This window comes from Balaenoptera acutorostrata, chromosome X (genome assembly GCF_949987535.1).
Source record: "Balaenoptera acutorostrata chromosome X, mBalAcu1.1, whole genome shotgun sequence".
Classification (NCBI taxonomy): domain Eukaryota; kingdom Metazoa; phylum Chordata; class Mammalia; order Artiodactyla; family Balaenopteridae; genus Balaenoptera; species Balaenoptera acutorostrata.
Window position 1 is genome coordinate 49,325,723 of NC_080085.1, and position 119,710 is coordinate 49,445,432.

Sequence of the window (119,710 nt, forward strand, 5' to 3'; positions counted from 1 at the left end):
CTGCCCCAACCCCTTCCCCCTCCCTAGTGCCCCCACTGTGCCTTAGGTGGTGCCTGAAACACTCTCCCACCCCCAAGTTCCCGTACTGGGAGTTCCTAGAGGGAAGGCAAGGCCCCGGCCTGAGTCCTCTGCCCCCACTTCCAGTCAGGGGCCTGCAGTCTGGGCTCAGAAGGAGGGAGACAGAAACAGCAGTTGGAGTCTCACTCTGTTCCCTCTGCAGTGCATAAAGCTCATTGGTAAGGGCGCTAGCTACCCCACAGGAGTGGGGCCTGGGGTCTGAGGTCCATGGTCACTGGGGCCCTGAAGGGGTAGATACTGACCATGCTTCCCAGAAACCCTGAAATTGTAATGATGGGAGAAAAGGGATTGGGAGACAGATGGATTCCCTGCCCCTGGGGCACGCACATTCCAGGAAAAGGAAGGGAAAAGCCTCTTGTGAACTCCTTTCTGGGTGCCAAGCTCCACGTGAGATGTTTCACAAAGTCCTTGTCATGTAACACAGGAAACAGACTCCACGAAGAACACGTCTAGCTCAGGCAATATCAGCCTGGCAGAGCTGCAGTCTGGGATTCCCGTTAAATCTCTGTCAACCTACAGCCTGTGCTGCATGAGCGAAGGGGTCCAAAGTAATCAGTCTGCCCCCAGGAAATAATTCATAGCAGGGGTTCAGTGTTGCTCTCTGCTATTGGCAGATGGGACCTCAGCAGTGCTATAGCCAGATTGGCCTTGGTAGGTAGAAGTCCATATGCTGAACTTGTACATAACCTCCATGCCTGCCTGTATTAGTTATGTATTACTGCATGACAAATTACTTCAAAACAATGGCTTAAAACAACGACATTTATCTCACAGTTCCTGTAGGTCAGGAATCTGGGTACATCTTAGCTGGGTTTCTGTTTCAGGCTCTCTCACAGGCTGCAATCAAGATGTCAGCTGGGGCTGCAGTCATCCCAAGGCTCGACTGGGGAAGGATCTGCTTCCAAGCTCAGCATGTGGCTGTTGACAGGGCTTAGTTCTTTGCGGGTTGTTGGACTGAGGGCCTCAGTTTCTTGCCAACTGTTGGCTGGAGGCCATCCTCAGTTTCCTTGCCATGTGGACTTTTCCACAGGCCAACTCACAACATGGCTACTTGTTTCAACAGAGTTGATCAAGTGAGATGAAACGGGGGTGTGGGGGGGACATGGGGAGAAAATTGTGCACATGCAAGATGGAAGTCACAGTCTTTATAACCTAGTCTCAGAAGTGACATCCCACCACTTTTGCAATATTCCACTCACTAGAAGTAAGTCACCAGGTCCAGACCATACACGGGAGGGGATTACACAAGGATGTGAATACCAGGAGGTGGGGATCATTGGGGGCCATATTGGAGACTACTATAGTTTGTCCTCTGGCCCCCAATGATTCACGTCCCTTCCACATGCAAAATACATTCACCCCTTTCCAAGGTCTGAAAAAGTCTCATTCCATTACAGCATTGCCTCAAAGTCCAGAATCTCATCTAAATCAGGTCCAGGTGTGAATGAGACTCCTTCAGTGTATTCCTTAAGTATGGCTCCTTAAGTTCTATTTGTTTTCCACCAGTAGATCTGTGAAACTTAAGAGACAAGTTATCTGTCCCCAACACACCCAACATACGATGGTGCAACAGACACAGGATACTGCTATGGACATTCCATTTCTTTTTTTTTTTCTTAATTTTATTTATTTTTGGCTGTGTTGGGTCTTTTTTGCTATGCGCAGGCTTTCTCTAGTTGTGGAGAGCGGGGGCTACTCTTCGTTGCGGTGTGTGGGCTTCTCATTGTGGTGGCTTCTCTTGTTGCAGAGCACGGGCTCTAGGCGTGCAGGCTTCAGTAGCTGCGGCGCATGGGCTCAGTAGTTGCAGTGCACACGCTCAGTAGTTGTGGCTCACGGGCTCTAGAGCACAGGCTCAGTAGTTGTGGTGCACGGGCTTAGCTGCTCTGTGGCACGTGGGATCTTCACAGACCAGGGATCGAACCTGTGTCCCCTGCATTGGCAGGCAGATTCTTAACCACTGCGCCACCAGGGAAGTCCCATTCCATTTAAAAAACGGGGGAAATGGGAGACACAAAGGAGTCACTGGTCTATAGCAATTGTGAAATCCCGCTGGGCACATGGAAGTTCCTGGATTAGGTTTCAAGGCCTGGGAATAATTCTCCATGGCTCTTAGCTCTGCCTTCTGGGCTCTTGGTCCCATCCTCTGTGCCTTTCTTCCTTTTTCATGAAAGTTATCACATATTTGCGGCTGAGTAGTTTCCCCAGTCTGCTTCCTGCCAGTAAAATGTTGGGGGTCCAATGGTTTCTTTTCATTTTGTACTGTCTCTGTAATCAGTTGCCACTGACAAATGGTTCCAATAGCGGGGCTTGGTGTGCCTCTGCTGTCGGTAGGTTGGGCACTCAGCAGTTGTTATAGCCAGACTGGCCTTGGTGAAAGTCTGTATTATAGAGCCCGTGCCTAAACTCCACGCATGCTGCCATGGCCATTTTGTTCAGGAGTCCATTGGGTAAGGAACTGAGGTTGGCTGACATCCACAGGACAGAACATCTTGTCCAACTCATTGAGATCTTTCTCCATAGTGGATGCTCTCTGGTGCTCATTTATGTGGGATGTGACTATCTTCACACTCTGTGCCCATTCCAAAAGGGACATCCATATGCCTCTTCCCCAGACCTCCTCCTTGAACAATATTTCAATCCTATTCTTTCCAAGTCCTTGACCACCTAGCCAAATCATTACTAACTAACTACTCACGGATCAGTGGTATCTACACCTCTAACCATCTATGCAACCAGGCAGTGAGAATTCCCCTTCCCATTGTCCCCAGGATCAACCCTAAGTGGGGCTATCACACTGCAGCTAGACATGTCCAGCTGGTGCCAGCATATTATGCAAAACCATCTGTGAACCAAGCTTGAATATTGTGCCTCTGAGTCACCTGGTCACAGGGAACGCCCCATGAGACTCAGGTGTGAGAAAGGGGCGGCAGTGCAGCCAGTGGGAGTATGAGCCACCTGCTCAGGCAGCTTACTCTATTTGGTGGCAGAGCGCTGCTGCACATAGACAACCTCATGGCTTGATGGGACCGTTAACACATGTTGCCATGGCAGCTCAGCTTGCACAGGTCACATGGTGTCCTCTGTCCAGGCATTCATTCACAAAATAGATCCGTTTTTCCATTTTTATCTTTCTCTGTGTCTGGGATTCCTATTATCACAATGTGGCCACTTCTAATATTACCCCCCGTGTCTTTAGTTTTTTAAAAAATATTTTATATCTCTTTATTCTTACCTGTTGATTTCCAGAAGAGATCCTCAGTCTGATCTTTCCACTCACTACTTTGTTCTTCATATGTAGCTCTCCTACCCTTTATGCCATCTATACCATGTGTATTCCCATAATGTGTCCAGGAACCAGCAAACCACAGGATGGGATTTGCGATCCCCTGGGCCCAATATGAGAAGGACTCAGGCTGACTCTTCACGTATGACTTTATCCCTCTCTGACTGGTGGACCATAGTGATGTCTAGGTCACAGGGGATTAACTCAGAACCAGTATCCAGTCTATTTCAAAAGGTCTGGGTATTTCCCTGTCCCCAAGGCACAATTACATTGGCTGCAGGTTCCTGTGGGAAAAGCAAGGAGGGAGAGTTCACCATATACCCTTGTGAAAGGTGTAGTAAGTAGACCCTCCCCTTCATTCGAGGGGCTCCAGTCCGTGAACTGGGGGAGAGGCTGGGACTCTACATTTTGGGGACTAGATCAAGCCTCCAATTGCTAGACTAGATTTTTTTGGTTACATAAATCAAGTAGGACCTTATTAGGCTGTCCATCTATTTGGCCCTAGGGTAACCACATTTAATTAGCCACCACTATAGATTCCCACAGGTCAAATCACCATTCTGATTACTGCTATGGCTCTGCTATGCATTATAGGAATCAGACGCAACTTGTCCCTGAAGGTGATCCTATCATCCCCATTGAAATCAGAGGGCCCATCTCTCACCATGACCCCAAATTACAGGGGGAAAAAAACCCACTGCAATGTTTTTTAAGGAGGCAATGTTTATGTATTAGTTAAGGTAAAGTTAGCTTCTGGGACAGAAAAAGAAATCTGTGAAATTTAAGACAATAAAATTTACTTCTTACTCCTGCAATCTTCCAAAACAGTTGTTAATAGATGGGCTGCCCTCTTCTAAGTGGTGATTCAGGGTCCTAGGCACCTTCTGTGTAGATGGTCTGCCATCTTCAAAACGTGGTCGCCATTGTACTATTGTCATCTCCATCCCAGCCAACTAGAAGAGGAAAAGACCACGTGGGAGGTTTTAATGAGCTAGGCCTAGTTGTAGTGTACATCACTTCTGCTCACATTCCATTAGCTAGAACTCAGACAGTGGTCATATTCAACCACAAGGGATGCTGGAAAATGTAATCTGAATTTGTCCCAAACAGGAAGAGGAAGCAGGCTTAGTGACCACCTAGCTAGTCTCTGCCACACCTCATAATGCATTTCTCAAAGCCTTTGTGAAAGGAGTGTCCATGTAGTTAGAGGGCTAGTTAAATGGGTTACACATGATGAATTGATTCCAACACTCTTACCACTCTAAACGTTTGGAAGGCAGCTATGCTCACCACTATACCACCAGTGACACTAGCATTTGGATTCCTCCCTCTACATTGTACATCTGGCATCTTAACTTCAATTAACATAGGCTACTGTTGAGCCCAGGTTTCAATCAATCAAGAGGACAAATCTTAGAAATACTCCTAGCTGCTTCAGCTAACACAGTACATCCAGGAATGCTGATAAGTGAACCCATACTGAAAAGTTTGGCCCTACCAAAACCAGATTAAGACATCACAAGAAAATTACAGACCAGTATCCCGTATGAATACAGATGCAAAAATCCTCAACAAAATACTAGCAAACAGAATCCAACAGCATATTAAAAGGATTATACACCATGATCCAGTGGGATTTATTCCAGGAATGCAAGAGTGGTTCAACATCAGAAAATCGATCAAGGTTATACATCACATTAATAGAACAAAGGAAAAAAAACCTATGTGATCATCTCAATTGATGCAGAAAAGGCATTTCAGATGCAGAAAAGGCTTAGAGCTAATAAATTCAGCAAAGCTGCAAGGAACAAGATCAACACATAAAAATCAGCTGTGTTTTAAAATGAAATTGAGAGCAATTCCATTTACAATAGCATCTAAAAGAAATACCTAGGAATAAATTTAACCAAGGAGGCAAAAGACTTGTGTATTGAAAACTATAAACTATGGCTGAAAGAAATTAAAGGAGACCTAAATAAATGGAAAGACATCCTGTGTTCATGGATTGGAAGATTTTTTATTAAGATGTCAATACTACCCAAAGCAACCTACAGATTCAACAAAATCTCTATCAAAATTCCAACAGCCTTTTTGCAGAAATGTGGAAATGCCAATCCTCAAATTCATATGGAATTTCAAGGGGCTCTCAATAGTCAAACCAATCTTGAAAAAAAAAAGTCAAATGGCCAAGTGGTTTTTGATGAGAGTGCCAAGTCCATTCAATGGGGTAAGGACAGTCTCTTCAGCAGATGGTGCTGGTGCAACGGGATTTTTACATGCAAAAGAATGAAGTTGGACGCCTACTTCATACCATATACTATTAATTCAAAATGGATCGACAACCTAAATACAAGAGCTAAAACCATAAAACTCTTAGAAGAAAACAGGGGTAAATCTTCATGACCTTGGATTTGGCAACATGTTCTTAAATGTGATACCAAAAGCACAAGCAGCAAGAGGACAAATAGATAAATTGGACTTCATAAAAATAAAAACTTTTGTGCATCAAAGGACAATATCAAGAGGATAATATCAAGAAAATGAAAAGGCAATCTATAGAATGGAAGAAAATATTTTCCAATCGTATCTGACGAGGGTTTAATATCCATAATATATAAAGAATTCCTACAACTCAACAACAAAAAGACTAACAACCCAATTTAAAAATGGGCAAAGGGGGGCTTCCCTGGTGGCGCAGTGGTTGAGAATCTGCCTGCCAATGCAGGGGACACGGGTTCGAGCCCTGGTCTGGGAAGATCCCACATGCCACGGAGCAGCTGGGCCCGTGAGCCACAATTACTGAGCCTGCGCGTCTGGAGCCTGTGCTCCGCAACAAGAGAGGCCGCGATGGTGAGAGGCCCGCGCACCGCGATGAAGAGTGGTCCCCACTTGCCGCAACTAGAGAAAGCCCTCGCACAGAAACGAAGACTCAACACAGTCATAAATAAATAAATAAATAAATAAAAGAACGTGAATTTCTTTAAAAAAAAAAAAAAAAAAAATGGGCAAAGGACTTGAATAGACATTTCTCCAAAGGAGATATATAAATAACCAACAAGCACATGAAAAGTTGCCCAACATCATTAGTTATTATGGATATGCAAATCAAAACACAATGAGATAACATTTCACACCCACTAGGATGGCCATAATCATCATCGTCATCAGAAAATAACATCAGAGAGGATGTGGAGAAATTGGAACCTTTGTACATTGCTGGTGGGAATGTAAAATGATGCAGCCATTGTGTAAAAGCAGCCTGGCAGTTCCTCAAAAAGCTAGATTACCATACGACCCAGCAATTCCACTCCTAGGTATATACACAAGAGAATCGAAAACAGGGACTCAAAAAGATATTTGTACACCAATATTCATTCACTGTAATTCACAGTAGCCAAAAGGTGGAAATGACCCAAGTGTTCATCAACAGATGAACAGATAAACAAAATGTAGTATACACAAATACTGAAATATTGTTCAGCCATAAAAAGGAATGAAGTTCAGACTTGCTACCACATGGATGAACCCTGAAAATATTATTCTAGGGGAAGTAATCCAAACAAAAAAGGACAAATATTTTAAGGTTCCACTTATATGAAATATCTAGAATAGGCAAATTTATACAGACAGAAAGTAGGTTAAAGGTTACCAGGAGCAAGGGGCGGGAGTTACTGCTCAATGGGTGCCTGCTTGGGGTGATAAAAAAAAGTTTTGGAATCGGATAATGGTGATGGTCGCACAACATTGTGAATATAATTAATGCCACCTAATTGTACACTTGAAAAGGGTTAAAATGGCAAATTTTATGTTATATATATTTTACCACAATAAAAAACGTTTGGCCCAATCTAAAATTACATTTATTTCTCTCTGATCTATCATGCATAGAATCAATTCCCACATATATCACTGAGGTTTCTGCCAACATAAATTAGGCTTTCTCCTCACAGGTCTGACTCTATTTTCCCTGGGACATGCAGGAATCTGAATCCAGTAATGGGTATGGAGGCACCAAGGGGTGATGTGAATGGATCCTGAGAAAGATTAGCAAAATCCTTAGAGGGTCCCCAAGTCATGCAGGTCCAGCCCCATTAGACTGGGGAGGAAGGGCTGCCTCTGCCACCAAGGGAGACTCAGTGGGGGCTGGTGTTTAGGGAACTCAGGTCGATCCAAATCAACCTTGATGTTCCAATTCCAATTCCCAAGGTCCCATTCTTCCAGCAACCAGCAGACTTTTATTTCACATAAGAGACCTGGAGATCTTGTGAATTCAACCGGCACTGTAATTCAGCAACCTGCAGGATTTGGCTTTATGTCTGATTTCAGGCTACATCAGTCCGGTGACTAGAAGAAATACAGAGATTTCTTGTTTTTGTAACATAGACTTTATTGTTTAGAGCAACTTTAGGTTCAGCAGAGTATAAGAGGCCCTGTTGTTCCACATCCTTACCAGTCCTTGGTACTGTCGATTTTTAATTTTTGCCAATCTGAGGAGCATAGTATCTCATGTAGTTTAAATTGGCATTTCCCTGATAACTAATGAAATTGAGCACCTTTTCATATACCTACTGGCCATTTGGATATTCTCTTGTGACGTGCTCCTTCAACTCTTTCGAATATTTTTCTTTCTTTTTCTTTTTTTTAATTAAAATTTTTTTCTGGCAGCTTGTGGGATCTTAGTTCCCTGACCAGGGATTGAATCCAGGCCCTCTGCAGTGAAAGCACGGAGTCTTAACCACTGGACCACCAGGGAATTCCCCATCAAATATTTTTCTATTGATTATCGATCTTTTGTTGAGTTGTAGGATTTCATTTTATAATCTGGATATGAAATCTTTGACCATTTTACGTGACGCAAATATATCTTTTCCCATTCTGTAGTTTACCTTTGCACTGTCTATAGTGTTTCTAGGTGAAAATACGTTATTATTATTATTATTATTTTTTTTAATTCTACTTTTTTTTTTTTTAATCTATTTATTTATTTATTTATGGCTGTGTTGGGTCTTCGTTTCTGTGCGAGGGCTTTCTCCAGTTGCGGCAAGCGGGGGCCACTCCTCATCGCGGTGCGCGGGTCTCTCACCATCGCGGCCCCTCTTGTTGCGGAGCACAGGCTCCAGACGCGCAGGCTCAGTAATTGTGGCTCACGGGCCCAGCCGCTCCGCGGCATGTGGGATCTTCCCAGACCAGGGCTCGAACCCGCGTCCCCCGCATTAGCAGGCAGACTCTCAACCACTGCGCCACCAGGGAAGCCCCCGTTATTATTTTTAATGTAGTCCATTTTATCAATCCCTTCCTTTTATCATTAGTAATTTTGGTGTCTTGTTTAAAAAATCTTTTACTATCCCAAAGTCAAAAATATATTCTCCTATGTTATCTTCTTTGCTTTTCACATTTAGGTTTATAATCTGTCTGTGAATTATTTGATTTTTTAGATATATGATGTGAGGTAAACATCTGATTTAGGTGTGTTTGTTTGCTTGTCTTCCTATTTGGACACCCAATTGTCCCAACATCATTTATTGAAAAAACTGCCCTGGTACCACTGCTCTCCAGTGCCACATTTTTGTTAAATCAAGTATGCAACTATGCATGGGTCTTTTTCTGAGCTGTTTGTTCCACTGGGCTAGTTTTCTATCCTTGTGCCAATTCTACGGTCCTAATTATTATAACTTTATTTTAAAAATCTGATCATCTGATAGAGCAAAACCTCTCATATTGTTCTTCTTCAGGAATCATGGCTATTTTTGGCCTTTTTCATTTCTATATAAATTTTGGAGTCAAGTTCCACAAAACAATGAGTACCCGTTAGGCTTTTTTTTTTTTTTTAATTTATTTATTTTCCTTATTTCTTTGGCTGCGTTGGGTCTTAGTTGCGGCACACGGGACTTTCGTTTTGGCGTGCGGGCTTCTCTCTAGTTGTGGCATGTAGGTTTTCTCTCTCCAGTTGTGGCACGAGGGCTCCAGAACGCATGGGCTCTGCAGTTTGCTGCACGTGGGCTCTCTCGTTGAGGCGCACGAGCTCAATAGTTGTGGTGCACGGGCTTAGTGGCCCCACGGCATGTGGGATCTTAGTTCCCTGACCAGGGATCGAACCTGCGTCCCCTGCACTGGAAGGCGGATTCTTTACCACCGGACCATCAAGGAAGTTAGGCTTTAATTGGATTTATATTGAATCTGTAGATCAATTTGAAGAGAACTGACATCTTTGTAATATTGAGTCCACCAGCCTGTGAATATGGTATATCACTCCATTTATTTACATCTTCTTTAATCTCTTTAAAAAGTTATATCGTTTTCTCCATAATGGACTTACACGTCCTCTGTTGGATATATTTCTAAGATTTCTAAATAATTGATCTTTAACTGCCATTTAAATGTTAATTAAAACATTTTATTTTCTAACTGCATCTGTTTATATGCAGAAATACAATTGATGTTTGTAATTTGATTTTATATCCAGTAAAGTTTAATCCTGGCATATTTACCTCCATTCTCCAAATATTTTCTCCTCTCGTTTATTCATTCTTACTCTTTTTCTGAGACTACTATCAAGTTGCTGGCCTTCTATTTTCCATTTCTCTTTGTTTTCTTAACTTAATATTTTCTATATTTTTATTCTTCTGTTTTCTGGGAGAATTCTTCAATCTGATCTTCCAATTCTCTTATTCATTCTTCATCTGTATTCAGCCTACTATTCTCCCCCTCTATTGTGTTCTCTATTTCAACTCTATATATTCTTCATAGCTTAATATTGCCACTTTTCTGTGCCTTAGGGAAGGGGTAAAGGAAGATCCCACAGAGAAGGTGGTAATGGGCTGTCTGGAGTGATGAGCCCGATTATAAGGAGAGAGAGGAGAATCAACCTGAGGGTTCCGCAGTAGCTAAGGACTGGAGACCAGGCAGCAGGGCCCAGCTTGTCCTGCCAGGAATGGCCGAAGCACTGGAAGTAGGGTGGGAGGGAGATGAAGTGGGAAACTGCAGGGCTTTATACTTTATAGGGCCATGGTCACTGAGAGCCTTGACTTGTGAGCTCTGCAGACCATGGTGACCTCCAGAAAGATGGCAGCTTCAAGGCAGTGTTGGAGGACACCCAGCCCTTTGAGGTGAAGAGACTCCCTTCCACTTCATGCTACGGTTCCAGCCCCCTTCCCTTGGGCACCTGCCAGAAGGTCCCTCCTTTTTTCCTGAGGAGGAAGGTAAGTGGAGACAAAGAAGGAGACTTGGACCCAGAAAAAGCACCCTAGAAAACCTGTGATTAGATCTGGATTTTGTGGGATGCTGGGGTGGGCAGCAGAGGGAGGGAAGTGGTTCAAATAAGGACAGGAGTAGAGGAAGGCAGCCACGATAAAGGCAGGAGTCTGTGTGTGAGAGAAAGATGGCGGGGAGGTGCCAAGAGTCTACTTTTGAACAGAAGGGCGTAATCTGGAAGGGTTTAGGTGCTAAGGCTGATGAGGGAGGGGCCTGGCCGTGGAGGTGCCCCAGGGCCATGGCCATCATTTCTCAAAAACCACTGCAGGTCGTAGGTATCTCTCTCCCTGTCCTGGCTGCCCCACTGCCTCCTTCCTGTGGTTTCCTGGCACTCAGGCCCCAGGTTCTTCTGAAGTTCTTCCATCTTTCCCATACACCCTTGCCTCTTTGAGGAGAGGGTGCCCCATGTTTTATCCTCATGCTATGCTCCAGATAGGTAGCCCAAGGCCTTGACAAGAGTGAAACCTCCTGGATGCCTTGTTCTGCTGGTAGCTTCTACAGTGCCTCCTTCCCCTGAGAGGACCCCACACAGCAACCTTTCAGGGGATTTTGGACAGTGGGGTGTCTCTGGAGTTTTCTGATAAAAGGTTAGCTTTGGGAAGGGAAAGACAGCTTGTGGACACATACAGGGCTGAGTGGAGGTGTGTGGAGGGCACAGGAGTTGCATTCTAAGGGTCAGTAGGGAGGCATGAATATGACTCCAAAGGGAGGCTTGGAGAAGAAGGGGGTGCTGAGGACCAGAGTTAGGGAAGGGAGGCTTGGAGAAGAAGGGGGTGCTGAGGACCAGAGTTAGGGAAGTTTGTTCAAACAGGTCAAGAAATCAGAGACAGAGAGGCATCTGTGAGTCCCCCACAGTATAGTGTGTAGAATCCCTGGCTGACATCCAGGCTTCCCGCAGGATTGGGACCACCAGTGTAGCCCCCACGGAAGGTAAAACTTTGGAGAGGCCTTCAGAGGCAAACAGGTTTACAAAGGATATGAAAAGGAAAGCAAGCCATAAGGCTAACAGGCACATGAACAAATGCTCAAACTAAGTAGTCATCAGATAAATAGAAATTAAAAGAAAATTAGAGAGACTTCCCTGGTGGTCCAGTGGTTAAGACTCCGTGCTCCACTGCAGGGGGCATGGGAGAAAAACTGGTAAAATCTGAATAAAGTTCAAGGTGAAATGTGAATGCATTAATTAATAATATTATACAATGTTAATTTCCTGTTTTTGATAATTGTACTGTGATTGTGTAAAATGGTAACATTTGGGGAAGCTGGGTGAAGAGTATGTGAGAATTCTTTGTATTAGTTTTATAACTTTTCCTAAGTCTGAAATTATTACAAAACAAAAAAGTTTAAAAAATTATAAGTATATATTGCTGTGTAAACAAGTAGGAAACAGAATGAAGTATACAACATAACACCCTTAGAGGGACTTCCCTGGTAGTCCAGTGGTAAAGAATCCGCCTTCCAATGCAGGGGATGCAGGTTCGATCCCTGGTCAGGGACTAAGATCCCACATGCTGCGGGGCAACTAAGCCCATGTGCCACAACTACTGAGCTCGTGTGCCTCAGTGAGAGAGCCTGGGTGTGGCAAACTACAGAGCCCACGTGCTCTGGAGCCCGCATGCCACAACTAGAGAGGAGCCTGAGCACCACAACAAAGAGACAGTGTGCCGCAATGAAAGATCCCACATGCCTCAATGAAGATCCCATGTGCCACAACTAAGACCCGATGCAGCCAAAACAATAAAATAAATAAACACCCTTAGATACATTACAAATACATGCAGACACAACAATATACTTTAAAGGAACATCTTTAGGCAGGAAACACAAGAGAAGGAAAAGATCTACAATAATAAACCCAAAAAAATTAAGAAAATGGTAATAGGAACATACATATCGATAATTACCTTAAATGTAAATGGATTAAATGCTCCAACCAAAAGACATAGACTGGCTGAATGGATACAAAAACAAGACACGTATATATGCTGTCTACAGGAGACCCACTTCAGACCTAGGGACACATACAGACTGAAAGTGAGGGAATGGAAAAAGATATCCCATGCAAATGGAAATCAAAAGAAAGCTGGAGTAGCAATTCTCATATCAGACAAAATATACTTTAAAATAAAGACTATTACAAGAGACAAAGACGGACACTATATAATGATCAAGGGATCAATCCAAGAAGAAGATATAATTGTAAATAATTGTATAATTGTAAATATTGTATAATTGTACATAATTGTATAATTGTAAATATTGTATAATTGTAAATATTTATGTACTCAACATAGGAGCACCTCAATACATAAGGCAAATACCAACAACCATAAAAGGGGAAATCAACAGTAACACAATCATAGTAGGGGACTTTAACATCCCACTTACACCAATGGACAGATCATCCAAAATGAAAATAAATAAGGAAACACAAGCTTTAAATGACACATTAAACAAGATGGACTTAATTGATATTTATAGGACATTCCATCCAAAAACAACAGAATACACTTTCTTCTCAAGTGTTCATGGAACAATCTCCAGGATAGATCATATCTTGGGTCACAAATCAAGCCTTGGTAAATTTAAGAAAATTGAAATCATATTAAGTATCTTTTCTGATCACAACGCTATGAGACTAGATATCAATTACAGGAAAAAATCTGTAAGAAACACAAACACATGGAGGCTAAACAACACACTACTTAATAACAAAGAGGTCACTGAAGAAATCAAAGAGGAAATCAAAAAATACCTAGAAACAAATGACAATGAAAACACAACGACCCAAAACCTATGGGATGCAGCAAAAGCAGTTCTAAGAGGGAAGTTTATAGCTATACAAGCCTACCTTAAGAAACAAGAAACATCTCAAATAAACAAACTAACCCTACACCTAAAGCAATTAGAGAAAGAAGAACAAAAATCCCCAAAGTTAGCAGAAGGAAAGAAATCATAAAGATCAGATCAGAAATAAATGAAAAAGAAATGAAGGAAATGATAGCAAAGATCAATAAAATTAAAAGCTGGTTCTTTGAGAAGATAAACAAAATTGATAAACCATTAGCCAGACTCATCAAGAACAAAAGGGAGAAGACTCAAATCAATAGAATTAGAAATGAAAAAGGAGAATAAACAACTGACACTGCAGAAATACAAACGATCATGAGAGATTACTACAAGCAACTCTATGCCAATAAAATGGACAACCTGGAAGAAATGGACAGATTCTTAGAAATGCACAACCTTCCGAGACTGAACCAGGAAGAAATAGAAAAATATGAACAGACCAATCACAAGCACTGAAATTGAAATTGTGATTTAAAATCTTCTAACAAACAAAAGCCCAGGACCAGATGCCTTCACAGGCGAATTCTATCAAACATTTAGAGAAGAGCTAACACCTATCCTTCTCAGACTCTTCCAAAATATAGCAGAGGGAAGAACACTACCAAACTCATTCTACGAGGCCACCATCAACCTGATACCAAAACCAGACAAAGATGTCACAAAGAAAGAAAACTACAGGCCAATATCACTGATGAACATAGATGCAAAAATCCTCAACAAAATACTAGCAAACAGAATCCAACAGCACATTAAAAGGATCATACACCATGATCAAGTGGGGTTTATCCCAGGAATGCAAGGATTCTTCAATATATGCAAATCAATCAACGTGATACACCATATTAACAAATTGAAGGAGAAAAACCATACGATCATCTCAATAGATGCAGAGAAAGCTTTTGACAAAATTCAACACTCATTTATGATAAAACCCTCCAGAAAGTAGGCATAGAGGGAACTTTCCTCAACATAATAAAGCCCATGTATGACAAAAGCACAGCCAACATCGTCCTCAATGGTGAAAAACTGAAACCATGTCAACTAAGATCAGGAACAAGACAAGGTTGCCCACTCTCACCACTATTATTCAACATAGTTTTGGAAATTTTAGCCACAGCAATCAGAGAAGAAAAAGAAATAAAAGGAATCCAAATCGGAAAGGAAGAAGTAAAGCTGTCACTGTTTGCAGATGACATGATACTATACATAGAGAATCCTAAAGATGCTACCAGAAAACTACTAGAGCTAATCAATGAATTTGGTAAAGTATCAGGATACAAAATTAATGCACAGAAATCTCTTGCATTCCTATACACTAATGATGAAAAAGCTGAAACTGAAATTAAGAAAACACTCCCATTTACCATTGCAACAAAAAGAGTAAAATATCTAGGAATAAACCTACCTAAGGAGACAAAAGACCTGTATGCAGAAAATTATAAGACACTGATGAAAGAAATTAAAGATGATACAAATAGATGGAGAGATATGCCATGTTCTTGGATTGGAAGAATCAACATTGTGAAAATGACTCTACTACCCAAAGCAATCTACAGATTCAATGCAATCCCTATCAAACTACCACTGGCATTTTTCACAGAACTAGAACAAAAAATTTCACAATTTGTATGGAAACACAAAAGACCCCGAATAGCCAAAGCAATCTTGAGAAAGAAAAACGGAGCTGGAGGAATCAGGTTCCCTGACTTCAGACTATACTACAAAGCTACAGTAATCAAGACAGTATGGTACTGGCACAAGAACAGAAATATAGATCAATGGAACAGGATAGAAAGCCCAGAGATAAACCCATGCACATATGGTCACCTTATCTTTGATAAAGGAGGCAAGAATATACAGTGGAGAAAAGACAGCCTCTTCAATAAGTGGTGTTGGAAAAACTGGACAGCTACTTGTAAAAGAATGAAATTAGAACACTCCCTAACAGCATACACCAAAATAAACTCAAAATGGATTAAAAACCTAAATGTAAGGCCAGACACTATTAAACTCTTAGAGGAAAACATAGGAAGAACACTCTATGACATAAATCACAGCAAGATCCTTTTTGACCCACCTCCTAGAGAAATGGAAATAAAAACAAAAATAAACAAATGGGACCTAATGAAACTTCAAAGCTTTTGCATAGCAAAGGAAACCATAAACAAGACCAAAAGACAACCCTCAGAATGGGAGAAAATATTTGCAAATGAAGCAACTGACAAAGGATTAATCTCCAAAACACACAAGCAACTCATGCAGCTCAATATCAAAAAAACAAACAACCTAATCCAAAAATGGGCAGAAGACCTAAATAGACATTTCACCAAAGAAGATATACAGATGGCCAACAAACACATGAAAGAATGCTCAACAACATTAATCATTAGAGAAATGCAAATCAAAACTACAATGAGATATCATCTCACACCGGTCAGAATGGCCATCATCAAAAAATCTAGAAACAATAAATGCTGGAGAGGGTGTGGAGGAAAGGGAACCCTCTTGCACTGTTGGTGGGAATGTAAATTGATACAAGCACTATGGAGAACAGTATAGAGGTTCCTCAAAAAGCTAAAAATAGAACTACCATACGACCCAGCAATCCCACTACTGGGCATATACCCAGAGAAAACCATAATTCAAAAAGAGTCATGTACCAAAATGTTCCTTGCAGCTCTATTTACAATAGCCAGGACATGGAAGCAACCTAAATGTGTCCATCAACAGATGAATGGATAAAGAAGATGTGGCACATATATACAATGGAATATTACTCAGTCATAAAAAGGAACGAAACTGAGTTGTTTGTAGTGAGGTGGATGGACCCAGAGACTGTCATACAGAGTGAAGTAAGTCAGAAAGAGAAAAACAAATACCGTATGCTAACACATATATATGGAATCTAAAAAAAAAAAAAAAAGGTCAGAAGAACCTAGGGGCAAGACAGGAATAAAGATGCAGACCTACTAGAGAATGGACTTGAGGATACAGGGAGGGGGAAGTGTAAGGTGGGACAAAGTGAGAGAGTGACATGGACATGTATACACTACCAAACGTAAAATAGATAGCTAGTGGGAAGCAGCCGCATAGCACAGGGAGATCAGCTCGGTGGTTTGTGACCACCTAGAGGGGTGGGATAGGGAGGGTGGGAGGGAGGGAGATGCAAGGGGGAAGAGATATGGGGACATATGTACATGTATAACTGATTCACTTTGTTATAAAGCAGAAACTGACACACCATTGTAAAGCAATTATACTTTAATAAAGATGTTAAAAAAATAAAAATAAAAAAATAAACCCAAAGTTAGCAGAGGGAAGAAAAAAATACAAGTTAGAGTAGAGATAAATGATATAGAGAACAGAACAATAGAGAAAATCAATGAAACCAAAAGTTGGTTATTTGAAAGGTTAATAAAATTGATAAACCTTTAGCTAGATTGACTAAGGAAAAAAGAGAGAAGACTTAATAAAATCAGAAATGAAAAAAATATAAATATAAATAAATAAATGCTTTAAGAAAAATAAATAAATAAAGCTAAAAAAAAAACCCCCACCAATATATTTTGCCAGGACACATAGAAACAAAAGGCTATATAACATTAAAAAATTAGCTTGATTCCCTGAGAATGGCAAATAGGAAAAGGAAATCAATAAATCAATCATCAGGAAAGGAAACTTAACTTGGACTTAGAACTTTTTCTGCAGGGGGTGGGATTGGCTTTGGACCTTGCAGGATGGGTAGAGAGACTTGGGAGAGCTAAGGGATGATCTGAAGCCATGATAGTGGCAAAATGTGGGAGACAGAGCTAGATGGGGCTTGGAGGTGGTACCAAGAGTCTGCCTTGGTCTGAGTGAAAGGACATAGTCCAGAGGGGTTGGGAGTTGCAGCTGGCTATAGAGGGACTCAAGCTCTGGAGATGCCTTGAGGGTCAGCCTCCTCTCTGGCCATTTCATCCCCTCAACTACTGCCAGGACGTGCTGCAGGCACTGAGCCCTTTCCTGCCCTTTACCTGGTATTCAGGCCTCATTCTCTTCTAAAGATCTCCCTTCTAGCACATCCCTGTCCCCTGGATGACGGCATCCGCTGTATTGCCCTGTGATCAGCTCCAGACAGGAGTGTAGGTGAAAGTCCAGGCCTTTTCCCTGGACTGGGGCTTAGCGTCAGGCTAGACCAGGGGCTGGTACATTCATTACTCCCCGCTTCCCCTAATTGTAGACGTCAGCAGCCCCAGCTGGGCCTGTCCTGCTGTGTGGTCACCTGTTCAGCCTGTAGCTTGACCTGGGACAGCCCTGACATCGACCCCTCTACACAGCCAACCACTGCAGATGAAAAGCTGAGGCCCAAGGGGAGCAGAAAGGGGCCCAGAAGGAGCAGGTACATTGAGGGGTACTCAGAGGGGAGGAGCCACGCACCCAGGGCTGCTGAACTACCTGGGTGCAAATCCTGACTCCATCAATTACTGGCCGTGTGAGTTTTGGCAAATGACTTAATCTCTTATAGTCTTAGCTCCACATCTTATAATGAAGGAGAATAGTAGAATAATAATACCTACCACAGAGGGTTACTGTGAGAATTAAATAAGATTATGTATTTAGTGTCTGGCATAAATTAAGTCCTCAATAAATGTTAGCTGCCACTATTATTATTAGATGTTCTCAGTCCTGGTCCTTGGGCTCCCAGAGCTGGAGCAAGACTACCTACAGCTCAGAAGAAACATCACCCTGGCTGTGGCTCTGGCTCCATTTCAGAGGAGGTATGGGGGTGCGGAGAAAGGGATGGGAAGGGGGTTTGGTGAAAACATGTACTACTTTGTTTTTTGTGTTTTTTTGGCCACACTGCGTGGCATGTGGGATCTTAGTTCCCAGACCAGGGATGGAACCAGTGCCCCCTGCAGTGGAAGCTAGGAGTCTTTACCACTGGACTGCCAGGGAAGTCTCTGTATTTATTTTATATAGTTATGACAAAAAATAAAATATACAGTATTAGAGGAGATAGTCTTTCCTTGTATAATATCGAAATAAACTTTTCACATTTTTAATGACATACTCGAGCATATTTTTTGAATATGCACTTTACATAAGGTTTTATGCCAGAAATGGCTACACACAATTCCTGATCAGGACTTTTTATTCATGATTTCTTCAAAATCTTGATTGTGGTTATTAATGAGAAATGCTTTTTTTCTCAAGTAGGTGGTGGTAAATGGAAAAGGAGAATTTATGGGGTTTTCCCGCCATTAGCCAGAATTTCTATTTCATTCTTGAAATCATTTAAATCCAGTTGAATTTTTTTAAAAAATTAATTAATTAATTAATTAATATTTTTGGCTGTGTTGGGTCTTCGTTTCTGTGCGAGGGCTTTCTCTAGTTGCGGCAAGCGGGGGCTACTCTTCATTGCAATGAGCGGGCCTCTCACTGTCGCGGCCTCTCTTGTTGCGGGGGCACAGGCTCCAGACGTGCAGGCTCAGTAGTTGTGGCTCACGGACCTAGTTGTTCCGTGGCATGTGGGATCTTCCCAGACCAGGGCTCGAACCTGTGTCCCCTGCATTGGCAGGCAGATTCTCAACCACTGCGCCACCAGGGAAGCCCCAGTTGAACATTTTAATAGTTTTTAAATGATGATTCTTTCCCTGAAGTTATTCACAAATGTTACTCTACTCCATTAAAAATTTTGTCTTTATGATTCAAAGTATAACAGCAACACTACCAGGGAATAATTTTTAACCTCACTTTTCCAAAGTTGAATTTTTGCTTTGAACCCCCAAAACTCTGTCAGTTCACATTAATCTCTTTTCACATGGTCCTTCCAAATGTCTATAAACTATATTCAGGGACCCAAAAAATCAGCTAATCTCTCCACAAATCTGTCAGGGAAGAATCGTTCATGGAAAAAAACTTTCAATTTTTTAAAAAAATGTATGTATGTATGTATGTATGTATGTATGTATGTATGGCTGCGTTGGGTCTTCGTTGCTGCATGCAGGCTTTCTCTCACTGCAGCGAGCGGGGGCTACTCTTCGTTGTGGTGTGCAGGCTTCTCATTGCAGTGGCTTCTCCTGTTGCAGAGCACAGGCTCTAGGCGCGCGGGCTCAGTAGTTGTGGCTCATGGTCTCTACAGCGCAGGCTCAGTAGTTGTGGCACACGGACTTACTTGCTCTGCAGTATGTGGGATCTTCTCGGACCAGGGCTCGAACCCATGTCCCCTGCATTGGCAGACGGATTCTTAACCACTGTGCCACCAGAGAAGTCCCAAAACTTTCAATTTTTATTTTTGCTCACAAACTTTTGAAAATTCTTCCTTTGGATCAGCTCATACACTTATGAAACAGCAGAGAAGGATGTTCTGAGCCCTTGTCTTATACAAAGCTGAAAACAGGTGGGAGGTTAGTATCTTGTATTTAATTAGATTCATCATACTGATAGTACAATTTCCCACGGAAACCAGATCAAAAGGCATACTCTTACAGATGAAGACTCCTCTGTATAAAACAATAAATAAAACAATGTATTACTTGAATCTCAGGTTTTTCAGAACAAACTCTAGATGCAAAGCCTTTACATCTTCCTATCACTGTGACCTCACTTACTACACAGACTTGTTTCAAAATATTCATAAAAATGAAATGCATGATCCTGGATTGATTCCTTTTGCTATAAATTATAGGATATTATTAGGATAACTGGTGAAATTTGAATGGGATCTGAGGATTAGGTGGTAGTGATGGATCAACATGAATTTCATGACATTGATGGGTGAATTGTGGTTATGTAGGAAAATGTCCTTGTTTGCAGAAAAGCACACTAAAATATTCAGAAGTGATGGGGCACTAGGTCTGCAACTTGCTCTCAGATGGTTCAGGAAAAAAATTCTCTGTACTGTTCTTGCAACTTCTCTTTGTGATTGCTCCAAAATAAAAAGTAATTCATGAAATATTTGCTGGAGTATTTTAACCTAGAATCATCTGTTTGGCATTGTTGCTTCTCTCAATCATTTTGCATGCAAATCTGACATTTAGGCTGAGGAATGAGGCTTGTGGGGCACCCAAATCCAAATTTGAGATGGTCCTCATGACATAAACAACATTTATGGACATGGAGTTGGTCCTGGAAATATGATGACGTTGCAGCTTTACCCCAAAAGTTGTCCATTATGGTACTGTAGTTAATTTTAAAAATTATTTGTTTATTTATTTATTTTGGCCACGCTGCGCGGCTTGCAGGATCTTAGTTCCTCGACCGGGGATTGAACCCAGGCCCTCAGCAGTGAAAGTGCCGAGTCCTAACCACTGGACCACCAGGGAATTCCCTTGTGATGGTTAATTTTATGTATCAACCTTCCTGGGCCATAGGGTGCCCAGATATTTGGTCAAGCATTATTCTGGGTGTGTCTGTGAGGGTGTTTTTGAATGAGGTTAACATTTAAGTCAGTAGACTGACTAAAGCAGATTGCTCTCTCTGATGTGAGTGGGCCTCATCTAATCCATTGAAGGCCTGAATAGAACAAAAAGGCTGACCCTCCCAACAGGTAAAAAAGAATTCCTCCTGCCTGACTGCCTTTGAACTGGGACAGCAGCTTTTTTCCTGCCTTCAGACTCAAATGAAACAATGGCTCTTCATGGGTGGGTTGGACTTTGGGCCGTAACCACACCATCGATTCTCTTGGGTCTCCCACTTGCCGACTCACCCTGCAGATCTTGGGGCTCGTTACCCTCCATAATTGTATGAGCCAATTCCTTATAATAAATCTCTTTATCTATCTATCTACCTATCTATCTATCTACATTCTATTGCTTCTGTTTCTCTGGAGAGCCCTAATACTGATTTTGATACTGAAAGTGGTTCTAGAGGAACAGAATTTTAAGGATGAGTTTCTGAATTGGTTCTGGGGTTTCTGGAATTGGCTTTCTAATCTGATTAGATTTTAGAGACACTAATGACTATCCCAGTAGTAAAGAGAGCACGGATATTCCATGGCATGAACTGCTCATAGAGATACACAAAATATTACCAGTGGATACTCCTAATCAACCACTCGTAAGAAGCAAGGATCTGGGTGACTGTGTATTTATTTTTGAACATGTTTCTTAAATTAATGACTATAATGAGCTTGGCTGGTTGCTCCTAATGCTGCTCTACAAAGTGGGGAAAGTAAAGACCAGCTCAAGGATTTGAATTCCCAGCACAAGAGCCACATAAATGACCTGAAAGCTTCTAGGTGTGCCCTGGAGACCCTTATCTCCTGTAGTAGCAGGGCTGAGATTGCTGAAAATCAAACCCAGAATCTCATCCTGCAACTGGCTGAATTTCAACACAAGTTGAATTCCTGGCCTTACAGGGTGTCCCCTGTTAAAGTGAGAGAGCATGGACGGGGAACGAATAGGATCCTAAAAGTCAGAATGGTGAGCCCAGGTCTCCTTGAGGAACACTGCCAAAAGTTCATACTGTTAATCTTTCTCTCAGCCTTCCCCAAAGGGACCTACAGCCTTTTACCAGGGTAACCGTGCATTGAGTAAAAGGAAATAATCAGATCTTTGGGGGACTACTGGACACTGCCTCTGAACTGACACTGTTTCCAGGAGACCACACTGGTCCACCAGTCAGAGTAGGAGCTTATGGAGGTCAGGGGATCAATGGAGTTTTAGCTCAGCTCTGTCTCACAGTGGGCCTCGTGGATTCCCAAACCCATCTTATGGTTCTTTCCCCAGTCACAGAATGCATACTTGGAGTAGATCTACTCAGCAGCTGGCAGAATCCCTACATTGTTTCCCTGACCTGTGGAGTGAGGGCTATTATGGTGAGAAATTGCAAATGGAAGCCACTAGAACTGCCTCTACCTAGGAAAATAGTAAACTAAATGCAGTACTGCATTCCTGAGGGATTGCAGAGATTAGTGTCACCTTCAAGGACTTGAAAGATGCAGGCGTGGTGATTCCCATCATATCCCCATTCAACTCTCCTATTCAGTCTGTGTGGAAGACAGATGGATCTTGGAGAATGACAGTGGATTATTGCAAGCTTAACCAGGTGGTGACTCCGACTGCAGCTGCTGTACCAGATGTGGTTTCACTGAGCAAATTAACACATCCCTTGGTACCTGGTATGCAGTTATTCACCTAGCAAATGCTTCTTCTCCATCCCTGTCCATAAGGCCCACCAGAGGCAGTTTGCTTTCAGCCAGCAAAGCCAGAAATACACCTTCACTGTCCTACAGTTGTATAACAACTCTCCAGCCCTATGTCATAATTTAGTTCGCATGTAGCTTTATCACCTTTCCTTTCCACGTGATATCACACTGGTCCATCACACTGATGACATTATGCTGACTGGATCTAGTGAGCAAGAAGTAGCAACTACTCTAGACTTATTGGTAAGGCATTTACACATCAGAAGGTAGGATATAAATCTGACAAAATTTAGCAGCCTTCTACGTCAGTGAAATTTCTAGGGGTCCAGTGGTGTGGGGCATGTTGAGATAACCCTTCTAAGGTGAAGAGTAAATTGTTGTAGCCGGCCGTCCTACAACTAAAAATGAGGCACAATACCTAGTGGGCCGCTTTGGATTTGGGATGCAACATATTCACTTGGGTGTGTTACTCTGGCCCATTTACCAAGTGACCCAAAAATCTTCTAGTTTTGAGTGGGGCCCAGAACAAGAGAAGGCTCTGCAACAGAGCTAGGCTTCTGTGCAAGCTGCTCTGTCATTTGGGCCATGTCATTCAGCAGGTCCAATTATGCTTGAAGTGTCAGTGACAGATAGGGATGCTTTTGGAGCGTTTGGCAGGCTCCTATAAGTGAATCGCAGCCCAGGCCTTTAGGATTTTGGAGCAAGATCCTACCATCATCCACAGATAACTACTCTCTTTGCGAGAAACAGCTCTTGGCCTGCTACTGGGCCTTAGTAGAGAATGAACACTTGACCATGGGCCACCAAGTTACCATGTGACCTGAGCTTCCCATCATGAACTAGGCATATGACCCACCAGTCATAAAGTTGGGCGTGCACAGCAACACTCTATCATCAAATGGAATTAGTAAATACAATACATGATCGGGCCCGGGCAGGTCCTGAAGGCACAAACAAGTTACATGAAGAAGTGGCCCAAATGTCCACGGCCCCCACTCCTCCTACACTGCCTTCTCTCCCCAAGACTGCACCTATGGCCTCATGGGGAGTTCCCTACAATCAGTTGACAGAGGAAGAAAAGTCTCAGGCCTGATTTATAGATGGTTCTGCACAACATGCAGACACCACCCTAAAGAGGACAGTTACAGCACTACAGCCCCTCTCTGGGACATCCCTGAAGGACAGTGGTGAAGGAGATTCCTCCCAGTGGGCAGAACTTTGGGCAGTGCTCCTGGTTGTTCACTTTGCTTGGAAGAAGAAATGGCCACACATGTGATTACATATCGATTCATGGGCTGTGGCCAATGGTTTGGCTGCATGGTCAGGCACTTAGAAGGAACATGATTGGAAAATTGGTGACAAGGAAATTTTGGTAAGAGGTATGTGGATAGACCTCTCTGAATGGGCAAAAACCATGAAGATATTTGTATCCCATGTGAATGCTCACTAAAGCGTGACCTTAACAGAGGAGGATTTTAATAATCAAGTGGATAGGATGACCCATTCTGTGGACACTAGTCAACCTCTTTCCCCAGCTACCCCTGTCTCATCGCCCAATGGGCTCATGAACAAAGTGGCCAAGGTGGCAGCAATGGGGGTTGTGCACGGGCTCTGCAACATGAACTTCCACTCATTAAAGCTGACCTGGCTACGGCCACCACCAAATAACCCATCTGCCAGCAGCAGAGACCAACACTGAGCCCCCTCTACAGCACCATTCCCTGGGGTGATCAGCCTGGTGGCAGGTTGGTTACATTGGACCACTCCCATCACAGAAGGGGAAGCATTTTATCCTTATTGGACTAGACACTTACTCTGGATAAGGGTTTGTCTTCCTTACACTTAATGCTTCTCCTAAAACCACTACCCATGGACTTACAGAATGCTTTCTTTATGTACCATGATGGTGTTCCACACAGCACTGATTCTGATAAAGGAACTCACCAAAAGTGCAGCAATGGGCCCATGCTTATGGAATTCACTGGTGTTACCATGTTCCTTACCATCCCAAAGCCGCTGGCTTGATGAATAGTTGAATGGCCTTTAGAAGAGTCAGTTACAGGTCAGTTAGGTGGCAATGCCTTGCAGGGCTACAGCAATATGTGGTGTTGTTTCTCCCATAGTCAGGATTCATGGGTCCAGGAATCAGGGGTAGAAACAGGAGTGGCACCACTCAAATTATCCCTGGTGACTCACTAGCAAAATGTTTGCTTCCTGTTCCCATGACCTTATGCTCTGTTGGCCTAGAGGGCTTAGTCCCAAAGGGAGGAATGCTTCCACAAGGACACACAACAATGATTCCATTGAACTGGGAGTTAAGACCAGCTGCCCCACCACTTTGGGCTCCTCATGCCTCTGAATCAATAGGCAAAGAAGGGAGTTACTCTGCTGGTTGGGGTGACTCATCTCGACTACCAAGGGAAAACTGGGCTGCTACTCCATAACAGAGGTAAGAAAGAGCATGTCTGCAACACAGGAGATGCCCTAGGTATCTCTTAGTATTATGTATCCTGTGGTGAAAGTAAATGAAAAACTACAACAACCCAATCCAGGCAGGATTAGTAATGGTCCAGATCCTTCAGGAATGAAGGACTGCGTCACTCCATTGGGTAAAGAACCACGACCAGCTGAGGTGCTTGCTAAAGGCAAAGGAAATACGGAATGGGTAGTGGAAGAAGGTGGTTATAAATACCAGCCATGACAATATGGTCATTTACAGAAATGAGGACCATAACTTTCATGACTAGTGTCTCTTTATTTTGATATATATATATATATCTTTGTTTTCTTCCCTTTCTTATCCCCTTATCATGTAAAAGAAGATGTATTCACTTTATATCATAATATTTAAGTATTGTTAACTTTACATCATAGTATTTAAGTTATGGGATGTCAAAGAGAAGAGTAAACATCACACAAGGACTTTACCTCTTCTTCTGGGGAAGGGGTTAGTGCATTTTTGGTTGTATGCAGGATAGTTGTATCATGTTAGGTGGAAGGATAACCTTTTTATTATCTTCATTTGGAGATTAAGTGTGATTTAAGGAGATGCCTATGAGTGTCAAGTTGACAGGGGGTGAACTTGTGATGGTTAATTCTATGTATCAACTTGACTGGGCCACACACTGCCAGCTATTTGGCCAAACATTATCCTGGCTGTTCCTGTGAGGGTGCTCTGGGATGAGATTAACATTTGAATTGGTAGACTGAGTAAAGCAGATTGCCCTCCCCAATGTCTGTGGGCCTCATCCAATCTGTTGAAGGTCTGAATAGAACAAAAAGCCAGACTTTCCCCAGATTAAGGGAGAATTCTTTCTGCCTGACTGCCTTTGAACTGGGACATCAAGATTTTTCTTGCCTTTGGATTCGAAATGAAACATTGGCTCTTCCTGGGCCTTTGGATGGGAACTACACCATCAATTCTCCTAGGGCTCCTGCTTGCCCACTCACTCTACAGATCTTGGGGCTTGTCAGCCTCCATAATTGTGTGACCCAATTCCTTATAATAAATACCTCTCTCTCTCTCTCTCTCTGTCTCTCTCTCTCTCCCCACACCACCCCCCCACATTCTATTGGTTTTGTTTCTCTGGAGAACCCTAATACAGATTTGGAAACAAATATTTTTATAAATTAAATCTATTTATATGTTAGGTTCTCAAAAATGATATTTAATATTAGGATGCATTAAGAGTACTTAAAATGAACTTCACTGACATTTAAAAAATCTACATGTGGTAAATGAAATATTAATTTTTGGTTAATTTCATAATGAAAATTCTAAAAATTTTAAATATTCAAAATAAATATTACTTATACTCACATATGAACATATTTTGAATAACAGCGTTTTTGAAGTGATAAGGGCCTATAACAGCCCATTCTGACTTACTTAAATAATCCCATTATTATGTTTTCATATTTTTTTCTAAAAGTAAATGATAACCCAGAATGAAATTCCATCAAAAATCAGCATTTGGTTCATTGTTAACATCAAAACCAGTAATACAAAGAGATGGGGAAAAAGAGAAATTGGGGAGAGAGAGTGACAGAGAGAAAGTAGAGAGAGAGAAATAAAGAATAAGAGAAGGGACAGAGGAAGGAAGGGAGGGAGAGAGGGGAAAGAGAGAATGGGAGATAACAACAGAGAAAATAAACAAAATTAATGATGTTCCTTACAGCAGCACCTACTAATAGATGCTGATGATTCTGATAAGATATAACTTCCATAACTTCTGTATTACTAGAAAAAAATGTAAAAAAATTAAAACCCCAGATTGAATCTAATAAAAATTTAAATATTACACTTATGCACACAAAACAAATTATCTTGATGAGCGGGAACAAAGTAAAAATCATATTAAGTGGAATGATTCCCAGAGAAGGTCAGAGGAGTGTTGCATAGTGCAGCCTGCACAGAGCCGCTCTCTGATGGCGGAAGCTACGCATGGAGTCTTTCCTGGCAGCATAATAATCATGGGATCTAGAAGTTCACAGAGAAAACCATGCGAGTACTGTACTGTTCAAATATAGTTTCAAAATATTTTAAAACCGGTTTAAAAAAAGTTGTAAATGTTAGAGATATTTTTAAAACATTTGTCATTATTTTTAAAGTTACAGCTATCAATAACTCCCACCCGTGGAACTGATTTGCAGCACTGTAGGTTTCCTGGACACATGTGCTGGGAAAATCCACTTTAAAGAGTGAAGGCTTGTATTTTTGCCCTTGGAAGCTTCTCACTTGAAGAGACATACGTTTAGTTTTTTGCCTTTTCTTTTTGGGCTTAATGCTGTGATGAACACCCTCACATATGTCCCCTTATATATGTGTGTATTTCCCTAAGATTTATTATACCCAGGGGCAGAACTGTTGGGTCATACAGTATATGGACATTTCATTTGGCAAGGTACTGCCAGACAGCCTTCAGAATGGCTGCCCAAGTCCACACTCCCACCAGCCACGCAGGTGGGTTTACAGGTCCTTACAGCCTCACCAGCACTTGGCATTATCCTGCTTTCTAATTTTGTCAGTCTCATAAATGTAAAGTCATATCTCACGGTTATTTTAACTTCTCAGATTTCCAATGATCTTGAATACCTCATCATATATGCTGTTGGTTTTTCAAATTTCTTCTTCTGCAAACTGTCTGTTCTATGCTTTGCCCACCTGGTGGTGGTGTTCTCTTTTTTGTTGATCCACAGGAAGCCTTTGGATATTCTAGATATTAAATCCCTTGTTGATTTAGACATTGCAAATATCTTCTCCCAATTTGTAGGTTATCTCTTACCTTTGTCCATAGTCTTTCATCAAGACAAATCCTTAATTTTGATGTAATCGAATCAATCAACTCTTTACCATATGCATTATAGTCTTGCAGTTTTATCTAATAAGTCATTCCAAGCCCCTAGGTCACAAAGATATCCTCCCACAATTTCTCTTATTAACATTAGAGTTTTATCTTTCACATTTAGGTCCTCTATCTAGAGTCCATTTTTTTACATGGTGTGAGGTAGGGGTCTGGTTTTATTTTTCTCCAAGTCAAGAGTCAGTTTTTTCAACACCATCAACTAAGCAACTGTCCTTTCTCCATTGATCTGTTACACACTAGGTTCCTTTATATCCACAGGTCTGTATCTATGCTGTTCTATTGGTCTACTTTCCTATTTTTGTGCCAATGCCACACTGTTTATATTACTAAATTCAAAGAAATAAGAAAGAAATGATAATGATAAGGCAGAAATAAATGACATAGAGAACAACAGACAATAGTGGAAATTGACCAAACCAAAACTGGTCTTTGAAAAGACTCATAAGGGAGACAGACCTCTGACAAGAGTGATCAAGAAAAAAAGGGGGAAGGGGGAGAAAATTTCAAAAGCAAAATGCAGAATGAAGTTCTTTTAAAAGATGAATTATGAATGATATGCCAATGAATTTGAAAATCTGGATGAAAAGGATACATTCTTAGAAAAATATAACATGCTAAAATAGGCACAAAAGAAAGGTCTTGAATAGTCCAGTGAGTATTAAGGAAACTGAAATGGTAGTCAAGGAACTCTCCTCCTTCAAAACCCTAGTTGATTTTATAGGTGAGCTGTAGCAAACTTTCAAGTGTCCAATCTTATGCATAATAACAAAAGAGTGAAACTTATCCATTTAATTTTTTGAGCTTGGTGCAATCTAGATTGCAAAACCAGATAAGAAGAACCCAAGAAAAGAAAATTCTAGGACTGTTTCATTTATGAAATGAAAATCCCCAATAAAATGTTAGCCAACAGACATTAACAGTATATTCAAAAGTATAGATTATAACCAGGTAGATTTTACCCCAGGAATATAAGGATGTTATGGTTCAATATCAAAAGTCACTATATAAATGGTCTGAAGGATAAAAGTCATAAGATTAGTTCAATTGATGCAGAAAAATCATTTGATATATTCTTTTTACGTTGAAATTGGTGCATTATCTTGATTTTTGAGAACTGTGTAGGTGGGTTCCATTAGTAGTGAATTCCATTTCAGGAGAGTAAAAGGTACATTGGGTCTGATGAGTTGAGACTTACTGCTCTCAGGTGACACTGAGGCATATTGAGGACCAACAGGACAGTCTAGTTTCCCTACGGATGTACAGCCTGGGAAGGGACAGTTCAAGTTATTTGTTGTCGATGGTGGGTGAAGACAGAGTTTTGGGGAATTGGAGTGTCCTGAAACAGAGAAATAAAGAGATGCTCAGATCAATCTCAGAGGAGTCTGAGCTGGATTCATGGAGAAGATGATGGTGGGTTCAGAACTCTGAGATGAAAGGGGTGACATATTCATTAATGTGGTGTGGGTCCTGAACGTGGTGGCAGACCTGTTGGCTCTTAGGAATAAATTGCCTTTCTTACCAGGAGGACAGGGCTATTGCATAGACTCTGAGTTGGTATTAAGATGCCATGTTTGAGTGGATAACAACAAGGTCCTACTGTATAGCACAGGGAACTATATTCAATATCCTGTGATAAACCATAATGGAAAAGAATATTAAAAGAATATATATATATATATATATACACACACACACACACATATACACATACACACACACACATAACTGAATTACTTTGCTGTACAGCAGAAATTAAAACACTGTAAATCAACTATAATTTTTTAAAAAAGATGCCATGTTTGAGGAGGACGTTGATGACAGGCTCTTTGGGACAGGAAGGTGGTAGCATATGCTGTGTAATTTTGATTTTAATGGGAATGTCGTAATCAGCTGCTCCCCCTTGTTAAGGTCAGCCATCCACAAGTTGACTGGGACATCTGTAAGAGCCCAACCCAGAAAGTTGGCTACTGTGGATCAGATCAGGTTGTTACAGAGAGCATTATACTCCAACTGGCCTACAGCACATTACTATGCTTCATTTGTAAGTAATATTTCTACCTGATATGTTAGTAGACACACAGGGGTTAGGCAGGAAGGTATATTGTATATAACACAGTAAGAGGGAGCCATTTCCTATGATTAGGGATAATCGGCTTTATCTCAATTTCAATCCCAGCAAACAACAGACCTAACGAGGCAAACTGAGCATGGGGAGACTAGGTAGAGCAGGTGGCCTTAGTATTGAGGGGGGAAATGCCCATTTGCCAGTCAATGGAGACGGGGATGCTAGGATTGGGGGACAAAACAAGACAGTGTGGCTAGGAGTGATGTGAGTAGACTCAGTGTAACCCCCATGATTCTTTTCCAGGCTGAGGATGGCTGAGGTTTACTCAAGCACTCAGCTTCCCAACTGCCAGCTTTTTGTTTCTTGTTTTTAAAACTATAGAGGAAATTTATTTTGCTTCTTCTGCTCTTCTAGGGACATGACTTTAGTCTCCTGTTTTCTCTGCTGGTTTTTGAGTTTTATTGTGAAATGGGCTGGTGTGCCAAGGGCTGTATTGGAATCCTCCAGGAACGCTGGGTAGGAGTCTACAGATAAAACTTTGGAGAGATGACCACTCAGAGGGGCCTTCAAAATCCTCCGCCTCGGGAAATTTTCTGTAGCAACCCTTTATTATAATAATCTTCATGTGATTTGACTTTGCACCTATTGGTTTTGGACAGATTTATAAGGCCCAGCTGCTTTATTCAATATTCAATTCATTCAATATTCATATTCAATATTCAGGTGCAGAAGGTAGAGGAAACTGTACTCCACATTATCTTTGACCACTAGAATGGATGTCTTTTTATTTATTTATCCATGCATTCCATTTTCTCTTCATTCTCCACTCCCATTTCCAACCCTCTGCCTCCATAGGTAGATATTCTAATGTGTTCACTGTGATTCTCTTTGATTCTACATGTTCTGTCAGGTGTAAATATTATTGGGTTTGAAAACTGTGCTTCTTTGAAAATTTTAACTGCATTCAACATATAGAAAAGTTTCTAAAACTTATTTGTACAGTTTAAGGAAGAATAATAAAACATCCATATACCCACCAACCAGGTTCAGAACTAGAACTTTACAGTATCTTAGAAGCCACCTGTGTATCCCTTCACATACCTCCTTCCCCTGCCCCAGAGGAAACCATTATCCTGACTTTTGTGTTACTCATTCCTTTGCTTTTCATTATAGTTTACCTAAATAATATATATTATTTTGTTTTGAAAACCGGAGTGGCAAACACACACCTAGCTGGTTACTGAAGTTACTGTTAGGTGAAGATGTCCAGGAGGGGATAAGCTGAACAGTCTCTCGGTCATAGTCTGGCTCCAGCTTCCCTAAGAGTTTATGAGAGCCGAGTCTAGGGAGGTCATCGGGGTGAGGTCACGTGTGAGTCCAGGGAAACACACATGGCTCACCACAGTCAGGGCACCAGAGGGCTGTTGTGCAGACCAGAAAAATTAGTTGTCTAGTAACAATATGGTTTGACGGGGAGTGGGCCCCTCTGACTTCTCTCCTTCTCATCTCCCCATGACCTGCTCCCCCCGCAAGAGTAGAAGACAGCAGATAACTTCTGTTGGGTGGAATGTATGTCCATGCCCGATCCAGGCTGTGCAGTACTTGGAGGGATGGGGTGCAGGAGCTTCGGCAGCATGTGGTCAAATTAGCAAAGTCCAGATACTCTGAGCCAGGCTCACCTGGGCATTCTGTCCTCAGGTTGACAGAGGACAGACGGGGCTGTTTCCTCCTTAGTGAAGAGCAGATGCTAAAGGATGAATGCCATAGAGAGTAGGTGACCTAAGACAAAGGAATACATGCTTTCTGTTTATTTTTTTCCTTCTCCCTTGCTTGTTTTGTTTACTCCCTATTATCCACACTCCCGTTCCACCCCAAATCCTACCTCATAGGCATCTCTTTGAATGTGTTTAACTTATATCCTTTTGTCCAAGTTCTTTTAAGATGTATATTTGGTGTATATGTGCATGTATTTGTAACTTATGTGAATAGTGTTTTGTTTTATGGCTTATTATTTTTCCCCCAGTGCTATGTGTTGAAGATCACCAGTGATGCTCTGTGTACATCTAACTCACTGATCTAACTGCTGGAAGGCCGACTATGGAGTGCATCCCTCACTATTTCCCTGTGCATCCCCTGGTGATGGACACCCAGAATGCCCCCAGCTCCCCACTGTTGCAAACCACACCATAACAAACATTCTCCTACATGACCTGTTATGGATCTGTGTGAGAATTTCTTTAGAGGGCACATGGGGATATTGAATTGGACTATGTACTGCCACATTCATCTCTGGGATGGCTGCCCAAGTCCCTTCTACCACTAGAAGTGCATGAGGGTCCCTATGCCTCATATTCCCATTATAGGACTTGGCACGATTGAGTTTTCTAAAATTTTGCCCATCCATGAGATCTAAAGTGAAATCTCATTGTAACTTTATTTTGTACTTTTCTGATAACTAATGCGTTTGAGCATCTTTTTTTAAAATAAATTTATTTTATTTATTTATGTTTGGCTGTGTTGGGTCTTCGTTGCTGCACGCAGGCTTTCTCTAGTTGCGGCGAGCGGGGGCTCTCTTCGTTGCGGCACATGGGCTTCTCACTGCAGTGGCTTCTCTTGTTGCGGAGCACCGGCTCTAGGCGCACGGGCTTCAGTAGTTGTGGCTCGAGGGCTCTAGAACACAGGTTCAATAGTTGTGGTGCACGGGCTTAGTTGCTCCACGGCATGTGGGATCTTGCCGGACCAGGGCTCAAATCCGTGTCCCCTGCGTTGGCAGGTGGATTCTTAACCATTGCGCCACCAGGGAAGCCCGAGCATCTTTTCTTATGCCCGTTAGTTTTTTCAGTTTTCTACTTCAGGAAATCTCTTGTTCATATCCTTTGTAGGCCTGTTTGTGGAGGCCCCTCTACTGTTTTTCCAGTGTGGGCTCTACTGACAGCACTGATCCTGTGGGAAGGCTGGACCCTAACCAAGGCTTCTGTACTCTGTATCACATTCTGTAGTGCCTTTGTATTTCCATATGAATTTTTTAAATTTATTTTTTAATTAAAAAAAATTTTTTTGGCCACCCCACGTGGCATGTGGGATCTTAGTTCCCCAACCAGGGATTGAACCCGTGCCCTCTCCACTGGAAGCGCAGAGTCTTAACCACTGGACCGCCAGGGAAGTCCCTCCATATGAATTTTAAGATTACCTTGTCAAGTTCTGCAAAAAAGCCTGCTGAGACTTTTAAAGGGATTATGAGGAATGTACAGATTGGTTTGGGGAGAATGGACATCTTAACAACACTGAGTTTTCTAACCCATGAACGAGGTGTATCTTTCCATTTATTTTGTTCTTTCAGCAATACAGGTGTACAGGTCTTTCTGTCAGATATATTCCTAATTCATATTTTTAGATGTTATTATAGCTGGAATTTTAAAAATTTCTATGTCCAATTGTTCATTGCTATATACAGTTGGTATATACAATTGTTTTGTGTATATTGATCTTGTATCTTGCAACTTGGGGAATTACTTATTAGTTCTAGTAGTTTGTTGTTGTTTGGTAGATTCAGCTGGATTTTCTACACAGTCATGTCATCTTCTATAAAAATATAGTTTTTTATAACTATAAAAAATATAGTTTTACTTCCTCCTTTCCCATCTGGATGGCTTGCCTCTCCTTTTCTTGTCTGACTGCACTGGCAAGAACCTCTGGTACAATGCTGAACAGAAGTGGTGAAAGCAGACATCCCTGTGTTGTCTCTGATGTTGGGGGGGGGGGTGAAGCTTTCAGTCTTTCACCACTAAATATAGTGTTAGCTGTGGGTTTTTTGTAAATGCCCTATATCAGGTCGAGAGGTTCCCTTACATTCCTAGTTTACCAAGAGGTTTTCTTTTTAAATCAGGAATGGATATTGGATTTTGTCAAATGTTTTTCTGCATTTATTGCAATAATCTTATGGGGTTTGGAGGGGGCTTGTTAACATGGTGAACTGCATTGACTTATTTTCTAATGTTACTCCAACGCTGCATTCCTGAGATAAACTCCACTTGGTTGTGATATCTTTTTAAATATATTGTTGGATTTGATTTGATAAAATCTTGTTTAAAATTTTTGCATCTCTTGAACTTTCACTTTTGACAGTTTCCTCAAATAGGCCTCCCCACCAAGCACTTATTTTCAGTATGACTCACTCCTCCTGTTCATATCCTCTAGATTGTGTCTGAGATAGTTACTGAGGCTGGGAATTTTCCCAAACTCAGAGAAGGCCCAGGAGAATTTAGAACAAAGACTGAAAGCATTTCTGATGTGGTCAGTCCTACCTCTGAGAGTGTGAATCAACTCCTGGGAGCAGACTTGCCCCTCAACAGAGTCATGTCCCCAGCCTGAAGAGCCATCACACCCTTTAAAGCCTCTCAGTACCTGACAGGTTAGTTCCAAAGAGAAAAGCATTATTAAGTGCTTAGGAAATCCCTTACCCTAGATTAACCCTCACTGTCACTACTCCCCCATTTGGTATTGTTCTACTCCAATGAGGAAATAGCCAATGTGGGTCACCTCTCAAGAGGGGCCTACCCTTAAACCCTGCTTCCCATTTTCCCACTGAAGAATCCTAACCCATTCTGACTACCTAATGAACTTGATATCCCACAGACTAAAGTACCCAAATAACTCCTCTAAATTCCCGACTTTGTGTTTTTCGTGAATGGCTTTTATTTCTAAGACATTAGGGGAACACACAGGGCAAGATATACTCTGTGCTTTCCTCATTGCACCATAGAAGCTTTTCTTCTCCCTTCAATTCCCTCAGCACAAAAGTAATAATGGTAATAATAGCAAATGCGTATATAGTGCTTACTATCTGCCAGACACTATTTAAACATGTTTTAGATATATTTACTCATTTAATACCCTCAATAACTCTGTGAAGTAAGTACTATTATTATCCCTGTTTTTACAGAAGATGAAACTAAAGAATATAGAGGTGAAATGACTTGCCCAGGTATGAAATGGCAGATCTAGGATTTGAACCCAGGCAGTCTGGCTCTAGAGTACACTGCACTACCATGCTATCAAGTGACGACTGTGGCACTGACCCATGCTTGTACACTAATGGAGCCCCCCTCAATATCATACAAACTCTCTCTAGGGCTTCAGAATAGGTTATGTCTTTGGTATCTGTGATGCCTTTGGCCAAATCTGGTAGCCAGTGAGTGTTTCTCACTGCCACTGACACCCAAATACACATATTTGGAAACAAAAACTACGCAAGGAAAAGAACACTTTTTTGAAAGACATTATTATTTAATGTCCTCAGAGTGACAAGAAAAAATATTGTATTCATGAAGCAAGATCAGGAAGCTATACAAAGGAATATTCAGAGAACAACAATGATAAAAAGCCCTTAGAATCAAGCAACAATCAAAGAAGGATCTTCAAAGCAGCCAGAGAAAAAGAACACCTGAAAAAAAAAGACAATTAGACTGACAGCAGACTTTTCAACAGTAACAGTGGAAACCAGAAAACAGTGCCATAATATAAGTGTTAAGAGAAAAAAAAAGGTAATTCAGAACTGAGTACCTAGCAAACCTATCTTTCAAGAGGAATAAAGTGAAATAAAGGCATTTACAGATAAATACAGATTCAGACAGTTTCCTGTTAAGAAATCTGCCCTAAAGGATCTTCTAAAGTATATATTTCAAGAAAGAAAATTATCCCCAAAAAGGAGGTCTGAGGTTTAAGAAGGAAAGTGAACAAATAAAATAGTAAACAAGTATTTAAACACTGCACAAAGTAATAATATTGTTAATGTCCATCTAGTGTATATGTTAATATCTTCCTTAGAAAAGAAAATTATAAAATCCTTGTATTGTTTGGGTGGGGGATTATGATAATGTTTAACTTTAGACTTTAGGTTGAATATGTATGGTAAATTTTCTAGACTAACCGCTAAAAAAATCTCTGGAGGGACTAATCAAGAAAAAAAGGAAAAAGGCACAAATAAATAATATGAACAATATAAAAGATATAGCAGAAATTATAAAATAAGAGGATACGATTAATTTGAAAACTTAGATGAACTGGACCAACTAATTTATTTACTGGATGAGCCCACTAATAACCTTGACCAGACAAACATGGTAGATGACCAAAGGTGCAAAAAATCCTAAACAATTTATTAGCAAACCAAATGAGTAAAAAAAGATTTAACATAAGATGAAAATGTTGGGTTTACTCCAGAAATGCGAGAGCCAATTAACATTAGAAAGCTCCCATAACGAGGTAGCCCTATGACACTGAGGGGCTAGCTCAGTCCTCTTTGTTAGCCTTAGAGAGAGGGGGAAGCTAAAGGTAGGTCCCCTGGGGATGGGGGGGGGGTCTCTTGAGAGGGCAGGCGGGGGAGGGGTCTGGGGCCTGTGAAGGCTCCCACCTCGCATATATACCCTGCTACAAGAACACACATGATAACTCTGAGGTAGGTACAGTAACTTCATTTTACACATGTTCTAAGGCTAAAAAAGGTTAGGAAACTTGACCAAGGTCCCAATGCTAGTACGTAGTTGAGCTATAATCCAAAATCAGGTTGGTCTGGATCTTCAGCTCATGTTCTTAACCACTAGGCAGGCCACTGTCCCTTTAATATTGATAGTAGTAGGTGTTCAATAAATGGTAGCCAGGTGCCAGGTAACTCACATATGTTCTAACACCCACAACAACTGTCCAAGGTGGGTATTCAACTCATTTTACTGATGAGGAAACTGACACTTAGAGAGGACAGGTGACATGGCTAAGGTCACACAACCAAGACATGAGGGCTCCATACCTTGAAACTGGGCTTACCAGACTCCACAACCAACTTGTCCTAGATTATTACAGGTATGAATGAATCCCAGAGGACGTGAACCCTAATGTCTGAGGACAAGACAGACAGGCCCTGCCCATTCCCTGAAAGATGAATAGTCTTTATGCCACAGCTGGTATCAGGAGTCAGAAAAACTCCTCTCCACAATGAGATCTCCACACAAGGAGCTGAGGGAGACTCCATAACCTCCAGGACAGTGGGAATGACCCCAACCCCAAGGGAGGTACAAAGGAAGCAGGTAACATAAACACCATCATCTAGATAAGGAAGCCAGGAACACTGGAAGCTGGTATGAACAAGTTTGTGGACAGTTGTGTCCAACCAACTTTTCATTACCTTTCTGAAGAGTTAACAGATTAGCATGTCAAGGGAGGTCACAAACTCCTCATGTCAGAATTTTGGTATGTGCCAGAGTCTCCTAGAATGATCTCATAGAAAGAAAGGTGAACAGTGAATGCAGTTAGGTTGGTGTACACCATGCTGCTTCCCATCTTTCGGCCTTTGCCCATGCTGTACCCATTGCCTGGACTGCCCTCCTCTCCCTTGTTAGTCACCTAGAAGATTCCTACTCATCTTTTTGGAGTCAGTTCATATACCATCTCTTCCAAGAAAACTTCCTCGGTCCCCTGAGCTGGGTCGTGTGTTCCATAGGGGCTCTCACAGTCTCTCGTACCCATCACTATTACTGCATTGACCACACTGCCCTGAAATGATGGTTGTGTGTCTGAGAACACACTTTGTTCATCTCTGTGTCCTCAGTGCGGAACCGGAGGCCTGATACATAGTAGGTGTTCAGTCAACTTTGCTCAAGTGAACTTATAACTAGCTGGCTGGTTAAACCCAGTGTGATAATGATTAATGAACTGATGTTGGCCCGGTGGGGGGGGGGTCTCTAGGGGCGTGCCACAGGGACCTGTGTGTATTGATGGCATTCTGATGAAATTAGTGGGTTACAAAAAAACCAGGGGAGTAGGCCACACATTAAACAGAATTAGTACCCAAACAGTCATGGACAAACAGAAACACTGGAGCCATGCTGGCTCCCAAAGGGGTTAGGGAGAAAGTCAGGACTAAAACCTCACAATCTGTTGTAGCCTTTACAATGGAAAAAAGTTTTTTCTGAGCTGAAACTTACTTCCCTGAAGTGTCCACCATTATGATAGCACTTACTATGTACCAGGCTTTATACCAGCTCCTGTACAATTCCCCCCCAACCCAAGTACCACAGAAAAAGTCTAATGGTGGTGATTCGCTTGGCCTGGGGACCAAGAAACAGTTTCTCACAGGCAGGAGAAAGGAGGATCCTAGCTGGGACCAAAAGGCCTAATGAGAGCTGGGGCTTTGGTTTTCACTAAGTAACAGGCAGGCATGACAACACAGCAGTTTGAGGGCTGTTTGAAAAAGAGGCAGGTCCACCTTTAGGAGCCCAGGATACAGAGCGAGTCATACATGGGGCTTTGTTACCACCCTACCAACTCTGAACTTGCTCCTCAAAAGAACCCAGGAGCTATCCTCACTGCTTCTTTACAGCCCTCACCCTTCTGAACAATGACACCCAAGCTCCTTTGCATGGCATGAAAGGCGTTCATGCCTAGCCTAGTTCTCAATGCATTTCTCCCTCTATCCTCCACATTAATTCATTCATTAATTCATTCAGTTTATTCCACAAATATTTATTGAGTGTCTACTAAATATTACTATGCACTGTTCTTGGCACTAGAGATACAACAGTGAACAAAACAAGAGTCCTTGCTTTGTGGAGCTTACAGTCTATTGTGGAGAGACAAACACTAATCACAATAAATAAATATAGTATATCAGGTGGTGATCAGTGCTCTGTAGGAAAACACAACACATAAAGTAGGATAAGGGGATAGAAAGTGCTGGTGAATGGGGCTATTTTAGATATGTTTGTCAGGGAATGCTTCTCTAGGAAGGTGACATTTGAGCCTACTGGAAGTGGGTGGGCAAGTCATCAGATTATCTGGGAAGAAGAGTGTTCTAGACAGTGAGACTAGCAAGTACAAAGGCTCTGAAGAGGGGGGATACACGACATGTTTAAGGAACAGCAAGGAGGCCAGTGTGGCTGGAGAACAGTGAGTGATGGGGAAAGTGATAGGAGGCAAGGTCAGAGAGATGATGGGGACAAGATTGTGTAAAGACTTTTGGGCCACGGTGAGGGCTTTGGCTTTTATTCTGAGGGAGCTGGGAGCCATGGGAGAATTTTGAGCAAAGGAGTGACATGATCTGATATGGATTTTAAAAAGAATTTCAGAGACTTCCCTGTGGTTAAGACTCCACACTTCCAATGCAGGAGGCACATGTTCGATCCCTGGTTGGGGAACTAAGATCCCACATGCCATGTGGCGCAGCCAAAATATTAAAAAATTAAAAAAAAAAGAATTTCAGAGAAGAACTAGTAATGGTATTAGAACACCAGGCAAAAGAAAAAAAACCCCAGACAATTACTAGGAAAACAAAAAGGTATACAACAGAGGATATGTAATCAGACTGTACTATGTTGTTTGGATGTGAACAATATTTACAATGCCATACTTAGACAAACAGTGATTATTGGCTGAACAAAAATTGTATAACATGTTTAAAGAAATAATAAATGCAACCACAAAGATGAGCAAGCAACAAGAGACTATTAGGGATGACTAGGAAGATTAGAAAGTGAAATATATGAAGTTTGTACAAATGAAAAATACAATTCTTGAAATAAAAAAACTCGGTGGACAGATTAAACAGTAGATCAGACAAAGCTGAAGAGAGAATCAATAAGCTGAAAGATATATCTGAAGAAATTGCCTAGAATGAAGTGCAGGAAGACAAGAAGATAGAAAATATCAATGAAATGTTACGAGATGTGGAAGACAGAATGAGGAGGTCCAAAATATGACCAACTGAATTCTGAGAAAGAAAATACAGAAAGAATGGAAGAAAGGCAATATTTGAAGAGATAATGGCTGAGAATTTTCCAGAAATTATGAAAAACATGAATCCGGAGGCATGAAGCACATTTCCAAAGTAGAATAATAAAAAAGAAATACATACCTAAACATTGATAGAATGAAACTGCAGAACCCCCTGAATATACCCCTCCCCTCCAAAAAAGAGGGAGAGAGAAAAGTAGCCAGAATATAAGAAAACAAAAACACCTACAAAAAACAGCAATTAGACTGATAGTGGACTTCTAATATTACCTATAACAATCTACCTTTTAAGAATGAGAATATATACATTTACATATAACAAAGACTAGGAGAATTTAACACCAACAGATATGTACTAAAAGAGTATCTAAATATCGTAATCATAATGAAGGAAAATGATCCCAGAATGATGTTCTGAGATGCAAGAATGTATGTATGTAAATCCAAACACATACCATCTATATAAAATAATACTAATGATGATATATTAGTGAGGTCAGGGGAAAAAGGAACAAACTAACACACTCAAAAAAATAACATGTGGTCAAGATAGGAATGACTAGAGTTGAAGGTTTCTAAGGTTCCTGCATTCTTCAAGAGGGAGGTTAAAATACTGTTTAACTTTAAACCTTGTAAGTTAAACATGCATGGTAAAATTTCAAGGATAACCACAGAAAGAAAGGAAAAAGAATAGGTAAATTCCAAACAGTAGGGAGGAAAAAAAATGATTAAGAAAGCAAACAAACAAATTTCAAAACTAAAAAGCAGGCAAAAAAAGAGAAAAATGAAGCATCGAAAAGGTGGTGGTAGGAAATAGAAATAAGAAAGTATGATGGTAGAAACAAGTCCAAATATATCACAATAAGTGTAAACAGACTAAACTTGACCATTAAAAGACAGAGATCATTATATTAGATGTTTTAAAAGGTGCAGCTATATGCCATTTCCAAGAGATATAATTAAAGCATAAAGGCATGAAAACGTTGAAAAGTAAAAGGATGGAAAATTATATACCACACAAATCCTAAGAAGAAGAAAAGTTTGTGTTGCTATATTAATGTAAGATAAAATAGACTTCAAGGAAAAAAATGCATTATCAGGAATAGAGAGGGTCATTACATGTTTACCAGGAATATGTAACAATTCTCATTTTGAATATTCCTAATAAAATACCCTCAAAATAAGTAAAAGGAAAAAAAAGAACTACAAGGAGAAATAGACAAATCCACCATCATAATTGCATATTAACATACCTTATAATTATTGGTATATTACAACCAAAAAAATCAGTTTAGATATAGAAAATGTGAACAATACGATTAACAAATTTGATAACAGACTTATGTGGAACTCTGTATTCAACAGTTAGAGAACATACATTCTTATAAATCACATAGGAAACATTCAAAAATACTGATCACCTATTAAGCTATAAAACAAGTCTCAATAAATTTCAGAATTGTTATCACACAGATCACATCCTCTGACCATAATGCAATTAAAGCTAGAGTTCAATAACATAAAGATAAACTTTAAAATCTCCACACATTTAGAAACACACTTCTATATAACTCATAGGTCAAAGAAGTAACCATGATGGAAATGCTGAAATACTTGGAACTGAACAGTAACAAAATATGACATGTCTGAACTTGTAGAAAAGCAGTAGTTAGAGGGAAAGTTACGTCCTTAAATGCGCGAAGTAGAAAACAAGAAAGACTGAAAATTAATAAGGTTGGTGTCCAATTTCAGAAATTAGAAAAATAACAACAAAATAAATCCAAAAAATGTGGAAGGAAGGAGATCAAAAAAAATAAGAGCAGAAATTAAAGAAATAGAAAACAAAGACAAAATAGAGAGGAGCAACAAAGCCAGAAGTTGGTTCTTTGAAAAGACTAGTAAAATAGACAAACCTCTGGTGAGATTGATCAAGAAAAAAAGTGAGAAGGCACAAATAACCAATATCAGCAATGAAAAAGGAGACATAACTACAGATTGTATACAGCAGAGAATAAAAAAATAAGGAAACTTTATGCCAATAAACTTGAGAAAGCAGACAAAATGGACCAATTCCTAGAAAACTATAACTTACCAAAACTGACTCAAGAAGAAAAAGAAATGCTGACTAGTCCTCTAACTACTAAAGGAATTGAAGCAGTAGTTAAAACTCTTCCTACCAAAAAACAAACAAAAGAACAAAAAACAACAGGAGGGAGAATTTTCCAGTTGATATGTGGATGACAGGTAGGTGAAGAAATATTAATCCCCTTAGGCCTGGAAGTGTCCACGTAGGCCTTAAGGCAGTGGAGACCCTAGGCAGGCCACTTCTCTCTATGGGCAGCCTCCTGTGGAGATCCTTAGAGGGTGGCCCTTAGTGAAATGGGGTCTGACAAATCCCTCTGCAGTCCCTGCAGGTGGTGAGCACGAATGAGTAACATCCAGCACTCAGTTACTGCTCTGTGGTAAATGTGCTAAGCAGGGCCGAAGAGGAGCTCTAAGACTCGGACAGTCTCTTCAGTAGCCAGCTTCTGTAGTCTTCTGCTCACTGAGGACAAGGGGCCTGCGGAGCTGCTGGAGGAGTCTGTGTTCCAGTTGCCAAGAAACACCACACGACCCAAGTTGTGACTGGATGGGGTGGGGTTGGGTGCAGGGAGGCCAAGCAGGGGCTTTTGGAGAGTGTAGCTCCAGGCAGAAGCCCTGAAACTCTGTCTTCACGAATATCAGATACTTCTATCCATTTGCAGCTGATGAGCCCTTTTAATGGTGTCCAAGCTAGCTGCAGGGTGATGGTTCTAACAATGATGCATGTTCTGCAAATAAGAGCTTTATCATTATTTTGAAATAGTTAATATGAAAGAGTTCAATTGGATTTGAAATCTAATCATATTATCACAAGACATTTTTAACAATATATTTGTCAGTGAAACAAAAAGAAAAGCTGTTAGATATAATTTCACTTTTTAAACATTTTTGAACAATTTAAAAGTTGGTTTTAAATACTTTACCACCTAATTATACAAAGAAAGATTTGTATTGATGGTGACCGTTAAGAATTTGAAGAATACATCATTAAAAAGTCTTGATCAGGATTTGTCTGTAGCCATTTTAAGCATAAAACCTGATATAAAATAAACATGTTATGGAAGCAGATTTCAAGTTTCTCATTCAAAATTTTGAAAATATTTTATTTAGAAGTTTAATATTCACTTAATATTAAAAAGAAAAGACCAAGGTGGTTTTACAGGAGAATTCTACCAAACAGATCATTCCAAAGTCATATAGTAGCATCTTCCAGAATATTGTAAATGAGGAAACACTGACTCATTCTATGATACCAGCAGAACTTGATGCCAAAGGCAAATAAGGATAGCATGAGAAAGGAAAATTAAAGACCAATTTATGGACACAGATACAGAAATCCTAAACAAAATATTAGCAAACTGAATCTAGTATTGTAGAAAAAGGAAAAGATCATGACCAAGTTATGTTTATACCAGAAATGCAAAGGTAGTCTAACATAAGGAAAACCTATAAGTGTCATTTACCACATCATCAGATTATTGGAGGGAAAAAACCATAATCATCCTATGAAACAGAAAATGTATCTGATAAAAAATTCAACACCCTTTCATGATTTAAAAACAATAACAAAAACTTCTTAGCATGGAGGAACAGGATGGAACTGGCTTAATCTGATAAAACCTGTAGAAATCTACAGCAAATATCGTTCTTACTAGAGAAAAGTTAGTGGTCTTTCCTCTAAAATATACAACAAGACAAGGATGCCCACTGCATCTTTTCTATTCATCACTGTACTGGAGGTCCTGGCCATCTCAGTAAGACAAGAAAAATAAATTAAAAGCATAAAGATTGGAAAGGAAAAATCAAAACCGTCATTATTAATAGCTGATATGGTTGTCAACATAGAAAACACAAAAGAATATATAGACAACTTAAAAGGAAGCAGGGTTCCTTGAGAAATGGTCGATTCTGGGGTTGGGACTGGGGCAGGAAGATAAAAGATGAGTAGGGAGTATCTTGTAGCACTGACAAGTAAGGAAGTACTTAAAAACAAAAGGATGGGGCCATGTCAACGGGACACAGAAGCCAACCTAAAAGAGCCCCCGGTGGCCAAAGCTGGAACAATTTGAGCCACAAGACAAATAACAGTATTGGATTTATATCTCAAATTATTAAACAAATATGGCATGAGTTCATACTGAAATAAACAAGTAACTGAATAAATAAGTAAGTAAATAAAGGAGAAGAAACAAATCTTTTTTACAGAAGAATTCCAAATAATATATGTAATTACATCCCCTTCCAGAGGTGAAGCTTAATTCCTTCCCTTCTTGAGGGTGGGCTAGATTCTTTCAAAGAACAGAGAATGAAAAGGGAAAAAAAATACCAACTTTACAGTGGAGAAACCTGGCAAACACTACCTTAACTAAGTGGTGAAGGTCAACATCACCAGGGATGTCATAGGGATATCACATACCCCTGATATGATGTGATGAAAAGGGCACTTCAACTCTGTGGTATTCTTTCCAAGAACAACCCCAGTCTAATTATGAGGAAAACTTCAGACAAATCCAAATTGAGGGACATTCTATAGTACATCTCAAAACTGTTAAGCTTATAAAAAACAAGGAGACTAAGAAAATGTCATAGACCAGAAGACACTAAAGAGACATGACAACTTAAATGCAATGTGGTATTTGGAATTGGCTCCTAGAACAGAAAAAGGACATTAGTGGGAAAACTGATACATCTATATAAAGTCTGAAGTTTAGTTAATAGTAATATACCAATGTTGTTTTCTTAGTTTTGACAAAAATATCACGGTGAAGAGTATACAGGATCTCTCCATACTGTCTCTATTTACTTTTCTATAACTAAAATTATTCTAAACTTAAAAGTTTGCTTAAAGGTAATGAAAGTTTAGCAAGGTGAATGGCTATAATAACAATATAAAAAATCAACTTCATTTCTATATACCTGCAAAAGAGATAAAACACATTAAATAACAAGATCTTATTCATAATAGCAGTAAAAGTCATAAATACCAAGGAAAAAAATCTAACACAAGATATGCAAGACCTTATACAGAAAATTATAAAGTTCTACCAAAAGACATTCAATAATTTATTTAAAATGAAAGGATACATCATGTATATAGCTAGGAAGACTCAACATCACAAACATATCAATTCTCTTCAAACTGATCTACAGATTTATTCCAATTCCAATATTTTTGTAGAACACGACAAGCTTATTCTGAAATGTGTTTGAAATAACAAAGGGCCAAGAATATATGATACTCCTGAAGAAAAATAGGATGGGAAGATTTTGTTCTATCAAATATCAAGATTCTTTATGAAGCTAAAGTAATTAAAGGTAGTATGGTACTGATTCAGGGGCAAAAAGTTGGCCAATAGTAGAGATCCCAGAAACAGACCTACACAGATGTGAAACTTTGATGTACGATAGAAGTGGCACTTCAGATCATTAGGCTATCTGTGGGGAAAATAACACAACTGGCTTCCTATCTCATAACTTACACTACACAAAAATCAATTCCAGTTAGATTAAGGACTTAAAAGTTAAAGGTAAACCTTTAAACTTCTATTAGAAGAAAATAAAGAATATCTTCATGACCATAGGTTAGGGAAGACAACACACAAAAAGTGCTGGCTACAGAGAAAAAACTGAATTGTTCAACTCATTTAAAATTAGGAATTTCTGCTCATGCAAAGACACCATAAAGAAAGAAAAAGGCCACAAACGAGAAGATATTCACATATAACTGACAAATGATGAGTATCCAAATAATTAAATAACTTCTGTAAATCAATAAAAATGATAAAAATATCAATTTTTAAAATGGGCAAAAGATATTAACAGTCATTGCACAGAAGAAGAAGCGTGTGGCCAATAAACATGAAAAGATGCTCAATTATTCAGTAATTTGAAAAATGCTAATTAAGTCCATAAAGACTCACTATAATGACAAAAATTTAAAAGTGGCACAATATCAAGTATTAAAAAGGTGTATGTGAATCAATGGGACCTCTTACAAATTGCTGAAAGGTGTGTAAATTGGTACCAAGAGTTTAAAATACATTTTGGCATAATCCCATCAAGCTGAATGTTTACATGTCTTATTAACCAGCAATTCCATACATAGGTATATACCTTAGAAAAATGAGTGTCCATGTGTACAAGGAGACATGTACAAGAATGTTCATAATAGCACTTTTTATAAGAGCAAAAAGCTAGAAGTGACCCAAATGTCCCTCAACAGGTAGATGGATGAATAATTTAAGGTCACCCAATGAAATATCATATGGCACTGAGAATGAACAAGCTACAGCTACATGCAAAACAGGTGAATCTTGGAAACACGATAATGAATGAAAAAAGTAAGTCACAGAAGACCACATACAGTATGATACTATTTTTTACAGAGCTCACAACCAAGCCAAAACCACAATGTATTGGTTAAGCATCTCCACAAATATGAAAAAAAAATCAAAAAGAGCAAGGGAATGTTAAACACAAGACTTAGGAGAGTGGTAGTTTCTGGCAGGAGGGGTGAGAAATGGGACTGAAAATGACACAGGGATAGATGCTATCATTAATGCTGTTCTTGGGCGGGGTTGGAGTTCCTGGGTTTTCATTATTATTATCTCTATAACTTATGTATATAATGTATATATTATTTTATTATATGTGTAAGATATTTTATATGAACAAACAGTGAATGGGAGAAGAGTAGGAAGAAGTGAAGAATGACAACTCTTTTGAAGAGTTTTGTTGTTAGAGGAATAGAGAAATAAAGTCATATTTGCAAGGGGATGTGGGATGAAGAGAGTTTTACATTTTTTAAAGATGGGAGCAACAGGAGATCAATGGAATGGCAGAGTGAGGACTTTGGTGAGCCAGCTATCCCTCTAAGACAATGAAAATAAGGGCAAACCAACTAAAATCAATCAATTCAAAACTCTGGCAACTAACAAAGGCATAGAATGAAGTGAAAATCATTGATCCAAGAGAAACGACTGAATCTTGGCAAGACAGCAGGCTCTGTGCCTTTTTTGTGTGTGACATTTTAACTTGTGGCTATTCCCATCCTCCCTCCCTCTCCAGCTTAGTGGTTCAGTAGCCAAAAGCTGAATAAATTCCAGAAAACAGAGAGATGCCTTGGTCAGGAATTTAAAAGGAAATCCTGGAGAATGAGACAACTATAGAGAACTCTGAAAAGTTCTGACATATTCCTGGGAATCTAAAGGGCTGTGCACAAGAAAGAGCTGGAAAAGGAGAGGGCCCAAGTCATTACTTTTGGCTGACTGTGAGGCCTTGTGCAGGCAGAAAGTGAGAACTCAGGCTGCCCTGTAATCTGGCTGAAGTTTGAAGGCATGCCTTCTCACACAGATCCCCTTGGCAGAGGGTAGAAGACATATAGACAAGGTATTTAAAGACATCTGACCAATCAATGGCTGACCACCAAATTATACTTACCAGGTGTTACCCCTAGGAATCCAGGCTTAAAAATAAAAACAAGATCTTTTTTAAAAAATAGTTAGCAGAGAACTCAGAGGCCACATAATGCAGGTAATATAGAATCCACAGAATTAGTCAAGAAAAGTTGCCAAACAAATAAATGACAACAAGAAAAAAAACAATAACAACAACCACACAACATACACACATACACACACACACACACACACACAAAAACCAGAATAACAAACCTTGAGGGTGGAAGAGTCTGCTACTAGAGTTGTTAGAGTAGAATATCTAAAATGTCCAATTTTTAACAAGAAATTATGAGACATACAAAGAAACAGTAAAGTATGTTACATATACAGGGGAAAAAGCAACCAAGAGAACATGTCCCTGAAGGGGCCAATGTTTGGGACTTAATAGACAAAGACTTTATACTAGCTATTATAAATGTTTTTGAAGAACTAAAGGAAACAATATCTAAAGAATTGAAGGAAAGTGTGAGAACAATGTCTCACCAAATAGAGAATATCAATAAAGAGATAGAAATCATTTAAAAAATCAAATAGAAAATCTGGAGTTGAAAGGTATAATAACTGAAATAAAAATTTCACTTAGAAGGGCTCACCAACATATTTGAGCTGGCAGAAGAGAGAAAAGGTAAATTTGATGATAGGTCAAATAGAGATTATCCATTTCTTGAAAGCAGAAAGAAGAAAGAATGAAAAAAAAAAGAAACAGCCTCACACACCTGTGGGACACCATCAAATGTACCAACATATACATAATGGGAATCTTTGAAGGACAAGAGGATGAGAAAGGGGCCAAAACATCACAAATTTGATGAAAGATATTAATCTATACATTCAAGAAGCTCAAGTAGAATAAACTGATGAAAGTCAAAGACAAGAAAATCTTGAATGTAGCAAGAGAAAGATGACTTATTGAATATAAGGGATCCTCAATAAGATTAACAGCTGATTTATCATCAGAAACCATGGGGGCCAGAAGACAGTGTAATGATATCTTCAAAATGTTGAAAGAAAGAGATGGAGACTTCTTTATCCAGCTAAACTGTCCTTCAAACATGAAAGAAAAGTTAATATAAACAAAAACTGAAAGAATTTGTTGCTAGTAGACCTACCCTACAAGAAATACTAATTTCAGGCTGAAATTAAAGGACACTAAATGGTAACTTGAAGGTAACTACACAGGTATTATGAAAGAAAGTACTTTTGCTTGTAACACTTTTATTCTTCTATCTGCTTTAAAAGATAACTACATAAAGCAATAATAATAAAACTGCGTTGGCAGGCTTATAATGTATAAAGAGGTAATTTGTATGATAATGATACTATGAAGGAAGGGAGAGGGAGCAGAGATATATTAGAGCAAAGTTTTTATATACTATTGAAATTAAGTTAGAATTAACCCAAAGTAGATTTTCTCAAGTTAAGATGTTAGTTGTAATCCCCAGGGCAACCACTAAGAACGTAGCTCAAAAATATATAGTTAACAAGGAAATTAAAAAATTATACTAGAAAATATCTACTTGATATATAAGAAGAGAGGAATCGAAGCACAAAGAAACAGAAAAGACATAAGACATACACAAAGCAAGTATCAATCCTTCACAAACTCTTCCAAAAAATATAGGAGGAAACACTTCCCAATTCATTTTATACAACCTGTATTATCCTGATACCAAAATCAAAGACATCACAAGAAAACTACAGACCAATATCCCTTATGAATATAGATGTAAAAATCCTCAACAAAATACTAGCAAACCAAGTCCAGCAGCATATAAAAGGTATTATATAACATGACCAATTAGGATTTATTTCAGGAATGCAAAGTTAGTTTACTACCTGAAAATTCATCAATGTAATATACCATATTAATAGAACAAACATAAACTCCACATGATCACCTCAGTAGATGCAGAAAAAGCATTTGACAAAATCCAACACCCATTCATAGCAAAAACACTCAGAGAACTAGGAGTAGAAGGGAACCTCCTCAATTTGATAAAGGGTATCTATGTAAAACCCACAGCTAACAACATGCTTAATGGAGAAAGACTCAATATTTTCCCCCTAAGATCAGGAACAAGACAAGGATGTCTGCACTCATTACTTCTAGTCAATACTGTAGGTCTAGCCAGGCTAATTGGTCAAGAAAAATAAATACAAGGCATCCAAATTGGAAAATAAAAGTAAAACTATCTCTATTTGTAGATGACATGATTTTATACATAGAAAATCCTAAGGAATCCACTAAAAACTATTTGAACTAATAAACAAGTTCAGAAATGTGACAGGACAGAAACCAATAAACAGAAATCAACTGTATTTCTACACACTAGCACTTAACAATCAGCAAGTGAAAGTAAGAAAACAACTCCATTTATAATAGTAGCAAAAAGAATAAAATACCTAGGAATAAATTTAACAAAATAAGTGCAAGACTTGTACGCTGAAAACTACAAAACACTTCTGAAAGAAAGAAGATCTAAATGGAAAGATTTCCCATGATCATGGATTGGATGACTTAATATTGTTAAATGGCAATACTTCCCCAATTGATATATAGATTCAACACAATCCTTATTAAAATTTCAGCTGATTTTCTTTAGATATTGACAAGATGATCCTAAAACTCATATGGAAATGCAAAGGATTTAGAACAGTCAAAACAATCTTGAAAAAGAATTACAAAGTTGGAGGAATCCCATTTCCTGATTTCAAAATTTACTACACAGTTAATTTAATCAAGACAGTGTGGTCTGGCATAGTGACAAACATATCAATTAGTGGAATAGAATTGAGAGTCCAAAAATTAACTGTTACATTTATGATTTATGGTCAACTGATTTTTCACAAGGTTGTCAAGACAATTCAATGAGGGAAAGAATACTCTTTTCAACAAAAGGTGCTGGGACAACTAGATATCCACAAGTAGAAGAATGATATTTGGATTCCCTACCTCACAGCATGCACAAAAATTAACTCAAAATGGATCACTGGCCTAAATTTAAGAGCTAAAACCGTGCAATTCCTGGAAGAAAAAGGAATAAATCTTTGTGACCTTGGTTTATGGAATGGTTTCTTGGATACGACACAAAAAGCTCAAATGATAAAAGAAAAAAACAGATAAATTGAACTTCATCAAAATTAAAAACTTTTGTGCATCAAAGGACACCACCAGGAAAGTGAAAAAACAGGGACTTCCCTGGTGGTCCAGTGGTTAAAACTTCGTCTTCCAATGCAGGGGGTGTGGGTTAGAACCCTGGTCGGGGAGCTAAGATCCCACATGCCTCGTGGCCAAAAAACCAACCAAATAAATAAATAAATAAAACAGAAGCAATATTGTAACAAATCCAATAAAGACTTTAAAAATGGTTCACATCAAAAAAAAAAAAACCAACTTAAAAAAAAAAAGTGAAAAAATAACCCAGAATGGAAGGAAAGATGTGCAATTCATATATCTGCTAAGAGACTTGTATCTAAAATATATAAAGCATTCTTACAATCTAACAATAAAAAGAAAAATAATCTAATTTTAAAAGGGCTAAGGACAGAAATAGACATTTCTCCAAAAAAGATATACAAATAGCCAATAAACACATGAAAAGATGTTCAACATCATTAATTATTAGGGAAATGCAAATAAAAACCACAATGAGACACCACTTCATACCCATCAGAATGGCTATAACAAAAAAGACAGACAATAAGAAGTGTTGGTGAGGATATGGAGAAATTGAAACCCTCAAACATTGCTGGTGTGAATGTAAAATGGTGAAGCCACTTTTGCAAACAGTTTGGTAGTTCCTCAAAAAGTTAAACACAGAGTTGCCATATGACCAAGCAATCCCACTCCTAGGTATCTACCCAAGAGAAAAGAAAACATACATTCACACAAAAACTTGTACACAAATGTCCTGAGCAACATTATTTAAAATAGCCAAACGTGAAAACGACTGAAATATCTATCAACTGACTAATGAATAAACAAAATGTAGTATATTCACACAATGGAATATTATTTGGCAATAAAAGCAAATGCCACATGCAACAACATGGATGGACCTCAAAACCAGTATGCTAAGTGGAAGAAGCCACTCATAAAGGCCAATATATTGTATGATCCAATTTATATGAGATGTCTAGACTAGACAAATCAATAGAGACAGAAAGTGCGTTAGTGGCTGCCTACGGTTGGGGGGAGGGGAGTCATGGGGAGTAACTGCTAATGAGTATGAAGCTTCTTTTAGGGGGGAATAAAAATGTTCTAAAATTGATTGTGGTGATGGCTGCACAACACTGTGAATATACTAAAGACCACTGAATAGTACCCTTTTAAAGGGTGAATTTTATGGTGTGTGAAATATATCTCAATAAAGCTGTAACAAAAAGATGGAAGCAATAACAGGATGTCTGTGTGCTAATGGGAATGACCTTGTAGAGAGGGGGAAATTGAGGTAGGAGAGAGAGGGGGATATTGCTGAAGCAATGTACTCAAGTAGGTAAGAGGATGGGATCTAGTGCCAAAGTGGAAGGACAGGATTTTGATGACAGCAGGGACAGTTTTTCCATAATAACAGAAAAGAAGGCAGAGTATATGAGTACACATGCTGCTTGGTGGTTGGATGTGGTAGTGGGAATCAGTGGAGGTTTTCTTTTGATGGTTTAAAATTTTCAGTCAAGTATGCAGCCTGAGCCTAGGATGGGAGAGGAGGTGTTGGAGATTTGAGGAGAGAGAAGGTATGAAATAGTTATCTAGAAGGGTAGGACAGTGAATAAGGAAGTACAGTGGAGCTGGCAGAGTTGGATTTAAGCAGGGCTGGGGTTTTGCCTGATAAGTATGCTAAAGTGACAGAGGGCAAGGGAAGTGAGGATGTATGCAAGGGAATGATTATTATGATGGACCACGGAATCTAAGCTGATTAAAGGAAGGACATGGGAACATGGAGGAAGTAAAGGGTAGTGAAAACGTTCAGTTCCAGTGGCATTGAAGGATTGTTGGAATTGGGGTGCTAGAGGGAGTGAGCTAGAAGGATAAGTACTGGTTGGAGAGCAGGATGCCTGAAACTGAGATTATGGAGGAGATGCAGTCACAGGTACTGATAAGAAGGGTAAGACTATCGGGGTGCGTGGCTGAGGTGGGGCTGAAAGGCAAGAGCACTGTAGAAGAGCAGACAGAACTGAGAGACAAGACCACTGGAAGGGTCATCTACGAGGATATTAAAATCACCAAGAAGTAGGACTGGAGTAGTGTTATAGAGTGACAGTGAGCTAGTAGCTAAATCCTTCTAGGAATGAGGCGTGACCGGGGCAGGCATGTGTGCATGTCTGTACCTGACTATAACACACAGGTAGGTGATGGTATAGTCTGATGATTTGAGATTTAAAACAAAGTGGTTGATATTTATATAATCTTAATGTATCTCTCTACAAATTACTTATTAATTACAAAGGAAAAAGAGTAACTACAATGGAGAAACCTGGAGACACTAACTTAAACAAATAGTCAATGTGAGCAAAACTAGTATTGGGATAAACTGACATCATGTGCCTCCTGATATAAAGCACTGAAGACACATCTCTTCTGTGGTATTCTTGCCAAAATTACATAACTTAACTGTAATCACAAGGAAACATCAGACAAACCCAAGTTCTATCAAATAGCTGGCCAGGACTCTTCAGAAGTATCAAAGTCATAAAAGGCAAAGAAAGACTAAAGAACTGTCCCAGATGAAAAGTGCCTAAGGAGATATGACAACTAAACACAATGTGGGATCCTGAATTAGATCCTAGAATAGAAAAATTATATTAGAGGAAAAACTGATGAAATTCAAATAGGTTCTGTACTTTCATTAAGAGTATTGTACCAATGTTAATTTCCTAATTTTGATAATTGAACTGTAGTTGTATAATTTCTTAACATTTGGGGAATGTAAGTGAAGGATATATGGGAATTCTTTGTACTATTTTTATAACTTTTTAAAAGTCTGAAATTATTAAAAATAAATTTTAATTCTAAAAAACCAGAGTGTTTAAGAAGGAGGCAGAGAAAATGTCTGGGAAGGACATATAGAGTGAGGACACCTACCCCCATGTCCTGGCCTCCTGGCAGCAGGGGTATGAGGAGGCTGCTGGGGGAGCAGAGCGCTCAGGGGAAAGCCAGATTTCCATTCAAGCAGTGGTTCTCAGTGGGGGATTGAATAGACAGTCAAGGGGTGTTTCAGAGACATTTTTGACTGTCACAATAATTGGAGATTATAGTGACATTTAGTGGGCATTGACCAGGGATGCTCAGCATTCTGCAGTGCACAAGACAGCTCCATACAGCAAAGAATCGTACTGCATCCCATATGACTTTAGAATGTTCCACCAGACAATCATGTAGGTGAAAAACGTGTTCATTCATTCATTCAACAAACATTTATTGAGAGAACCTACTGTGTCCAAGCACTGTTTTAGGTAATAGGGATACATCAAGGCACAAAAAAGACAACCATCTCTGCCCTTCTGGAGTTTACAATCTAGTGGGAGAGCCAAACAATAAACAACAAACATAATAAAGATGTAAGATATATTATGTAAGAGGGTGAGGAGCACTATGGAAAAAACAGATCAGGGTATGTGCTAGGGGAGAGTTGCAATTTTAAACAGGATGGTCAGGGTAGGCCTCATTGAGAAAGTGACATCTGAGTAGAGGCCTGAAGGAGGTGAGGGCATGAGCTTTGTGGATATTGGTGGGGGGAAAGCATTCTAGGTACAAGGGATGGCCGAGTACAAGCCCCTGAAGTGGATGTGTGCCTAATATGTTCAAGTAGCCTAGAGGAGGTCAGGATGGGTGAAAGAGAGGGAGCAAATGGGGAGAGTGGTAGGAGATAAGGTCAGAGAGGTTATGGGAGCCAGATCATGGGTTTTAATATACAATGACTTTTACAGTAATTCAACAACCATATAAATTGAGGGAAGATTGCACTTTGTTTTGTTTAGAACCTCATGAAGAATTGTTCATCATCTAGGAAAATCGCATCACCCTATCCATGGTTTCTGAGTCACAGTGTAGCTGTCACACTCCCAGGTACAAGCATTGTATGTGCAAGACCATTTCATCATGTCTTCTAGTGGAATTATATTCCAGCCTTTACATATTGAAATACATATTGTTTTATTATAAATTATTTTTCCTTTATTTCTCCCTTATATTGAATTAGGACATTATATTGGTTTTGGGGGGAATTATGTGTGTAGACAGATTCTATTATCTATGCACTTCAATTCAGAACAGTGAAAGAGATGTTTCAAAACATACATCATAAAAATGGAGTGTTGTGTTCAAAAGGTATGAGAACCACTAAGGCATGGCAAGAAAACAACGGGACTATTCAGAAACCAGGCAGAGAATGAAGGGGATTTTGCTGATGACTGAAGGTGAGTTCCAGAGGCCTGGTCAATTCCAGGGCTGTATGGGAATGTAACTAGGAGACCCCTGGTCTCTGATCTTCTTGTGGAGACTAACATAATACAGGATAAGGGCCAGATCCACTTTTTCATCTAAGCTGCTCCCCACCCTGGGTGGGGGGGTCTCACCTGTTTAACACAGTAGGGTGGGGAACAAAGAGGGTTGTCTCCTCAATGAGGCCAGAAGCAGCCTAAGGCCAGGCTCCATTTTTTTACCCCCAGAACAGACAAGAACCCCAGACTAAGCTCATAGGCACTCTCAGGCCAAGCTCATTGCTATAAACAATGCACCTCTAACCTGTTTAGGGATGGGAAAGAGGCAGAAAGAGGAAAAGCAATAACAAAGAAAGACAGAAGCATTCAGAAAGAAGAACCAATTGGGGTGGGGGAAGGGTCAGAGACAGACAGGGAGAAAATAAAGCCAAAGGCCAAGAGAGACTATATTCTTTTCAATCATAACTGTCATTATTTATTGAAACTTTTCAAGAGGCCAGGCGCTGGGCAAAGTGATGCACTGTATTGTCTCAGGCGGAGATTATTAGACTCCCATTTGACAGATGGGGAAACTGAGGCCCAGCTGGGTGAGGCTCAAGGTCTTACGGCTAGCTTTAACTGGCTGGGTCAGGATTCAGCCTTATAGGTCTGGGCGGTCTACTATGTCTCAGAGAGGGAGCCAGACAGAAAGATAGAGACAAACAGACAGAAAGATGGAGATAAAGACAGAGGAAGGGGGAGTGGGGTGGGCAGAGAGTGAGAGACAGACGGAGACTTACAGACACGCAAGCAGACGATCACGTGAGCTGCAGACCTGCACAGTACACCGTTTCCCAAGAGACAGGAATGGGGGGAGCGCGGAGGGTGGGCATGGGCGGTGGGCTCCGCAGGGTACTCACCTGGTTGCCGTCTGGGGGCCGCAGGAGCACTCGCCCTCCCCTTGCTACCCGCACGATACTCCGCAACCCGCTGACCTAGGGTTGAGAGGCCGCCCAGGTAAAAACTCGCCCAGGTCCCACCCCTCACGCGCTCCGGCCCGGCGTCTTTCCCCCCGCGTCCTCCACCCGCCCCCGTCTTTATAGCGTCTCACCGGGAACCTCGGGCCGTCGGTGCAGCCGCTGCCTCGCACGAATAGACTCCAGGGACCGGCAGCTGGATCTCGCGAATAGACTGGACGCGTCCCTCCCGCTTGCTGGAGCGCTAGCGGGGTCGCAGGCCTCCACCGCTACCGACGGCTCCAGACTCCCATTGGAGGAGTGCCCTCCTGTCTTCCCTGGGATTGGCTGGAGATGGACACACTTTATTTTTACCCCCCAAGCCAGGATCCAGGCCGAAGAAAACCCGCCCCTTTGGGGGTCTTTGATTGGTTTATAAGCCAAGCCCACCCTTTAATAGGATTGGCCAGGAGGAGGATCTTCATCGCTTTTTGCCAGTCCATTCGACAGGTCTTCGGGAGGTTAGTTGGGAGCACGCAGGCGCGAACCCCAAAGTGAGGCCTGGCGCGAGTCACAGGACAGTCGGAGGTGCGCGGCTTCTTGACGTCTTATTCTCCGTAAGCCACCTTGCGTAAGCCACCGCTCCGCTAAGAGACACTACTCTGCCCCCAGTTTCCCATAGCTTACCCCTACCTGCAGGGATTTCTGAGCCAGGTTTCTCTCGCTCATAGTGAACGTAGTTCCTAGTTTTATCCCTGGAGGATGAGGTGGTTATAGGGGTCTGGCCAGTCACCCACCAGCCCCTGCTACTTACTGATTAAGACATTGGTCGAGTGACAGCCTCGCTTGGAGCCTCAGTTTAACCATCTGTCAAATGGGAAGATAATTTTTAAAAAAATCTTTCCTGAAAATGCCATTCATTCAATGCAGGATTCAATGAGAGAACATAAATTAATTGCCTGGAGCATAAACAATTAAGGTCTCCCCTCCCAATTCTTGCCTTTGCTGTTGTTTCAGACTTAGGGAACTATGGCCCAGAGAGGCAAACTGTTTGGCTTGAGGTCACATGGCAATAAGACCCAGCATAAAACCCAGGCTTCTGTCCTCCAAACGAAAGGGGTTTAAGAAGAAAGGAGATACAGGAAGGCCCTTCCTATTACCAGGGTTTCTTAATTTGGGTTCACAGATCTCCCTCCAATCCAGTCCAGGGACAGGGTTTAGAGGGGTCCATGAATTTGGATGGGAAAAAAATTACATCTTTGTTCTCACTCTCCTCTAATTGAAATTTAGCATCTTTTCAGTAAAGAATGTAACTCACCATAGTATAATAGTGATAGTACCTGTGACTCTGTCACTAATAGAAATCACAGAGATTTTCATATCATATTATAGATGTTGTACATTTCTTGAAATATCATGTAATCTCATCTCTATCTCAAAATCATGGTTGTCATTAGACTCTCCATTAGATCTCACAAGGAGCATATATATTACTATAACATATTTGCTTTTCCATATTTTAGTAACTATTTTTCAATATAGTCAATATTTTGTGGTTCTAGGTATTTTATTTTATGCATTCAAAAGATATTGTTTTCTGAGAAAAGACGCATAGGCTTCACCAGATCACCAAACAGGTCCATGGCACACAGAAAATGTTAAGAACACTTGTCTTCAACTCTGGGCTCCAGGGGGACAAAGACTTGGTCTATTCATGTTTCCTTGTTGTAGTCCTATCACCGAGTTTCTATCAGGCACACAGCAGGTGCTCAGTAATGTTTACTGAATGAAAAATAGGATGCTTCCTAATGAAAAACAGGATCCTCCACACCCCCAACTGAGGGAGCCACTGATGGCCTTTTTGATCACCAAAGAAAGAGGGATCTAGTTTCCTGGATCTAGTTTTGTTCCTGCCAATCTGCTTTTATTCACAGAAGTGGGTGGCACTTTTAAAGTCTGGCCCCAGGAAGTCCTTGGAACCTTACCCTCAGGAGCAGGGCCCTCTGCTCCAGGGGAGTTGGGTGAGTTGTGAAGGATACAAAGACAAGTAGCTTTGGCATGGGAAAGGCCCTGGGGCACATTGGGCCTATGACTCCTCATTCTCCTCCTGGTTTCTGTTTGGGGTCCCAGCAAATGGGCCTGTCTTCACTGGTCTTCAGCAAAGACTGTATTTTGGAGTTGGATGTGACCTTAAAGACCTAGAAGAGGGCTTCCCTGGTGGCGCAGTGGTTGAGAATCTGCCTGCCGATGCAGGGGACACGGGTTCGAGCCCTGGTCCGGGAAGATCCCACATGCCGCGGAGCAACTAGGCCCGTGAGCCACAACTACTGAGCCTGCGCGTCTGGAGCCCGTGCTCCGCAACAAGAGAGGCCGCGATAGTGAGAGGCCCGCGCACTGCAATGAAGAGTGGCCCCTGCCGCTCGCCACAACTAGAGAAAGCCCTCGCACAGAAACGAAGACCCAACACACCCAAAAATCAATCAATTAATAAATAAATTTAAAAAAAAAAAAAAAAAAAAAAAAAAAAAAGACCTAGAAGAGTCTTCCCTTTTGGAGGACCAGACTAGGCAGGACCTGAAGCCACACCACACACTGAGGAGTGAGGGCACAGGGAAAAGATGTCACCCTAGGCAAAGAACATCTTCTCCTCCCATGCCTCAGTCCAGGACATGAGCATCCTGGCCAGCTATATTAGAATCACATAATTGGGTCCTAACAGTGTCCCTGAAGTCAGAGGCCCTCTCTAACAGGGTGGGTGAAGAGAGGCCTCAAATGCCAGGATGAGGGGCTAGGGATTTGATTAGAGAAACAGAGAGGAATTAGGTAAGAGCATGATGAAGGCCAGGCTTCAGAGGTCTGCTTCAAGGCTAGACTCCATCTTGGGATCTTAGGCTGGTTGCTTCTCCTGGGCTGATCCCCCAGCATGATTAGCCTATTTGCAGATGGGAAAACTGAGACCCTCTATAGAGGGTGAGGAAGTCACGTTGTGAGCCAGAGTATATTGAGACAAGGATACCCAGGCCGTCTCTCTCTTGAACTGACTGGGATCCTCTTGCCAGGCTGACCTCTTCCTGGCCCACTCCAGGTCCTTTGCCCCTCCTGCTTCCCCTGCCCCTCCACTTCATCACGTGCTCATTGGGACTGGCTCCAGATACTGCACATAGGCGTCTCTTCCCTCTGCACAAGATGCCTTGACTCAGCATCCTGCACTCTCAGCTCTGGCCCTGGGGCAAGATATTCTCCTTTCTGAGCCAGAGTCTCCTCTATCCACTTCTGACAGTGTGGTCCCAGGTCAGAACCAGAGGCATCCAAGCTTCCATGCTCTCCCCAAAACATTCATCAGAATCTGGAGTATGTCCAAGATCTGGTATTCCAACCATTTCACAGAGGAGGTCCCACAGCAACCTGGCAGTCATACCTGACTTCTCTCAATCCCTCTCTTCCTATACCTAAAGCCTGTTGATTCCAGCATCTTAAAATCACAGAATACACACATTTCTCGTACAGGAGAATTCCAATTAATTTATGTAGATACTTCCCCCTCGAGGAGTTGGAGGATAACTCCCCACTCCCTAAGCACGGGCTACACTTAGTGGCTTCCTTCCAAAGAGTACAGTATGGAAGGTGGGGGAATGGAGTAATTTTACAGTGGAGAAACCTGACATATACTACCTAAGCCAGGTGATCAAGTTAACATCAACAGTGATAAGGCATATCGATAGCGTGTACCCTTGATAGGATATGAAGAGAATGGTACTTTATTTCTGTGGTCTTCCTTTCCCAAACCCATAACCCCAGTCTAATCATGAGGAAAACATCAGACAAATCCCAGTTGAGGGACATTCTGCAAAATACCTGACTAGTAGTCCTCAAATGTTGATGACTCCAGGTCATCAAAAACAAGAAAAGTGTGAGAAACTGTCACAGCCAAGAGAAGTCTATGGCAACATGATGATTAAATGTAATGTTGTGTCCTGGATGGCATCCTGGAACAGAAAAAGGAAATTTGGTAAAAACTAAGGAAATCTGAACAAAATATGGAATTTAGTTAATAATAATGTATTGATATTTGTTCATCAGTTGTGACAGATGTATCATACTAATGTAAGACGTTAACAATAGGGGAAACTGGCTGTAGGGTATACGGACACTCTCTGTATTATCTTTGCGATAATTCTGTAAATCTAAAACTTCTAAAAGAAAAAATTTATTTAAAAAACCTTCCATATTGCCCCCATCACGCCACTCTCACCTTAGGTATAGCGTCAGCTTCCTCACTGCTCTCCCTCCCTCCAATCCATGCTCCGGGCAGCCAGCAGAGGGCATTCTGTAAAACGCAAATCTGACCGAGTCTGAAGACTTACAGCAAAGTAAGGGCGTTGGATGGAAAGTTTGGGAGGTATATTACAGAAGACATACCCAGATGTCTGTGTAAATTATCGTTATGATCCAGAAAGAATCTGAGAGGTTTTTCTGGTGTCCGTGGAAATAAAGTTACTGTATCCAAAATTTAAAGCCACTGGGCCTTTCAGACGCCCAACTCCCGACCACCCCCCCCCACCCCCGGTCACACAGCTACATAGTAATTTTCCTTTGCTTTTCTTTTATCTCTATGCAAACTCCCCAGCCTGGGCTGTCTTTTCTTGCCTTCTCTCCCAGGTCCAGCTCCAAGGATCCTGCACCCTCTTCCTAAGACGAGAGAGCACTCCGGCATTATTGGATTGTGAAGTCCCGACCGATATCATTTTTATTTTACTACATGCGGACAAGAAAAATGGATTCCTCTGGCTCCCCCACACTCAGCTCATACTAGGCCCGAGGAAAGGTTTGACGCACGATAAATAAAAAGATGAATCACTGAGTAAATGGATGTTCTAGGGCCCAGGGCGTTCCTGTGCGCCTGCGCGGAGGGGAAGGCGTGGGATGCTGTTTGCTACCTGCCTGGGTCTGCTGCGGCCGCCCGGAGAGGGAGGGGCTTCCTCGGCCTCGCTCTGCCATTGGCCAGGATGGTCCGCATTGGCCTGACGCAACATTTCTGCGGTCCCGCGGAGCTCGCCCCCAGCCAGCCACCCCCACCCCCAGCAACTACCATCTTGCAGGCCACTGCGTAGACGAGGCGGCTGCTTGCGGGCCTGTGGGAAGGGAGACTGGCTGCTGGGGACCGCGCACCGGGTGGGACAAAAGACTCGAAGCAGCACTTTGAATTTGCTCAGAATTTTATTAGGATTACCAGGGTTCACAGGGAACGAGGCGGGACTTCTGGGGGAGGGGGACCAGAATACCGCAATGGCGAAGCGGCCTTGCATAGACACCGAGGCGGGCTAGCGGGCACAGCGGGGAAGGGCGAGGGATGGAGGGAAAGAGAGAGACGGGAGAACAGGGTGGCGGCAGAGACCCCCAAGGCCACAGCGGCCCTCCCCGCTTTGGGATCAAGGGTGTCCACTCCACACAGCACGAGGAGGGGGATAGAGGGGCCCTGACCAAGGCATCACAATAAATACGTTTAGCAGCACACAGAAGCCTGCGGGAGAGGAGGGCCAAAAGGAAGGGGGAATCCCCCTTTCCCTCCCCCCAAAATAAGAACTCTGCAATTACTAAACCATAAAAATAAACTTTAAACCCGTGTACGAAGTCAGTCATCCCCCAGAAGTGTAATATGGGGCCGCTCGGCCCTAGCTGATACGGAGGGCAAATGGGGCAGGGGGAGAGGGATATAGAGAGGCAGCCCCCGCAAGGGTAAGACATTTATCCCGTTTTGCCCCTCTTCCCTGGGTTGGCCCAAGGGTTTGGGACCTGAAGCACCTCCTCCATGTCAGAGTCTTCTGAGTCTTCCCCTCCTTCTGAGTCTTCTTCGATTCCTTCCTCCTCCTCACTTCCTTCCTCATCATCACTGTCCTCACCTTCTTGCTCACTGCCTGTACAGGGGAGAGAGAAGTAAGGAGGGGAAAATGGAGGAGGATGGTTAGGTGGACAGGTAGATGTCACTCTTAATAGGGAACAGAGCCCACAGTCAGGGCTTCTGAGGGGCGGGACCATTCACCAAAAGCCTCTGCTTGGAACAAGCAGCCAAGTCTGTGTGAACTCAAGTCCAGAAAGTAAGGGCGAGTGGGAGGGAAGCAGGAAAGCAGAGTGGGATGCCTCTGTCCTATCAAAATTGATACATCTCTGAAAGTAGCTTTTTCACCCCCTGTATACAATGTGTGTCTCTTCCTGAGCTCTGACCTCAGCTGAATAAAACTTCTTCATCCAGAGGCAGCTCCCTCTCTCTTTCTCCCCAGTCTGATCCCAATAGGCCTCAGTCTGTCTTCTTCAGCCCAATTCCCCACCCCGGCTCCCACCCTAGGGTTGTACAAATAATTCTGCCTCCCCTTCTCTGAAAGAAGAGATGCCACCGAGTAGGAGGGGATGGGGCCGGCAATTCCCTCTGTTTCCCTACCTAGAAATATGTCTAGATTGTGGCTACTCGCTTATTCAATTCCTCCTTCCTCAGTGCCCTCAATGGAAGTTTGCCAGGGATCCCATGGTCAAAACCCCCAGGAGTGGTTGGTCTTCCTGCACCTTCCACCTACCCCAGGGGGCTGCCTCTCCTCCATCTGCCTGCCTACAGCCAGGCTCAAACATATCCCTTGTGTGCCTTCTGCCATCCCCTTCCTAGCCAAGGTTTGACTCTACTGCCTTAACCCCTGTTCATTCCCTCCCCATTCCTACTGTGGTCTGGCTCTACCCCCACCAATCCACTGAACTTACTCTTTCCAAGGTCACAGATGATCTATTCAGCCCCCAATCCGATGGACACATCCCAGTCCTCATTTTACTTGACCTTTCAGGAGCACTGAACACCAGTGACGATCCCCTCCTTCTTAGAATGTTCCACGACCTAGTGCTCCTCCTAAGTCTACCCTCTCAGAGCCTCAGTTTCCCCATCTATAAAAGGAGGATTAGTAGTACCTACCTCATAAGAGTTGCTGTGAGGATTAAATTAGTCAAAGCAAGAAAACCATTTAGAATAGTGCCTGGCACATAGTAAATACTTCATTAATGTTAATTGGACCCAATTAACGTTAACCAGCCCCAGAATCCAGAGGTAGGATTCTGCTCTGGCTTATCTCCTTTCTTTACAATTTCTGACTTCCCAGGCATATCACCAACCACCTGCCTCTAAGCCACCCATACCTTATATCCAACAAGCCCTTCCAATTCCATGTTCCTCCCTGCATCCCATCAATCCCACCACCATGCCCTTCCCCATCCCAGGAAATGGTGCCTCCTTTGGAGAGTCATCCAGGCCAGAACAAACCTAGCAGTCACCTTAAATACCGCCTTCTCCCTCAACCCCCCATATGCAACCCTTCTTCAGCATTTCCCAAAATGTATTCTTTGGTGGACAGTGAACAATGGCCTTTGTGATCAAGATGTTTGGGAAATGCTGACTTCCACAATGTTTAAATAGGTTTCTTAGAGCAGGACTTATCAGAGCCTTTAAGGTGCCAATGCACATGTGACTCTACATAAGGATATTATTGTATGCAGTATTTCCCCAACATATTTGACCACTGAACCTTTTTGTGAGCAGCTTTTGGAACCAGTGAAGGGTCCTCAGATGACAATTTGGGAAACCCTGCCCAACATACCATGCATTTTCACCCTTCCAGGTTCTTTTTCATGTGATCCCTTCCACCAAGAATGCCCCATAATGCCCCTTAATGTGAAGGCAGCCTCCAATTCAAATGTCACTTCTTTTCTCTAGTTCTCTCCTTCTTGATTCTGGAGATAGAATTAGCTCCTCTCTCCTCTGGACTCACTGAGCACACTGTTCACTTCACCCCCAGCTCCCCAAACAAGCCTGGGAGTTCCCAGAAGGCCAGGGCTGGGTACAGAGTGTGCTGAATTGCAATATGTTTGCCATTTTTTTCCCCTCTTTCTGTGTGAGAACCTGTCTTACTTAGTATACCACCCACTGCCTCCTATCTCTTCTCTCTGCTTCATTTGTCTTGTGCTCTGTTACAACCTATCTACCCATCACCAAGAATTGAAATTTGTTTTGGTTTTGTTACATTTGTGAGCTAAATGTTCCCTGACCTTGCTCTGTTTAAAAACTTACTCAGAATGCTTTTTTTTTTTCTCTACAAGAGCAGATTGTGCTCATGCTTTGATACTCTGACCATGGGCAGATTTTCTCTGAGAGAAGAGAAAGGAGGTAAGACAAGAGGTGAGGGTCTAGCTCACCTTCCTCACTGCCCTCCTCCTCTTCTTCCTCCACTGATGATTCTTCTACGGAGATGTTCTCTACCTCGTCCTCATAGTCATCCTGGTTGGTGCTGTTATGGTGATCCTTGTCAGAGTCTTCAAGGTCATTCTCATAGTCTTCAATGTCTCTGTCGTCATCATCGCTGCCTTCATTGTCACCTTCATTGCCATCATCATCACTACCTTCATTGTCACCTTCGTTGCCATCATTATCTTCAATGTCACTGCCGTCATTGTCTCCATTGTCACTGTCGCTGCTGTCCTGGTTGCTGCCGTTGCTGCTGTGGTTGCCACCTTTGGGGTTCTCATCATCACCATTGGGGTTCTCGTCACCATCAGTGTTCTCATCGTTATCATCAGTGTTCTCTTCGTTGTCATCAGGGTTCTCTTCATTGTCATCAGTGTTGTTGTCTTCAGGGTTCTCACTGTTGTCATCGGGGTTCTCATTGTTGTCATCAGGATTCTCATTGTTGTCATCGGTACTCTCATTGTTGTCAGTGGTCTCGTTGTCATCAGCACTCTCATTGTTATCAGTGGTTTCGTTGTCATCGGGGCTCTCGTTGTTAGTGGTCTCACTGTCAATGCTCTCATTGTGGTCAGGGCACTCGCTGTCACAGAGGCTCTCGCTGATGTCAGTTATCTCGTTGTCAGTGGTCTCGAAGCAGTCAGTGGTCTCCATGAAGTCAGAGATCTTGATGTCATGAATGGTCTCATTGTCGGTGATACCATCACTGTCTGAGGTCTCTCCAATAATGTCTTCCATGATGTGATAGTCATCAGAGTCTTCCACGATCACCACCTCATATTCATCCCTGTTTTTACTGTGGGGAAGCCTGGGGTTGAGTATAGGGTTGGTGGGAGGTGGTGTACCCAGAGCAGACACTGAAAGGTGGTAAGTAACTGGGGAGGCAGTAGGCTACAGGGGTTCCCAGGGACGAGGCTAGGTGGGGAGAGTCCCATTTCTGCCCCTGACTACATAACCTCAGGCCGATCACACCCCATTTCTGGGCATCACTCCCCACTTGTAAAACATAGTGGACTGGATTATCTCAAAGGTCCCTTTTGGCTCTACAAATACTGTGTGACACTAGCCTAGTCTTTGCCCCACCCCTAACAAACCACCTCTCAGCCACCAACCCCCACCATCACCTTTCTTCCTTTTCTTGCTTCTTTCTGCTTGCCCTGTAGCCCCCTTCTCCCATCATGTAGTAACGCACAGGGTTAACCCACAGGTCATTCTTGATAATCTGTTGAAAGAGACGGGGGAAGGGAGAACAGAGTTATGAGTACAAGCCACAGAGCCTACTCCCAATACCCCACGCACCCAGGGGCAAGCTAGCAAGGCCTTCCCTGGCAATGCCAGGAGGGGCCCCACCTCAGCAATCCTGTCGGCCTCTGGGAGGCTATGGTTTGAGAACCAGCTGAAGAAGCTGTGGCTGGCATCCTGGTTCCTGTGCCTGTGGGCCTGAGGTTCCTGGCCCCGGTGCCAGCGAATTGGGGTGGAGTGAGACACCAGCCGGCCTGGGGGGAAAGGAGGCTATGGAGAGGGCGCTGGACAAGGATAGATGGGGTGGGGGGCATGAATTTGCTCTGGGACTGCCTCTTACCCGAGCGATTGCGCTGGAACTCCTTGACGATCACCATATTTGTGAAGTAGGGGTTTGTCTGGAAGTACAGCTTCATTTTGTAGCCCATGGAGATATGTCTGAGATCCTGTACCTGCTCAGGGTGGGGGTAATGGTGGAATTCCCACCACACCGTGACCCCTCCCACCCAACCCCCCCTCACCTCCAAGGACCAGATTCCTTGCCCGGTCCTGGTAGAAAAGATATCTCTTTGGCCTGACCTGCAGATTGGTCAAGTAGCGGAAAATGTCTTCATCGCGTTGGTTGATCAAGATTGAAATTTTGGGGTGGTTGAGGAACTGATGGAGGGAGCAGTTTAGGTCAAGGAGTGACTGTTCAATGAGAAGGAGGGAAGGAAGGCCAGTCAGGGCTAGGCAGGGCAGAACAAAAGAGAGGCTGGAGCAGGAGAATTCCTTTTGTGGTCAATGGGACATGACCCATACTTTTATTCCCATGATACTGTCTGTGTGGTAAGAGCCTATGTTTATAAAATGTCAAACCTCTGTATTAAGTGGCCTTGCCATGGTTCATAATTGCTGTGTGTTTGGGTGCTGGGAGTCTATGTCCAAGTGATGTTGTGTCTCTGGGTGCTGAGGGCTTGTGTTCACAAGACATTGTGTGTCTGGGGGCTGAAGGCCCATGTGCAAATGATGCTATATCTGGTTGCTGAGGCCCTGTCATCACACGATGTTATATATATTTGGGTGTTATGGGTCTGTGTCCACATGATGTTGTGTATCTGGGTCTGAGGGTTTGTGTCCAGGTGATGCTATGGTCTGTGTACTGAGGACCTGTGGCCACATAATACTGTACCTGGGTGCTGAGGGCCTGTGATCATGTGATACTTTGCATGAGAGTGCCAAGGGTCTGTGTCCATATAATTCTATTAGGATGTTAAATCCATGTGTTCCTAACATGTTGCATGGTCCCCTAGAGATAAACTTATCACCAATAGTGAATTCTTGTTATTTTGCCCTTTCCTTCATTTAACTCCTTTCTCTCCATTCCTAGGTACTCCTTCTCCTGATCCTTCAGGGCTCCAGCCCCTTTCTAGCCCCCTCCTCTCCAGCCAGGATTGGGGTCTCCCTAGTATCTAAGCAGAGACCTAGGCTTGCACAGCCATGTGTGACTTGGGCACCCTTTCTGGGCCATTTCTCTGCTGTGTGCCCTTCTCCTCCCTCTTCACTGTCTCTGAGTCAGTTTATCTTCTGTGTGACCCTCCCCTCCTCCTTTCACCATCTCTGGTCCAATTTTTCTGCTGTGTGCCCCTCTACTATCCTCCCCCTTTCACCGTCTGTGATCCATTTTCTTTTATGCTATGCTCCTCCTCTCCCCCTTTCCCATCTGTGGTCCAATTTTTATGCTGTGTGCCCCCCTCCCCCCTTCACCATCTCTAGTCCAGCTTCTCTGATGTTTTGCCACACTCCTTCCATCCCTCCTCCACCAGACCTCGTCATTCTTCCAATAGGGGCCCGCCCCCACACCCTTTCACCCAGCCTGTCCCTCCCCCCACCGCCCCCCATTTCTGGTCATGGGCTCCTGGCCCATGAATATAGATGACAAGGATACTGCTTTGACCCAGAAGCCTGGGATATGCTGGATGATGAGATCTCTGCGCTCCAGGAAGGGTCTTCGCATCTGGATGAACTTGCGCTTGAGACGGAGGAAGGCCTTGCCCGCCTTGATATTCACCGCCTCCAGGTCCAGCTGAATGTTTTCCAGCGCCTGCAGGATGCACTCTATCTTCTCGGCATTCTTCTCTCGGCTTTCCCTCTTCACCTTCCTGGGCTTCCTCTTTCTCCTCCTCCTCCTCTTCCTCACACTTTCCTTTTCATCCTCGTCGTCGTCTTCCACGATGATGACGGTCTCTTCCCTCCCCCTTGGACCGGCTAACCTCTGGTACCCCCGCCCCCCTGCGCTACAGGTTTCTAGGGCCTTCTCTCCTGCAAAGCTGCTGGGCTCCGTCACCTGGAAGTCAATCTCCAGGCTTCCCCCAGAAACCTCCGAGGGAGAAAGCGTTTCCAGGCTCTCCGTGGGAGGGGGCGCCCCCCCGTACCCTGACTCGATCGCGGGCTCCCAGCCGGGACCCCCAGCCCCCAGGGTGAAGTACGCGCGTATCCCCCCCTCCTCCAGAATGACATAGGGCGGCGGCGGGGGCAGAGCGGGGCCCAGTCCCACCCCCCTCATGTCAGCCAGCACCTGTGCCGCCTCGGTTTCCTCCCGGAGCCTCGGGCGCTGCTGAGGTGGAGGCAGGGGCAGGCGCAAGAGAGGTGGCGGAGGCGGCGGCGGCGGCGGCAGCTCGCTCTGAGGGGACTCGGAGCTACTGAGGCGGCGGGCCTTGGCCGGAGGCCCCTCATCCGGGCTGTCCATGGTGACCGCGTTCGCACAGCTCAGGGGCTCGCGCTCGCCCCTTCGCTCTCAGTCAGGCCGCCGCTGCCTGTCACACCTGAGGCAGAGCCGCGCCTCACGCGACCAGCTCTGCTCTCAGCCTTGCTCTGGCGCTCCCTCCCACAGCGCCTGCCCTACTCCCTCCGCGCCAAGGGCCAGACCCCGCCCCCTCGCTGACGCCAGGGGCCATCCCGCCTCCCCATTGGCTGCCAGCCGCCGCGGCTGCGCTCGCGGCCCCCCGCCCCCTGCCCGCTCGCACGCAATCTGCTTGCCAACACCGCACCTCATCATTTTCCCATTGGCTCCCCTCGGGCCCGCCAATCACCGGGCCACCTCCCTCAGCGACCTTAGAGACGGTGCAGGACGATTGGCCTCGGGGAGAGCTGAAGGGAAGAAGACCCTCTACCTCACCCTGCCGACGTCTTATCCAATGGGAGAAGTACCAGTAGTTCTGAAGACCCAAACGCAAAACAAAAAACAAGCGCAAGCAGTGAGCGGGATGTGCTCAGATAGACTCAAGAGCCTCGCTGTCGTTCTCCCCCTCCTCTCCCCTCCCCGTCAGCAACTACGCACTTCTTAAATCTGCCCCTGCCCCAGCCCTGGCTTTCGCCCCTGCGGCGGCGAACTCGGAGGCGGCTCCTCGGGGCTCGGGTGGCACTCAAGGAACCTGGGGTTTAGAAATCGAGGGTCTTTGGTTTGGGGCCAGGTTTTGACGTGGCGTTTCCCATTTCTGCAAAATAGCTCTAGCAATAATAATTGCACCAAAAAAAGTAACTTCCTCTGCGTCATGAAAATGATTGCGATTCAGTTCATCTGCTAGATCTTTCTAGGACTTTCTATCTCTTCATCGACTCTATACTCTCTTTCCCATCCTTTCCTTTCCATTTCCTCAGTGTACGCTGTTTTAAATTCTATTTTAGATTTTGGGGAGCCAGCTGGATGGTCTCTCGTGAGGCACGGTGGTGGGGTTCTGGCTTAGGTGTGGGATTCGCGTCAAGGATCTGCTCCTCACTTAAACCCTGACCAAATCACTGCCTCTCTCTGAGCTTGTTTCCTCTCCTCTAAATAAGGAGTCCCTAAAAAGACATGTAGGAAACTGCCCATTGCAGGCTTGTTGTGGTAGCAGAGGATTGGAGGCAACCTAGAGACCCATCACCCAGGGGAATGAATAAGAAAAATGTGATACATGTATAAGATGGACCACTAGAATGAATTAGGTCTACATACGGTAACATGGCTGGATCTCTCAAAAACAGAATGTTGAGTGAAGAAAGAAACAGAACAAGATTTATAGTACAATACTGTTTATGTAAATTAAAACACATAACAATACCATACATTTTTCACAGATACACATATATGTAAATAAACACATGAACGGTGGATTGGAAGGACGTACGTTAAATACACGAGAGTGGGTGCCTATGTGGAAGGGGGCATGGGATCAGGGATGGGCGATGAAAGGGACAAAACAAAACAAAATAAAAAATATAAGGGCCTCATATGGACCAATGATGATATAGTGTGCCAAGAACTGAGGAGTATGGTCAACTCAATTCTGTGCATCTGAGAGAGTAAAGTAATTGAGTGCCCAGGGAACAGGCTGGCTGGGGAGACTCCCAGGCTATTTTTTTTTCCCCCTGTGACATCCCTCCCTCTGAATTTAATCAAAGCTTACCAAAATCCGAGCTGTATACAGTGGACCCTTCCGAAGGGCTCCTATCCCAGACTGAGCAGTCTCTCCAGAAGCCATTATTTTGTGTGTGTGTGGGGGGTGGGCATTACCTAACCCCAATAGTTCCCCCCAAGTTTGATCCCCAATTCCCAGTCCCCATTCTCCATGGTGGTCCACTTTCAGGAACACCTTATCTGGCTTTTTGAGAGGAGACTGATACAGGAGTTGGGAGTGGTACCTGGGGGCTCCAGGCTTTGGAAAGAGTTGGGGTACTCAAGTATCCTGTCCCCCATGTTCAGAGCCTGGGCCAAGGGAGGAAAATCTTATGAGATGGGAGTCTACCCTCTTGCTACATACATACGTACCGTTTTCAAGTTCCATCTCTCCGACCACTCTACTTCTTGCTGCAGGCACATACTCTATTTTGTCCCCTCTCAATTAGGTGCATATGTGTACATGTGTGCACATGTGCACTGTATATGTCTCCACATACAGGCATTTGCTCACATGTGTGCCCCAGGCAGGAGTGCCCCCCAACAAAGTCACGCAGACACACTGTCTCACTTGACCATACCTCCCCACGTGTAGTCACACAGACAGGACACACACACACACACACACACACACACACACACACACACACAGAAAGAGAAAACATCCAATATAGCATTGTTCATTTCAGTTTTCCATTTACAAAATCCAATGGTGAATCCACGCAGTTAGAAAAAGGAAATGGAGGAAAATCCTCCTGAATGTACCCTATCTACCCCCACCCCTGTGGTGCCCCCACCCCACCCCCCTGAAAGGCACCCCCATCACTATCACTGAGAGAACAGGTACCCCCCACCCCCAGCCTCTCAGCCACTCTGGCCTGCCTTTCCAGGGCCACTCCATAGCCAGGCTCATTCATGTCTCTCCTGCCTAGAGTACCTTCTCCACCCCTCTTGGGTCAAGGCTTGCCCAGTTCTGGAGCTGTCTTGGAGTAGGGAGGGAGTGTAGGACAAGGGCTTCTGTAGGGAAGGGAAAGGGGGTGGATAAATACAGATCTCCCTCTCTCCCAGGAGATGAGAGGGGGACAGAGAACTTGGGCAAGACCAGGCAAAGAATGCCAGTTTGGCTCACCAGTCCATAAGACTTGATGGGAGCCCAGAGTGGACTCTGCCCTGGGAAGGAGGCTTGGGATCTCCCACCTGGGGAATCTGGCTGCAGTCTGCTCCGCTTGGGGTGGAAGTAATGGTGGAGGGAGGAAGAGAGGAAGGGCTGTTCAGCGCAAGGAAGTTGGGGGCTGAGGGCCCAGAAGGCCAAGGGTTACCACAGAGGGGCTTGAGGCTCCTGAGGCTTGAGGGGGACAAAAAGAGATCAGAGAGGAATGGACTCAAGTCCACAGTGCCTTGGAGTTCATACCACTATGACTTACCAAGGCCCTCAAAGAATTTTCATCTTCAGGAGAGTATCATGAACTCAGGAGACAATTCTGGGGTTGAATTCCACTCTGACCCCAGCCTTTGGGATCCAGCCATTCTGGAGAGTTTGACTTTCTCCCTACACTTCCATGGGGTTGGAGTGGATTTCCATCCTCAAGAAGAAGAGTTGGGGGACGGGGATCCAGGAAGCAGCTTGAGAGAATGCAGCCAAGCTGGGGTCTCTTCAGCTCAAGGCATGTACTCACATCCTGCTCTTCACCTAACCTGGGCCCATCCCAGAAGCCCTTCTCCCTCCCCTCCTGGCTTCTCAAACAGATGCTCAAGAAACACTTGGGAGGTCTGGACATGGTGGGGACAGAGAAAAGACCGGGCTTGGGACCAGGGTTAGCCTAAAACAACATTGCACACAACGTAGCAATTAAACATTCCTTGCTCCCTGGGAACCCAGCACGCCCTTCGGTCCCTCTTGTCAGCAGATCAATTTCTCCCTAAACATCCAGGCCTTGCTAAAGGACTTGGAAGGGGAGGGTACGTGGGAGCAGAGGGGACAATAAGGGCTCTGGAAGTCTATTTTACAGGACAAACTTACCCCTTCTGGACAATGTCAGAGGAGAGACATTAAAGCAAGAAAGCCTGTCTCCTCAGCTGTGAGTAGAAAAACCTGCATTTTCAGGTTTTTTTTTTCTGAATTGTCACTTCTGTGTGTGTGTGAGAGAGAGAGGTGGGGGGGGGGGGAGAGAGAGAGAGATTGTAGAAGTGGAGAAGGAGGTGGCGGAGACGGGCCCCACAGAACTAGAAATGCCTCTTTCCTAGTCCCCCACCCAGTCCCCAACCCTGGGGAGGTGCTGGCAAAGGTGCCTAGATTCCAGGTGGTTCGAGGGGCTGGGGCTGGAGCTCAGAAAGAAAGGCTCCTGTATGGAGCCCCACCTCTCCCCTTCTGTTGGCCCCATCATGGTGGCCCTGACTTTCTCCCTGCCTGTCTGCCTACCAGCCTGCTTCACATGACACAGTAGGGTTCTCTAGGAGCCGGGGCACCTCCTGTGCCCCAGCAGGGGGCGTGAGTCCTCAGGCACTTCTTGAGGTCCTTGTTGAGCAGGAAGCAGACGATCGGGTTGACGGCAGCCTGGGCGAAGCTCATCCAAACAGCGGTGGCCAGGTAACGGTGGGGCACGGCACAGGCTTTCACAAACACTCGCCAGTAGCAGGCCACAATGTAGGGTGACCAGAGGAGCAGGAAGAGCAGTGTGATCGCGTAGAACATACGGCCCAGCTGCTTTTCACCCTTGACCTCGTCCATGCCCAGCAGCCGCCGGCTGGCTGCATGCCCATTCTGCCGGATACCCAGCAGGGTTGGTGGCATGGGCCCACGGCCAAAGCCAGCGATCCAGTTGGCAGCAGCCTGGCCGGTGGCCCCAGGGCCATGGAATGTCCAGTTCTGGCTGATGGCTGGCACCATCTGCACGGGCTTCATCTTGCGGTGTCGATACTCGAAGAGGAGCAGCTTGCCATAGACAGCATGTGTGGCTGCCATGAGCACAGCCAACATAAGCATGAAGCCCAGCGTGTCATTGGCCTTGAAGTAGCGATGCTCAAAGATGCACTGGTCCTCCTCACGGATGAACTTGTAGGTGCCCACGTCGAAGACAGGTGGGAAGGCCATGGCCACAGACAGGGTCCAGGCCATGCAGATGACAGCTGCGCATGTCCAGAGTGTCATGCGCTTGGCGTAGAAGCGGTGGTGGGCGATGGCCATGTAGCGTGTGACGCTGATGCAGAACAGCATGAAGGCCGCATGGAAGCAAAAGAGCACGGCCATAAAGGCCACAATCTTGCAGCTGAGCGCACTGAAGGTCCATGAGGAGCCGTGGCGCACAGAAGCCAGCACAAAGGGGAAGCAGACGGCAGAGCGTATGCCATCAGCCAGGCACAGGTCCAGCAGAAAGTAGTAAGGAGCCTTGTGCAGGGCACGCTCCTTGAGCACCAGCAGGGACAAGATGGCATTGCCCGCCAGGCTCACGCACATGATCAGTCCCAGCAGCACCAGCTTCACGTAAGCCGATGCTGATGGCGGAGACAGTGCGCCGCTCACCTCCTCGGGCTCTCCAGTGGTGTTGGCCATACTGAGGGGCAGGGGCTGCTCCCAACCCTATGGGGTCAGCCAGTCCGGTACTCGATGGGCCCCGGGGGACTCCATCAGTTGTCCTGCTGGGCTGCACCTGCAAATGAGGACACAGACACAGAGAGACAGAGATATGAGGGCAGGAAAGAGACAGAGAGAAAACACACACACAGGGGCACAGAGACAGAGTGAGAAAGGACAGAACAAAGAGATAGAAAATGGACACAAATTGAGACAGAAATGGAGGGGATGAGAAAGAGAAGAGATAGGGAGAGAGACAGAACCAGAGAGACAGGAAGTGGGAGAAAGAAGGAGGGCGTAGGGAGGGAGGGAGAAAAACACAAGAAAAACAGACAGTGAGAAACAGGTGGAAAGGAAAGGTGAGGAAGAAACAGAAAGGGCAGTGTTAGTATGTCTAGGTGGCCTCCCCACTTATTCCCCGGCTGGTGTCAGGCCCTGCCCCTGGCCCACTGCTGCTCCTCCTCCCTCCTTGCTGGGTGAGGAGGTGCTTCGTCTCTCTGGATGTCCTCGGTTACCTGTTTCCCCCATTGGCGGATCTGTGGGATGGGGATGTTGGTGCGGCTCTTCTCTCCCTTTGCAAAGCCCAAAGTTTGTGTTCTTCAAACTTTTTAAACTGCCACCCATAGTAAGAAATACATTTTACATCACAGCCTGGTACACATACAAGCACGTGTACATAGAGCTGAACCAAAAGTTTCACAAAACAGTACAGATCCTATGTATAATGTACCTAGTTTCTATTCTGTTTCACAGTTCTTTTGGTTAATGCTGGTAGCCACTCATTAAATAGGTTTCTTTATTCATAACCAAGCATGTGCTTAGCATGCTCGTGGAACAATGGGAAGACCAGTGTGGTTGGAACAGAGTGGCAAGAGAGACAGTGGAAGGTGAATTCACAGAGGGGTCTGGGGCCAGATCGTGCAGGGCTGTGGGCCATGACAAGGACTTGGGTTTTTACTTTAAGTGAGGTGGAGAGTATATGTGAATATAAAGACGTAGGTATGCTTGTGTGTATTCATTTGTTGAAAAACTATTTATTGAGCACCTACTGCATGCCAGGCACTGGTGATACAGCTGTGAAATAAACCGACAAAGATCCCTGCCCTTGTGAAGTTGATATTCTAGACAATAAAGAAGATACATAGGTGAAGTATACTAGGTCAAATGATGATAGGTTCCTAAAAATAAAAATAAAGGAGGGAAGGGGGATAGGAAGTGCTAAGGGTGGGAGAAGTGCAGTTTTAGATGAGGTGGACAGGGAAGGCTTCATGGAGGAGGTGTCATCTGAGCAAAGACATGAAGGAGGTGAGAGAGTGAGCCATATGGACATCTGGGGGAAGAGAAGTCCAGGCAGAGAGAACAGCCAGAGCAAAGGCCCTGAGGTGAGACTGCATGTGGTGCATTTGAGGAAGAGCAAGGAAGAGGGTAGAACAGAGTGAGTGAGGGGAAGTGGTAAGAGGTGAGGTCAGAAAGGTGGTTAGGCCAGATCACATAGGCCATGGTGAGGACTGACTTTTACTCTGAGTGAGATGGGAGCTGTGGGACAGTTTTGAACAGAGGCGAGATGTGATATGACTCAGGATTGAATGGGATCCTGCTTTCTGCGGTGAGGAGCACAGATCATGTGAGGCAAAGGTGGAAGTAGGGAGACTCCTTAGGAGGCTCTTGCAGTAATCCAGGTGAGGAATAACAGCACCCCCGTGCCTCTTGCCCTGCTTTGCTTCTCTTCCTAGAATTTCTCTCTTCTAATGTACTATATAATTTACTTTTTAAATAGTTGTTTTAATTAATTAATTAATATTGATATATAGTTCATGTACGGTATTATGTAAGTTACAGATGGACAACACAGTGATTCACAATTTTAAAGGTTATACTCCATTTATAGTTATTATAAAATATTTACTTTAAAATTTTGGTTTATTGCCTGCCTCTCCCTATTAGAAGGAAAGCTCCACAAGGGTAGGGATTATCAACTCACACACTCTCCTCTAGAAGAGCAGTGCACAGCCCATGGTAGGCCCTCAGTCAAAAGCTGTCAAATCAATTGGTTGAGGAACTAGAGGGGCTGGTGGCTCAGGGAGGGCTGCCTGGAGGCGTCCAGGTAGGATTTGCTGAGAGAGCTGTCTGGGCAGTGAGTGAATGGGACAGCACAGGCAAAACTTGGGGGGAAGCAGGAGAGCTCCTAGTGTGTGCGGGCTGGGTGTGGGGTGTGACAAGGTAGCAGGGCAGTTCCCTGAGGAGAGGCAGCAAGGCAGAAGCTGGAGAAGCTCAGAACTCCTGCTGGGACTGGGATGGGCTTGAAGTTGGGGGAGGTGGGGCTTGAGTGGATGTCTTTCTACCTCCTCCCTCCCAGGAAAACGGCTCCCCTCTGCACTGTTTCCCAGCTCAATCCAACCTGGCCTGCCACAGCCATCTGGGGCCAGACTTTGATGGCACCCCAAAGTCTCAGAGCTGGTGCCAGTGGGCCAAGGGAAGGTGCTAGGGCAGGGGCTTGAGAGAAGCGGAGTTGGTGGGCCCCTTCAGCCCCTCAAGGCCTCATAGCTCCCACACAACTGTGGACCAGCCGATAGCTGGGTGAGTGTAAATATGCACACACACACACACACACACACACATACACACACACACATACACACACACACTCCTTAGCCTTGAGGAGAGGCAGGGAGGAAGTGATAGAGACAGAGAGTGAATGTAAGACAGAGTCAGAGAGACACACGAGTGACAAAGAAGGAGAGAGGAGCAGAGAAAGAGAGAGAAAGAGAGACAGACAGATGGAGACATAGGAGGGAGGGAGGGAAGGGGTGGGAGAAATACACAGAGAAAGGAGAGAGCCTTATACAGAGAAGAGGAGCTAGAAATAGAGACAGAAAGAGGAAGAAAAGATAAAGTGAGAAAAAAGACACACACACACACACACACACACAGAGAAAATGCAAGAGATAGACAAGGGAGAGAAATAGAGACAGAAAGAGAGAAAAAATAGAGACAGAAAAAATAAAGACAGAGGGACAGAGGGAAGGAGGGAGGGAGACAGAGACAGAGAGATAGAAGGAGAGGGATAATGCCAGGAAATAAAGAGAGAAAGATATAGAGAAATAGACAGGGACGGGGAGTGAGAGACAGATAAAGAGGGGACAGAGACAGAGGCAGAGACAGAGACAGAGAGAGGCAGAAATAAAGATGGAGACAGAGAGAGGGAGACACAGAGAGACATACTAAGACCGAGAAGGTGGATAATGTGTAGCCCAGAGTCTCAGTGAAAACAAAAACAAACACTAAAACAAAACAAAAAACCATAAAACAATAGAAGCAAACAAACAAAACTCTGGTGTTGCCTGGAAAGCTGGGGTGATTATATAAAAAGTGAGGAGAGTGTTCTTCTAAGCATAGACTGGCAGCCACAGCCCAGGACCATCCGAGACTAAGGATGTGTGTGCATACACATAACACGTACACACCTGCTCGTGCTCAGATGCCCTTAGAGATACACAGACACCTACACACACACTCACAAACACATAGGCTACTCCTATAGAGACCCATGGACAGCAACCAGCTCACACACAGGGGCACTGGTGTGCACACACGGCACTCACACACACACATACACACACACACACACACACACACACACACGGTATATCGTGTATGCCGCCTCATTCACACAGGTACAGTGTACCCTGCTTAAACACCAGTGCTTTGTCCTCAACAAAGGCATTACTGCCCCCTAGGGGACATTTTGGAAATTTATAGGAGCATTTTTGGTTGCCACAGTGCTGGGTGTGTCCTTCCAACATTTGGGGTTCTGGGCGAGGATGCTGGCCATCCAGTGACCTGCAGGGCAGTCTTACACAGCCAACATATGTCCCTCATCCCATAGGATTTTGGACTTGGAATGAACTGAACCTAGAATCTAACTCTATTTCACAGTTAAACACAGTTGTTCCTTTGATTTAATATACCCTGAATTATCCAGGAATGTGGCTGTCATGTAAGTCTAGAGACTGTACTTTGTTTTGTGGAGCACTTTCCTTGAGTTGTTCAGTATTTCGGAAACTCTCACGCCTAGGCCTTTGCCTGTCATTTGCCTGCACTTCGTACAAGGGGCAGCTTCTGATTTTTCCCTTCTCCTAAATCCACATTTACTCGTTATAAGATGTTACAAGCTTCTAATTCACTGAATCTCCTGGGGAGTGTCATGCCCAAGCATTTCCATATTGAAATGCAAATTATTTTCTTATAAGCCACTTTTATTTCTTATTTATTTATATTAGAGTTAATATAATGTGGCTATTGTATAAAATACTATATGAATTTTCTTTTGAAATTATATATGCAGAGAGATTGTATTATTTAAGAACTTCATGTCCAGATAGTAAAGGGGTGTTACAAAATATGTTACATAAAAGAGGGTGTTGGGTATGAGAGGGCTGAGAATTGCTCATATGCACAGACACACACACACGTGCAGTGGCCCACAAACCCACAATTATAACTCCCCTAACATACACACAAACTTTCAAATCGTGACAGATACACACACACAAACCTACTCATTGTCACTCACACGTAGACTCATATATACCCTTTGTCCCAGTGTACCTGATTATTCAAATCCTCTCACGTATTTAAACTCTTGCAACACAGCTGCAAGAAAACAGTGGCATACCTATATCATCACATATACAAATATGGTTACACACGTTAACACTCAGTCACTTACATACGCCAGCATGCTCACATGCACTTGAACCCTGCCACACATATGTATACACAGACTGCCCCTCAGATACCCACAGAAAAAACAGACAAGTAAAAAACTGCTCACATATACACACATGTACATATGCTAACACACTCTAACATACAGAGACCAACTGATCCAAAACCTCTCACATAGATTATGCACACTCACCAACACAGATGTGTACACCCTAGCACAGGTATACACAGATGCCCATTCATGTACACGCTCACTCATGCAGAGAAGTAGACCAGCTCCAACACAGACACAGACACACACACACACCCCTTAGCAATATGCAAGCACAAGCAAACACAAAGAAAAAAGCCAGATATAGTGTATACAGATACACTCTCACACACAGACGTCTATACACACACAAACTTGCTCACAAGCCAGATACTTACTTGACATATACAGCCTGCAACAGGTATACACCCAGAGACAAACCCGTGCAAGTGCACAGAGCAGCCAACTCCAGAACACACAGGTGGAAACATTAGCAGAGCTGTCTGGGGCTGGAGCAAGAGAGGGCTCGAGGGGACCATGTGAGAAGGGAGGTTGTAAATGTCTGGAATGCTTCCTGTCGAAACATCCCAGATAGTCAGATTATTACTTTGGTTGCCACTGGTTGTTCATCATCAGTGAGGTTTTTTGGCTTTGCCCCTACATGTACAATGTTTGTTTTTCTTTTAATTTGATCTCATTCTTATTTTTCCACAATTTTTTCTACGAAAATAGAAGGGCTGTATGATTGTAGCTGTTATTACTATTATATAGATTTAGGTGTTCCTAAAGAGAATATAACAATTTTGTTAATTTCCTTGATTGTTGCTTCTTTATTAAAAAAATGTTTTCTTCTAGAACATTTCAAACAAAAATGTAGAAAGAATCCTGTAATGAACCTCAGGGCATCCATCACCCAGACTCACTAACGATCAACTCATAGGGTCTTGTTTCACCTATAACCTCACCCACTTCCCCCACTTCCAGAGTATTCTGAAGCATATCTATTATGCCATTTCATCCATAAGAATTTCAGTAAGTATTTCTAAAAGATAAGAACTCTCGGGCTTCCCTGGTGGCGCAGTGGTTAAGAATCCACCTGCCAATGCAGGGGACACGGGTTCGATCCCTGGTCCGGGAAGATCCCACATGCCACAGAGCAGCTAAGCCCGTGTGCCACAACTACTGAGCCCGCACACAACTACTAAAGCCCGCGTGCCTAGAGCCCGTGCTCCGCAACAAGAGAAGCCACGACAATAAGCTCACGCACTGCAACAAAGAGTAGCCCCCGCGCACCACAACGAAGAGTAGCCCCCGCTCACCACAACTAGAGAAAGCCCACGTGCAGTAACGAAGACCCAACGCAGCCAAAAATAAATAAATCAAATAAATAATTTTTTAATTAAAAAAAGATAAGAACTCTTTTTAAAACATTACATTTTTATTATTTCTTTGCTTATTTATTGATTTACTTGCTACTGTCTTTTAATATTTAAAATTTGGCAAATCTGATTCTTGGTGGGATTTCATAATTAATTTCATAATTAATTATTATCTTTTGTTTTTAGGTAAAAATATTTGTCAGTAAATGAGTGCAGCCTGACTATAGTTGAATTGAATTGATTCATTAAAGGGAACTCTAGGCCTTTCTGGGTTTGTCTCAGAGTGCTGCTTAAAAATGCAGAAGACCTAAAACTTGATTTTTGGAAAAAATCAGTTTTCAGAAGTCACAAAGGGTCACACAAAGGGTCAGTCTGCTGACCCCTTCAATACTTTATATTCACGTAGATTTAATTTTTAAGATATTTCTTTCCCCATCAAATTGGACTTTTTGATTAAAGCTGGAAAATCAAGAGACTCATAAGACAAACACAGTAGTCTCCCCTCCAAAATAATCCAGGATGTTCCTAATTTAAGCAATTTAATGAGGATTGTCTCAAATTTGAGTTCAGCTGCCCAGTTAGCCCTCTTTTCCTCAGCCTAAATGTCCAATCTGTGTGGAAAACTTATCAACAGAAACCTTCACAGTAGGCTATGTTGGTCAACTGACCACAAAACACTCTATCACACAGAGAAAGATTTGGAGTTTTTGAAGCATCTGGAAGAGCAAATTAAGAAACTGGGCTCTTTTTTGAGATGAGTTAGAACATTCTTAGATGGAGTTCAACCAGCTAGTAACAGGGTTATACAATTAACAAGTAAAGCTAAGATGCCCACCCAGTAGAATCTCATATGTTAGCAGTCTGCCGGGAAATTATCCACACTATATTTGAGACCAACAAGGTAGAAGAAATAGGACAGGGGCCACTTTCAATTATTTCTGTTAGGAGATACGCTGGTGACAGGTCAAAGGACATCGAGATAACACTAACCCAGAAGATTGCTGAATCAAAGGGGTTTTCATTTTATATTGATGTATCTCAGGATGTTGATTAACTGTGCTTGGTTTATAGTACTAGTCAGAAAGCCTGAAGAGAAATGCCAGAAGCACCAAAATAAACTAAGGTTGAAATATTCGAAGTGATACATAAATATTTTGAAATACTGTGGAAACTCTGCATAAATCTGTGGACTGGCGCTGCTGTTGTGATGGCAGGAAGTTTACAGCTGGAATTTGTTCTGAAAATGCTGAGAGTCATCCACTGAGGAGCCTTAACCTATAAAAGTTTGCCTGAAGGTCTAACTTCCAGAGTAAATGATGCCAGGTGAATTTAATTAGATCCAAGGCACTACCCACCCACTTGTCAGCTTTCTGTGAAGCACTGGAATCAGTACACCCTTCTCTATTGTTTTAAGCCTAAGTGTGTAAAGATTTTATAATGGATTTATGAGCTAAAAGAAAAATTTCAGCATTCCTCTGTGAATGATTCTCACTTTGCAGATTTGATGCTTACTGGCTTCAACACACGGCTCTTTGAGCACATGAATAAAATCACATCAAAAATTTTCGACACTCAAAGATACATGAAAGTATACCGACAAGGTTTATGGATTTGAAGCTAAACTTCAACTTAGAAGAAATCAGGTCAAGTATGGTTCCTTGGGTGATGTTTAGTTAGCACTATAAGTTAAACACTAAAGAAGACTTACTAGGATGAATAGAACAAGGTCTACTTAGGGGAAAACTTCATCATTATTTTTAAATACTCAAAATGAAAATTTTCTGTTGGATTCAAAATTCATGAGCATTTGTTACAAGAAATTTCAACATCACATTTGACTGAAAGAAAAGAAAGAGGCGTTAGATTTAAAGAAGGATCTCACCTTTGAAGTACAAAATTCAAAGACTAAGAATTATAGATTATTGATGAGAAAAGAGTTTTAATCAATTAAAAAATACCCTTTGACCATTTGCTGCCACTTAGGCAAAGGGTTTCCTGTTGATGGTGACTACCAAGAGACAGAAGAGATTATGTAGCTATTCTGAGCATAAAACCTGGGTCTCTGCCTGGGCAGAGCAAGAACAAGTGAGTTATAAAAGGGAGGTGAAAAAGGGAGGCACGAACAAGCAGTTGTTCCATTTGTTAAGAAAGGTTGGTATGATGTGAAAGCACCAGCCATATTCAACACAAGAAACTGCACCTGATGCTTCAGAGAAACCAAAATGATACCTGATGACCCCAAAGCTCATGCTTTTGAGGTGAGTTTTGCTGACCTACACAACCATGCTGCTACATTTCATACATTCAAGCTAATTATGAGGACATTAGGGCAAACTATGCCTAAACAACCTCCATGGAATGGGTATTACCTTCAACAACATGCCTTCCAAGATCAAGAAGAGGCAGGCCACAATGGAAGTTTATATCCGTGTCAAAAGTACCAATGGTTATTTGCTTCATTTGTTTTGTTTGGGTTTTTACCAAGAAACACAACAACTTGGCATAAGGGATCTACGCTCAGCACCAAGTGATTTACCAAATCATGATGAAAATGACCGTAAAACAAATCAAGACAGTCATGACCAAAGATGCAGAACAAGTGGGCACGAATGTTGACCACTACAGATTTGCACCAGTGGATTAAAAAGTTATGTTTACAGAAGTGAGCTCAAGTGTACTATGAAAAAATTTGGAAAAGATTTCATTTGCAAGTTGCATACAAATTCAATATTAAATAATTCTCCTAAAACTTGGCATTTTAATTTTTCTTACCACAATTTTTATAATATAAAGAAAATGTAAGGAATTTCTTTTCACCAAACCCCAGTACCCCTAAATCCTCTTAAGTTTACTACAGTGTGCTATACAAATATTTCACCTTCTCTGTGTGCCTGACACATTCACAGCTAGTCGTATTGCGTGGACACTTGCACACATGAACAGATACACAGCACACAGGCATAGGTGTACATGGAGATTCAAATTTACACACACATCCAGACTTACCCCAGCTGATAGGTGCAGTCAGATGCTCACACACACACCTCTTCTACACAGAAAGAGGCATGTGTGTAGGTGCCCACTTACCAGCAAATCATGCAAAGATTTATATAACACACACACACATATATAACCACCCTTCTATAGAAATACAGGCCTAGGCACCGATACATTTGCTATTCACATGGGCACGTGCACACACATACACCTACAGACCAAATCGTACGGACCTATATGCTTTCAGACACAGTCATGTATGCACAGATATAAGAACTTGACATTCAGTCGCAGGGCAAGTGCTGCTCACATCCTACAGATCCAGGCCCTTCCCCACCCCAGGCTCTTACACTAAGAGATTAAAACCTACCATCTTATATGAACCCTGCCCTGGCACACATACATATATACACAGTACAGACTTGCTCGCGCATACAGACACATGGCTCAGGCTCACTGCTACACACAGAGGCAGGCAGGCAGGTGAAGCAATGCAGACTCACACATACACACCCACATAGCCACTGCTGCTTATAAACACAGACAGACACACTCATTCACACCTACACATACATTCACATGACACAGATACACACATCCTAGTACATGGCCATATAGGCATAAATCCTCTACACACACACGCATCCACCTACATCATCACATATAAACCTGAATACCAACCTTCTTACATTTACAGACACTCACAACATGCACACATTTACATCCTGACCACTATAAACCCGTTTACATATTCAGATAAAAACGCACTGTGCACTACCACAGATACAGGTATATGCACTCATACACTCAGATGTGTGTATGCTGGGAAGCATACACACAGGGCCAAACCTCTTCCATCAACCTCCTAGACCCACACTTCCATCCTCATACACCCATGGTTTTATATACACACTGGGACACATATAAGTACAAACCCACTTTTATGTATAAACACACCCTCACATACACCCACGATCAGCTCATTCTCTCACACATACATGTGGATACTGATAATGTGGCAAATATACACATAGAAACTACCCCGTTCACACTTGCAGATAGACACATACTGTCACCTACACATAGGCGCATGTGACAATTATAGTACTGGGTAACACCTTATATGGCAGAGAGGACTCATTATGTGCCAGGCACAGTCCAAAGCACTTTTTGAATATTAACTCATCCAATTCTCACTCTATGAGATAGGTAGTATTATTACCCCTACTTTATAAATGAGAAACTAGGGCTTAGTTGAGGTTAGGTGACTTGTCCAAAGCCACACAGCTAATAAAGGCAGAATTAGGATGTAAACCCAGAGCCTGGCTCAAGACCTTACAAATCCAACTTACTCACATGTAGAAACACACTCACCTCATACACATATACAGATACACACTACTTTAGCACAAGCACATGCACACACAAGCCATGTACTGACAGGCTCAGGTACAGTTACACACATACACATACACAAACATGGACATGCTCACATTTACAGACACTCCAGCAGAGGTATATCTTGCCCCAGGAAAGATATACACATTCATACAACGCCCACAATCCTGCACCCCACCAAAACACACCCACACTACTAAACACACAAAACACCCACATATACCACCTACACACCATCTAAATATATCCACACTCACATACAGATGCACCCACTTTCTCAGATACTCTCCCCACCCAGATATACCCAAACGCTCTCACACACACTACCCACATATATTCACATGCACACACATCACCCAGATATACCCTATCTCCCTCCCATACACCATCCTGAGAGAACCGCACACATCCTACTTAGATATACCCACTCCCACACGCCCCAGCCCAGGTGGCTACACATTCTCTTTCTCACACACACTATTCAGATGCACCCACTCTCACACACACACCCAATACTGATACACACTCTCTCACACACATCCCATCTAGACACACCCATCCTCATACACACATACCTCAAATACACCTACACTCACAGGCACTCCACCCAGATACAGCCACACTTTAAGCAAACTTCCAACTCAGTACACCCACACTCTCACATACAACATTCAGATACACCCAAACTCACACACACTCCCAACCCAGAGCCCTCATACCCAACCCAGGCAAACCTACAGTCTCTTTCACATGTGGTATCAAGATACACCTACAATGACACACACACCATTCAAACACACTACACTTACACCCCACCCAGATACTCACACTCACCCAATTCAAATACATCCACATGCACAGATACCCACCTACACATAATCCAGAGACACCCACTCACAAACAAATCCTATCCATACATGCCCACACTTCTCATGTTCTTTCTTTGTCTCTCTGTCTCTGCCTCTCTCACACATACACACACAAACAGAGCCCACTCACACAGCCCCAGCCAGATACATCCACACTCTCATACATACACACAACATCCAGATTCATCCCATGTGGACCACTGAGATACATTCACACCCATATGCATCATCTAGATACACTCCACTACCATCTAGATACACTTGCAAATTCACACACACACATCCCATCTAGATAATCCAACTTTCATACATGCCATCCAGGTGCACTTCCCCAGACACTCCACTGCCCAAATACATCCAATGTTCTCATCCTCTCCACACCACCCAGATGCCCCCACATTCCAAACTCACACTTCCCACCCAGTAATGTCCCCCAAACTCTCTTTCACACACCTCATCGAGTTATACACACACTCACACACATACCCAAGTACACATATACCCAGATATGCAACCGAAGCTCTAACAACACACCATCCAGATATACCTTAATACATACTCCACCACCCAAATACACCTGTGCTCTCACCCAGCCACCATCCAGATGCACTCACATTCAAACAAACTCCACCCAAAATACACCCACACACTGTCTCACAAACAGCCCAGATGTACCACACTCTCTCACACATCATCCAGATACACCCAGCCACATACCAAAACACTCACATTCACTCCCTGACCCAATCAAACCCAAACACTTCTACCCCATCCAGATACACCTACACACTTCTCCCACTGGATACATTCATGCTCTCACACTCCCACCACACTCAGAAACACCTATGCACTCTCTTATACATACACACAATCCAGCTCCCCCCCTCTCTTAATCACCATCATCCAGAATACCCACACTCCACGCACACCACGCAGGTATACCCATGCTCTCTCACACACCACACACACCTCACTCACATATAGCCCCCACAGCATCCACAGATACTCCCAATTATATACACACTCACATACACCCCACCCTCACCCAGATGTGCCCAAATTCTCTCTCTTACACACACACACACAGACACACACACCATCTAGATAAACTCCATCACACACTTATATTGCCTAGATACACTTGTGCTCTCACCCACCTACACACCATCCAGATATACCCACACTTGAATGCCCCCACCCCAATAGACCATACGCCTTCATATGCTCACTCTACCCAGAAACACCCACACTCCCTCTTACACACGTAACATAGATAGGTCCCCACTGTAAAACATACATCATCTAGATAACCCCCCACTCTCTCTTGCGCCATCCAGATACACCCATACCTACATACCCCTCAAATATATATATTCTCACACATATTCCCACACAGCCACACCCAAAGTGTTACTTATACCATCCTCCACCGAAATAGGCCAATGGTCTCATAGTGCCTCACAAATGCACCATTCACACACACCCACATCCACACTCATCCCTCTCAAACACACCCAAATGTCTCACACTCAAACCTTACCCAGAAACACCCAGGCTCTCTCTTACATACACGCAACCCAGATCCCTTCTCTCTCTCTCTCTCTCTCTCTCCCTCTCTCTCTCTCTCTCTCATCAAATATAGCACCCACTCCACACACACACCCCACTTCACCTGGATATACCTTCACTTTTCACTTATACATACACATTTAGATCCAGATTTCTCCCTGGATAGCACAACTTGGGTGCTGTGTGTGAAAACCATTTACTAACCCTTGATACCATACAATGCCATTTTGTCCTGGGCCTTTGATGGTGGGGGGAGGATGGGAAAGGAGGTCTTTGTGTTTCAAGGAATCCTTTTCTAAAGAGGTCACAGGCCCCCTTCCCTAGTAGGATATCAGTCATTTTTGGTTCTTACTTCTTGAGTGTGAATGATGACAGGAATTCTCCTGAGACCCTCACAGAAGCCCAGCACATGGTCAAGGCCAGAGAAATCCCAGAAGGGGGTCATGGATTGCTCAAGTGTTTTGGCTTCCATCATCTAGGATGTCTACACAATTAGAGCCAGACATGGTCTAGCAGGGTACCTGGCTTTCAGATAGGCACATAAATACACGCTGGGGTAAACATAGCATCACGCAGACTCATAAGTACCCTCCCTTATCACCCTCTCAATAATAAGGCCTATCTGAACAAGCCCAAGGCCAAATCTTTCTCCCTCTCTCACATACATACCATGAGACAGGCACATGCACAAATACCTACACTCATCCCTACAATAGGCACACCCACAGCAGTGCACACTCACACTGCACTTGGTCCCACATATGCACATCCATTTATTCTCAAACACAGACATATATGCATAGCATATACTCACATGACATAATGCCCACGAAGGACATACTTTCACTCACAAACACAGGTGTACACACAGGCATATTTACATATGTCCACAGACAGGCAGACTCTGTATCACACCCAGTGAGACAATGAACAAACATGACACACAGAGGTGAGCTCCCAAATGTATACACATACAGCCCCAGACACGACCACATAAGCATATTCACACATACTCACACCAGGATGTATTCACACACACAAACACCCAGATGTGCACATGCTTGTCAATTAGATGGTGTACTCATACATGGACATTCTAACACACATAGACTTATACACACAACTGGGCATGTACACCTATAAGCGTATTCACATGAACTTAGGCTTGTACATCATTCATTCCTGCAGGCACAGAATCAGACATGGAGACACAAATGTACTTACAAAACACACTCACACAATTACACACACCATTTATGTTGACACATGTTCATACACCCATATGAGAAAATATGCAAACAAAAGAAGACTCATGCACACATGGAAGAATAGTCACATATTCTCACACACTTGTACATCTGCACAAGAAGAATTGCTAACACTCATCACAGACAAACACATGCAAAGACAACCTCACACACAGACACGCACACACTCAAATGCATTTATAGGCCAAGAGTGGTGTGTACGTACATTCACTTACACTGTTCTACAACATATGCTCCAGAACAAACAATGGTAGATAAACACAAATACACATATGCAAATAATTAGAACTATACAAATTGGTGCAGTTCAGACGCCACCTATGCATTCAGACAGACACACACCCTGGCATATTTACACACACATACACTTAGATTTGTGTGAATACACAGGCAAATATACAGACATGTTCACTCAAGTGCACACACAGCTAGATGTTCACACATACCAGCATATACACACACATTCACTCAGTCACTCACAGGCATTTCCACACACACATTCACCCTCACTCAGAAATTCAAACAAAATACATAATGGGACAGGTGCATCCAAGTATTATGAGTTGTAGTTACTCATGCTCACCACACTCAGAGATGCACTCACACACAACAGTGTACCCACAAACACAACTAGACATATACATGAATGCAGCCATTTACCTATGCACACAGCCTTTTGTGCATATATTTAAAGGTGTACACCCCCCCAGCCATACCCATATATATAATCAAATGTGCACACATAGGCAAACCCACAAGGCATACTTTCATGCACAAAACATGTGCATTCACACACTCTCCCCTACCCACACAATTAGTTCTCCTTATACTAGTGTGACCATCTACACTAACATTTCCCTAATCAGATGTAGACCCGTGGGTCTGTCTACAGACAATATGTATTCAAACATGCACACAAAGACGTAGACATAATTCAAAATGCTGGAGAATCCACAAAGACATTCACACACAGGCCTACTCATACATATACATGACAGGCACACCCACGCAGAAGCATGTGTACCCGCACTTACCCTCCCATACATGCATGGACACACACACATACACATGCCCTTACACTTACAAACACACCATTTAGATGCACTTGTATTCATATGCACACAGGGGCATACACAATTATACACAATCAGATATATCTGGGCAATCACCTAATAGGACATGTACACCCAGGCATTCTGAAACCCTCACACTCATACACATACAATCAGACATGTACACTCAAAGACAAATGTATACCACATACATATATTTAGCGAGACATTCAACAGGCCTATTGGCTCAGAGAAACACACCCTCACTCAGGCTCAGGATCCAACATGCCCATTTGCTCACCCAGACAGACATGCAAAGTCATACCCACTCTCTTGTACACACACCATCCTACCCAGACACCCACACACTCTCACACCGTCATGTGACCTGCTAACACACACAGACTCATACACATTCATAGTGCCCATGAACAGACAGACACACACAGCCATATGTTTTCAGTTGCATATATACACCCACACTCAGGCCTAGATGCCTCTGGACCACAGGTGGGGTTTTCTCCCTTCTGCACCAAAGGCTTCTTCAGAGAAGTCTACTCTATAAGCCTACTCTATATATTCCACCCCTCCCTGCTCCCACAGAGGAGGTCTGCTGGGCCTCAGTGTTTCCCCTCTTCCTAATGCTCCCCTGGCCTTGAGGACTCTCCTCCAGCCACTGACCCCTCACTCAGTGTTCCACCACATCTCCACACCCAGAAACCAGCCAGCAGACCCAACTGTCCCTCCAGCCCAGGCTCTATGTTAGCAACTCCCTGGGACCCGTCCCCCACAGCTCTGGCTGCTGCATGGGCCACACCCGAAGCCCTGTGATCTCAGAAGCTTCAGCCCTGTCCCCACGCCCTGCCAACCACTGACCACAGGCCAAACTCTTGCCAAGTCTCCCCTCAACAGGGAGATGCATACATCACCAGAGTCAGCAATGCTGCAGGCTGCAAGCCAGGCCTCTGCTAGCTCATGGGGGCTAGAGCCTCTGTGTGTGTGTGTGCACAGACAGGGGCAAGTGCAGGAAAGGAGCCTGGAAGAGGGTGGGGGCAGGAGGCTCTGCTCACAGCCACCACTTATTCCTCCTTACAAATGAGGAGTAACAACACAGAGTTGCTCCTGCCTCCTCCTCCCCTCCCCTCCCCCATTTACCTACCTGCTGCCCTCCCCAGATCTCAGCCAAGACCCTGGAGAAGAGGGGCCAGTCCTTCCCCCAAATAACTAATGACAATATTAATCATGAACAATCAGCAACAATATTGACCATGAGCTTTGCTGACATTGCTTCAGGGCCACTTCTATACACATCCTTCACTTACATGCACCAACTCATTTAGTTACTACACACAGCCATGAAGGAAGGGTTACCAGTCTCTTTGACAGATGAGAAAACCAAGGTTCAATAAGTAGCACACTTTCACTAAAGTTGCAGAGCCAGTAGTTGAGGGAGGTGTCCCTGGAGAATCCATGTTCTCCATGTACCAGGCTTTCCTGCTGCTTCAGACAGAGGGACCACAAGGCCATAATATCTGGGGAATCCCATACACAACATGGGAGTCCGAAACAGAGATTGAGAGCCTTGGATGAAGGCTGGGGCCCACACTGTGGGGACAACCTTGTTGCGTCTGGCCCCTGCAGGGTGTTGTGTGGCATGGTCCTTGCCTCCACCAAGGCATCAGGCAGTCTAGGGCCTGGAAGTGCTCCCCACCCCCACCTCACCTTCCTTTTAGCCCTACAGTGGCTTCCTCCCCCTAGCTGGAAATCACAGCGGTATCTTCCCTGGTGAGTGAGCAAAAGTCTGTGCTACTTGTGGGGAGAGACAGGGGAAGGAAGGAAGGAAAGAAGGAAAGAAGGAAGGAAGGAAGGAAGGAAACAAGGAGTGGGGGGTGGTCTGGGCTGGGAGCAGCTTCTCTGTCACGTCTACTCACCTGCCAGCTCACACACTCAGGCAGACACACACACACCCTGCATGCTGGCCAAGGAAGCTGGCGGAGAGTGGAGGAGGAGGGAGAGGGAGAGGAGGCAGCTGCAGGAGGCTGAGCCTGCCCAGGGTGCAGGCATCGTGAGGGGAGCACAGCCGGGCTCCAGGCATGCCTTCCACAGATAGCACACAAGGAAATATTAACACAGCCTTGTGCTCAAATGCGACCATAATGATAAAAACAGACCTTGTATGGGGAAACAGGTGGTGGTTCCCTTCCTCACGGGACATTTGGGATTGAGGAAGATGGGGATGGCTAGAGGACTCTCCAGGCTTGAGTGCCCAAGTAGCCCTTGTGATGGAGCAGAAAGAGAGACTAACAGAATCAGAGAGAGACAGAGAGCATGGCAGTGATGGAGACTCTGGAATATGTGTGGGGAGACAGAAGTCCCAGCCCCCCATCCTCGGTGGAGCGATGCTGACTACTTACCTAGGCTCTCTCAGCAGGGCTGTCTTGGAATCGAGGGAGGGGCTCAAGCTGTCTCACTCAGGATAAATCACAGCCCAGGCCACATTGTGGGACCCTTCGTGATCTGGCAGCCAGTGACACTCCTGCTTCTGTTGCCGTGGATACAGCCGGGCTGGTCTAAATCGCAGACATCAGGGGAAGCAGGCACTGGAGGAGTGCACTGGACAGGGCTGGGGGTGTTGGGGAACACCGGGTGGGCAGCACACAGCCTTGGGGTGCCCAGCTAGCTGGCAGGTGGGGGTCCAGGCAGGTGCTTCCCCAACTACACACTCCCACCCCCATCTTCACGCCACCGCCAAGCTGAGAGGGGGGCCAGCACTGACCCCTGCTACCCGTCTGCCCACCTGGCTGCCGGTCCCCCCTTCCCCCTCCCTGTCTGCCCGCTGGCCGCCGCCTTTTGTCCTCAGAAGACACGGTCCCCGCGGGGCCTCTGCCAAGCCTCCAGCAGATGCTCAGGGTCTGGGGCTCCTCCCTGGGAGCACTGGGGCCATGGCCTGGGAGAGCCCCAGGTTGTGGGAGCTCTCATCCAGGCTCACTCCGCTCCCCAGGCCTGTCGGGGATGGGGAAGAGGTGCAGGTCCACAGCCAGAGGCAGCAGCAGAGGTGGAGTTGGGGAGGGGATGGACGCCAGAAAGAGGGGGTGGGGTGGAGAGAGAGGCTGGCCTGATAGCTGTGTCCCGGGTTTTAGATCCGGGTTGAGGAGGGTGGCTCAGAGCATCCGAGGGGGGGGTCCTGATGCAAAACGGGGGCACCGTGGGCCTGCCGGAGGGACCCTCCAGGCCTGGGAAGCACCCCAGCTTACACAAATTTAGGTCCCAAGATGCTGGGGACACCCAGCCTGGATAAGGCATCGGCGGGGAGCCCAGGGCACTAAGCTGGACCCCATCCGGGCTGTCCGTCCCCCCTCTCCTCGATTTGCACGGTCCCTGCCTCAGGGGCGGGCGGAGGAGGGAGGGAGGCAGGGAGGGAGAGGGAGGGAAGGAGGGAGGCTGAGCAGGCAGGGAGACTCCCAGCCGCCAGCCTGGTCCTCCCTGGGGCGGGGCGGGGCAGGGCGGGGCGGGGAGGGGGTGCTGGTGAGGCCGGGGAGCAGCCGGCTGGCTGGCTGGCCGACTGGGTGGGGATGCTGGCTTGGCGGCTGTGCTGCCAGGACAATAGCTGCCTGGGGAATTCAGACTCTGGCCTTTCTGAGATGCTGGAGAGAGGCATGCGTGGAGGTGGGGAGAGGTGCGAGGGCTACAAGTGCAGAGGAGGCAGGGGTGGGGGGATCTGCGGTTGGGGTCAGAGCAGAAAGGTCCTGTGGAAGTTTCTCAAAAGCTTTCGCTTGGGAGGGATCCTTAAAGCTCTGAGAGGTAGGATAGACAACCTTATTTAGAATGGGTTCTATGGGCATTTTCCCAGCAAGGCCTGTGGGTGAGCGAGGGTGGGGGCGGGGGCGGGGGCGTGGCAGGGAGCACTGCCCATCTCTGAACAGCCCTTCTCAGGACGTCATCTCCCGTGCCACCCCTACTTTCTCTGGGCCAGTAGACAGATACGCACCCATACTTATGGCCACGTTCCAGGACAGCAGAATGGGCCAGGGGAGGAGGAAGCCTTGTAGGCAGAGGTTCGAAGGCAAGGAAGAAATACTTCTGTCCTGAATAGATTAAATTGGGACCAAATGATGCCATAGTAGTTCCCCTAATTTATAGCATTTAAGAATTCCAGTTCTCTTGATATAAGCAATTTTCTTCTATTTTCTTTCTTCCCTCATTCATTAGTTCACTCATTTATTAAGCATGGCTGTATGCTAGGTCCAGTGGTGGGCACTGGCAATGTAGGTGAATCAGACTTGCTCTCTGCCCTTAGGAAACCCTTGCTCCATTACCAAGCTGTGGTCCTGCAATCCACCTGCATCTGAACCCCCATAGAGTTTGTGAAATGTGGATCCCCAGACCTACCTCCCAGAAATACTAATTTAGGAGGTTTGAGATGAAGCTCCAAAACCTGTATTTTGACAAGGCCCTCAGGTGGTTATTGTTATGTTTGGGCATCATGCTTTGGAGAGGGAGGAAAACCCATGAGTCAAATATAAATTCACAATGGAAATTAGAAAATATTTTGAACTGAGTGATAATGAAAATATTATATCTGAAATTCTGTTGGATGCTGCTAAGGCTATGCTTAGAGAGAAATTATAGCCTTAAACATATATTATTCTTTAAAAAGGCTGAAAATCCATCTCAAGAAGTTAGACAAAGCAAATTAAAGAAAGTAGACAGAGAGAAATAACAGAGATAAGAGCAGAAATCAATGAAATAGAAAACAGAACCACAACAGAGGATTGACAAAGCTAAAAGTTGGTTCTTTGAAAAAAAAATTGAAAAATGATAAATCCCTGAGACCGATCCAGAAAAAAAAAAAAAAAAGAAGGCACATAACTAGTATCACGAACAAAAGGGGGCACTACAATATGGGTCGGATATACATTAAAAAATATAATAAGGCAGTATTATGAAGAACTTTATACCAATAAATTTGAAAATTTTGATAAGATGGGGACATTCCTAGAAAAATACAATTTACTAAAACTTGCACAAGAAAAAATTTTTATCTGAATAATCCTATAACTATTAAATCATTGAATTTATAATTTAAAAAGCTTTCCACAAAGAAACCCCCAGACCCAGAAACTGCCAATGGTGAATTTTACAAAATAAGGAAAGAAACCCCACCACTTTTCTAATTTTACACAGAATTTTCTGGGGAATTGAAGAAAAATTATATGATCATTTCAATAGATGAAAAAAAAAAGCATCATGACAAAAAACTTAGCAAACTTAAGTTTGCTAAGAATATAAGGGAAGTTCCTTAATTTAATGTACATTATCTACAAAAAATCTATAGCAAATATCATACCTAATGCGGAAATGTTGAATGCTTTCCCTCTAACATTGGGAATGAGGCAAAGATGCCCACTATAACCACTTCTATTCAAATTGTACTGGAGGTCCTGGCCAGTGCACTAAAGCAAGAAAATAAATAAAAGACATAAAGATTAGAAAGGAAGATATAAACATACAAGGTCATTTAGTAGTCAAGAAAATATGAAATAAAACCACACTCACTAGAATGACTAAAAAGAAAAAGATAATACTGAATGTGAGAATGTGGAGTGACTGAAATTCTCATACAATCCTGAAGAGATATAACTGATATAATCACTTTGGAACCTGGTTAGCAATATTTACTAAGGGTGACCATATACACACCCCATAACCCAGTGATCCTACTCCTAGGTATATGCCCAACACAAGTGCTAATATATGTTTACAAAAAGACATATACAGTAATGTTCATTTCATAAAAGCTATTTGTAATAGCTTTTTGTAATAAATAGCTACAACTATTTGTAATAGTTCAAACTGGAAACAACCCAAATGTCATTAACAGAAGAATTATAAATTGTAGTATATTCATAGGATTCGATACTACACATCGATGAGAAGAAATGCCTCACAACCGCATACAACAATATGGATGGATTCTGCAAACATTATGCTGAGGAGAATAAACCAGACACAAAAGAGCACATACTGTTTTGGTTCCATTTAGATAAAGGTCTAAAACAGGTGAAACTAATCTATGGTGATAGAAGTCAGAATCTTGATTGCCTTTGGGCCCTGAGTAGGAGGCCCAAGGAGACTTTCTCAGGTGCTGGGAATGTTCTGTTTCTTGATTTCCGTGCTGATTACATAGGTGGTTACTTAGTAACAATTCATTGAGAGCTGTACATTTATGCCTATTGTACTTTTCTTTATATGTGTTATGCTTCAATTTTTAAAAGTTTTTAAAAATGAAAAAGTAAAACAAGCAGTCAGAATGTTTCATCATAATGGGAGGCAAAAGTGAGATTTGGGAGCTATGGGAGCTGGAAGATGTCAAGGCCATTGTGGGGAGAGGTGGTGATACCCAGGATAAGTGTGGAAGAAGTGGAAGTGAGTTGGAAGAAGTTTAAGAGGCAACATAGTATGGTGGCTAAGAGCACTGACTTTGGCTCCAGGCTGCTGGGGTTTGAATCTATGTCTCTTACCTTCCTTGCACCTCAAGTTCCTTATCTGTTAAATGAGGTAGTAATAGTGCTTACAACATAGGGTTGTGAAGATAAATGAGGTAATATTTGTAAAGTGTTCATAATAAAGTCAAGACATAAAATTAATACCATGCACATCTTGATTAAATAAAAAATGGTGCCTAGGTAAGTGAAACAGCCTGTACAAAGGCTTGAAGGTCCCAGAAGGCAAGATGCATTTGGAGCATGGCAGAAGCAATTTGTTGTGGCCTGGGTGAAAGATACTCCTTCGACATGGGCCAGACCCTGAATGCCAGGCTAAGCCTCTCAGACTTTCTCTTGAACACAGAGATATTGACCTGGGCTCCTGCTATCTTGATTTGCCCTTAGTTGGCCTCCAACTCATGTCCTTCTAAGGCCCTCGGGAGAAAGGATTGTTCTGTTGAGGTCGTTGGAGATGGCAGGGAACCGCGATGAGGAAAGAAGGGCTTGCAAAAGAGGGTGGGAGACGCCAGCTGGACTCAAGCCCCCCACCCTACCCTCCACCCTGAAGTAACCTTCCTCTCTTAGCAGGGGAAAGGAAGAGCTCTCCAAAAAAGGCATGTCTCTATGAGATAAGCACATAGCATCCAACAGGCAGAGCTGTAGGGGGAGAAGACAGGGGAAGCTGCGTAATACACCTCTAGTCACAGTCCCCCATTTTTAATCAACTCCAACATTCCAGGAATGGGAGAACCCTGGTTCCCTTCTGCCTGTACCATTCTGTTTACATCCCCTGAGCAGGTGAGGAGATAAGCACAGTTTAGAGGGTTTTAAAAGTTCCTTATTTCCTCCCGTTTCTTTCTCTGAAATAACAGTACTCTACCACCAGGTGGGCAAAAGCACCTTAGTGGGTTCCTGTGGTCTGCTTAACAAGTCCAGGCTGCATTGGATTGGGAGAAAGAGTGCCATGTTTTACCATTCAATTATGATTTGAAAAATTTAACATTTTAAAGTGTGAAATGTAATATACAGATAGAAATGTGCATGAGATGTATACATACAGACTAACAAATAGTTATAAAGTGAACACCCATGTAACTAACCACTGCTCAGCTCAAGAAATAGAATATTAACAGTATCCAGAAGCCCCTAGCATTAATGAGTCTTTTGTTTTAAAAAACAAAAAACACATACTTATGATAAGGAATGTTCTACTTGGTGTCTAAACAGTTGGGAGTGGTTTGGTACATTTCTCACCCATGTTTTTTTTTGTTTTTTTAAAAAATAAATTTATTTATTTATTTTTGGCTGTGTTGGGTCTTCGTTTCTGTGCGAGGGCTTTCTCCAGCTGTGGCGAGTGGGGGCCACTCTTCATCGCGGTGCGCGGGCCTCTCACTCTCGCGCCCTCTCTTGTTGCGGAGCACAGGCTCCAGACGCGCAGGCTCAGTAGTTGTGGCTCACGGGCTTAGTTGCTCCGCGGCATGTGGGATCTTCCCAGACCAGGGCTCGAACCCGTATCCCCTGCATTGGCAGGCAGATTCTTAACCACTGCGCCACCAGGGAAGCCCTCACCCATGTTTAACTGTCCTAGTTACTGAATCTAAACAAGGTTTTTAACCCAGGCTTGAATAAAAATGCTTCTTTCCAACTTATTCTGGAATTTTTCTTAGTTGGGGCCCCCTTTCATTCTCTCGACAAACTTTAACTTTTTTATTATGAACATTTCAAACATACAAACAGAGAGTAGTATCATAAATACAGACACACACAACCACGATTGGATAATGAATAAGATTCTGCCATATTTGTTTAATCTATTCCATTTTTTCTTTCATTGAAGTACTTAAAAGCAAACCTCACACACTGAATCATACCCATATATACTTCAGTATGCATTTCTAAAAAAGGACATAATTTAATAAAACCACTATTCCATTATTACACTTAATTCCTTGGTAATGTCTAATAATAAATAAGCAAGTCCATAATTACCCAATTGTTTTCATAATCAAATGACTTTTTACAGTGGGTTTGTTCTAATCAGAACACACTGCATTGTTTGACATGTCTCTTGATGGTCCCTTAATCTAGAGCAGGTCCTCTCTTCACACTTTTTGTGTCATGCCCTTGACTTATTGCAGTTGTGCTGTAGAAGGACTCATCTTCTGAATTTGTCTGTTTGCTCCCTTGTGGTGTCATTTAACATGTTCTCTAGTCCCCACTTTTCCTGGAGATAGAAGTTAGCTCTGAGAACTCTATTGCATCCGGGTTATTATTATTATTACTAAGAACACTTCATAGGCGGTGCTGTGAGATTCCTATTTCATCATACCAGGAGTCATATAATATCTGGTGGTCCTGCTTTTAATGATGTTAAGATTCATCAGTGGGTTAAGGTGGTAATAGCCTGATACCCCCATGGAAAATTTCCCCATCAACCTTTCATTTAATGATTTCGTCTATTGATGATAGTTGCCTGGATCAGTTATTTTATTAGGACTTGCAGAGTGGTCATTTTTCTAAAATTCTATCACTTTTCTACATTTATTAACTGGCATTTTATATAAGTAAAAACTTTCCTTCATCAACTCAGGCTATTGGGTTACCCAAAATACAGTTAATACAGGAAAAACAAGATATAGATGTAATTCTGTCATTATAAATGCCAATTTTAGAGCAAGGAATTGATGCCCTGTGGTTCTAGTGGTCCAAATGAGGTTTTTGTTTAAACTTCTTTTTTGCTTCTTCTTATTTTTAGTGTCATTATGAACTCATGGGTTTGTTGTTGTTGTTTTATTTTGGCTGCTCCAGATCTTAGTTGCGGCATGCGAACTCTTAGTTGTGGCATGCATGTGCGATCTAGTTCCCCGACCAGGGATCGAACCCGGGCCCCCTGCATTGGGAGCGCGTAGTCTTACCCACTGGACCACCAGGGAAGTCCCAAACACATGGTTTTTGTTTTTTAAAAGTGTATTTAGTGTTTCGATCCATTGCAATTATTATTCTATTTGATGTTCAAATTGTCCCTCATTTGGCCAGTGGGAACCCCTTCAAGTTTGCTCCTGTACCTTTTTGACATGAGACTAGTAAAACTTTGATAGTTTTCATGACTTCTAGTATGAAAAGATGTTCCAGGCTCATAGTAGACATTTACTGCTCCAGATCTAAAATCAGCCATTTCTCCAAGGCATCCTGGTTCTTTTTAGTTGGGATGTATTTGGACAAGATAAGGGTGCTAGGTGTGTGCATTGATAGTGGGTGTCACTGCTTCTTGGTATTTTCAATGAACAGAGCAAGAAAATTTTTTCTTTGAGAGAAACAAAAAAGTCACTGGATCATATTGATATTTCCAATTCGAAATGAATATTCCAAGTTGTTTATGCAATTTTGAAATTTTATATTTCAAAAGTGGCACTTTTATATGGAAAATCTTGGTTCCTAACAGCATTTATATAATGGCTTCTTTGCAGTAAAGTAACAAAACCAATATTTCTACCAGCAATTAGACTCCTGAAAGAAGTCTAAGATTTCTTAGCAGCTCTATTTGTCCTTGGAATATATTCCATTAAGGGCATGCGTTCAAAACACGGTGCTCTAAAGTTGCTGGAAATAATATTTTATCTTTGGAAGCTATGTCATGAATGTGATATAGTTAGGTTTTTTCAGTCCCATTTGTTTGCAATTTTTAGGGATTGTTTTTAAAATTTTTAATCGAATTTTTGAATATGTAAAACATTTTTATGTTTTCAGTATATAGGCTAAAAACTATATAACTTCCACCCTGTCCTTACACCCTGTTACGCTCTCTCCGTCATAGGTCACTTTTTAAAAATGAGGTTTTTTTTTTTAACATCTTTATTGGAGTATAATTGCTTTACAATGGTGTGTTAGTTTCTGCTTTATAACAAAGTGAATCAGTTATACATATACATATGTTCCCATATCTCTTCCCTCTTGCATCTCCCTCCCTCCCGCCCTCCCTATCCCACACCTCTAGGTGGTCACAAAGCACAGAGCTGATCTCCCTGTGCTATGCGGTTGCTTCCCACTAGCTATCTATTTTACATTTGGTAGTGTATATATATATGTCCATGCCACTCTCTCACTTTGTCACATCTTACCCTTCCCCCTCCCCATATCCTCAACTCCATTCTCTAGTAGGTCTGCGTCTTTATTCCCGTCTTGCCCCTAGGTTCTTCATGACCTTTTTTTTGTTTTGTTTTTGAGATTCCATATATATGTGTTAGCATACGGTATTTGTTTTTCTCTTTCTGACTTACTTCACTCTCTATGACAGACTCTAGGTCCACCCATCTGACTACAAATAAGTCAATTTTGTTTCTTTTTATGGCTGAGTAATATTCCATTGTATATATGTGCCACATCTTCTTTATCTATTCATCTGTCGATGGACACTTAGGTTGCTTCCATATCCTGGCTATTGTAAATACAGCTGCAATGAACATTGTGGTACATGACTCTTTTTGAATTATGGTTTTCTCAGGGTATATGCCCAGTAGTGGGATTGCTGGGTCGTATGGTAGTTCTATTTGTAGTTTTTTATAAAAATGAGTTTTTGGTTTATCCTTCCAGTGTTGCTCTTTGAACCTATAAGTATCTACCTATATGCTTATATGTGTATATCTATATATACTCATATATCATACTTATACTTTGCATTCCCCTCTTTCTTATGCAAAGGTAGAGACTGGATATACTGTTTTACACCTTATGCAAGTTTCTATTGAGTGCTTATTATGTTCCCAGCACTGTGCTGAGGTACTTAGGCAAGAGTGATCCCACTTATCACCATGTTCTAGTGTATTTTTTTGGTATTGCAGTTAATTAGAGCTGCTGCTCTTATCTCTGTCTCTCAGGAGACAGTGCTCCTGGGTACCACCTCAGTGCGACTTATTTATCTCCCACTATCTTGCAGCAAGCACTGACAGTGACAAACACTTGTCCCTCAGCATGTCAAAAGAATAAACATATTTTTAATTACACAAGTGATGCAACATGCACACTGTGAGATGCTGAAACTACACAGAAGTGTATGGAATAACAAGCCATGGTTTGCCCTCACTCTCGCCCCATCCCACTGCACTTGGCTGAAACAATTATTCCTATGGTGGTTGCCAAATGGTGATTTTCTAATCCTATTATTCCTTCTACATTTATTAGTTCACATTCTACTATAAGGAAGAGTTCTATCTCTTTTCCTTCCTTCCTTCCTTCATTTATTCATTCATTTAGTTTTGTCATATGGATTTGTGGATTCTTATTTTATCCAATGAGTTATAAACTGCTACATTCATTATTTATTTTGTTGCCCAAATTGTCCCAGAATTTGACAAGGGGAGTCCTTTCAAGCTTGCTTTTTTGTCCTTTTGATATGTCCATAGTCCTTTGAGCATTCCTTTACTTTCTGGAACATCAAGGTGTTCCAGGCTCATCTTGTACTTTTCCTGCCCCAGCTCTGGAATCAGCCATTTCTCCAAGAATCCAGCCTTGGTTCCTTTTGGTAGAGATACCGAAATAGAGGCACGAAGTGTGCTCACTGCTGCAATTAGGAGTCATTGAATTATAGTCCATCTCAGTGGACAGAGCTGGTGTGTATATATATATTCCTAAGCACATACACACACATTATCTATCTACCTATCTATCCATCTATCTATCATCTATCATCTATCAACCATCTATCTATATCTATCTATCTATGAAATCTCTGTATCGCCTTAAAATCATGAATTCATACTGGTACTCCAACTCTAATCTCAAACCACAAGATTCATTCTAGCCTTCCCCCCTTTCCATATTTCTAACTCCCTTATCTGACAGTGAGAAATCTGGTTCTCATTATCCACAATATACTTACTTATTTGTTCAATCCTAGGATACGCATATAGTTGTTTCAGAACTGCCAACCCACTACTGTGAAAAATAAAGCTACTAACTAGGGTTTAATATTTGTTTACAATTTTTATTTTGTTTTTCCCCTTCAGTGTAGTTGTTATTCATTTGAAATAGACTCATTTGTTTCCATTTGTATTTCATTTTGTTTCTCCCCCATCCTTTTTGATTGATTGACTATGTAGAACATTAATATGATTTAAAAAAATTGAAGTATAGTCAATTTATAATGTTGTGTTAGTTTCAGGTGTACAGCAAAGTGATTCAGTTATACATATATACATACACTTATTCTTTTTCAGATTCTTTTTTATTATAGGTTATTACAAGATCCTGAATATAGTTCCCTGTGCTATACAGTAGGTCCTTGTTGTTTATCTATTTTATATACAGTAGTGTGTATCTGTTAATCCCAAACTCCCAATCAACCCCTCCCCCATTCACCATTTGGTAACCATAAATTTGTTTTCTCTGTCTGTGACTCTATTTCTGTTTTGTAAATAAGTTCATTTGTAGCATTTTATAGATTCCACATATAAGTGATACCACATGATATTTGTTTTTCTCTTTCTGACTTACTTCACTTAGTATGATAATCTTTAGGTCCATCCATGTTGCTGCAAATGGCATTATTTCATTCTTTTTTATGGCTGAGTAATATTCTGCTGTATATATATCACATCTTCTTTATCCATTCATCTGTCGATGGACATTTAGGTTGCTTCCATGTCTTAGCTATTGTGAATAGTGCTGCTATGAACACTGGGGTGCATTTTCAAATTAGAGTTTTCATCTCTTCCGGATATATGCCCAGGTGTGGGATTGTTGGATCATATGGTAGCTCTATTTTTAGTTTTTTAAGGAACCTCCATACTGTTCTCCATAGTGTTCTCCATAGTGTTCTCCATAGTGGCTGCACCAGTTTACAGTCCCATCAACAGTGTAGAAGGGTAACATGATTTTAAAAGTCAAAGCCATACAAAGTATTATACCCAGAGAAGTGTCACTCCCCTATGCCCTGTACCCCGTTCCCATCCTCCCATCCTTTTCACCCTATTCCTGCTCATCCCCTATAGGTAATAAATCCCACTAGTTTCTGATTTACACTTAGTGTATTTCTTTTTGCACAAATGAACAATACATTTTTTTCATTTCTACTTCTTTCTTACATAAAAGATAGCATACTATTGATACTCTATTGCACTTTGGTTTTCTTTTGCACTATTTGCTTTACAAAATATATCCTGAAAATGTATGTACTTATAAAAACATTTTAACGGTAAAATATAATATACATACAGAAAAGTTCAGAAAACATATATCCACTTTTTAAGAATAATTATAATTCAAACACCTGTATAAACACCACACAGGTTAAGAAACAGAACATTGCTAACACCCTAGAAGTCTTCTGGGTGACTTTTGCCAATCATAGCTCCCCCTCTCTCACCCTGAATTTTATGCTATTTACTTCCTTGCTTTTCTTTATGGTTAATCACCTTAGTTTAGTTTTGCTTTTATTCAAGTATAACACATATACCAAAGTGCACAAAAATTATGGACAACTTGATGAGTTTTCACAAACCAAACATACCAGATTCAAGAAACAGATCATGACCAGTACCCCAGAAGGCCCACCTGTGCCCCCTCCTAATCACTTTCTACCTCAGGGTAGCCACTATTTTGATTTCTAAGGGTGTGGTTTGGTTTTGCACTTTATATAAATGGAAAACTAATAGAGTATATGCTTCTTTTATTTAATTATGCTTGTGCAATTTCTCCACTCTGTTGACTGAAGAGATAGTTCATTTTTATGGCCGAATGGCATCCTATTGTATGAATATGTCACAATTTCAAAAATCTGTTTCACTGGCACTGTTGGAAACTTGAGTTGTATACACATAGCTTGTAAAAGAGGGAAAAAAATAACCTGAAGATCATAGCCCTGCAGGTGAGACAGACAGATGAGGCAGAGAGTTGTAGCATAAGCTCTCCATGAGAGTTATACATGTGGGGCTATGGATAGATGGACTTTGAGATGTTGAGGAAAGTTTTTTTTTTTTAAAGCAATACATATTCTTTTTTTTTAAAATTAATTTATTTATTTATATTTATTTTTGGCTGTGTTGGGTCTTCGTTTCTGTGCGAGGGCTTCCTCCAGTTGCAGAGAGCGGGGGCCACTCCTCATCGCGGTGCGCGGGCCTCTCACCGTCGCGGCCTCTCCTGTTGCGGAGCACAGGCTCCAGACGCGCAGGCTCAGTAGTTGTGGCTCACGGGCCCAGTCGCTCCGCGGCATGTGGGATCCTCCCAGACCAGAGCTCGAACCCGTGTCCCCTGCATTGGCAGGCAGATTCCTAACCACTGCGCCACCAGGGAAGCCCTTGAGGAAAGTTTTGAAGGACGAGGAGATATAATGTCCTTAAGAGGATATAGGGAGAGACGGGGGGAGGGAGGGAAAGAGAGAGAGAGAGAGAGAGAGAGAGAGAGAGAGAGAGAGAGAGAGGGATTCAAGGCAGGGGAGATCTAGGAACTGGTACCATTTTGGGAAGGCTGGGTCAGAGGGCACTGCATTTAGAGGTGGAGGGGAGAAATGAGGTTGTAGGGTAGATTGGTGAGGCAAAGAACATGTCACAAAAATCCTAGGGTGCTGGATTAAGAACATGAGACTTTATTCCTTAGGGGATTGGGATGCTACTGAAAAATTTTTTCTCCTCCTCCTTAATTTCCTCCTTTATTTTTTAAGCAGGGGCATTATATGGCCTATTTTGCAGTTTAGAAGGATTCAACCAGCAGTGGGCATGGAAGATGGATTGGAGGGTTAAGAGCAGGAGGCAGGGAGACCTGTGAGGAAGCCATAGCAACATTCATATTGGTGGTTATGCCTGAAAGTCCTGGAGTCAGGCTTCCAAATTTTCTCCAGCCCAGTTCTCTCTTTTGATTTCCAGTCTCTCATATCCAGCTTTCTACTCAATATCCCCACTTGAATGTCTAATAGGCATTCTCAAACTCAACACAACCAAAACTGAACTCCTGACCTTACCCCTAAAACCAGCTCCTCCTGCAGTCTTTCTCTTATCATGTTCCATCCTTCTGGTTGCTCAGGCCTCATTCTTAGAGTTTTTCTTCACTCCTCCCTCTCTTTCACACCCCACATCCTGAAGTCTACTAATCTATTTGTTTGCACTTCCTAGATTTCATATAAATAGAACCATACAATATGTTTTCATTTTTTGTCCGGCTTCTTTCACTCAGCATAATTAGTTTGAGATTCGTCCTTGCGGTTGTGTGTGTCAATAGATCATTCCTTTTACTGCTGAGTAGTATTCCATTGTATTTATATACCATAATTTCTTGATCCATTCACCCGTTGATGGGTATTTGGTTTGTTTCCAGTTTTTTGTGTATTATAAATAAAGCTGCTATGAACATTTATGCACACATTTTTGTATGGACATATGCTTTCATTTCTCTTGGGTAACTACATAGGAGTGGGAAGTCTAGATCGTATAGTAGGTGTATGTTTAACTTTGTAAGAAACTGCTAAACTGTTTTCCAAAGTAGCTGTACCATTTCATTCCCACCAGCAGTGTGTGAGAGTTCCAGTTCCTTCACATCCTTGACAAAACTTGATATGGTCAGTCTTTTAATAAGTGTGCAGTAGTACCTAATCATGGTTTTAATTTGCATTTCCCTAATGACCAATGATATTGAACATGTTTTCATGTGCTTATTTGTCATCTGTATATTTTCTTTAGTGAAGTGTCTGCTCAGATCTTTTGCCCATTTAAAAAAATTGGGTTGTTTGATTTCTTATTATTGAGTTTACAGAGTTCTTTACATATTCTGGATACAAGTCCTTTATTAGATACATATTTTGCAAAAATTTTCCTTCCAGTTTGTGGCTTGCCTTTTTATTTTCACAGTAGTCTCTTTTTGAAGAAAATATTTCTGGTTTTGATAAAGTCCATGTTATCAATGCTTTTTTTTTTACATTACATAATTTTAATTTTATCTTTCCAATAAATTTGTAAGGTGGTTGGTTATGGTCTTAAGTAAGTCACTTCTGTGAACTTCAGAATCCTCACCTTTAAAATGGAGATAATATTTCACAGGGTTGTTGTGAGGCTAGAACAAAGTAACATGTAAAGTACTTTGTACAGAGTACTCAATAAATGGTAGCCAGTTTTTACTATTATTATTATTGTTATTACAAATAGAGGAAACAATTGCTTAGGGAAAGTAACCAGCCCAAGGACATTCGGTGAATAGACTTTATTGAGTACCTGCATAGGGCTGTGAATATAAAAATGCATAAGATCCCATCTCTGCCTTCTATCTAGGAACTCACACTCACTCTTAGTAAGAAAGCAAACAAAATCTAGAACCAAATGCTCTTTTCACTCCATTCTGATGCAAATCTGGAAAGGAAAAGGTAAAATGAGAACCATGTCAACTATTTCTTAGATGAAAAACCTTCTTCATATGCACTAAATTTCTTTTCACTGTGCTTAAGGGTACTCTAACTCAGTGTACCCTCCCCAACCTGCATCCCCTCCATAATCAGGAAATCCTTATATACAAACTACTATACTATATATAAGATAGACAACTAATAAGGATACTGTATAGCACAGGGAACTCTACTCAATACTCTGTAATGACCTATAGGGGGAAAGACTCTAAAAAAAAAAAGTGGATATATGTATATGTATAACTGATTCACTTTTCTGTACACCTGAAACTAGCACAACATTGTAAATCAACTATATTCCAATTAAAAAAAAAGACAAAAAAAAAAGAAATAAGACCATTTCAACTCCCCTCATTTTAGAGATAAGAAAGGAAAAAAAAAGTTCCCTTTCCCTAATTTTTTCCTAAGTACTCTTTAAAAAACTATTTGCAAATGGTTCTGAAGAACCTAGGGGCAGGACAGGAACAAAGACGTAGATGTAGAGGATGGACTTGAGGTCACGGGGAGGGGGAAGGGTAAGCTGGGACGAAGTGAGAGAGTGGAACGGATAAATATACACTACCAAATGTAAAATAGATAGCTAGTGGGAAGCAGCTGCACAGCACAGGGAGATCAGCTGGGTGCCCTGTGACCACCTAGAGGGGTGGGATAGGGAGGATGGGAGGGAGACGCAAGAGGGAGGAGATATGGGGATATATATATATGCATAGCTGATTCACTTTGTTATAAAGCAGAAACTAACACACCATTGTAAAGCAATTATACTCCAATAAAGATGTTAAAAAAAAACCTATTTGCACAGTCTTTAAAATATAGCACAATGGTATTTTGTTTTAAAGCAATTGTTTAAAGATATTCTTAATGTTTTGTAAAGCTATGTTTTTGTTAATTATATGTAGAAAACTAAAAATTACTGATAAGCCATGAAATTAACATAATTTTAGATGTAACTTTAAAGAGACAAATGATCACTCCTTTTTAAAATATCAAAAAGAGGATGGAAAAACCCAGAAGAAGAAATTACAAAGTATCTTTTTTTAAAAAAATAAATTTATTTATTTATTTTTGGCTGTGTTGGGTCTTAGTTTCTGTGCAAGGGCTTTCTCTAGTTGCGGCAAGCGGGGGCCACTCTTTATCGCGGTGCGCGAGCCTTTCACTGTCGCGGCTTCTCTTGTTGCGGGGCACAGGCTTCAGACGCGCAGGCTCAGTAGTTGTGGCTCACAGGCCTAGTTGCTCCGCGGCATGTGGGATCTTCCCAGACCAGGGCTCGAACCTGTGTCCCCTGCATTGGCAGGCAGATTCTCAACCACTGTGCCACCAGGGAAGCCCACAATGTATCTTAGTTGTTACATTTTACTTCTGATTTCATACCTGTCATTAAATATGTAGCAAGACAAAATAAAGTCATAAAACAATGAAAAAAAAACATAATCAGGGAATCCTTAACAGTGGTATTTTCCTCCTTTGAGTGGAGAATTCATACCATTGCTTTGGTGTATTGCTGTACAGTTAACTAAAAACACCTTCACCTATGCTAACTAAACTAATCTAACTAGCTAACTTAATCTTCCCCAAGTCCTGTGAGGTATGAATTACTAAAATCATTTTAGAGAGGAGGAAATTGAGACACAACTATAAGTGTCATAATCTAGATTAGAACAAGATCAAAAAGCCTCATCCTAGTTTAATTACTCGTTTAAAGCTTGCTCACTAAGCTACACTGAACCTATATTAAAATATTTTTGCACTCTCACCTAGATTGTCTCCTATTTTCTCTGAGTCTGTGATACTCCAATTCTCCTAGGGGTCTAGTACTGAACCTTGTATTTGAAGGATTCTCTCAGGCAATATGTTTATTCAATAACCCATGCAACATAATATAATGTCACCTTTTCAAGTATGGCTATGACTTTAACATAGACTAGATCCATAAAGGGAGATGGAGAATGATACCTTGCATTTGTTTGGCAGTCTTTCAAAGTGCTTTCATATATATTATTCATAGAGGGAGAATGGAATTTGAATTTAAGAGTAGAAAGGATGTTAGAAATTCTCAAATCTAGTGTTTCCTAACCTTCTTCAGGTCACTTGCCCATTTGCGAATCTGACAAAAACTACAGACCTCATACCCAGAAAGATATACGCGCAAATTTGCATAGTTTCAGGGGATTCTTGGAACACCCCCAGGTTAAGAACTGTCTAATTTGCAACTCACATTTTACAAACGAGGAAGCTGCTAGTTATTATGACAGCATCCCTATGAGGTGGCAAAGTAAGGATTATTATCCACATTTTCCAGATCTGGAAACTAAGGTCTAGAGAAGTTTCAAGATTTGCCCAAAGTCTTAAAGCTAGGTTGCAGCAGTAGCAGAACCCAGGACTCTGGACAGTCTAGTTTTGTTTTTGTTTTTTTATAAATTTATTTATTTTATTTTTGACTGCGTTGGGTCTTCGTTGCGGTGCATGGGCTTCTCACTGAGGTGGCTTCTCTTGTTGCAGAGCACGGGCTCTAGGCACGCGGGCTTCAGTAGTTGTAGCACGTGGGCTCAGTAGTTGTGGCTCGCAAGCTCTAGAGCACAGGCTCAGTAGTTGTGGCGCACGGGCTTAGTTGCTGCATGGCATGTGGGATCTTCCCGGACCAGGGCTCGAACCCGTGTCCCCTGCATTGGCAGGCGGATTCTTAACCACTGCGCCACCAGGGAAGCCCTTGTTTTTGTTTTTAATTTAAGTATATTTAACATACAATATTATATCAGTTCCATGTGCTCGAGTTCTTATTCTTCTAGATCACATTGACTGCATACTGCACTACAGTGAAATTTCTTCACCGTTAAGAAAGCCTTCTACAGCCAACAGTTTATTTTACCCTCCACGACACACACAACTCTCAATCTCTGGTGAAAAAGATCCAAGTACAAAAACTGTCCTATTCACAATAGTAACTAATTTCTTAGAGATTTCCAAAAGGTTTTAGTCATCACTGACACATTAAATATTGGAATCTGGAAATTAGAATTGTAAACAACTCTGTAACTTCTACATTGGTCAACTAAATACCAATTTGGTCAACTTCTCCTTTTAGCAGCAAATGAACATACTTGTTCTCCTTCTTACTTCAGGGAGTTTAGAAACAATAGTAAAACTCTCCAGGTGGATTTTATTGCACTTAAAACCACAATGACCACAAACTGGACGTGACAAGGTGTAAAGGCTGGGTGCTAAACTCCCGTTCGCCCCGCCGCCAGAGGGAGCTGAGAGCGAGCGGAGGAAGCCGAACCCTCGAGGAGGCCTGGGCATCGCTGGAGATCCAAGTGTGGGGGACGTGTCTATCAATGCTTTTATATCCATGCTTTTTGAGTCCTAATTAGGAAATATTTGCCCACCCAAAGGTGACTAAGATTTCCTTCTAAGTTTTCTTTAATATATTTTTGTAGTTTTCAGTTTTACATTTAGGTCTATGACCCACCTCGCATTAATTTTTGTACATGTTGTGAGGTAATGGTCAAAGTTCAATTTTTTTTGCATATGACTATTCAATTATTGAAAATATTATTCTTTCCCTCATTGAATTGCATTTACACCTTTGTTGAAAATCAATTAGCCATATATGTATGGGCCTATTTCTTGACTTTCTTCTTTTTCACTGCTCTTTACTCCAATACCACATCATCTTGATTACTGTAGCTTGAAATCAGGTAGTATAAGTCCTCTAACTTTGTTCTTTTTTTTTTTTTTTTACCAGGAACTTGATTTCCTTTTTTATTTATTTTTTCCTCCTGTTTCAGTTTCAAATAATTCAAAGAATTATAGGACTAGAGAGGCTTTAAATAAGATACAATTAGCAATAGAATAGCCAACTATTTTGGCTATTCTAGGTCCTCTGCGTTTCCATATAAATTTTAGAATTGGCTTGTCAATTTATGCATCTTAGCAATATTGAATCTTCCAGTGTGTGAGCATAGGGTATCTTTCCATTTATTTAGATCTTTTATTGCTCTTAGTAATGTTTTATAATTTTCAGTGTACAGGCCTTGCACATCTTTTGTCAAATTTATCTCTAAGCATATATTGTGAGGCTATTATAAATGGTATTTTAATTTCAAGTTCCAATTGTTAATTGCTAGCATATAGAAATGCAGTTGATTTTGAATATTGACCTTTTATCCTGCAACATTGTTAGAATATTTCATAGTTTTTTGGTATATTTCTTAGGATTTTCTATAGACAATAATGTTATACGTGAAAGGATAGATTTACTTCTTTACTTACAATCTGGGTATCTTTTATTTCTTTTTCTTACCACACTGCAAGGGCTAGAACCTCCAGTAGAATGTTGACTAGAAGTGGGGTTGGATATTCTTGCCTTCTTGCTGATCTTAAAGAGAAAGCATTCAGTCTTTCCTCCATAGAGTATGATGTTAGCTGCAGGTTTTTCAAAGATGCTCAACATCATTAATCATCAGGGAAATGCAAATGAAAACCACAAGGAAATATCACCTCAAACCTGTTAGGATGCCTATTATAAAAAAAATACAAGAGGTAATGCATGCTGGTGAGGATGTGGAAAAAGGGGAACACTTGCACACTTGATGGGAATGTGAACTGGTGCAGCCACTATGGAGAAGAGTATGGAGGTTCCTCAATAAATTAAAAATAGAACTGCCATATGATCCAGCAATCCTACTTTTCGGTATGCATCCAGAGGAAATGAAATCACTATCTCAAAGAGTTAATCTGTACGCCCATGTTCATCGCAGCTTTATTTACAATAGCCAAGGTATGGAAACAACCTAAGTGTCTGTCAACAGATGCATGGATAAAGAAAACGTGGTGTGTGTGTGTGCGCGCACACACACACACACACACTGGAATATTATTCAGCCTTAAAAAAAGAAAGAAATTCTGCCATTTGTGACAACATGGATGAACTTGGAAGGCATTATGCATGGTATCACTTATATGTGGAATCTAAAAAAAAAGTTGAACTCAGAAACAGAGAGTAGAATGGTGATTGCCAGGGGCTGAAGGGAGGGGAAAATAGGGAGAGGCTGGTAAAATGGTACAAAGTTTCAGTTATAAGATGAATAAGGTCTGAGGATCTAATGTATAACATGGTGACTATAGTTGATAATACTACATTGTATAATTTAAATTTGCTAAGAGAGTGGAACTTAAATGTCCTCATCAAAAAAAAAAAAAAACCCAAACAAAAAAAAGTTTATATGTGAGGTGATGGATGTAATGGTGGGAATACTTTCATAATGTACACATATCAAATTATCATGTTGTACACTTTAAATATATCACAATTTCATTTGTCAATTATACCTCAATAAAGCTGAAAATTTTTCTATTCCCCTTTTGGATTTCTTTTTTTTAATTAATTAATTTTTTGGCTGCGTTGGGTCTTCATTGCTGCACGCAGGCTTTCTCTAATTGTGGCGAACGGGGGCTGCTCTTCATCGCGGTATGTGGGCTTCTCATTGCGGTGGCTTCTCTTGTTGCAGAGCACGGGATCTAGGCACGCGGGCTTCAGTAGTTGCAGCACGTGGGCTCAGTAGTTGTGGGGCATGGGCTTAGTTGCTCCATGGCATGTGGGTTCTTCCCAGACCAGGGATCAAACCCATGTCCCCTGCACTGGCAGGCAGATTCTTAACCACTATGCCACCAGGGAAGTCCCTTGATTTCTTCTTTGACACAATATTTAGAAGTGTTATTTAGTTTCAAAATATTTGCATATTTTTCAAATACCTTTAAAAATTTATCTCTAATTTTATTCCATTGTGTTGAGAGAAAATACTTTGTCTGATTTGATTCTTTTAAGTTTATGGAGATTTGTTTTATGGTCCACAGAATACGGTTGTATTAGTTTCCTGAGGCTGCCATAACAAATTATCACAAACTTGATGGCTTAAAACAACAGAAATTTATTCTCTCACATTCTGGAGGGCAGAAGTCTGAAATCAAGGTGTAGGCAGGGTTGGTTCCTTTTGGAGACTTTGAGGGAGAATCTGTTCCATGCCTCTCCTCACCAGCTTCTGCTAGCTGCTGGCAATCCTTGGCATGTAGATGCATCATTCTAATCTCTTCACATTGCCTTCTTCTCTGTGTCTCAAATCTCCCTCCGCCTTTCTTTTATAAGGATGCCTGTCATTGGATCTAGAGTTTACACTAAATTCATCATGATCTCATCTTGAGATCTTCAACTTAACTAAATATTCAAAAACCCTCTTTTCCAGAGGGCAGACAGCAGAAGCAAGAATAACTACAATCCTGCAGCCTGTGGAACAAAAACCACATTCAAAGAAAGATAGACAAGATGAAAAGGCAGAGGGCTATGTACCAGATGAAGGAACAAGATAAAACCCCAGAAAAACAAGTAAATGAAGTGGAGATAGGCAACCTTCCAGAAAAAGAATTCAGAATAATGATAGTGAAGATGATCCAGGACCTCGGAAAAAGAATGGAGGCAAAGATCGAGAAGATGCAAGAAATGTTTAACAAAGATCTAGAAGAATTAAAGAACAAACAAACAGAGATGAACAATACTATAACTGAAATGAAAACTACACTAGAAGGAATCCATAGCAGAATAACTGAGGCAGAAGAACAGACAAGTGTCCTGGAAGACAGAATGGTGGAATTCCCTGCTGTGGAACAGAATAAAGAAAAAAAATGAAAAGAAATGAAGACAGCCTAAGAGACCTCTGGGACAACATTAAACGCAATAACATTCGCATTATAGGGGTCCGAGAAGGAGAAGAGAGAGAGAAAGGACCAGAGAAAATATTTGAAGAGATTATAGTCGAAAACTTCCCTAACATGGGAAAGGAAATAGCCACCAAAGTCCAGGAAGCGCAGCGAGTCCCATACAGGATAAACCCAAGGAGAAACATGCCGAGACACATAGTAATCAAATTGGCAAAAATTAAAGACAAAGAAAAATTATTGAAAGCAGCAAGGGAAAAACGACAAATAACATACAAGGGAACTCCCATAAGGTTAACAGCTGATTTCTCAGCCGAAACTCTACAGGCCAGCAGGGAGTGGCATGATATACTTAAAGTGATGAAAGGGAAGAAACTACAACCAAGATTACTCTACCCAGCAAGGATCTCATTCAGATTCGATGGAGAAATCAAAAGCTTTACAGACAAGCAAAAGCTAAGAGAATTCAGCACCACCAAACCAGCTCTACAACAAATGCTAAAGGACCTCCCCTAAGTGGGAAACACAAGAGAAGAAAAGGACCTACAAAAACAAACCCAAAACAATTAGGAACATACGTATCGGTAATTACCCTAAACGTGAATGGATTAAATGCTCCAACCAAAAGACACAGGCTTGCTGAATGGATACAAAAACAAGACCCATATATATGTTGTCTACAAGAGACCCACTTCAGACCTAGCGACACATTCAGACTGAAAGTGAGGGGATGGGAAAAGATATTCCATGCAAATGGAAATCAAAAGAAAGCTGGAGTAGCAATACTCATATCAGATAAAATAGACTTTAAAATAAAGAATGTTACAAGAGACAAGGAAGGACACTACATAATGATCAGGGGATCAATGCAAGAAGAAGATATAACAATTTAAAATATATACGCACCCAACATAGGAGCACCTCAATACATCAGGCAACTGCTAACAGCTAAAAAGAGGAAATCGACAGTAACACAATAATAGTGGGGGACATTAACACCTCACTTACACCAATGGACAGATCATCCAAAATGAAAATAAATAAGGAAACAGAAGCTTTAAATGACACAATAGACCAGATAGATTTAATTGATATTTATAGGACATTCCATCGAAAAACAGCAGATTACACTTTCTTCTCAAGTGCGCATGGAACATTTTCCAGGATAGATCACATCTTGGGTCACAAATCAAGCCTCAGTAAATTTAAGAACATTGAAATCATATCAAGCATCTTTTCTGACCACAACGCTATGAGATTAGAAATGAATTACAGGGAAAAAAACGTAAAAAACACAAATACATGGAGCCTAAACAATACGTTACTAAATAACCAAGAGATCACTGAAGAAATCAAAGAGGAAAACAAAAAAAAAACCTAGAGACAAATGACAATGAAAACACAATGATCCAAAACCTATGGGATGCAGCAAAAGCAGTTCTAAGAGGGAAGTTTATAGCTATACAAGCCTACCTCAAGAAACAAGAAAAATCGCAAATTCATGCGGTTTTGATTGCATTTCCCTGATGGCTAATGATGTTAAGCATCCTTTCATGTGCTTATTGGTCATTGTATATTTTCTTTGGAGAAAGGTCTATTTATATCTATGCCCATTTAAAAATTGGGCTATTTGTCTTTTAACTATTGAGTTGTAAGGATTCTCTCTACAATCTAGATATCAGGCATATGATTTACAAAAAAATGTTTCCCATTCTATGGGTTGCTTTTTCACTTTCTAATGGTGTCCCTTGCAGCATAAAAGATTTTCATTTTGATGAAGTCTAATTTATCTGTGTTTTTCTTTTGTTACTTGTGCTTTTGTTGTCATACCTAAAGAACCTATTTTACACTCATGTAGTTTTATGTCCATATTTTCTTATAAGATTTTTATAGTTTTAGCTCTTAACTTAGATCCTTGATCAATTTGGAGTTAATTTTTGTATATAGTGCAGGTTAGGTATACAGCTTCATTCTTTTGCATGTGGATATTCAGTTGTTCCAGCACCATTCGTTGAAAAGAATATTCTTTGCCATTGAATCCTCTTGGCACTCTTGCCAAAAATCAATTGGCCAGAAATGTGAGTGTTTATTTCTGGACTTTCAATTCTATTCCTTTGATCTATATGTCAATCCTTATGCCAGAACCATGCTGTCTTGATTACTGTAGCTTTGCAGTAAGTTTTGATATCAGGAAGTGTGACTCCTTCAACTTTGTTCTTCTTTTACAAATTGTTTTGGCTATTCTGGGTCCCTTGCAACTTCGTATGAATTTTTGGACCAGTTTGTCAATTTCTGCAAAAAATGCAGTTAGAGTTTTGAAAGGAATTCCATTGAAATAGATCGATTTGGTGAGTATTGCCTTCTTAACAAGCATTAAGTCTTGTGATCTATTAAGTCCATTTATTTAGGTCTTCTTAGATTTTTCAGTGATATTTTGTAGTTTTCAGTGCACAGTTTTGCACTTCTTTCGTTAAATTGACACGTAAGTATTTTATTATTTTTGATGCTATTGTAAATTGAATTGTTTCTTTAATTTCATTTTAGGTTGTTCATTGCTAGTGTAGAGAAATACAAATTATTTTTGTGTATTGATCTTTTATCCTGCAAACTTTCTAAACTCATAGTTTTCAGTGGATTCCGTAGGACTTTCTATATACTAGATCACATCATTTGCAAATAGAAATAGTTTTACCTCTTTTCCAATCTGGATGGATTTTATTTCTTTTTCTTGCCTAATTGCCCTGGCTAGAGCCTCCAGTCGGTTTAGCTTGTTGCTCTCATAGAGCTACCAGCCTCCTCTTAATTGCTTACAGCAAAATCTCCATTGTTTTTGAGGGTCCTTAAGTTTGAACTTCTCCACATTCTACTTGAAATAAAGTCAGTTCCTTTGGGGTTAACTTTGGAGCTCCCTCTTCTTAAGGACTGCCTATCTCCCTGGGCAAAATCTCTGAGCCACGGCCCCAGGCACTGGGTGAGGGTGGTAACTTCTGCTCTTCTCAACTGAAACTTCTTCTTATGAGTAAGCTGGGGCAAGGGCTATAGATGCTCTAGTATTTTTGGCCTGCTGTGCCTAGGGTAAAGTTTCCACTCTATGAATGGGGGCTGGATGGAGGAACGGAGGCTCCAGTCTCTCAGACACATTCACTAGGAATTTAGTGTCTGCAATTTGGAGTGGGAGGGGATGAGAAGTGTTGGTGTCCTGCCCCTTTCAGTGAGATACCGTATCCCTCAATTGGGAGCTCAGTGGAGAAGGAGCCTCATCCTTTTTGGCACATCTTCCCACAGTGGAGCTTCCATCTAGCTGAGCTGGGAGTTGGGGGATAGAGCGGGTCATGGTTCAAGTGCCACAAACTTTCAATTTTCTGAGATTTAATAGAATCTCTTGAATAAATGTTTATTTGTTGTATACCCTTAGTACAATATCTGAAGACTTTAAACACTTTGGTGTTTAAAAAATAATTTTCACTAGTTGTTTCACTGGTGAACAGATCCACAGAGCACCTTATATTGCCATTCTGGAGGTAGAATCCCCTGAGCAGTCCATCCTCTTACATTTAACTTATTTGTGTTTTTATATTCAAATTTGGTTTCTTTTAGCCAGTATATAGTTGTCTTGCTCTTTTACCCAAGCCTACAATTGTTGTCTTTTAATGGAAGCATTTAGACTCTTTCTATTTAATTTTATGATTGTTATGTTTGGGTTTACATATTCCATATCATTATTTGTTTTCTATTTGTCCTATCTGTTCTTTGTTCCCAGTATCCTCTTTTTCTGCCTTGTTTTGGAGTAATGTAGTATTTTTATGATTCTATTTTATGATTTGTTGGCTTATTTTCTGTACTTTTACTTTTTAGTAGTTTATTCAGGGTTTATAGTTTATAGTATACAGCCACAATGTATCACAATATACTCTTAAGTAGTATTATACCACTTTGAATGCAGTGTAAGAATTTTACAACTGTATAATTCCATTTCACTTCTTGCAGCGTTTTTGCTTTTGTTGGCATACATTTTACTTTTTCTTATGTTATAAATGACAAAATATATGGGGTGTTTTTGCCTTAAACTGTCAATTTTTTAAAAATTATTTTATTTTTTATTTTTGGCTGCATTGGGTCTTCGTTGCTGTGTGCGGGCTTTCTCTAGTTGCGGTGAGCAGGGGCTAGTCTTCGTTGCGGTGCACGGGCTTCTCATTGTGGTGTCTTCTCTTGTTGCGGAACACAGGCTCTAGGTGCACAGGCTTCTGCAGTTGTGGCTCGTGGGTTCTAGAGTGCAGGCTCAGTAGTTGTGGTGCACGGGCTTAGTTACTCCACGGCATGTGGGATCTTCCCAGACCAGAGCTCGAACCTGTGTCCCCAGCATTGGCAGGCAGATTCTTAACCACTGTGCCACCAGGGAAGTCCAAACTGTCAACTTTTAAAGTTGTTTTAAAAATGAGAAAATGGGTGATTTATATTTACACACATATTTATCATTTGTGGTGCTTTTTCATTCTTTGTGCGAGTCTTATTTTCCATCTGATATGATCTTCATTCTATCTGAAGGACTTTTTAAAACTTTTTTGTGTGTGCAGGTTTGCTGATGAATTCTTTGAGCATTTGTATCTCTAAAAAAGTCATTATTGGGCTTCCCTGGTGACGCAGTGGTTGAGAATCTGCCTGCCAATGCAGGGGACACGGGTTCAAGCCTTGGTCTGGGAAGATCCCACATGCCACGGAGCAACTAGGCCTGTGAGCCACAACTAATGAGCCTGCGCGCCTGGAGCCTGTGCTCCGCAAGAAGAGAGGCTGTGACAGTGAGAGGCCCGCGCACCGCGATGAAGAATGGCCCCCACTCGCCGCAACTAGAGAAAGCCCTCACACAGAAACAAAGACCCAACACACCCAAAAATAAAATAAATAAATACGTTTAAAAAAAGTCATTATTTTGTCTTCATTAGTGAACATTATTTTATCTTGGGTTTCAAATTCAGTTTGACAATTCTTCTCTTTTCATTACATTAATGATGTTCCTCCACTGTTTTTTGGTTCCCATTGTTTCTGAAGAGAAATGTGCTGTTATATTTTATCTTTGTTCCACCTTTCATAATGAGTCTTTTTTTCCTCTGGATGCTCTTAAGACTTTCTCTTTTTTATACCTTTTAAACATTTTGATTATAGTGTGCCTTGGTGTAGTTGTATGTTTCTTGTGCTTGGGATTCATTGAGCTTCTTGGATGCGGGTATACGGTTTGCATTAAATATGGAAAATTTTCAGCTATTATTTTTGTAAATATTTTTTGTGTTCACCTTCCATCAGCATCTTCTAATATATAGGCTATTTAAAGTTGTCATACATTTCACTGTTCCTCCATTCGTTTTTAAGGAAGCTTTCTTTTGCGCTTCATTTTGGATTTTTGTTGTTGTTGTTTTGGGGGCTTTTTTGTTTTTGTTTTTCTTTTTAAAATTTCTTGGCTGTGCCGTGCAGCATGCAGGATCTTAGTTCCCCGATCAGGGATTGAATCCCTGCCGCCTGCATTGGAAGCTTGGAGTCTTAACCGCTGGACTGCCAGGGAAGTCCCCATTTTGGATTCCTTTAAAATCTCATTATGTTTCAACTTCACTAGGCTTTTCTTCTGAAATATCTAATCTGCTGTTAATTTCATCCAGTGTATTTTTTTTTTTTTTGTCTAAGACCATGTGTTATTCATCTCTGGAAGTTCAATATGAGTCTTTTAAAAATAATGTCATGTCTTCTATTAGCATACTTAATTTTTCCTCTATTTTCTTCAACATGTAGAATACCTTTTTACTTTTTTGAATGTTTATACCAGGGTTTGTTTATTTGTTTTTGATTTGTTTATTTTGTAGTGGTCAAAGCTTGGAAAAACACTAATATGTCTTTTAATAGGTGAATAGAATACTTTTATAATAGCTGTTTTAATGTCCTTCTCAGGTAACTTTATCACCTGTGTTTCTGAGTCTGTTTTTTATTGATTAATTTTTCTCTTCATTACTGATTGCATATTCTGCCTCTGTGCATGCCTAATAACTTTTTATTGATGCCAGACATTGTGAATTTTATCTTCTTAGGTTATGAATTTTATAATAACAGTAGTAATAATTCCTTTAAGTGATTTTGAGCTTCGTACTGGGACACAGATGAGTTACTCGGAAACAGCTTTATCCTTTTCAGGCTTGCTTTCAAGCATTATTAAGACGGGATCAGAACAGTCTTTAGTCTAGGGTGAAATTTCCTGACTACCAGGGTAATACCTAGCTGAGAAATCCACCCAGTACCCTGAATATTTTGAGGTTTTGTCACCTCTGGCAGGTGAGAAGATAAACTATTTCCACCCCTCTGAGAGCTCTGAAGTCATCCACCCACTCCTTTTTGGTGGTTCTTTTCCCAGCCAGAATTCAGCAGGAGACTCTGAAGGGAACCCTCTGCAGATCTCCAAGCTCTCTCTCTCTTTCTCTCTCTCTGCAGTCCTCCCCCATCCATGCAGCTCCCTTTTCTCTGGTCCTGTGCTCTAGGAATTCTAGCGGCCTTGGCCTCCCTGAATGCTGAACTCTGTTTCCTCAGCTCTGATAGAATGCTGGCCTCTGTCTGGGTTCCCTCTCCCTGAACTGAAGTCTGGAAAGCCTCTCCAGGAAGTAAGTTGGGGGAAATTGTAGTGCTCACCTCATTTTTCCCCATCTCTCAGGTATCAACATCCTGCATGCCTGTTGTACCACATCCGAAAACTGTCACTTCCAATTTTTTAGTTATTTAAAGTGGGAGGATAAATCCAGACCCTGTTACTCCATCATGGCCAAAACCAATTCCTACTTCAGTCTTAATTAGCCCTTGAATGCTCTGTTCAGAGGATCAGTTATCTTCCTCATATGACGTGTGTGCGTGCTGTGATGAAGAGGTTGAGGGAAACTCCTGAGGTTCTGTCAGTGTAAAGATGTAACTGCTGTTGCTATCCTGACAATTGCCACTGTTGATGATGATGAGAAGGCATCATGTGTAAAGCATGTGGCAGCTGAGCACGATTTAAAGAGCACCTGCTATACTAGAGGCGGAAGAGAATGTTGTTTTACGTCAGGACACAGAGTCACAGAGTGCAGTGTGTGAATCCAGGCTTTGCCATGAACTAGTGGAGAGACCCTGGGCAAGCTGTCTAACTCTTTGATACCTCAGTCTCCTTGCCCATTGGTCTATTAGCAGAATCAGGGGTGAATGTGGCCTGTTGCAGCCACTCAAAGGAGGGAGTGCCAGGAAGGAGGTTGTGAAGGGTCAGCTGGGGCAAGGGGCAGAGGGTTCCTAGAACGTGGGGCCTCAGAATGCCTTGCCCGGCAGCAGGGAGAGGTGGGTTCAGCCTTGGACATGATCCTGCAGGTGACTAAGAGGTCTCTGGAGGACAAGACCCACAGGATGGATTCTCCAGCCCACAGGACATGCACAGAGAGGAGTGGTCACTGAGACTGAGAGTACTCCGAATATCTGGTCTTTCCTATTCATGTGGTGGGGACCACATTTCTTTCCGGGATTATGCAGGTGCGGTCTTGACTGGCTTTGACTGTCTTTCTGATATCAGTGGCTACTGCTGTCACTGATATTGATGTGGAATAAGGCACAGACAGGGGTAATGGGCCGGAGC

At 42.3% G+C, this 119,710-nt stretch overlaps 2 protein-coding genes and 1 long non-coding RNA gene across 4 annotated transcripts; all 3 read right to left on the reverse strand.

The window, feature by feature from the left end:
* Positions 1–1,522: 1,522 nt before the first annotated feature.
* LOC130706206 (uncharacterized) lies at positions 1,523–56,040 on the reverse strand. Its single transcript, XR_009006584.1, has 4 exons — positions 55,875–56,040; positions 55,684–55,758; positions 4,169–4,314; positions 1,523–3,645 (listed from the first exon to the last, which is right to left on the reverse strand). It is a non-coding gene; the product is annotated as an uncharacterized LOC130706206 (long non-coding RNA).
* A 4,883-nt stretch (positions 56,041–60,923) lies between these two features.
* On the reverse strand, positions 60,924–68,118 carry LOC103011363 (testis-specific Y-encoded-like protein 2). Of its 2 annotated transcripts, none has more exons than XM_057538969.1 (7): positions 67,791–68,118; positions 65,813–65,923; positions 65,574–65,685; positions 65,342–65,487; positions 65,116–65,213; positions 63,946–64,787; positions 60,924–61,634 (listed from the first exon to the last, which is right to left on the reverse strand). In XM_057538969.1, exons 1-7 carry the CDS (start codon positions 67,959–67,961, stop codon positions 61,465–61,467), a joined length of 1,650 nt encoding a protein of 549 aa, XP_057394952.1. In that variant the 5' UTR covers positions 67,962–68,118; the 3' UTR covers positions 60,924–61,464. The 2 variants fall into 2 exon arrangements, with proteins under 2 accessions (XP_057394952.1, XP_057394951.1); XM_057538968.1 differs by having other exon boundaries at positions 65,813–65,890; positions 67,161–68,118.
* A 2,353-nt stretch (positions 68,119–70,471) lies between these two features.
* Positions 70,472–91,628, reverse strand: LOC103009634 (probable G-protein coupled receptor 173). The gene is made up of 2 exons (XM_007184188.2): positions 90,924–91,628; positions 70,472–73,294 (listed from the first exon to the last, which is right to left on the reverse strand). Exon 2 carries the CDS (start codon positions 73,195–73,197, stop codon positions 72,076–72,078), a length of 1,122 nt encoding a protein of 373 aa, XP_007184250.1. The 5' UTR covers positions 73,198–73,294; positions 90,924–91,628; the 3' UTR covers positions 70,472–72,075.
* Between the last annotated feature and the right edge of the window lie 28,082 nt (positions 91,629–119,710).

What these genes read in the sequence shown, in the direction of transcription:
- LOC103011363 (XM_057538968.1), bottom strand. Translation starts at nt 67,961, where the DNA reads ATGGACAGCCCGGATGAGGGGCCTCCGGCCAAGGCCCGCCGCCTCAGT. An exon ending in CAGGCTTCTGGGTCAAAGCA is followed by an intron (nt 65,891 to 67,160) that starts GTATCCTTGTCA and finishes TCCCTCCATCAG; the next exon opens with TTCCTCAACCACCCCAAAAT. An exon ending in GCTACTTGACCAATCTGCAG is followed by an intron (nt 65,686 to 65,812) that starts GTCAGGCCAAAG and finishes CACCCTGAGCAG; the next exon opens with GTACAGGATCTCAGACATAT.
- LOC103009634 (XM_007184188.2), bottom strand. Translation starts at nt 73,197, where the DNA reads ATGGCCAACACCACTGGAGAGCCCGAGGAGGTGAGCGGCGCACTGTCT.